Source organism: Sorex fumeus, unplaced genomic scaffold, assembly GCF_029834395.1.
Source record: "Sorex fumeus unplaced genomic scaffold, SorFum_2.1 ptg000122l, whole genome shotgun sequence".
NCBI classification, from domain to species: Eukaryota; Metazoa; Chordata; class Mammalia; order Eulipotyphla; family Soricidae; genus Sorex; species Sorex fumeus.
This window is the reverse complement of record NW_026606179.1, coordinates 10,711,690-10,847,721: the sequence shown is the minus strand read 5'-3', so window position 1 is coordinate 10,847,721 and position 136,032 is coordinate 10,711,690. Positions and strand designations below refer to the sequence as shown.

Genomic DNA, 136,032 nt, shown 5'->3' with positions numbered 1-136,032 from the left:
CAGGTGTGGCCCCCAAACCAACTCAGCACAGCCAGTGTGAACCCCAGCAAACAAACAAATGAACAAAAGATGCACAAGCCCACTTCAAACACAGACTAAAGTTCTCTGAAGATGCTCCATGAAGGAGAAAATACAAATGAGCACTTGGGTGTCAGGGGGTAAAACAACAAGTAAATTTCAATCACATGAGTCATCGGGGCATGGAGGCCAAAAGCCACGTGAAAGCACACAGTTGGCAAAGGTGACCACTGGTTGGCTCAAGGTGGCCACGAGAGGGTGGAGCCCCGAGATGCTCTCACAGCAGTTCTGGGAACGTGGTGGGGCGGCCAAGTTCTCCCTGGGAGCCATACACACATATCCTGATTCACCCCATCGCCCCCAAGACCTCATTGGTCTTAGATCAGTCCCTTCGAGCCAACGGACAAACTCGGGTCTAACATTACTTTGAACTTCTTATTTTGGGAGAGGGGGTTTGGATGGTTTGAGGCAATCCTGGCAGTGCTCAGGTGCTACTCCTGGCTCTGAGCCACCCCTGGCTGTGGATGGAGAACGGTGCCAGGGATTGAATTAGGGATGGCCAAATGCAAGGCAAGCACTAACCACTGGACTATCTGTTGCCTCATTATTTTATTGTTTTGTTTTATTTTGTTTTTGTCTTTTGGATGACACCTAGCAATATTCAGGGGTTACTCCTGGTTCCGTGCTCAGGAATCACTCCTGGCAGGCTTCAGGGACCTACGTGATGCTGGGATCAAACCCAGGTTGGCCACACGCTGGGCAAATATCTTACCCGTTGTGCCTCACAACTCTGATTTTAAAAGCTGTTTCGGATACCTGCGTCCAAGGCTATGCATTTAGGCTCTTTTCCGTCACTATGATGAGATGTAGGAGCATGCGCCGTGGCTTCGGCAATAGGTTGAGGTAGTCTGGGGGGAGGGTGGCGAGGGGGAATTGTCTGTTTTTGGTCAGTCTAAACCTGCACTCACTCCACAGCTAGGAAATACCACTCTCGGATGTTTGCTCAGGAGCGATGAAAATGCGCAGAGGCTGAGCAGCACCATGGCTTTGTTCATAATGGCCCCAAGCTGGAGCCGTGCCAAGCGCCACCCCTAGAGGGATCAGCCAGCAGCGGGATGTAAGCCTACCCGGGAAGGTGCCCAGCAGGGAGAATGTGGACCACCCATTTATTCTGTGGGATGGGAGCCAAAAGCTCTGCGTGCACTTGGGAGGGAAACGGGGCGCAGGTGAACACCGGCCAAAGATTTCTCCTTTTTTTTTTTCCATTTGTTTTGGGAACACACCTGGCAAGGCTCAGGGCTTATTCCTGGCTCTGCACTCAGGAATCACTCCTGGTGGTGCTCGAGGGACCCTATGGGGTGGGGTGCCAGGGATCAAACCCGGGTCAGCAATCACAAGGCCAGTACCCTCCCTGAGGGCCCAGCACTCAACCCCCCTGGGATCATTGTTCTGCATAGTGAGCCATCCCTGAGGACCGCAGCGGGCGGTGAAGGCATCCAGGGCTGTCCCTGACACCGTGGGTGGCTCTGAGCAGAGGTGCAGGGAGGATCCCGAGGTCTGTAAATGACCCTAATGAGCAGGTAGGGCAGGGTGGGGGCGGGATAATGAGGTGCAGGGCGGGGGCCGTGCTGCCCATGGCATCGTGGGCTTTCACTGGCATCTCTCCCGTCACCATGGGAAACGGCGATTTGTGTCTGGGTGTTACCACATCTGTCCCTGGTTCCGAAGTCCCAGAGACAGGGAGGGCCAGAGGATGACACATGTGACAAAGTCAGGGCAGAAGGTGGCAACTGGGACAGAACCAAGACCTGAGCTGTCGCTGCCACGTTCTATGGGATCAGTTAGAGGCCGTGGCCATAAATGACTCAGGAGCAGGGACCGGTGAGTGAGTGCTCGCTCTGCCCACAGCCAGTCCTGAGCACAGGACCAGAAAGAAGCCCTAAGCACCATCGGGTGAGCCCCCCCACCCCCGAAATAAAAAAAAAAAGAAGTAAACAAATAAAAAGACTCAGGAACAAAGCCTGCCTGTGGGTCCAGCAGCTCTGCAGACTGTCCTAGGGAGGAACAATCCAAGTCTGTTCACAGAAGCCAACACACAATTGTATTCCCAGCCTGTTTACACAGCAAAACTCCAGAGCCTCTATTTTTTTTCCTTTTTGGGTCACACCCAGCGATGCACAGGGGTTACTCCTAGCTCTGCACTCAGGAATTATTCCTGGAGGTGCTCGGGGGACCATATGGGATGCTGGGAATCGAACCCCAGTTGGCCGCGTGCTAGGCAAATGCTCTAACTGCTGTGCTATCGCTCCACTTCCTCTGGAACCTCTAGAAGTGCACCCCAACCCCAAGTGTCGAAGAGCCAACTCGCTGATGGCACGGTGCTGCATGCAGCTGTGTTTGGGTTCTGTTTCCTAGTGAAGAAGACCTGAATTTGCCCAGTCAGAAAACTGTCAGGGGGCAGGAGTGATAGGACCACGGGCAGGGCACCTGACTTGCACAAAGCCAACCTGGATTCAATCCCAGGCACTGCATATGATCCCCCAAGCCCCACCAGGAATGATCCCTGAGCACAGAGGCAGGAGCAAGCCCTGAGAAGCACTCCTGCAAATTACTGGCAGTGCTGAGGTGGGGCCATTCCCAGTTCCCTGCTTGTGTGTCATGCCTGGAGGTGCTCAGGGGACCATGTGGTACCTGGGGTGAAACCCAGGCTCCCACACACAAAGCATGTGATTCTGCCCTTTCAGTCATCCCCCTACTCACAGACAAGCTTGTTCAGAATATTTACTGACAGGGCCAGGTCCATAGAACAGTGGGTAGGTTTGATCCTTGGCACCCCATACAGTCAGTCTCCTGTGCCCCACTGGAAATGATCCCTGAACACAGAACCAGGAGTAAGGCCCATGCACTGCTAGGTGTGGCCCCCAAACTAAAAGAAAACAACTATTCTGACATTTTGGTTTGTTTTTTTGAGCCACACCCAGTAGTTCTCAGGGCTTAGTCCTGGCTCATGCTAAGGGATCACGTGGCATGCTCGGGGCAGAGGGTTGGGATGGGGTTATGGGGTGCCAGGGGTCAAACTCAGATCAGCTGCAATCAAGACAGTATCCTACCTGCTGTCTATCTCTTTGACACCTATTTTTTTTGTCTTTTTGGGTTACATCTGATAATGCCAGGGGTTATTCCTGGCTCTTCACTTAGGAATTACTCCTAGCAGTGCTCGGGGGGACCATATGGGATGCCAGAGATTGAACTTGAGTTGGCTGCATGCAAGGCAAATGCCCTACCTGCTATACTATCACCTGGTCCTCTTACCCCTATTCTGACACTTTTAATCTTGAGAATTGCCCACATCTTAGCCTTAGACATTCTCCTGAGCTTTTTCCCCCTCTGGAGAAGCCATCATTCTCTCTTAAACGTGTCTCTTCTGCCTCCTTCTCTCTCCCACGCCTCCCTCTCATCCAATTTCGCGAAACAGAACCATTTTACTTCACTTAAGATATTCTGAAGGTAGGGGGTGGAACTCAGGTGAGTTTAAGTTTCTCCTGTTTACCCCCTTCCCCAATAAAACATAGGTTTGTGACTGTGCCATCCCTAGCATCACATGGCCCCAGGATAGTGCCAGGGTAACTCTGGGGGTCCCAAACTGCAAGGGGGAGGGGAGCTCCAGCCATGCCAGATCCCAGCAGCAGTCATTCTTATTTTGGGGTGTCATACCCAGTGATATTCAGGGATTACTCCTGGCTCTGCACTCAGGAATTACTTCTTGCAGGGCTCAGGGGACCATATGGGATGTCAGAGATCAAACCCAATTCAGTCAGGTGCAAGGCAAATGCCCTCCCCTCTGTGCTCTTGCTCCAGCCCCTGAAGCAGACATTCTTTGCTCATGTTTTCATTGTCAGCTTGTGACTCAGGGGCACCTGGCCCATTTGAGCAGTAAGGGTACCGTTCCAGGCAGGGCATGGGTTTGGGTCAGCCCATGGAGGGGGAGAGACAAGGGTGGGAGGCCCCCCACGAAGAGGGTGCTGCATGGAGCACTGGTAGTGGTGTACCTGAGGCAGCCAGGGAGTAGAGACCGGCCTCTAGGCTGTTATCGGACACAACCCGCCATATATTTGTTAATTATACACCTGCCTTATCTCCCCTCCCAGTCCAGGGGTGAGGGGTGCACAGCTGGGTCCCCAGACCTGAAGAGCAGCAGTCACTTGGGAGGGCTCAGAGAAACCCGAGGTGAATCAACTTTGCTCCCTGCCTTCAAGGAGTTGCCAGCCCAGTTCTGGAGAGTAACAGCTGAGTGGTGGTGCCCACCTCTGGGGAAGTGTCCATTATGGAGGGGCTGCACATGTCTGCAGAGGGCCCTGCTAGAAACTAAGGAAGGGTTCCTGGAAGAAGAGACATTGTGTGGGTGAGGGTGTGGATGTGTGTGCGTGCACATGTGGTCTGTCCCAGCATTCAGAGGCCAAGTTCAACAATAATACCGATGTTAATAATGATAGTGTTAGCCACTGACATTTACCAAAAGACCACATTCATGGCACAATGCCCAGGATTAAAACTCCTGCTAGGATGGGTGTGGGGTTTAGGCAGAGCCCTTGACTTGCTCTGCACATGTGAGGCCCCAGGTTCCATCCCTAGCAGGGTGGCAGAGTTATTCCTGAGTGGGAAGATGTGGGGCATTGGGTCCTTTCACCTCAAATGGTTGCTGGAGGGGTGAACATGGACTCTGTGTCCTGTCGCATCTGTCAATCACATCCCAATTTGGCTTCTTCCCTTTTCTATGATGCATTTGTTTATTTTTGGGTCCCCTAAGTGGTGCTCAGCAGACCTGGGAGGGGGGCCTCCTGATAATTTGCAGCCAATGTGAGGGTCTGAGGGTTTGGTGCTGCCTGGGCCCTGCTGTGCCTGGGGGATCCAGGGATGCCCCTGAGGTGCTCCAGGGATGCTGTGCAGTGCCAGGGGTTGAATGGGGCTCAGCCACACGCAAAGATGTTGGAGCCCTGTCCCGACTCTTCCACCCACACAAGTCTGTCTGTCTTCCTTTCTTTCTTTCTTCCTTTCCTCCCTTCTTTCCCTCCCTCCTTCCTTTCTTTCTTTCTTTCTTTCTCTCTTTCTTCTTCCCTTCTTTCTTTCTGTTTCTCTTTATTTCCTACTTTCTTTGTTTCTTCATTATCTTTCTCTCTTTCTTTCTCTCCTTTCTTTTGTTCTTTCTCTATTTCCTTCTCTCTTTCTTTCTTTCTTTCTTTCTTTCTTTCTTTCTTTCTTTCTTTCTTTCTTCCTTTCTCTCCTTTCTTTCTTTCTTGCTGTTTTGTCACTTATTCCTGGCTCTGTGCTCAGGAATCACTCCTGGAGATGCTCAGGGGACCATGTGGGGTGGTGGGGATCAAATCCTGGACAACCATTTGCTCAGCAAACGCCCTCCATGCTGCACTACCGCTCCAGCCCACAGTTTTTATTTCTTACTCGTTCCACTCAGTAGTGAATATCCCCCCCCCATGTTCCTGCAGGGAAATACAATTAACTGCATGTAGAACGGGGCTGGAAAGGCAGAAACCCCCTTTCACTTCCCCACATCCCACACAACAGAATGTTCCTCCTGGATGCCTGTTTCCACCACACCCACAGAAACACAAGATAAGGGTGTGGGGGTCAACTAAGGGGGCTCTGGAAATCCCACCGCAATATTTGCTGGACAGAGGAGGAGAGGCGAGGGAACAGTAATCCACAGGGTGAGGGAGTCCGGGGAGGCCTCTGCAGGGCGTGGGGCCCTTCCCCAAAGTGCCGTGTCATAAATATCCAGTCAGATGGGTTTCTTTTCATTTTCATTCCTTAAAAGGAAAATTGTCCTCTGATGGGTGGGGCCTTGGCACATCTATTAAAGTCTTAACTGCATTATGCCATGACTCAGCAATGGCCCTTACTGGGCAGAAGGAAACAGACAAATGCTTCCGGGACCAGCTTCTGTGTAAGTGCAAAGCAGAAAACCATTAGGAGTTTCTTCAGTGGGTGTAGAGCTGGGGGGTTATGATCATGTGATGATAATGACACAAAGCGTTGATAGGTCCCCTGGAGAGCAGCAGTCCACATGGGAGGCCCAGATCATGTCCGCTTGTAGAATGGAACTCTATGGGGTTGGCAAGCAAGATTACATAGCACTGTCTCAAAGCCTGACCCAACACCAAAGAGCACACATTCCTATTCATCGTGGAATACTATAATGGACTGAAAAAGATCAAGGTGAATTTTTTAGTGTGGGGACCATACCCCACAGTGTTCAGGGGTTACCTGTTTCTGTGATCAGGGGCCACCTCTTGCAGTTCCTGAGGGCCCATAAGTAGTGCTGAGATTTGTTTGGATTCCATATGCGGCAGTGTTCAGGACTTCTCACTCTGTGTTCAGGGATCACTCCTGACAGGTCTCAGGGGGTACTATGGGGTTCCCAGGACTGAATGCAGTTCAGCAGCATGCAAGGCAATCACCCTCCCCACCGTACTGTCTCTCTGGACTCCAATGCAGTGCCGAGATTTGAACCAGCATCATCATTGTATGCAAGGCAAGTACCTTAACTTCTTTTTTTGTGTGTTTTGTTTTTTGTTTTTGGATCACACCTGGCTATGCACAGGGGTTACTCCTGGATCATGCACTCAGGAATTAGTCCTGGCGGTGCTCGGGGACCATATGGGATGCTGGGAACCAAACCCAGGTCGGCCATGTGCAAGGCAATTGCCCTACCCTCTGTGCTATTGCTTCAGCCCCAAGTGCCTTAACTTATAGTCCCTCTGTTAATGTAGGGGCATAGGAAGGTCCCCAAGACACTACGTAAGAAAAGCAAGTCTCCAGGCCAGGAGAGGAATAGAGTACATGCATTGCATAAGGAGGTCCAGATTCCGTGCCTAACACTACACGGTTCTGTGAACACCAAGCTGGGAGTAGCCCCAAGCACTGCCATATGTGTCCCTAGAACAACAATAACAACAACAACAAAAAAGAAATGAAAAGAAAGATCAGATCTAGGGGCCAGAAAGATGGTATGGAGTTTAAGGTGTCTGCCTTGTATCCCACAGACTCAAGTTTGATTCCCAGCACCCCACACGGTCCCCCAAGCACCACAAGGAGTCATACCTAAGCACATAGCCAGGAATAGTCCCTGAGCATCACCAGGTGTGACACAAAAACAAAATAACATAACAAAAAAACAAAAAATAAAAACTAAAATGAAAGGAAAGTCTCAGTGAAGCATATAAAGCATTATTTGAAATAGCATATGAATTTGCAAGAAATCACAGGGAATATTTTTCAACAACTCGTCTTGATACACAAATCATAAATTGGCGATTTTTTTTCTGCAAAATCTCCAATATTTTCAGCTTGAAGCATCACCAGATCTTCCCTATCGCTTCCTGACTTGCTCTTATCTGAAACTTCTCTAAAGGGAGCATAAACCAATTGACATGGCTGTGTGCCAATAAAACTTTATTTGAAAACTTTATTTACAAACATGGGCTAGATAGAGTCTCCAGATTATTGTATGCTGATCTCTGATGGAAATGAAAAGTAGTTGTTCCACACCAAAATGTACCAGTTTTGGCAAGGAAGAAAGTATGTTCCAGTCAGGGAACTTTAGTCCGAGAGCTACTGAGAGCTACTAACTACCCTCTTGTTTGAATGTTCCCATCTTGTGTGATTAAAATTGCTTTAACTTAAAAAGAAAAGGCCCTCCCGTTGATCGTCGATTTGCTCGAGCGGGCCCAGTAACGTCTCCATTGGAGACTTTGTTAAAGAAAACAATGTCTAACCTTTGGGGGTTGGAGAGATGGTGCAGCAGTTATGGCACTTGCCTTGCACTCAGTCAGCTGGCCTCAATTCCTAGCACCCCATATGGTCCCCTGAACACTGCCAGTAGTGATTACTGAGCAGTCAGGAGTAAGTCCTGAGCACAGCCAGGTGTGGCCCTAAAACCAAAACAAAACATCCGTAGTCACCTCATCCTCCAGGTCCACTTTCCTATTGTTATATAAGAAAATGCCCACCGAGTCCAGCAGCAGGAAGGGAGTAGAAAACCCTCACTGTAGTCATTGGAAGCAGCTGGAGAGTTTCTTAAAGGATTTGCTCCAGCAAAAGCCATGTACCGGGAACTGTCCTAGGTGCTGGAACGAGAGCGGTGAGCAAAACCAATCCCCAGTACCCTGCGGGCTGGGCATGTTCCCAGATCAAAGTAAGATAGGCAATAAATAATAAAAGAGAACAGAAGTGAATAATAACCTGTGCTGAAAGCATCAGAGGGAGTCTGAAGTGACAGTGGGTAGGGCGTTTGCCTTGCACGTGGCCGACCTGGGTTTGATACCCCTCAACCAATATGGTCCCCCGAGCACCGCCAGGAGTAATTGCTGAGAGAAGAGTCAGTAGTAACCTCTGAGTATCACTGGGTGTGACCCCAAAAGACCCCCCCAAGAAAAGCGTCAGAGGTCCCAGGAAGACAAACAGGAGAGAAGGGGCGTGGGGTGGGATGCCTGGAGCTGGCTGTGATCGAAGTGGACAGGGTGTGTGGGGTATTGCTACAAATGTGAGGGGCTGAAGCACAGGGCAGTGCCTTTCAGCAGACAAAGACACACTTGACTGTGGTGTGAACATTCGTGCTCCTCTGCCAGCCTGCAGGAGTAGGTGAATAGTTGATGTCTGGTACGGCCGGCAGTATGCCTTTATTTCTTCCATCTTCACTGTCCCCAAAATAGGGCTCTCCAAGTCCACCAGCCCATCCTCCCATTGCTGTGTGTGTCAATAAAGATTTATTCAAGGCTGAAAGGCTGGACACTGGGTTGCTCGCAAGCTCTGCATGTGGGAAGTCCCAGATTCAATCTCCGGGCCTCAGCCACAACTGACCCACACTGATGCTGTCAGATTGCTCTAGGGTCAGACTCAGCCCCCAGTGCTAGGAGGATGGCCCAGCCAGGCAAAATTAAAGTAATTGAACCATTTGCTTTTTGGTCAGAGAAAATTCCCAGACAGCATTGCGACTGGGATCCACAGGGGAGCTGGGTCCCCAAAAAAACTTTATCTCTGTCCCTCTCTTTCTCTCTCTTGAGAACAGAGATCCAGGGGAAGGAGCAATAAGACAATAGGGAAAGAATTTGCATTGCGCAGAGCTGATGTAAGTTTGATACCCAGCACCCCAAGTCCACCATGATTGATCCCTAAATGTAAAGACAGGAGTAAGCTCTAAGCACTGTCAGTTGTTCCTCCCCCAAAAAAATTTTGGCCTTTTTTGGGGGGGTGGAGCGCCAAACCTGATCGTGTTCAGGAATCACTCCTGGTGGGGCTCAGGGGACTGTCTGTAGTGCCAGGGACCTAACTGGTGTTATCTACATGCAAGACGAGTGCTTGCACCCCTCTTCCTATCTCTCCGGCCTCCTCAACGTTTTTGCTTTTAACCATGAACTTGTCTCTCTGATGGCTTTTCCTCCCGCTTGGGAGCTCTGAATAATGAGGGCTACAGGGATTTCCTCTGGAAATTACAGAATGCACCTACATTTCCTCCCCCACCCCAACACACATCCTTCCTGACTTTCCATCCACTCGGGGGCCCCACTGAGGGAACATATCAGGTCCCTGACCACCAGGCTACAGTCCCTGCAGCCCAGACACAAGGGTTTGCCACCTCTGGAGCCTCGGCATCCTGTTCATGGCCACTCTGTCCCCTGTGCCAGTTGGGGCCACTTTCTCTTGTTAGGGCACACGGTCAAACTCCACCCTTCTGAGTTATTCCCAAGTTATATGAATCATCAAAATAACACAAGACAAGCTGGAAAAAGAGAAAGGAATGGAACAACACCCAGACAGAGAATCCGTATGCCAGAGAATCCTAAAGCAAAGCTGAGCAGATGGGGGCTGGAGTGATAGTACAGGGTGTTTGCCTTGCATGCGGCCGACCTGGGTTCGATTCCCAACATCCCATATGGTCCCTTGAGCACTGCCAGGAGTAATTCCTGAATGCAGAGCCAGGAGTAACCCCGGTGCATTACCGGCTGTGAACCAAAAAGAAAAAAAAAGCTGCGAAGATGGGCAGATGGGGCCTAGATGTTGAGGCCTGAGCTCAAATGATGGAACTCACATGACTGGGAGCCACTTCCTTCATTTTCACTCTGGGTTTGGTTTAGGGGCCACATCTTGATGCCTGCTTACTTCTGGCTCCGCACTCAGGGTTCACTCCTAGCGGGACTTGGAGGACCTTATGTGCTGCTGGGGATGGAATCTGGGTTGGCCATGTGCAAAGCAAAAATAAAGTTTAGCTCACAAACATACAATTGAATAAAAGCCACACACACACACACACACCAGGAATAACAAGAGAATAATCTTGCAGGATTGTTGAGAGGCTCCAGAGGGCGAAAGCCACCAAGATGGGCTAGGCCAGCTCCTCACCACTTAGCTGCAGGAGGTTTAGTGGTGGTGGTGGGGGGGGGCACCCCACAGGGATGCCAGGGATCAGCAACGTTGTCTTTGATCCAGAAGCTCAATTGGCTGAGCACATGATTTGCCTGCAGGAAGTCGAGGTTTAAGGCTCCCTGAGCAACATGGGGACTGACACCCTAACACAGAGCCAAGAATAGGCCCTGAACATTATACAGAGTGTGTCCCAAACCCAAAACCAAAGCTTAAGCGCGGATTCGGAAGTGAGACCCACAGTAACCTGTGCCCCAAGAGACCCCCCCTCCCCAGAGCAGTGAGCAGGACCTTCATGCCCTGATGGGCTGTAAAGGGGTGATGTCATGATGCCCTTTGCTCCTGCGAGCTGCAGGCAGCTCTCTCCTTCCCACCTGGCCCTGATCTCCGGCCTCACATCCCTCTGTCCTCTTCCGTAACCCCTGAACCTTGCTCTGCACTCTCTCCCCTTTTCCTGTACACTGTCAGATTGCTTATATTAGGAGAATACCTAGCAACAATAAACATCATCCTTAATGACCTTGTCTTCCTGCCCAGAGGTTGGCACTGCCCTGGGCTTTTTGCACACCTATCTCAGACATTGATTTCTGGTGCCCACATAGAACCAGGGCCACACTCATGAGCATGTGCTCTACCAATGAGCCAAGTCCCAGCCCATCTGGTGCTCACTGCAAACAACGCCAGGACTCATATTCGCCCACTTAACAGATGTTTATCAGCCCCTCACTGCATACCCTACAGCCCTAGGCAAGAAAGACCAATATCTTTCTGGAATTTTTTTGTTTTGGGATCATGCCTGGTGATGCTCAGGGTTTATTCCTTGCTCTTCGTACAGGGATCACTCTTGACAGGCTCAGCCACTTCTATGAGGTATGTAGGTTCGAACCCGGGTCACCATCATGGAAGGCAAGTGCATTATCCACTGTGCTATCTCTCTGCCCCCCTGGAACTTACAGTGTCACAGGAGACAAATGATAAACTGATTCTTAAAACAACTTACCAATAAAGTCAGGTCATCAATGGGGCATCATGGGAAGAGAGGGAGATGAGGGCACTATTTTCTAGGGAAGGTTCTGGAAGGCCTCAGGGAAAAGGCGATGGAGGAGAGTGAGATGGAGGAGAGATGAGCTGGGGTAGCACAGGGCCCTCCGGGGTGGGGCCTTGTGGGCTGTAGTGAGGAGTTTGATTTTCCTCAGAGCCAGCAAACGTCCGGAGCAGAGGAGGGACGTGGTTCAAATAGGATTGGAAATAGATAGGGGGAAGTATGTTGTGTATGGGGGCTGGGAAAGGGTGGCAAGGGAGAGGAAAAGAGATCACTACTCCCCTCTTTACAGACACAGAATTAAATGGAACCTCAGAAAGGACAGCAACAGGCCCAGAGCTCACAGCTGCTCACAGCTGTTGAATCAAAAAGCCAGGCTGGCAGGCTGGGTAGGGGTGGGGGGTGGGGGCGGGAGCCTGCTCACCCCTCCTGGAGCCAGGGAAAACCTGTAAGGTGGGGATCAGCCAAGGACTGGCAATGCGGGACTCAACAGCAAGGGGATAGTTTCGAGCCCTCCCCCTCCCCTTCACCCCCCCATGAGTGTTGGAGATCATTAATCAACATTTGGGTGTAGTCTGGTGGGTTCAGAGCACACGTTCTGAAGTCAGAGTTGGCACGATCCCGTGCCACCCTTCCAGCTCTGTGACTCCAGGCAATAAACATCATTCTTCTAAGCTTGGGTTTACCTCATCTGCAGGACAAAGATCTTAATAGCATCAATTTCAAGGTGTAGTTGTAGGAATGAAATGAGATCATGTGAGGAAAACGCTGAGCACAGCTCCCGGGGCACTAGAGACACAGCCATCACCGTGGTTGTCCTGAGCGCCCACACCGCCGCGGTGGGTGAGAGCCCCGGAGAGTGCCTGGCACGAGGCCGGCGGGCTACAAAAGTGAATTCTCTCCTCGTCCTTCCTGCCCGCCTGCTCCCGGGGGACCCAGGCATTCCGGCCTCTAGTCGCCCCCCAGCCCCCTCCCACCGGCCCTCACAAAGGGCCCCATTCATGCTCCTTGCACAAAAGGACCCATTCACTCAGGCCCCGTGGGCCTCCGCTCCCTGGCCGCCCCCCGTACCTCGTCATTGGTCGTACCTCGTGTCCGTCAGGACTCGGATCCCGCCCACAATCGCGCCGTCAGGCCGCGCGCTCCGCACTTCTCTTTTCCCACGGCTGGCACCCGCCGCAACTTCGGATTGCTCCGCCCCTACCCCGCCGCAGCCTCTCGGGATAGGTCCGCGCCTACGGTCTCCGTGGGCGGGGCCGGAGCACGCCGCAGCGGGCGCCCATTGGCCCCTGGGGGCTCGTGTGGGCGGAGCTTTCCTGGTGGACCCACCCCTCTTCCTCCCCAGGCCGAAGCCTCCGGACAGCCCGGGGAGCCGGTGAGTGCCAGAGGCCCACTGCTCGCGGGGGGCGGCGGGGCGGGACCTCCTTTGGCAGGAGGACCCCAGTCCCGGGGCTGGTCCCGTGACCCGGGGGCCGAGGCGGGCGGTGGGGCAGCGGCGGGGACGCGGACACTCACCTTGGGCGCGCAGCGGGACGCCGGCGCCGCGGGACGGGGCCGCCGCGGGACGGGAGCGACTGGGCGGAGTGTCCACACTTGCCCCCCAAGTCGAGTTCTCCCTGCGTGTCAGGCAGGATGGGGGTCCCAGATGCCAGCCTCGGGCCTTTTCCGCTGACGGGGAAACTGAGGTTCCCTTTGGGACCTTGAATGCTTTAATACCTGAGTCATCGCCTCTTCCACCGTCCACCCCCAAGATGACAGCGCCTCCGTTTTCCTTAGTAAAAAAAAGTTTCTGGCCAGAGAGTGAGAGGGTCGGACTGGCAGGGGCAGAGAGGCTGCGGGAGAAAGACTTTTTGGGGGCGATTCCGGATACTTCGAATACTTCGAAGCTCCTTACTCCAGGCTCAGTGCTCAGGGCGCGTGTGATGCCAGGGATCGGAGCCAGCAGCCCTGCCTGCGCTCCAGCCCCTTGCGTTTCTGCTCAAAGACACTTTGTACTTGGGTACTTTTAGCCTGATCACTAATTTCTTATATTAACTTTATATTAACCAGAGCTGCGGGTGGCTTTTGCATCCTTTGACAGCAGGTTGAACACAGAGGCGGGGCAGAAGCAGCAGCTGCCCGTAGCAGGCTGATAATAACATGTAAGGGACCAGCGGGGACCCGGGCCTCTGAGACGCTTGAGACCCTCCCTGAGTGGTGGGAGCAGCGTTCTCATTTAGAGTTGGGGTGTCCAGGAAGACAGAGTACCTTTGGTATAGGCGTTCAGGCAGGACCACCGAGGACCAAAGGCATCCTCCAGACCCACTGCACTGTCTAGGGAGGCGGATTAGTCGGTCTGGGCTCTCTCTCCTCCCACCACAGTACCGTGCCTCACTTTCCCCGCGGGAGGGACGGGGATTCCAACAGCCCGTGGCTTGGTAGACTCTATAAAATTCCGAGTGCAGTGCCCAGAGCAGAAAAGCTCCGGTGCCCAGCTGGCACCGGGCCATGATCCAAGCCCTTCCAACCACGGCTGTGTCGCTTCACTGTCAGACTTGGGGAAACTGAGTCTCAGGGGGAGAAAACGCCGCCGCGGGGCATTGCTTGCATAAGAACCGGCCTGACACCTCCTGCCGCGTTCGTCGTATTGTCTGTTCTTGGCCGCGGTGACGGGCAGGAGGCACGAGGCTCGGCGGGCGCAGGGGGGACTCGAACCCGGTCCGCGCGCGGCCCTCCCTCCCGGCCCCGCCGCGGGGCCCTTGACCTCTGCCCGGCAGCCGCGGCAGCAGCAGGAGGAGGAGCCCCGGCGCCGAGGCCGCCTCCCACCTGGCACCCGGCAGGTCCCCGCCCTCTTCCCCGGCCCGGCCAGGTGCGGTGACATCAGAGCCGGCTCCCGCCGGGCGCCGCGACGTGGCTCCTCCCCGCGCTGGACCGCCGGGGCCACCGCACCTGAGCGCTCTGTCCGCCGCGCCGCGCCCGCGCCGACTCCCGCGCCGCGCGTCCCGCACCGGCCCGCGCCCCCAGGTAGCGAGAAGGGCGTGGGGTCTCGGGAGATAGGGGCTCGCTCTCGATTCCCGAGTCCCAGAGGGAGAAGGGGTCGCTGGGGGCTCGGAATTCCAGGGCGGAGCGAGGGAGGACGACTAGGGTGGAAGTCACAGGCCGGGAGCACGGGCTGAGGGAGGAGGCCGCGCGGGGCGCGTGAATTCCTAGGTTTGAGAGAGGAGGCTGAGGGCCCGGACTCCGGGGTCTGAGGAAGGAGGACCGGAGTCTGGACTCCTGGGTCTGAGGGAAGAGTTTGGCTGGGTCTGAGGGAGGAGGGCTGGGATCTGGACCCCTGAGTCTGAGGAAGGAGGTGTTGGGTCTGGACTGTCTTCTTTGTTTTGTGTTGTTTGGGGGCCACAGTCGGCGGTGCTCAGGGTTTTTTCTCCTGGTTCTGCACTCACAGATCATTCTTTTTTGGGGGGGGGTCACACCCAGCGATACTCAGGGATTACTCCTGGCTCTGCACTCAGGAATTACTCCTGATGGTGCTTGGGGGACCATATGGGATGCTGGGAATCGAACCCGGGTTGGCCGTGTGCAAGGCAAACGCCCTCCCTGCTGTGCTATCGCTCCAGCCCCTCAGATCATTCTTGGAGAGTTTGAGGGGCCATATCGGGTGCCGGGGTTCGAACCCGGATTGGCTGCATGCAGATACCCTATCCACTGTCCTATCGCTAGTCTTAAGGGTCTTAGGAGAAGAGGCAGTGGGGCCGCCTGGACCCCTGGGTCTGAGGGTGGAGGTGTCTGCATTCAAGGGTCTGAGAGGAGAGTTCTGGGGCCCAGAATTGGGGGAAGGGTAAGAGGGCCTCCCTCATCCCAGGGTGAGGTCAGAGGGTGCCAACCCCTGGCCCTGGTGGGTCCCCAACACTCCTGGCAGGGTGGTCACTTTCTGGGTGCTGTAATGAACCTTGGCAGCTAAGGGAAGGCGGGGCGCCTGGGGGGCTCAGTCTGTGTAGCGAGAGGGGCTCCTCAGTGCCTCTGTCATCAGTGCTCCCGAGTTGGGGCATCCCAGGCGTCCTCGCTCTAGCCTGCTCACGTGTGAGGTGAGGTGAGGTGAGGGCCCACGACCCTCGAGTGTCAGGAAGGGGGCCATGGGGCGGTGACCACAGAAACTCCCCAAAGCTTCCTGGTCAAAGGCTACTGTGGGCTTGGGAGGAAGTGACTGGAGTGGGGTGCGGGTGGGGTTAAAGTCCCACTGGGCTGTGCTGAGCGTGTGCAGTGAGAACTGGAGGCGGTTGGGGGCCTTTGGAGGACATATCCTCTGTTGGTGGTGGGAGTACCATTCTGGCTAAGTTGGGGCACCCAGGGTTTGAGTCCCCAGAGCACCAGAGCAAGCGTATCCAGAGCCTGGGGAAAAGGGGCTGGAGGAAACGGGGTGTTTGTGTATGTGTACTGCTGAGTGGAGACCCAGGATTCCCCTGGGAGAGGCTCTGTGGTCAAAAAATGAAGCCTTCGGGGACCAGATCTAGGGCTGTCCCCAGAGGATGTGGGGGCTTTATCCAAGGTCTGGGACTTGGACGGCAAAGGAGCCCCTAAGGTAGGGAAAGTAGAAATGTTGGGGTGTGCCTGGGGGATGAGCACGGCTGAGTCTATGGAAGCATCTAGAAGCTCTTCAGGCTCCTAGACAGTGCAGGATTGGGAAGAAGTTTGTTTCCTGGAAGATGCTGGGATTGCACTGACATTGCCACCGGTGGGTCCTGGTTTTTCTGAGCCCCCCTTTTATTGGGGGGAGTAGTGGTGAGGTGAGCACATTCTGGCTTCCCCAGGAGCATCCCAGGCCGTAAGGTTCTGAGAGCTGGGCTGCCCCCCCCCGCCATCGTGTGACTCATCTCTGAGTCTGTACCTCACTCTGGGTGGAGCCTGGCACTGGATGGGTGGAGGGGAGACATGACTGCCTGGCAGGACGCACCAGAAACGTTCAAGGAGACCCGAGTTTGGGTTCGTTCTGCAATCCTCGAGTGGACCCAGGAGGTCAGGAGCTGAGAGAAGCCAGATTCATGCCCTCTTAGGACACACATCTCAGAGTCAGGGTCCTTGCCCAGGACCCAGGGTAGCCCCCTTGGTCCCTAGTCACCCCCTCTGGCCCCCCAAAGACTTGGCCTCAGTCTCCAGGGCCAGTCCCAGTCCATGGCTGCCCTGGGGCCTTTGCACATCCTTCCTCACAACCTGCAAGACTTTTCCTTCAACATTCCCACGACACACCCCCTTCATCTCCCTCAGGTCTTTACTCAAATCCCACATCAGAGAGGCCGCCCTTGGCCACCCCAATTACAGCCCCCCCCCTCCTTTCTTCTTTTCTTTGGCATTTCTCTCCACGGAGCATACTGTGTAATTTCCCGTTTATCGCTTTATCTGTCTCCTGGGATCAGCACACCGGCTGGCCCATGGAAATGTCAAACAAGCCCAATGTGTAATTTAAAATTTCCTAGCAGCCACATTAAAAATTTAAAAAAAGAAAAAAGGAAGCAGGAACAACGACATTCACGCTAATGCCGCATTTCAAAGAGCCCGGTATATGAAACTGCCCGCCGCCCATCTCCCTGACAGGAAAGACATGGCCAGCTTTGTGTTGGCTCAGGCTTTGCACTCAAAAGAGGATCTAATTTCCATGGAGTTTTGGGTTTTTTTAGGGTGGGTCTCACTGCCTCTGTCCCCACACCCCCGCTCAGTGGGGAGCTATTCCTGGCTCTATGCTCAGGAGTGACCCCGGCAGTGTTTGGGAGGGGGCATAAGGGACACCAGGGATAATGCCAGGCTGGGCCAAACGCAACATCAGCCTGTTAACTATCTCTCTAGTTCGTGTCTTGGTTTTATTTTATGTTGGGTCCACACCTGGTGGTGCTCAAGGCTTATTCCTGCCTCTGGCCCAGTGATCACACCTGGTGGGGCCCGTGTGGGTGAATCGTGTGCAGGGCTAGTGGTTAACGCCGGCACTGTGTCTGCGGTGTGCATCTTGTACTCAGAACCCCATCTGATGTGGTGTTCTCCCTTTCTCGGGCCTTGTAGCCATGTGGAGGTGGGGCTGCATGTTCGAGGGGTGCAGGTTTGGGCATGGGGTGGCAGCTCGGACTGGAATACAAACTACTGAAGAAGACAGGGGTATTTTTCCAGCCTTTAGGTCTGGATGGCCGCAGGCTGATGAAATCATTACGGAATGAATGCATGAACAGATGAATGAATGGAATGAGTACAAGGACTCTCATTCACTTAAAAAAAATTGTTGTTGTTGTTTTGGGACCACACCCAGCAGTGCTCAGGGGCTACTCCTGGCTCTGCACTCAGGAATTACTCCTGGCGGTGCTCGGGGGACCATATGGGATGCTGGGGACCAAATCCAGGTTGGCCACATGCAAGACAGCTGCTCTCCCTGCTGTCCGATCGCTCTGGCCTTCTCATTCATTTTGGTTCTGGAGCAGGTGACCCAGGTCTCAAATCCAGGCCTTACAGGTGTAAGGCCCTGGGTTCAATTCCCAGCACCATCAGTTGGAAATAACCACATCCCCTGCCCCCAACAGGGTTTCTGGGGAAGGGAGGAAGAGAGCACCCCACCTTACCACTTCTCCTTGTCTCCCCTTCTACAGACATGGCTGCTGCTACTATGACAGTGCCCGGCAGGAAGGTGCCCCCCAGGCCAGGGCCCGTGCCCGAGGCCGCCCAGCCCTTCCTGTTCACACCCCGTGGCTCTGGGCTGGGCGGCGGGCCCAGTGGCACGAGCACCTCCCCGCAGGTGGAGTGGACGGCGCGGCGCCTGGTGTGGGTGCCGTCTGAGCTGCATGGCTTCGAGGCGGCAGCGCTGCGCGAGGAGGGTGAGGAGGAGGCCGAGGTGGAGCTGGCAGAGAGCGGGCGGCGGCTGCGGCTGCCCCGCGACCAGATCCAGCGCATGAACCCGCCCAAGTTCAGCAAGGCGGAGGACATGGCCGAGCTGACATGCCTCAACGAGGCGTCCGTGCTGCACAACCTCCGGGAACGCTACTACTCGGGCCTCATCTACGTAAGTAGGGGGGCAGCACCCCGAGTGCAAGACACACACCCCAAGCCCTTGATCAAGACCTCGGGTCTCACCGCGGGGACCTTCCCTGCACTGCGTTGCAAGACTTCATCATGATTATTGAAAGATATTTATATTTTTTGGGTTTGGAAGACACACCCGGCAGTGCTCAGAGCTGGCTCTCTGCACAGTGCTCAGGGATCATTCCTAGCAGTGCTCGGGTAACCCTATGGGGTGCTGTGGATGGAACCCAGGTCAGCCTCGTGCAAGGCAGCACCCTCCCCACTGTCCTATCTCTCTGGCCCAAAAATGTCAAAAAATTCTGCACCTGCAAATTAGATGCATCGGAGAGCGGGAGGGAGGGTGGTGCTTTTGCAGCAGTAACTTGGAAGGATCATCCTGCGGGGTCCAGACCTGGCTGGGAGGTCCCAGCCAACTGAGGAAGGCCTTGCACATCCCCCTACTGCCCCTGAAACCAGGCGGCATCGTGGGAAAACTGAGGCGGAGAGAGCTGTAACACAAGCAGAAGCTGTGGAACTAAGTCTTCGAAAAGAACATGGTCTCCGTACATTTCTATTTTGACGTTGCTGTTTTGGGGTCACACCTGGAGATGCCCAGGGCAAGTGACCGGTCACCTGGTGGGGCCTTCTGGCCCTGCCTCTTTGCTGTGACTGATAGGGTGCGGCTGGCGCAGTGAGTCTGGCCTTGCTCAGCCCTCAGACCTCCCTGGCCATTTTTTCATCTTTGCAGCCAACACAGCTGCTCGGAGTCCAGCCTCCACGTGTCAGGGGGAATTTTTTTTTTCCCACGAAAATACCAACCGCTGAGCCCCACCCTGGCCCCACTGGGCTCAGGCCCTCTGGGGTGCAGCCAGCCTTGAGCACCTTTTTACCCTCCCAGGGCAGCCATAGGACTAGTGAGAGCAAACAGGATTAGAGAGACAGACAAGGAATGTCAACAATAATGGGGAATAATAATAAGGGGCGACCAGCAAATATTTATCCAGCACTTGTGAAGTGCCAGGCGCTTCCCTGGAGGCCAGGGGCAGGCTCCTGACTGGAGACTCTTGTGACCTTCAGGAATGTGAAGTGTCTTGGGCCCAGGTCACAGCCATGGAGTTACAGGGGATTCAAATCCAGATTGCTGGCCCCAGAGTCATATTCTAAACCGCAGCTTAGGGGTAATGAAAAACAAAAATAAGCAACCGTAAAATACCCAACATAAAAGGAACCGGGCAGGGTGTTTGTTTGTTTTTGGAACTCAGCCAGCGATGTTTAGGGCTTATTCTTGGCTCTGCACTTAGGAATCACTCCAGGTAAGTTCAGGAGACCCTATTGGGTGCTGGGGATGGAACCAGGGTTGGCCACGCGCAAGGCAAGTGCCCTCCCAGCTGTACTATGGCTCTGGCCCCAGGAGTCATCAAGTTTTATATATTAGAAAGCTTGAATGGGAGGCTGGGGACAGAGGTTATGGTGCTTGTCTGGTACATGGATGACCCTGGTTTTCATTGCTAACATGGTCTGGAGTGATCCCTGAGCACAGAGCCAGGAGTAAGCCCTGAGCACTGCCAAGTGTGGCTCAAAACCCACCCTCCAAAAGAAAAAAAAATCCTAAATAAGAATAATAAAACATTGGAATAAATAGTTTTATTTAGTTCAAGCAAACATAGCGCAAGGAGGCCTTGCATGCAACTCACGTGGCTGCGGCCCAGTTCCAATCCCTGGCACCATAAATGGTCCTGTGAGTGCCTCAAGGCATGGTCCCTTGTTCCCCAAAGCAGTGAAGAGGAGAGGAGACAATTATTTTTATTATTATTTGGTTTTGGGACCACCCCCCACGGTGCTCAGGTATGGGGTGCTGGAGATGGAACCCTGGCCGGCCACATGCAGGCAATTGCCTTGCCTGCTGTACTATCGTTCCAGCCAGACGCAACAATTAAAATGTTACTGCAAGGCTGGAGCGATGTACTGCAGGGCAGGCATTTGCCTTGCGCACAGCCAACCTGGGTTTGATCCCCAGCACCCCATATTGTCCTCCCAAGCACCACCAGAAGTGATTCCTGAGCACAGAGCCAGGAGTAAGCCCTGAGCACCACCAGGTGTGGCCCAAAAACTTAAAAAACAACAACAACGCTCAAAACATGAAACCATACTGAGGGACTGGAGAAAGAGTACAGCACGGCTGACCTGCGTTCCTTCCCCAGCATCCCAGAGAGTCCCGAGAGCCCCATTGGGAGTGATCACTGAACAGAGTCTGGGTGGGGTAAGACTACGTACTTCTGGGTGTGTACCCCAACAACACGGAACTACAAAATACTCTGCAGCACTCAGCACCTGTCTCTGGCTCAAATCCTCAGCTCCGTGTAGAGTCCCCAAAGCTTCGCCATGACCGGTCCTAGGGCTCAGAGCCAGAAATCACCCCTGAGTCTTGCTGGGTTTTGCTCCAACCCTACCTCCCCCCCAGAAAGGAGCTACATCATTAGCTTCATTCAAAACAGAACAAACTGGCAGTGTTGGGAGCACAGAGCCGGCAGCAGGCCTTAGAGGTCAGGAGGTGGCCGCGGGCTGGCAGCTTGGCAGACAGACATAGGGGGCCCTGATGGAGGGCCCCCTGGCTCTAAGTCTCTCCCCTCTGACTTCTCACATACTTGGAGCTGTGTTGGTGAGGTCACCAGGTCAGTCCCTGCTTGTCTGCAGAGCAGAGGTCAGGCGATAGCGGGCACTCACTCTCCTCTGGGCACTCCCTTTGGTCTTTCAGTTTGTCTTATGTTTAAGGGATTATTATTTGAAAAAAAAAATTTTTATTGAATCACTGTGAGATACAGTTACAAAGTTGCTCATGATCAGATTTCAGTCATAGTATCCCAGCACCCTCACTCAGCCCACCTGCCACACTGCCACCACCTGTGTCCCCAGTTACCTGCCCACCCCCAGCCTGCCACAGTGACAGACACTTTTTTCTCTCTCCCTTTCTCCTTTCTCTCCCTCTCTCTCCCTCTCTCCCTCTCCCTCCTCCTCCTTCTCCCTCTCTGTCCTTCTTCCTCTCTGTCCTTCTCCCTCTCCCTTCCTCTCCCTCTCCTCTCTCTCTCCCTCTCCCTTCCTCTCTTTCTCCCCACCTCCCTTTCTTCCCGCCCCCCCACCTTGGCCTTTTAACAGACACTCCAAATCTTCCCAGCACCCCGCTGAACTGGGTGGTTGAACCCAGACTTCGACTTTGCACCCCTGCTCTGCTGCTACAGGAGGAGGGTTATTGCAGAAATTCTAAGGTGTTATGGCTAGTCTAATGGAAGTGAGATGGAAGATTCTGGAAACGCCCATGGGCGGTCCCATGGGTTAATTAATGCTAATAATCATCAGGGAGGGAGTGCCTGCTTTCTCTTGGACAGGGCGCTTTTGCTTTTGGGTTTTGGGGCCACACCCAGCATGCTCGGGCTGCCTCCTGGCTCTGTGCTGAGCGATCCCTCCTGCAGGGCTCAGGGGACTACGCAGGGCTGAGGATAGAACCTGCGACAGGCTTCGTCCCCTACATTTTGTCTTTCTGGCCAGGAGGCTATGTTCCACAGCACGCACCTGGTGGTCCTATAAAGTGCTCCCTCTGCACTGCATGTCCAGTGGGGGTCCCCCTAGGCGGCGCAGTACCATGGGGCTGCCTCTGGGCATTCCCCCGAGCTGGCCACAGGGCCCCTTGCGCACAGAGATCATCAAACCTGGCAGCTCTGGCAGTGCCCAGGACATGTGGGTGTCCCTGTGGGCCTCAGCCCATTTCCCAGTTGAGCTGTTGCAGCTGGAAGGCAGAGACACCTGGTGGGTGGCGCAGGTTGAGAGCCCAGAAGACCAGTCCCGGCCGCCAAGGCGCTTGGTCCTCAGCAGACTCAGTCTGGGTTCCCTCCCTGCAGATGCCACGACAGAGGGACCCCTGTGTGTCCTGCATGCAACTTGGGGCACAGAAAGGCCCATTGCCCCACCCAGCTCTCAGAATCTACTAGGGTGGCCTCCAAACTCCTTTCCCTTATTCGCTTCAGAGGCCTCACCCAGCTGTGCTGGGACCCTACAATTCCCAGCATCGGACCCGTAGCCAGCTGAGAGTCAAGCAGTCACCTAGGTTCCCTGGGCCTTGGGCCCATGTTGGGGTTCAAAGCCCATTTTCTGGGTGGCATGGAGGTGCCACCTAAGCAGATAACCCGCCTCTGCACCGCAGCTCGGCTCTTGCCCCCCCCCCCTTAGCCCATGTGACCTTCAGCTTCTCAAGTTGGAAACTCTGGAGGGAGGAGCCCAGTGTGGGTCCTGACACTCAGCTCTCCCCAGCCTCCTCTGAGTCCACCAGCTTCTGCCCCTTCCCAAGCCCCGCCCTGGCCTTGGCAACCAGGCTTTGCAACGGGGTGGGGGTCGGGGTGTGTGAGCTGTGGGGAGGGGGCTCCCCCTCCTCCAGGGTGCCCACAGCCATGAGATACCCTCCCAGGGAATGTGGTCTGGCTGCCCCGCCCTCCAGGAGCCCAACAGAGCTCCCCCAGAAAGGGAGGGCAGATACCCAGCAAACCGGTTGTTCGGCTCTGGGCTGGCCACCCACCCTCCCTCCACCGTTAAAAGGTTGGCACCGGGGAAGCCGGGCAGCCAGCCGGGGACACACCCTGCTCTGCGCCAGCAAACTGGGGGCTCAGCAGCCCTGGCATGCCCCCTCCCACGCCACCAGCTAAGTAGCTGCCTTAGATTCTAACTGGTCTGTTGCCCTTTGGGTGCTTTCACAGGCCACCAGCTACCCCTCCAGCTGTCTGGCCTCTAGGAGTCCCAAGAGTCTGATAATGTGAGTGTAGACCATCCTCTAGTCTGATGCCACGGGTGTAGACCGTCCTCTAGTGTCTGACACGGAGGGTGTAGACCGTCCTCTAGTCTGACACTGAGGGTGTTGATCATCCTCTAGTGTCTGACACTGAGGGTGTAGACCATCCTCTAATCTGACACCATGGGAGTAGACTGTCCTCTAGTGTCTGATGCAGCAGTGTAGACTACAAGGTCCTGAATCCCAGGCCCCTGGTGTGTATGTGTGTGTGAGTGTGTGTGTGTATGTGACACACTGAATTCAGGGCAGCTGAATTGTGATGTGTAACTTGGATACACACACACACACAACATCTTTATTTCATGCCCCTGGAGTGTGAATGGAGCAGCAGGACCTCTGACAAGCTTGTCCTGTTTGAGGCCTGAGTGATAGGACAGTGGAGAGGGCACTGGCCTAGCATGAGGCTGACCCATATTCCATCCCTGGCATCCCAGAGTGTCCCCCGAGCACTGCCAGGACTGATCCCCAGGCACAGACAGACCCTGAGCACTGCCAGATGTGACCCCCCCAAAACATAGCACCTCCACACCCTGCTCTGCCAAAAAAAAAAAAGTGTCCTGTTTCAGTGACTGCAGGGATTTCGAGCCCCTCCTGAACGGATCCTGGTAGGATTCAAGGCAGCATGAATGAGGCGCCCCTCCCCCCTTCCACTGCTCATGATTCTCCCCTCCGCATTAACTTGGCGGGGTGCTGGGGTTCTGAATCTGAACCCCCTGCCCCGTGCTTCCCAAAACCTGCCGGCTCACTGAGGCTCCGGGCTCCAGCTCACGTGAACTTCACTTTGTCATCCCGTGCTTGTGTGAGCCAGGCAGGTGACAGGCTGAGGCTAGTAGGTTTCCCTTTGGAGGGTGACTCCTCATTCATACATCACTGCTGCACAGTGAGTCCAGTTCCTGCCTCCCATCAGCCCGAAAGTATCGGGAGCAAATGTTCCCAAGGACGCTGTGGTTGTGCTGTGAAGAGCACCATCTTGTGCAGTGTGTGACCTGTGTGACCATCCAGGGCCGCAGGCGTACTTTTCTCTTTTTGCCCACTGCAGACCTACTCTGGCCTCTTCTGTGTGGTCATCAACCCCTACAAGCAGCTCCCCATCTACACCGAGGCCATTGTGGAGATGTACCGGGGCAAGAAGCGCCATGAAGTGCCGCCACACGTGTATGCAGTGACTGAGGGCGCCTACCGCAGCATGCTCCAGGGTGAGTGGGACTTGAGGCTGGGCAGCAGGTGCAGGGCAGACGCTGGGACCCCGACCCAAACTTCTCTCGTCCCTGTGCCATGTTCCTCACTTCCTCGACACTAGGGAATCTGGGGTGCCTGGCATCTGCAAGAGCATCTCTCGAGGTGCTGATCCCTCAGGCATTCATTCCTTCCACCTGGTTGTGGATCCTGATCCCAGGGCGCGGGGAGCAGCAGCCCCTTAGATGGTGGGTCGCTCTGTTCAGCTGTGCAGGTTGCACACTGCACAGGGGGACCACCGCCCCTCCCCCTGCCCCTGGTTGATCTTCCAGACAATGTTAGAATGTACTGTCTCTCCAGCCCCAGTGTCCCCACTGTAAAAGGGAACAAATAAACCACCACCAAACTAGTTGTAATTCACTCAACCAACTTCAAGCCTGTCCCCAACAGCGTGTCACCTTGTGCAGGGTGTGTGACATTCACAGACCCGAGAGCATGATCTATGTAGAAAGGACTAGATATCAGATAAAAGCGGGCCCAGGACTGCTGGGACGGTGATTGGCAGCCTGGGGGCTCACCTGCTGGGCAGAGGGCAGAGCTCAGTAATCACTTGCAGGCTGGACACAAAACCCCTTCCACAAACTCCCCCTGACCACCTCCAGGTGCCAGATACAGGGGCATAGACTCAGACCCCAGTGCACGTCCTGGAGACTGACAGACAAGAGTGACCAGATTTCCTGGCCTAATTAATCAGCATGCCCTGTTGGAAGTGGTGCCAGCACAGTTTTTTAAAAAAGCTTCACGCTGGCCCAGAGAGAACTTAGGGAGCTGGAGCTTTGCCTATGGGAGTCAGAGTCAGGCCCTGCACCCCTGAGCACAGCTGGCTATGACCGGAAGGAAGAAGGGAAAATGCTTCACAGAACAGTTGCAGCACACAATTATGTCCTTCCCAATTTGACATAAAATCTCTATTTTGACTAGAGTAATAGAACAGCAGGGAGGGCATTTTGTCTTGCATGCAACCAACCCAGATTCGATCCCCGGCATCCCATAGGGTCTCCCACAGGAGTAATTCCTGAGTGCAGAGCCAGGAGTCAAGCTGAGCATTGCCTGGTGTGGCCCCAAAATTATCAAACAAAACAAAAAGACAAAACCACTGCAGCTGATTCCATAAGTGGCCGGGCCTGGGGCAGGGGGGGAGTCCCAAAAGGCATCCTCCCACCCAGCACAGCCCCCACCACATGGGGCCATCCATCGCTGAGAAACCCTGGTCAAAAAAACTAAGGAGCAACCGAGTGCTGAGGGTCAGGAAGGATTCTTGGAAGGGGTGATGTTTCTGCTCAATGCCCAAGACTAGGAAAGCATGTACTGGCCAAAGGACCTATGGCGGGACCAGGATGAGGGTGATGTGGAGAGAGAGAGAGGGGCAGCGAGACTGGGAAGGGCTGGGCAGAGCCACGTGCAGGCTGGCGGACCTTGAGCGGAGGAGCTGGAGGTGGAAGCTGAAGGCAAGAAGAACTGGACTCAGGAGCACCTCAGGGAGAGCAGCCTGGGTTGGTGCCACTGGATATAGACTCAGAGCCCAGCCCCCGCTCAGCCTGGCTGGGACTCCGTGCCACAATTTCCCCTGCTGAAAGTGGGGCTGCAAACCACCTCGGCGCATAGTTTGAACTCAGAGAGTTCAGAGGTCCTCGAGACCAAAGCCTGTGGGGGTGGCTGCCTGCCTTGTGCCAGGGGTTGAGCCCAGGATCCCGGCCCTCACTCTGGGGTCCTGGATGTCACAAGCCCCCAGCCAGGCACTAGCTAAGGCCTGTGGTACAAATCCTGTTCTGTCGGGTTGAGGTTTACTGGGTGAGGAACAAGGCTCAGAGAGAGGTGGCTACTTTCCCAAGGTTACACAGCAGCCTCAGGCGGAGGCGGGGGGGGGGGGGGGAGTGCAGGTAGGGATGGTGGCCTCATGGATCTAGACGACAGCTTTTCCTTACCTTTCGGGAACGGTCTGGGATGGGGGGCCCGGCATGAGGGGGTCCCCTGAAGAGCACCCCCCGGGTGACGTGCCACCCTTCCCTCCCCTACAGATCGTGAGGACCAGTCCATTCTCTGCACGTGAGTAATCAGGAGGACTTCCCGGAGGAATTGGGCCAGCTGTGACTCTGCTTGGAGTGGGACAAGGTGACCTGGTGGCAAGGCAGACCCCTTCACATCTTCCTGTCTCCCACCCCTGCAGCGGGGAGTCTGGGGCAGGGAAGACAGAAAACACCAAGAAGGTGATCCAGTACCTGGCCCATGTAGCATCGTCCCCCAAGGGCAGGAAGGACCCGGGAGTCCCGGTGAGTCCCCGTGCAGCTCTGTGTCCCCTCATGCCCCCTGTTGGGTGTCCCTGCCCTGGGGGTGCACAGCTGGCTGGACCCAGGCATGGGCACCTGCCTCTGCCCTTGTTGGCCTTGGCGCTGCCCCTGCCGCTGTCTGAGTGCCAACCTGGCATGCCCACGTGCGCCCTGCACCCTCCAAGCTGCTGCTGGGCACGCCGGGGACAGATGGAGCAGGGCCCTCCCTCCAACCCCTTCACCTGTGTCTGTCTGTCCACACTCCATGTACCTGCGTCCTGCTCCGTGTCCTCCATGTCTCGTGTCCTGTGATCTCAGAACTCCACCAGCGCCATGTCTTATGTGAGTAGCCGGGCAGCCCCTCAAGCCTCAGTGCCCCACAGCCACCCTGTGTTGGCCCGTGTGTGCATGCAGTGTGTCTGTGCGGGTGCGTGCATGTGTATACATGTGCATGTGTGTGCATGTGTACATTCATGTGCACGTGTGTGCATCCTGTTCCCCTCGGCGTGCTTCTGTCTCACTGTGTCTACAGTCTCTGTGTTCCTGGCACAGTCATCTGCTTGTTTGGGCAGGGCCTGACCCCAACCTCAGGCAGGGTCGGATACCCTGCAGGCAATTAAGTGTGGAGGGAGGAAAGAAGGAAGGGAGGGAAGGAGGATGGGAGGAAGGGAGGGAGGGAGGGAGGGAGGAAGGAAGGAAGGAAGGAAGGAAGGAGGAAAGGAGAGAGGGAGGGAGGGAGAGAGGGAGGGAGGGGGCAGGCAGGCCACAGCGGGCAGGGGCTCCAGCAGACAGACCAACCCTACCTGCTGCCTGGTGGGACCCAGGAAGGAGGCGCCCTCACCCAGTGCTTGTGTTCCCCATTTCTGTGGGAGGCGAGTCCAGTGTCCCATGAGCCCTTGTCCAGTGCTCCACCCACTCAGGCGCCACAGCCGGTTCTGCCCAGCCCTTCAGGACACTTGCTCCCTGAGACATGGACATGCACCTTGGCCCACTGTGCCCTGTCAGATCTTGTGCGGCCCTCCTGAAATGTTGGCCGATTTCACAGTCCCCCTGGGACAGCCCTAGGCTAGCGGGGACCCCTGGTGTCATCACAGCTTATGGCTGCGCAGACAAGGTGTGGACACGTGGGCTGGCATTTGCTGGGACCCTGCTGTGCGCCTGGCCCAGACATGGAGGAGACTGTACGGAAATTTCACCATGAGGCCCCGCCACGGACCAGCCTGGCTGGGGGAGGAAACACCCTCCTTTTTGGGGCCTCCACCTGGTGGTACTCACAGCTGACTCCTGGCTTTGCGCTCAGGAATCTCTCCAGGCAGGGCTTGGGGAACCTTATGGGGTGCCAGGGATGGAACCCAGTTTGGCCACAAGCCAAGCAAGTGCCCTGCCCGCTGTTCTGTCGCTCGGCCCAGGGGCGACACTCATTAGTTGCAGTGTGGACAGCAGTCACTGGCACAGAGTTGCCAGCATCATGCCGAGTGCATGCGGGCGGCACTAGGGATCGAACTCTTGGCCTCACGCCTATAAGGCCCGGGTTTGGGCCCCTGAGCCCCCTCAGGGTGCCTGGGCTATGTCTCCAGGCAAACACAACATGCTCACTTCATGAAAATGCTATAGTTTCACAAGTCACTTATGAGCCTGGGTTCACTGCAGCAACAAGTGGGCAGAGTGACCTCCCCCCACTTCCTGGGACCCCGGTCGCTGGTGTGGATCCTCGCAGGCCTTTTTCTGCATGAGGAAGAGCCAGTCTGGCCCTGGAGCTGTGGGCCTGGGTTGGTGCCGGCACCTTCCTGCTATCACCGAGTGTGAGGGCACGCTTTGGGGTTTGGTTCTGCTGCTTGTTTGTCATTCACCTGTGTCCCTCCGAGATGTTCCTATCAGGGTAGAAGGCCCAGCAGGACAGGGATGCTGGCGAGCGGCCTGCCCCCGACACCCCAGCCCCTCGCCCTTCTGACCCCCATAGTTCTCATGCTCAACGGTCTCTCCCACTGCAGGGCGAGCTGGAGCGGCAGCTGCTTCAGGCCAACCCCATCCTAGAGGCCTTTGGCAACGCTAAGACTGTGAAGAACGACAACTCGTCCCGCTTTGTGAGTGAGGGGGTGGGGCCTGCTGGGGTGCTGGGGTGAGCAAGGGCACTGGGCCTGCAGAGAGATAAGACCTGGGGCCAGGACCCCTGGGTCTGAGCGGGCAGGAGATGAGGACCTGAATCCCTGGGTTTGAGGGAGGGGATCCAGACATCTTGATCTGAGAAAGAAGGGATAGGAGCTTGGACTTCTGGGTCTGAGGGCTGAGGAGCAGGAGTCTGAACCCCTGAGTCCGAGGGAGGAGGTCTGTTGGTCTGGACCCTTGGTTCTGAGGGAGGAGTTGGGAGTCAGGTAAAGAATGAGGAAATTTGACTGATTGAAGGGAGCGATGGGAGGGCATTTGCCTTGCACACACTGACATGGGTTCCATCTCTGGCACCCCATAAGTTCCCCCAGCTCTGCCAAGAGTGATTCCTGAGCACAGAGCTAGGGAGTCAGTCCCGAGCACTGCAGGTTGTGGCCCCAAAACATAAAAAAGAATGAAGAAATCAGAATCTTGGCCAGGAGTGAGCACCAAGCACAGAGCTGGGTGTGGCTCCCCAAAAGGAAAAAGACAAGGAACCTGGAGGGTTGGGTGTCCAGGAGCCTCTGCTCGGCCCCCAGTGATGGGGGTGCAGGTGGGGTGTGGGGAGGGTTCCCAAATGGAACTCCTGCCCCGTCCCTCCCGCCCAGGGCAAGTTCATCCGCATCAACTTCGACGTGGCTGGGTACATCGTGGGCGCCAACATCGAGACCTGTATCCTTTCTTGCGCCCTGAGAGGAACTGTGGCCCTGGGGGCGGACTCAGCGCCTCCATGTGGGAGGAGGCTGCTGTCCTCCTAGGAGCCGAGCCTGGGGGCGCTGGGGGCGCGAGTCCTTGCCTAGTCCTGGCGAGTACTGAAGAATTCCATCTTGGAGGACCAGAGCCACACTACAGCTGGCAGGGCGCATGCCTTGCATCAGGCTGACTGGGGTTCGGTCTCTGGCACCTCAAATAGTCCCCAAGTTCCACCAGGAGTAATTCCTGAGTGCAGAGCTAAGAGTGTGAGCACCTGAGCACCACAGAGTGTGACCCCCCCCCCAAAAAAAAAGAATTCGATCTTGAGACCTGAAAGAGTTCAGTGGGTTGGGCGCTCAATTGCACGAAGCCAGCCAGTCTGGGTCCAGTCCACATATCATCCCGGAGCCCTACCAGGAGTGGCCCCTGAACACAGAGCCAGGAGTAAGACCTGAGCATAGCCAGGTAGGACCTCCCCTCCTTCGCCCCCAAAATTCACTTAGTGACAAAGAGATTGTTAAAAGGGGTAAGGCTCTTGCTGTGCATGTAGCCGACCCCAGTTTGAAGTCCTGGCACTACATATGGTCTACCCGGCACCACTGAACACCAACATGCCACCCCCGCCCCAAAATAAAAGAAAAAAAGAAAGTGCTTCCATCCCTGGAAGGTCCTGATTGAAGGGCGTTTGATAGCGACACCTCTGATGAGCTGCTCAGGTGCATGTCTGCACACTCAGCACCCTGAATCCCCCTCCAGCCACAATGACTTGGGGATCCCACAGGAGCAGTACAGGGATGGTCAGTGGGGAGACCCTCTGGAGACCTTGTCCTGTCACTCCCTTTGCTGCACTGTCACCTGTGCTGCGAATGATGCTGTTTCTAAACAGGAAGGGGAAGCTGCCCCGATGTGGTTTCCTCCCCCCCCCCACCCCCCCACCCCCGCTCCCGGGCTTCCCCTCTCCCCAGGGGGGTTTAGTCCATGGGTCACTCCAGATGGTGCTCAGGGGACACTGTGTGGTGCTGGGGATTGAACCAGGCAAGCATCTTCACCCCTCTACTCCCTCCCTCGGGTGAGGGTCCCCGAGTTCTGCTGTTATGGTTGTCCTGTGTATTGTGGCTCACTTGGGATAGACAGATGTAGGAGTAGATTGGTAAGTGAGTTGTTCTGACCATCTCTTAGGTATCCAGAAACTAGCAGCATGCCTCAAAGGGAGGAACCAATGGCCTAGCCCCCATCCGGGGAACTGAAGCTGGCAGAGTAGTGATGGTCAGATTGTTCCATCATGGGCCAGGGGGTGGTGCTTCACTTCAAGTCAGACTGGGTTGGGGCACTGACTTACAGCAGCTTAGCCATCCGGCTTAGCATCCTGCAAAGACTGTTGTGCTGGGATCATGTCCACCAGACCAGTGTGTGGCAGTTAGTTACTGGCTGGGCTGGGAATGACTCCAAATATTCTTTCTGGGGACAGTTTTGAAGAGGAGAGAGCAACACAAGCGGATGGGGGAAGGGGAGGGTCCCCCCACCTCCAGCGGTGGTTCCTTGACTCCTCTCCACTCAGACCTGCTGGAGAAATCTCGGGCCATCCGCCAGGCCAAGGATGAGTGTAGCTTCCACATTTTCTACCAACTGCTGGGAGGTGCTGGGGAGCAGCTCAAGGGTAAGTGCCGGGAGCCCCTCCCGGCTGAGGGTGGGGTTGGGGGACTCAGGGGTCGTGGCTTAGCCCAGACTCCGGGATGTGGCTTCCCACAGGCTCCGGTGGGCGTGGCTTCCCCCTTGCTCGAGGGCGTGGCCTATCCCAGAGTCTGGGGCCTGGCTTCCAACGGGATCCTAGGGGCTTGGTTTCTCCCTGCCTTAAGGGGCGTGGCTTATAGCTTGCTCCAGGGGCGTGGCTTATCCCAGATCAAGGGGCGTGGTTCATCCTCCATTCGGGCGTGGCTTCCCGGGCCCTGCCACCCCTTCCCTGTCCCCTGTGGTTCCCTCTCTGCCGCCCGACGGGATCCCTCTGCCGTGGGCTCATGCGACTCCTCCGCGCGCTCTTCTCTCCCGAAGCTGCTTCCTTCGGCGGCTCCTCGGCCCTCACGCCGGCTTGGTCACGGCTCGCACCGCCTCGGGGGTCCCGACTGTCCTGGTGTGTGTGGCTTTGTGGCCCCCGCGACCACCCTCCTGCCTGAGACGCCTCCTGCCTCCTGCTTCTGCTCCTGCCCGACGGTCTCCCCCGCGCTCCTTTATCTGGCTCCTTCCATCCCGGAAAGGGAGGCGCCTGCTCCCGGGAGGGCCCCCCGTCACCCCTAGCCTCCTGCACGCAGGGACCCCTGTGCCCTGTCGCCAGCTAAGGGCCTTTCCTGCCTTTGTAGGAGTGGGATGAGGAGTGGGAGGTTTGCTACGCCCCAGCCTCTGCCTGCGGGGAAGTGGAGCCTGGGAGCCCCCGTGGGGAGCCCCAGTGCCTCCCAGGGGGCCTGACTCACCCTGTCTGCCCACCCGCAGCTGACTTGCTCCTGGAACCCTTCTCGAACTACCGCTTCCTCACCAATGGACCTGCATCCATGCCGGGCCAGGAGCGCGAGCTCTTCCAGGAGACGCTGGAGTCCCTGCGCGTGCTGGGCTTCACACATGAAGAGATCATCTGTGAGTCTCCACTGGGTGTCGGCAGAAGGGGACAGTCTGGGGTACAGTTGAGGATGGGGTGACACTGCAAACATGTCAGCTCTCAGAGGGACACTGGAACTGTGTCCTGACCCCAAACTTAGCTCCTGGCCCACTCTGCTTAGAGGGGTCAGGCAACAATGGGGTGAAATACCCCACAATTCACCTCGTATTTGCTGCCAACACCTCCCCATTTTCACCAATCTTTGGGAGGCCTTTGGTTGTTGTTTTAGGGTTACACCCAGCGATGCTCAGGGGTTACTTTTGGCTCTGCACTCTGGAATTATCCTGGCAGTGCTTGGAGGACCAAATAGGATGCTGGGGATTGAACCAGGGACTGCCACGTGCAAGGCAAGCACCCTTCCTGCTGTGCTCTTGCTCCAGCCTGCTCTTTTCTGAAGTTCGTGTGAACTTTTTCATGGACAAAATCTGCAGTTGGCATAGCTTTGATTTGTCTCTGGTTTCAGAAAGACACATTCTGTTTCTGCCACTGTGCAATGCCTGATCAGCTGTGTGCCTGGACATACAATAGGAAAATCAGAAAAATAATAGTGCTTTGTTGCATGGAATGATTTTGTTTGCAAATCATTCTGTTTCTGGGCTCTGACCTGCTGGGACTCTGTTTGCCTCTTTGATCATGAAAGATTTGCTTGACAAATGTTCCAGTTGGTCTCAGGCATCCAGATTTTGTATCTGCTGGCATCTACGTCGCTGCTTGGGGTGCGTTATTTCCCAGGTGCAAACTGTGCGATCAGATGGTGAAATTTCGATGGTGGATTTTTTTTCCCGGCTTTTGTTGTTTGTGGGGTGAGAATGGGGGTGTCACATGCAGTCAATTCCCGGTGCAGTGCTCAGCGATCACTCTTGGCAGATCTGACCCAGACCCCTGGCAGAGCCAGAGCTCAGTGTGTCGAGATGGACAGAGGTGGCTTTCTCAAAGCCTGGTGCCTTAAGCTGCAGTCGTTCTGAGCCAGGGACCAAACCCAGGACTGCGCATGCTAAAGTAGCTCTCTCCACCCTTTGCGTCCCCCCCCCACCCCTGCCTTAGCAGCTGTCCAGGATCTCTGCCCACCGGAAGAGTGGGGTGAGCCCCGGTAACTCCCAGAGGTGCGTCCCCAGCCACAGCCCCTGAACCCTGGGGAGTTCTGGGCTGCCATCTCTGCCTCTCCTTGGCGTGATAAAGCACCACGTGGTCTCCCACTTTCCTTTTCTGTTGGAGCTCATGTTCCTGGGACAGGCACTGTCTTAACTTAGATAATTACATCTGCCATGACGCAGGACCAAAGGGGGACACCACAGGAGGCCTGGGACTGCTTGAACCTAGCTTTCTGGGGAGGTAGGGGCAGACACGCCCCCATAGAGACATCCGGAGCAGCTCCTGCGTTTTGTTCGTTTTTCCCGGGGTGTGGATGCGGTCACACCCATAGGTACCCAAGGCTGAGTCCTGGCTCTGTGCTCAGGGCTCACTCCTTGCAGGGATTAGGGCACCCTCTGATGGGAGTGTACCCACACAGTTGGGAGTTTTGTTGTTTGGTTTGTTTGTGGCTGCCTGGCATCACATGGTTTGAACTGACCCTCGGGTGACAACTCTGGCTGTAATTGTCCCCTGGTCTCTGGCAGCACTGTAGGAACTCCCCCTCTCCCCCCCCACACACACAGCCCCAACTGCTTCCCAGCCTCCCACTGAGCGGGAGTGCCAGCTTCTTGCCTGACACGGGGTCTTAAGCCCTCCTGCACCCACTGATTGCCCAACCCTGGTTGCGTAAGGCCGAGTCTCTGCTCTACTCCCTGGCAAACAACCCCCCCCCCCGCAGCCACAGTGGGGGCCTCGCCCCTTGGGTCCCTCCTGACTCCCTTACTCCCTTACCTAAAGTGACCTCTGGGCAGCTGCCTTGCTGGGTGATGGGCACAGACAGCAGGTCCAGCTCTAGCCATTTCCAAACAGAGCTGGGAACACCCCTGAAGGCTTCCGAGTCTGCTTTGGAATCGGACCCAAGATAGTCTGTGTGAGCCAGTCTCTCTGTCCTTGGGTGCCAGGTTTCCCATGGCTCTGTAGCCTGCCTGTCCTTTAGAAATATTCTCTGTGTGGAAGACAGGAGCCGTCCATTCCTGGGGCCAGAGCCATAGAACAGCGGGAGGGTGTTTGTCTTGCACGCAACCAACCCAGGATTGATCCCTGGCACTGCATCTCATACAGTCCCCAAAGCACTGCCAGAAGGAATTCTTGAGCACAGAACCATGAGTCAACCCTGAGCATCGCCTGGCGTGGTCCTCAAAAAAGCTTATAAAATAAAATAAAAAATAAAAAAGGACCAGACCTTGTCCCGCAACCTTTTCCCAGATATCATAGGTTTGCGGCATTGGCTTTAAAGCCTCGTCTTTCTTCTCAACTCTGAATTCTGAGTCCTTTGAGAGTAGGGGGTCCCAGGGAGGTAGCCCCTTTGCCCTGTGTCTGGCTTATTTCCTAGGTTCACAAATGGTCACACATAAAGTGGCTTCTAAAAGACCACACACACTTGGGGCCAGAGTGATTGTATAGCAGGGAAGGTGCTTGCCTTGCACTCAGCCGACCTAGGTTCAATCCCCGGCACCCCATCTGGTCCCCGTGCACTGCCAGGAGTAATTCCTGAGCACAGAGCCAGGAGTAAACCCTGAGCACTGCTGGGCATGACCCAGGAAATACACACACACACACACACACACACACACACTTGCCCTCCAGGTGCTCAGTTCAGGGCTCAAGGCAGTTATTTCTCGCCTTTACAGACTCTAGGCTCCCAGAGCCTTCCCCCACATCCAAAGCACCAAAAGCACCAAAGAGAATTGGTTGACTGGTGCCCACAATTTGTGTTTCTCTGTTTGTGCCCCAGGGTGCAGATTTCCTGCTAGTGACTTAACAGCTAAGAATGTAGGTTCCGCCCTGGGGCTGGAATCCACCTGAACCAGGCCACCAGAGATCCCCAATAAGTGCATTCCCAGGAGATTCCTCAGTTTACTCATCTGTCATTAGCTTCAGTTTCCCTTCTGTGGAATGCTGCTGCTGTGGTTGCTAGGTGCTGGCCTTCTAGAAGGTTCCAGGACTCTGAGGCAGCATTGGGGTAGGATCTGGCTCCCTACATTGCTCAGAAAAAAAAAAAATTGTTGTTGGGCCCAAGCAATAATACGGCAGGAAGGGTGCTTGCCTGGCATGCAGCCAACTCGGATTCGATCCCAGGCATCCCATAGGGTCCCCGGAGCTCTCCAGGAGTGATCCCTGCTAGAAATAAGCCCTGAGCATCGCCAGATATAGCCCCCAAACCATAATAATATGTCAGTGTCACTGTTACTGTCCTCCCGTTGTTCATCGATTTGCTCCAGCGTGCACCAGTAACATCTCACAACAAATTATGTGACTTGTTATTGTTTTTGACATATTGAATATGTCATGGGTAGCTTGCCAGGCTTTGCCGTGCGGGTGAGATACTCTTGGTAGCTTGCTGGGCTCTCTGAGCGATAGCACAGTGGGTAGGGCATTTGTCTTGCACACGGCACACCCGGGTTTGATTCCTCCGCCCCTCTTGGAGAGCCTGGCAAGCTACCAAAACAATAATAATAATAATAATAAAATTCCCACTTCAACCCACTAGCCGTGAAGACCGTTCCAAATCAGCTATTGTGGGGGAGGTGGAGGGTGGGGATGGGGTGAACACAGGGACAGAACCGGATAGGCAAGGATCTCCCGCGCTGTCGGCGGCCCCTCCACTGCAGTGCCATGGGCTTCCGCGCTCCGTACCGTCCAAGCCCTGCAGTTCACGAGATGTGCTCTAGGTGGCAGCCAAGCGCTCCCAGTGCAGGTCCTTCCATGGTGGTCAGCTCACGGTCCAGCTACCTATATCCATCGCCTCCCAGACTTCTGCCCTCCAAGACTTGGTGCCCGCACAGTGGGCAGCCCACTGGCTGACGAACACAGACACACAAACACACACACACACACACACACACACACACACACACACACACACACACAGGGACCAGCCTTTCCAGGCGTCCTGGGCAGGGGCACTGCGATCCACCCAATGATGCTGTGGCCTCTGCCAGCCAGATCACTTTGACAGTCTCGGGAGGACCTCAGGGTTTTCGTTTTTGTGCGGTGTTTGATTTTGGTTTTTCTTTCTTTGTTTTTGGGTCACACCTGGTGGTGCTCAGCGCTGACTCCTGGCTCTGTGCTCAGGGGTCACTCCTATCGGGGCTTGGGGGGACTCCATTCGATTGAGCCTGGGTCGGCCGCGTGCAAGGCAGACGCCCTCCCCGATGTGCTATCATCTCAGCCCCCATTTTTGTCTTTTTTGTGGGTAACATTGATGCTAAAAAATGACCCCAGACCCAGGAGACTGGAATGGGGTTCCCTGGGAAAAGACGGGTATGGGGGGCCCTTACTGAGGTGGCAGGGCGCAGGTGTGATTGATGCAACTGGCCGTGGGTGGTGAATCAGGTGCCTTCAGACAGATGCACGTGGCACCAGATCACTGTCCCTTGTAGGCTGGGGGCCACGTGAGCCCCTTCATTTCCCTGGATCCTGAGACCTGGGAGAATCCACTGACCTTTCTCTTTTCTGTCTTTTGATTGATTGACTGATTTGGGGGGAGGAGTTTGAGCCACACCCAGGAGTGCTAGAGACTGTTCCTGCCTCTGTGCTAAGGTGGGTCCCCTGGGACCTTCTGTGGCATCCTGTGGTGCACGCCAAACACTACCCCACTACCCCCCCCCCCCCGTTACCCGTGCCTGTTTGGATTGTTTGCTTTCAGGACCACACCTGGGGGTGCTCAGGGCTGACTCCTGGCTCTGTGCTCAGGGCAACAGTTGTAGAGCTGGAGATGGAATAGGGTCAGCTGCCTGCAAGGCAAGTGCCCCACGCTCTCCTGTGGCTGCAGCCCCTCACCCCGCCTTTTAACTAACAAAGTTGGTTGTGGCGCTCTATGACGACGGGTTTTAGAAGTCCTCCCTTGTCACCATAGGCTGTGGTTATTTTATTTTATGTTGATCTTGGGGCCATATCTGAGATGCTGGCAGCTTCTCCAAATGAGGGCCTCCAGGCTCCCTCCCAGCTGGGCTTGGGAGATTATGCAGCGCAGGAAGGGGACCAAACCCAGATCTGGTGCAGGTGGCGCAGTGCCCCAGGCCTACAGGGGTGCTCGAACAGTGTCCAGGAGCCCCCTCAGGGCAGGGACCTGCCTGATCCTCCCCCACTCTGTGACCCTCAGCTATGCTACGGATGGTCTCAGCGGTCCTCCAGTTCGGCAACATCATACTGAAGAGAGAACGGAACACAGACCAGGCATCCATGCCTGATAACACGGGTATGGCCAGCCACACCTCCTCCTCCCCCCGTTCCTACCCCCCCCCCCCCCCGCAACGTGTGCTGAGTCCTTCTACAAGTTCCTGCTGCACAGGTTCTCCTGAACTCTGCTCCCCCACTACCACCTGCCACCCCCTCCCCACACACACACCACAGAGGCTACACCCTGCCCACCTGTCCCTTCCTCAAAAGGGACACTACCCCTTTAAGATCAATAGTGCGTGGCCAGAGCCTCTAAGCACAGCACCAAGGCCTTTGCCCTGCCAGCCAGCGGGGCTGTGGGGCTGTCCGGGCTGGGTCCAGCAGCCCAGAGGACCCCACGTGGTCCCCAGCACCGCTGCCGCCTGGCCTTCCCACACCTGCCGGCCTCCATCTGGGCTGCGGGGAACCTGCCCCCTGCAGTTTCACGCCCACTTCTGAGTGAAATGCCTGTGTTGCGGGGAGTGCGCCCCACACTGTGCAAAGTGGCCCTGTACCCCCACCCCACCCCCCACCCCTGCAACCCCCGGCCCCAGGATCATGCCCCCGGCATCCCGTGATAAGCTTTCCCAGAGCCCAGCCATGACTCGTGCCCAGGGTGATTTTTGTCAGGTTTCTAGCTGGACCAGAAACATCCGCATGGGGCCCTAGCTCTGGCGGGGACGCCTGGGGCCCCGTGGTCTGTCCCTCCACCGACAGACAGACAGACCGTGACCTTGGTGCCTCTCGCCCACAGCTGCTCAGAAGCTCTGCCGCCTCCTGGGACTGGGGGTGACGGATTTTTCCCGGGCCCTACTCACCCCCCGCATCAAAGTTGGCCGAGACTATGTACAAAAGGCGCAGACCAAGGAGCAGGTGAGAGGCCGGGAACTGTCGTGCTCCCAGCCCCCCCCCCTCCACTTGGTTCTCTCACTCTGATCTGGTGGCAGATAAATAAAAAATAAGATACACTGATACTTGCTGTGAGAGAGGATCTGAGAGTCCAAGAATGTTCTCCTGGCGGGGTGGTGACTAATGGAAACACAGGAGTTCAAGCCAGGCGCAAGGAACAGCATGTGTGAAGGGAGCTGGGACAGTAAGGAGGGTGGGGGCGGGGGGCCAGGACAGTTGTGTGGCTGAAACTAGTCAGGGAGGTTGGAAGGGTCATATTATTCAGGGTCTTAGGAACCCAGAGTGAGGAGGTATGTTTTATTTGGCATGTAGCAGGGGACTATTACGGGAGACTTTTTTCAAAAGCCAGTTTTTCCATTATAAGGATTTCGCTTGTCTGTGTGAGGGATACAGGTTGAGCCAGGGGCCAGGGACTGCCACCCTCGATGGCCATGGGGAGGCATTAGTGGACCAGTTAGTGCCTGGGGCACCTCACACAGTGCCTGGCACTCAGCGGGGCACCAGCGACACCTGTTGCCCCCCTCATGGCCTTCCCTGTCCTGCAGGCTGACTTTGCACTGGAGGCCCTGGCCAAGGCCACCTACGAGCGTCTCTTCCGCTGGCTGGTCCTGCGCCTCAACCGTGCCCTTGACCGCAGCCCCCGCCAGGGCGCCTCCTTCCTGGGCATCTTGGACATTGCCGGCTTCGAGATCTTCCAGGTGCCCCGCCGGCCTCTCTGGGTCCCTGCTACCCCTCCCTGAGCCTCTGTCCCCCTCTCTGGGCCTCTGTTTCTCTCTCTCTGGGTCTCTGTCCCCCTCTCTGGGTCTCTGTCCCCCTCTCTGGGTCTCTGTACCCCTCTCTGGGTCTCTGTCCCCTTCTCTGGGTCCCTGTCCCCCTCTCTGGGTCTCTGTCCCCCTCTCCAGGCTCGTGTCCCCTCACCCCCTCTCCCCCATCTGTCCGCAGTTGAACTCCTTCGAGCAGCTGTGCATCAACTACACGAATGAGAAACTGCAGCAGCTGTTCAACCACACCATGTTCGTGCTGGAGCAGGAGGAGTACCAGCGCGAGGGCATCCCCTGGACCTTCCTGGACTTCGGCCTCGACCTGCAGCCGTGCATCGACCTCATTGAGCGGCCGGTGAGCCCCAGCCCCACACTTGGACGGTGGGCCAGCCACCATCCTGGGGAAGTAGGGTGCAGGGATGAAGCCCCGCGGGGTCTGCTAGAGTCAAGGTGCCTCTGCCTGCGCCCCTTCCCAGCTGGGTGTGACCTGATGTCACACTTATAAGATCTAAAAGTAGCAGCCACGGGACCAGAGTAATGGCACAGTGGGGAGGGCGCCTGCCTTGCATGTGGATCACCAGGTTCAATCCCCAGCACTGCATTCTGTCCCTTTGAGCACAGAGCCAGGAGTAACCTTTGAGGCACTGCTAGGTGTGGCCCCCAATTACAAACAAAACAAAAACAAAGTGACAGTGTCCTCAGTGCCCTGTGTGGGGGATTGTGACCCAGCTCTCCCCCTGTCACCAGGCCAACCCCCCCGGGCTTCTAGCCCTTCTGGATGAGGAATGCTGGTTCCCCAAGGCCACGGACAAGTCTTTCGTGGAGAAAGTGGCCCAGGAGCAGGGTGGCCACCCCAAATTCCAGCGGCCGAGGCAGCTGCGGGACCAGGCCGACTTCAGTGTCCTGCACTATGCCGGCAAGGTAGGAGGTTGGGTCGGCAGCCTGGGGGCGGGGACATACTGGCTACCATGGATGGAGGGTGTGAGGGCCAGCTAGGTCCATGGGGACAAAATGCGCCTGGAACTGGGCCTGAATAAAACCACAGGAAGGAGAGATGGGGACACTGGTGAAGTCACCAAAGGCTGCCATCAGAAAGGGTTATTTGCAATAGGTTTTGAGGGACCAATAAGAGTTCAGCAGCACGGGCATTCTGATGCCTCTTACTCTCTCAGTGCAGCCTGCACATGCCTTTCCTGCAGCTGCTCCTGTGCTGAGCCAAGCTGGGGGCACGGTTAGAGCCCAAAGCAGGGGCCACCTGGAAAGCTTTCACAGAGCAGAGCGATGCTGGGTTCCAGCCCTGAGTCACAGGCAGCAAAGCTCTGGGAGGCCAGAGAAGAAATAAGCCCAGCCCTCACCCTGCTCAGAAGGCATGGATGAGGGCGGGACAAGGACGGCCACCCGGCATGCCCATTCACCAAAGGCGGGCGCTGCAGGCAGTGCCTGGGGCTGGACAGCGCCTGCTCTCCAGGATCAATACCAGGTCAGGGCAGGTTGCGGGATGGGGGAAGGGGTGCCCTGCTGGCGGGTGGAGGGGCCCCTCATGGCAGGAGCCAGGAGTCAGGCCGAGTGTGGCACCTGTTTATTTCCAAACATTGTCTAAGACACCCAACGAGTTAGATTCTACCCTCCACCCCCACGCCACTGGGCCCACGCTTCTGGGGGTCCTAGTCAGTGGGGGTCAAAGGTGAAGTTCAACCAACACCCAAGAATAGTCGAGATAAGTACCAGGAGTTTCGCTCCATGGCCTGGAGGCCAGCCGCACATGCTGGGGGAGATGGCAGCTCAGATAGAGAAGGGAGCACCAAGTAAAGGGTGTTGGGAGGATCCACCCAGGATGGGAAATGCATGCTGAAAGTACACTATAGACAGAACATGATTGCCACTCAGTGCCTCTTTTGCAAGCCACAGCACCACGAAAGGAGAGAGAGAACAAAAGGAATGCCCTTCCACAGAGGCAGGGTGGGATAGGGGGGAATGGGGGGTGGGAGGGATACTGGGATCAGTGGTAGTGGAGAATGGGCACTGGTGGAGGGGTGGATACTCGATCATTATATAACTGAAACCCAAGCACAAAAATTTGTAAGTCTACAACTGTACCTCATGGTGTTTCACTAATAAAAACACGGGAAACCTCACCCGGCCCGGACACGGACAGGATTGACAGTTTGATAGCTGTTTCTCGATTCCGTGGGTGGTGGTGCATGGCCGTTCTTAGTTAGTGGAGCGATTTGTCTGGTTAATTCCGATAACGAATGAGACTCTGGCATGCTAACTAGTTATGCGACCCCCGAGCGGTCGGCGTCCCCCAACTTCTTAGAGGGACGAGTGGCGTTCAGCCACCCGAGATTGAGCAATAACAGGTCTGTGATGTCTGTGATGCCCTTAGATGTCCGGGGCTGCACGCGCGCTACACTGACTGGCTCAGCGTGTGCCTACCCTACGCCGGCAGGCGCGGGTAACCCGTTGAACCCCATTCGTGATGGGGATCGGGGATTGCAATTATTCCCCATGAATGAGGAATTCCCAGTAAGTGCGGGTCATAAGCTTGCGTTGATTTAAGTCCCTGCCCTTTGTACACACCGCCCGTCGCTACTACCGATTGGATGGTTTAGTGAGGCCCTCAGATCGGCCCACGGCCCTGGCGGAGCGCTGAGAAGATGGTCGAACTTGACTATCTAGAGGAAGTAAAGGTAAAGGTAAAGGCCCTCCCGTTGATCGTCGATTTGCTCGAGCGGGCCCAGTAACGTCTCCATTGGAGACTTTGTTGTTACTGTGTCTGGCATATCGAATACTCTCGGTAGCTTGCCGGGCTCTCCGAGAGGGGCGGAGGAATCGAACTCGGGTCGGCCATGTTGGCCGCTTGTAAGGCGAACGCCCTACCCAGAGGAAGTAAAAGTCGTAATAAAAATTAAAAAAAAAAAAAAGGGTGAAGTTCATTGGGTAGCAACCTGCAGGAAACTGGGCTGCCGGGTGCAGTTCAGAATTTGGACACCAGGTGGCGACGACGCCCTCCTCCCTTATAGGAGGTTTTGGGGGACCGCGGGACGCAGGTGTGGGTCTCACCTCCTGTTTCGCGTGCAGGTGGACTACAAGGCCAATGAGTGGCTGATGAAGAACATGGACCCGCTGAACGACAGCGTGGCCGCTCTGTTGCACCACAGCACGGACCGGCTCACGGCGGAGATCTGGAAAGACGGTGAGAGGCGCTCCGGACTGACCCTCCACCCCTGTGCGCCCCAGCAGTGGGGTTCCCAGGCTGCCCCACGTCCCCCCGACGTGTGCCCACCACCGCGGGGTCCCAGGTTGGGTCAGTGCAGGAGCTGCTGCACCCTGCCAGATGTGCTCCCCGAACAGTCAGTGGGTCGGCCGGCACCTTGGCCCGCACCCTCTGTGAGCAGCGGAACCCGCTTCTCCTGGTCACAGGCAGAGCCCAGCTCCCTGCGGACTGGCCCGAGATTAGTCTGTGCCCCTGCACCAAGAAAAGGAGGACCCTCCGGATTCGTAAACTGCCGCACTCCTTATGTCTAAATGGCAGAGGAGCGCACCGAAAATCTCGGGTTTACCCCAGAAAGGAATGCATCATAGGAATTCTTTAGGGGGCGCATCACGGGCGCGTGGCTGCCTGGGCTCGATCCCTGCCTCCCCTAGTTCCCCCTGAGCACCAGGGGAGGAGGAGCCTGGATTGGAACCCGGGCCTGTGGGTCCCAAAGCTCTGTTCCTGCTTCCCAGTGCTCTCAGTGGCAGTCACCAGGAGTGATTCCCGAATGCAGAGCCACGAGTCAGCCCTGAGCACCTCTGTGACCCAGAAACAAACAAAACAAAACAAAATCACGGAATGCAAAGCATCCGCAGAACAAAGATAACAAAGGAACGTCCCCAGGAGCTGGAGCGCAGGCAGGCCTCATGTCGGCTGGCCGAGTCATGCCCCCTCAAACTCCACCAGAATTTCTGGCCAATATTCAGAGTTTGCTTTTGTTGGGGGTGGGGGAGACATACCGGTAGTGCCCAAGGGTCTCCTGGTGGTGCTCCGGTGACCTTATAAGACGTTGGGGATTGAACCACAGTGGCATGTGCCAGGCCAGCACCCAGCTTGCTGGACTGTCGCCTGGGCCTCTCAGCTGGGCGCTGTGACTAATAACTCTTCTCCCCACCCCCCTTCCTGCTACCTTCTCTCGTTCATCCTCATGCTGTCCCCTCTGCATCCCACCACCCACTTGCCATCTTTCCCCACTCCATTCTCCTCCCCACCCAGAACTTGGGGGTTTCCAGCCTTTCTCCCTCCTGGGCTCCCTCCCACCACCGCTGCCCCCTGGAGCCACAGAGCGCCGTAGCCCCGCCCTCTCCTCGGCAGGGGGCGGCTGCTGCTGCGGGAATGCCGGTGAGCTGGGCCCAGGGACTGGGGACCCCCCCAGAGCATCTCCCCTGCCTCTCTCCTGAGGGTTGCCTGCTCTCCCTCCTCCTCCTCCTCCTCCCCTGGCTGCTTCCAGAACCCCAGGCTGCCCCACACTGGGTAAAGCATAAAGCGCATGAGAATAGCAGTGGCTCTGCTTACTACTGCCCCTCCCTCTGAGAGCACCTTCTTCCATGCGGCCCTAGGAAGTGGGTTTGAGTACCACCCCTCCCCTGGGGAGGCCTTGGAGTCACAGAGAGGTTCAGTCACTGGCTGGAAGCCACACAGCGTAGGGGGCAGCCTGGATTGGAACCCCGGGCCTGTTGGCTCCAGCTCAGTGCTCTCACTCAATGGCAAGAACCACTTTGATAGCAGCTAGAAAGGGGGAGGTTGGGGTGAGTTGAAGGTGGTGGCAGGGATGCCTGAGACTGCTCGGCCCGGCCCCCCACCCCAGTTCAGCTGCCGGCTGTCAAGAAGCTTGGCAGGATCAGATTCGTATTCAGGACAACAGTGGGAGATAAGCCCCATGGGGCCCGAGAACAGTCAGGCTTGTCTCCATTAGGGAATTCAGATAGATGCCAGTGACAGTGCAGAGCTAGCTGGGCACAATGCAGGTTCTGCATGCGGGGGGCCAGTCTGAGTTTGATCCCCAAGTCACTGAGCACCACTAGGGTTGGTCCCTAGGCATTAGCAAAATAAAACAGATGGATGTGGCGGGCCTTCTCATCCACATGGCGCACAAAGCCAGGCATGAGGTGGACCAGCGCAGAAGGCACTTGTTTTGCACTCAGTCCACTGGGGGTTGATCCCTGGCACCACATTTGGTTCCCTGAGCACTGCACCAGAAGACCTGAGAACTGCCAAGTGTGACTCCCCCAAACAAAAAGTAACAGAACCAAGAACCCACCCAGGCTCTATCCCATTTGCCTATAACTCTACTTCAATTCCTGAACATACACTGGGCTTCCTTCATTTAGCAACCCCTGCCCTCTGCGCCCAGGGGCCAGAGTGATAGCACAGCAGGGTGTTTGCTCTGCATCTGACCAACTGGGGTTCGATCCCTGAAACCCCCGTATGATTCCCTTGAGCACCACCAGGAGTAATTCCTGAGCGCAGAGACAGGAGTAACCCCTGAGTATCGCTGGATGTGACCCAAAAAGCAAAAAAAAAATGAAGGGAAAAGAAAGAAAGAAAGAAAGAAAGAAAGAAAGAAAGAAAGAAAGAAAGAAAAGAGAAAGGGCTGGAGAGATAGCACAGCGGGTAGGGCGTTTGTTTTGCACGCGGCTGACCCGGTTCAATTCCCAGCATCCCATATGGTCCCCTGAGCACCACCAGGAGTGAGTGACTCCTGAGTGCAGAGCCAGGAGTAACCCCTGTGCATCACAAGGTGTGACCCAAAAAGCAAAAAAAAAAAAAAAAGAAAAAAAAAGAAAGAAAGAAAGAAAGAAAGAAAGAAAGTCCTCGTGCCTCAGTTTCCTCATTTGAACAAAGTTTGGGCTCACTGAGGCACTGGTAGGTTTCGAGTGCTGTGAGTATTCCCTAGTTTTCTTCCTGGGGTGGAAGGAGATAGAGCACCAGTGTCTGAACCCCAGTCTTGTGTGGTTCAGGCCTCCTGGGCTTCCATACCTGACCTTCCAAAGCCGTATGGCCTTCTTCCTGAACCTCAGTTTACCCTACAACCCCTTCCTTACTAGGTGGTGTAGATTTTCTCATGTGAAGTACAGGTCCCATAAACCAAACACGCTTGGCTAGAGAGATAGTACAGCGGGGAGGGTGCTTATCTTGCATGAACCGCATATGGTCCCTGAGCCCAGCCAGAATGGATCCCTGAGCACAGAGCCAGGAGTAAGTCCTGAGCACCACCAGGTGTGTCCCCCCCCCCCCCCCCGCTAAAAAAAACTACACACACAAAAAGCTGATGGGATAACACAAGGGTTAAGTTGGCGTCCCTGCATTCAGCTCACCCACATATGCTAGGACTCTATGCAGTTCAATCCCCAGCACCCGTGAGCACTGCCAGGAATGTTCTCTGAGCACAGAGCCAGGAGTCAGCCCTGAGCACACCCAGATGTGGCCCCTCCAAATCCCTGCATGCCGGAGAGCCAGGTTCCTTCCCTAGCACCGCATGACTTGCCTGAGCACGAAACCCTGCCAGATGTTACCCAGAAAGCAGAGGGAAAAAGGTACATCACACAGACACTGGCCGAGCCCTGACTGCCTCTCTCTCACTCCTCCTCCCCCAGTGGAGGGCATTGTGGGGCTGGAACAGGTCAGCAGCCTTGGGGACGGTCCACCAGGGGGCCGGCCCCGCCGCGGCATGTTCCGGACAGTGGGTCAGCTGTACAAGGAGTCCCTGAGCCGCCTCATGGCCACACTCAGCAACACCAACCCCAGCTTCGTCCGCTGCATCGTCCCGAACCACGAGAAGCGGGTAAGTGAAGGGCGGGGGAGAGGTGGGATGGGGCGCCTCTTGCTCAGCTAAAGGCTGAAGCCCGGGTGGTCCAGGCTCACTTCTGATAGCGACTTCCTCTTCAGTTTCAGAGCCCTGTTAGGGAAATCCATTCACCCATGGGACTTAGATTTTATTGAGCATCTACTAAGTCCAGGAGGCAGGAGTGCAGTTGAGAGAAGCAAACTCAACCAACCCTGTCTGTGTAGGAGCTCACTTTCTAAATGAGAGTGCAGACATCCAACTGATTATCTCCACCAAATGAACATCCAGTAGAATTGGGGGGGGGGGGGAGTAGTATGTTTCAGAAAAGGTGGGAAAGTGTGAGAGAGTCAGCAAAATGAGGAATCACATCAGTGACGATGTCACAGTCCAATCGGGTTCAGGTATGGCTGGATCCAGGTGCTCGGACATGAAGTCAGGAGCCTCTTCCCTTTGCTTGGCTCTGTTACATCTTCATTCCGAAGGCCCCTCCCTCCTCAGCGTGGCAAGATCCACCGCCCACCATAGACAGCCGTCACCCACTCTCCCAGGTCAAGCAACCCAAGGGACAAAAAAGGATTCTCTTGTCCAAGGACTTGAGCAAAGTCCCAGAGAAGGCTCTCGTTGGCTTCGAGGGTGCTTGTGTCCGCCCTGAGCCGGTCCCTATGATTGGTCAGACCTGGGTCCCATATCCATGTCATTCACCGCTCAGAAACAGCCTGACTGGAGGAACTGCCCAGCCGGAAGTGCCGTTGGCTAGAAAGAGAGGGCTTTGGCGGGGGAGCAATAGTACAGCGTTTGCCATGCACGCGGCTGAGCTGGGTTTCATCCTTGGCAGCCCGTCCGTGTGATTCCTGAGTGCATAGCCAGGAATAACCCTTGAGCATCGCTGATTGTGACCCAAAAAGACAAAAAGTCAGCTATCAAACACGATGGCCTGTGGGCTTCGCCCGTGCGTCCCCTTCCCAGTGCAGTTTCACTGACTCTGCAAACCCTGGCATCCCTGGCCTGCATTTCCCATTTTCCTTTCTTTATTAGTGATGCCTTGGCTTCCTTGGGTGTCATTCTTACCCAAAGAACTCCTGCAGACGGACTTTTTTTTTTAACTTTTTAATTGAATTACTGTGAGATAGAGCTGTTCATGATTGGATTTCAGTCATACAATATTCCAACACCCATCCCTCCATCAGTGTACATTTCCCAGTGCCAGTGTCCCCAGGTTCCCTCCCATCACCCCCCAGCCCCCACCCTTGCTGCCTCTATGGCAGGCGTTTTTCTTCTCTCTCTCTCTCTGTCTCTCCCACCCCCCTTTTGGGCATTGTGGTTTGCAGTATTGATACTGAAAGCTTATCAAGAATATTCCTTTACCTTCTTTTAACAGTTAGATCTTGTCCAGTGCAATCATTCCCAGTTATTACTATCATACTGGTTTCTTCTCTGTCTTACCTACCCTCTGCCCCCCCTCACACACACACACGCACACACACACACACACACACACACACACACACTCGTGGTTAGTTCCAAGCACTGACCAGACCTCCACACCCCCTGTTTTCTCTGGGCAGGCGGACATTTGTGCCCAGCACATAAACAGGTTGAATTATGCAAAGTTGCCACTATTCGACTCTTTTTGACCGGTAAAGCCTGTCCTTGCCATGTGTCCTTGCCATATGTGGTGGCCGGGATGTGACACCCAGTGTGGCCGCAGCTAAGCCCACCTGTCCGCCGCTCTCTCCGCAGGCGGGGAAGTTGGAGCCACGCTTGGTGCTGGACCAGCTGCGATGCAATGGAGTCCTTGAGGGGATCCGCATCTGTCGCCAGGGCTTCCCCAACCGAATCCTCTTCCAGGAGTTCCGGCAGCGGTGAGTGGGCAGGGGGTGTGGGCTGGGGCTCCCCCACTCCTGCCACGCAGTGGCAGGAGAAAAGGCAGAGATCGTGCAACCCGCCAGGGTGAGAGTCGCTTGCCTTGCCTTGCCGGTTTGATTCCCAGCATCCCATATGGTCTTCTGAGCACTGCAGGAATAATTCCCAAGTGCGGGGCCATGGGTGACCCTCTGAGCATCGCCCACCTCCTGCCACACGCTGAGAGGCATCAGCTGCGCTTCCACATTCTCACCTTTCCTTCCTCTCCACTCAGCCCCCCATCTCAGTGCTCTCTGGCTCTCGCCATCCTTCTCCAGGCAACCCTGGGGCCCAGGGCCTTTATGACTGTCCCCACCCCTCCCTGCCTGTAGGTACGAAATCCTGACTCCCAATGCCATCCCCAAGGGCTTCATGGACGGGAAGCAGGCCTGTGAGAAAATGGTGAGTGGGGAGGGGACTCCCACCCCCAGTGGGAGAGGAGGAGGCCGGGATCTCACCCCCTCAACACTCTTCCCCACCCCACATAGATCCAGGCCCTGGATCTGGACCCCAACCTCTACCGCGTGGGACAAAGCAAGATCTTCTTCCGGGCAGGGGTGCTAGCCCAGCTGGAGGAGGAGAGGGACCTGAAGGTCACAGACATCATCGTGTCCTTCCAGGCAGCCGCCCGGGGGTACCTGGCTCGCAGGTAGGCCACCATACTTCCTCCCTGCATGGGAGTCATGGGGGCCAGAGGCTGAGAGGGGCAGGCCAGCTGCCCAGAGAGGATGAGGGGTTGACCAGCTGACCCAGGGAGGGTGAGAGTTGGCCAGTTGGCCCAAGGAGGGTGAGGAGTTGACCAGCTGGTCAGGGCCTCCGAGACGGTGGAAGAGCCCTTTGCTGTGATGGGAGGGCCTTTGCTCCTTGCTGTGGGAACAGAGCCCAGAAGTGCCCAGTATCTACTCACCCACTCGCCCATGTCGTCTGTGCCCTCAGAGCCTTCCAGAAGCGCCAGCAGCAGCAGAGTGCACTGAGGGTGATGCAGCGAAACTGTGCCGCCTACCTCAAGCTGCGCCACTGGCAGTGGTGGCGGCTCTTCACCAAGGTGAGGGCACTGGGGTGGGGCCTGCGCCAGGCTCTGCTTGGCTAAGTTTCAGTTTTCTACCTCTAAAAGTAGAATTGAGGGGCTGGAGCGACAGCACAGGGGGTAGGGCATTTGCCTTGCACGTGGCCGATCCGGGTTCGATTCCTAGCATCCCATATGGTCCCCCGAGCACCACTAGGAATAATTCCTGAGTGCAGAGACAGGAGTAACTCCTGAGCATCGCTGGATGTGACCCCAAAAGGCAAAATAATAATAATAATAATAATAATAATAATAATAATAATAATAAAAGTAGAATTTGGAGGTGGGAAATTTAAAAAAAATAAAAAGGAGAATTGCAGGCCAGAGCGATCTTATAGTGGGTAGGGCACTTGCCCTGCACACGGCCAATCCAGTTCAATCCCCAGGACTCTAGTTCCCCAGCCGGCCAGGAGTCAGGCCTGAGCACCGCCTCACTGTATGGCACAGAAACCAAATAAATAAATAAATAAAATTAAGTAGACCTGGGACGCGATCACTATTACAGCGGGTCAGGAGCTTGCCTGGCATGCAGTTGATCCAGGTTCTATCCTCAGAATCATATGTGGACCCCCAAGTACCACCAGGAGTGATCCCTGAGCACAGAACCAGAGTGATTCATGAGTACTGCCATGTGTGGGCTGAAAACGAACACACACAATAGAACCATCTGTGCAGCCTTGCTCAGGCAGGATTCTTTTTGTTTTGAGGCCACACCCAGTCATGTTTCGGGCTACCCCCAGGCCAGTGTTGGGAGAATTGTTCCTGGCACTGCTTGGGGAACCACATGCAGTGCTGGGGGGCCTGTGTGCAGAGTATGCAGAGCTTACGTTCAGCCCGTTGAGCTCTCCTCCAGCACGTAGCCAGGGTATTTTTCTTTTGGGCAGGTTGAGGGGTAGGTAGAACCTTGCAGTTCTCAGGGCTTACTCCTGGCTCTATACTCAGAGTTCACTCCTGGAAGGGTTCAGGGAGCCATTTATGGTGCTGGGGATTGAATCCTGGTCCATAGGATGCAAGGCAAGCCACTTAACTGGTGTACTATCTCTCCAACCACCTAGCCGGGATTCTTTAGGTCACACGCAACAACAGCAAAAAATCATACTAGAATGCACATGGATTAAAGATCCAAGATAGCTTCAGGTATAGTTGGCTCCAGAACCAAGTTGGAGGTACTCCAAACACCCCCTGTGATTCAGTGATTCTTTGAAAGGACTCTCAGATCCTGGAGAAGTGATTACTCATGAATTCAGCTTATGCAGGTGAAAGGAGAGATGAGAATTAGTCAAGGAGAAGGTCTGAAGAGTAGAGCTGTGAAGAGAACAGGCACCTGCTGCCCTTTCCCTGGGGAACTGCATGAGATGACACATAGGGGATAGTGTCCACCAGAGATCCAGAGGACACAGGAGCTGGGCATCTGGCTCAGGAGAACTATTCCAAACAAGGGTGGAAAGATAAAACTCCAGGGGCCTTGTATCAGGCGGCTGGACACGCGTGTCCGCGGGGGCCCGCTCGGAAGGACTGTACCCAATAAACCTTTCCTGAAACCGGGAGAAAAAAAAAACTCCAGGGGCTGGAGTGGTAGCACAGCAGGTAGGGCATTTGCCTTGCACGCAGCCAACCCGGGTTCAACTCCCAGCATCCCATATGGTCCCCTGAGCACCGCCAGGGGTAATTCCTAAGTGCAGAGCTGGACATAACCCCTGAACATCGCCAAGTGTGACCCAAAAAGCAAAAGAAAAAAAAATATAAAACTCCGGAAACCAGTCCTGAACTAGACCTCACTTACAAATATGCAGTTCTAAATAAAAATTATTTAGTAATAGCCTTTAAAAATATGCAGTTCTGGGGCCGGAACAATAGTACAGTGGATAGGGTGTTTCCCTTGCACACAGCAGACCTGGGTTCTATCCCCAGCATCTCATAATGTTCCCCAAGCACTACCCAGAGTGATTCCTAAGTGCAGAGCCAGAAGTAAGCCCTTAGCATCAACAGGTGTGACCCAAAAAGCAATAAATAAAATGAATAATATAAAATGTGCAGTTTGGGCAGCCCAGGCTGTCTGAGTTAACCCCTTATTCACAACACCTACCCCCCAAATAAGCTCATTATGAATCAGTCATACTCCTTGAGCACTACCAGATGCTCAAAACCTTATCAACCACCACCCTAAAAAACGTTTGTCTACTTGAAGTCTGGGGTGCATGGGGTCAGTGAGTGAATCCTACAAATAAATATTTCCAGCAATGATATGTGCCTTGTACTGGGTAGAACATAAGATAACAGACTAGACAAAGAATGAGATATCAATAGTATAGTGGGTAGAGCACTTGCCTTGCATACATCCAACCTGGGTTTGATCCCCAGTACCCCATATGGTCCCCCCAGCCCTGCAGGAGTGATCCCTTGAGCACAGCTGGGTGTCCTTCTGCCTGAAAAAAAAAATGACAGAGAAGACCCAACTGGAAAGCAATGAAGTTCACATTATGTACCCCCCGCGTAGCATGGGGTGGTTGATTTGAACTCGTGCCTCTCCCTAAGAACCTTGGGAGAGCGAGAAAGGAGCATGCGTGGGCCTCTGGCCCTGAGTTTCCGACTGTCAGGCACCATCACTCTTCTTCCGAGAACTCAGCAGAGTGCGGGTGTTATTCCCTCTGTCCAGCTCACACGAATAGGGTTAGGCAACTTCCGGACCTGAAAACTAGCCATCCCCCCACCGCCCACCGCCCATCTTGTCCCCAGGTGAAACCACTGCTGCAGGTGACGCGGCAGGATGAGGTGCTGCAGGCGCAGGTTCAGGAGCTGCAGAAAGTGCAGGAGCTGCAGCAACAGAGCGCTCGCGAGGTGGGCGAGCTCCAGTCCCGCCTGGCACAGGTAAGAGGCGGGGCCGGGGAGGGGCGTGGCGGGGGGGGGCGGGGCTGTGTGGTCTGGAAGCGAGACCACAGTGAGGCAAGAGGCGGGGCCAGAAAGGGTTAGACTAGTATCAGGGCCAGAGACTGGGGGTGGGGCCAGGGGAGGGGGCGGAGCTGTGTTCTTGAGGGAGGAGTGGGGGGGTCGGGGCCAGATGAGGGGCGTGGCTAAATGAAGGGGCGGGGCTATAGGGAGGGGTAGGTCCTGCTGGTTTTGTCGGGGCGGGGTCTGCCTGGGGGGCGCTAGGGGCTCGGGTTAAACCTCGATTTATGCCAGACAGATCTGTAGTGACAATGTTTTGCTGGAGACCGAATCTCAGTATCCGGGGATGTCTGATTGGGGGGGGGTAAACTCTAAATAATAATGGTGCATCTTTTATCGAAACAATGAATCTTGTCAAAGTAGATAGAGTGTTAACTAGAATTCATCTGCCACACAGGCATTGGGAGAGGTGGGGGTGGGAGTTTATTGGGGTTCTTCCTGGTGAAAAATAAGTATTGGTAAAGGGAAATGTGTTTGATATTTGCATGACCGAGACCTAAACCTGAAAACTTTGTAACTTTTCCCACAGTGATTCAATAAATAAATAAATTATAAAAAAAAAAGAAGAAGAAAGGATTAGACTAGTATCAGGGCCAGAGACTAGGGGTGGGGCCAAGGGGAGGGGGCGGGGCTGTGTCCTTGAGGCAGGAGGTGGGGCGGGGCTAGAGGAAGGGGCGGGGCTAGAGGGAGGGGTAGGTCCTGCTGGTTTTGTCGGGGCGGGGTCTACCTGGGGGGCGCTAGGGGTCGGGTTAAACCTCGATTTATGCCAGACAGGTCTGTAGTGACAAAGTTTCGCTGGAGACCGAATCTCAGTATACGGGGACTGGAAAGTTGAGTTGAGCTGTACCGAGAGCGGAGCCCTGTGGGTGTAACCAGGGAATGGGACCCTGGGGATTCCTGGTCATCTGAGATGCCGGGCAGGGGGCCGGGGCGGGGGGGGGGGGCGGGGGGGACAGCGAGGGCTCCGGAATCCGTCTGGCCGGAGTCCCCGCTCTGTTGCGGGCTTGCCCAGCACCCGCGGCGGTGCGCGGCACTTTTATTAGTGCTAGTTTTAACATTTAAAAAAAAATTTTTTTTCTTGGCATCTTAAAATAATGCTGCAGCCAACAGCTCCTGGAGCTTTTTTTTTTTCCTGTTTGATTATTTTTTTTTCCTGAATTATTTCCTTGGGTAAAACTTGCCGGCGTAGGAGTGTTCCCTGACATGAGAGATGGAGATGGGGCTCCGAGGGTGTTTGGAGGATGATCTGGAAAGGGAGAGAGGGGCTGAGAAGCCGGGGCAGGAGCTGGGGGAAGCCGAGCTGGAGAGCTCTGGTGTAGCCCATTAGGTCACGGGGCGGGGGGTGGAGCTTGGGGGGACAGGGAGAACGGACAAAGCTGAGTCGGGACAGGAAAGGGGGACACAAGGGTCTGACTACGAGGTAGGGTCATTCTGAGATGGGGGGCAGAAGGTGAGGGGCATGAGCAGGTCGAGGATATCTTTGCTTCCTGCCCCTATTTGCCGCAGCCTCAAAGGACGAGTGAATCCGGGGGCAGGGGCGCCCTGGTGCTCCGCATTGCGCCCCGCCCCGGGAACACCGCCCACTGCCCTCCCACTCTGTCCGCACCCCCAGGTGGAGGAGGAGCGCGGCCGCCTGGCCGAGCAGCTGCGAGCAGAGGCCGAGCTGTGCGCGGAGGCTGAGGAGACCCGGGGGCGGCTGGCAGCCCGCAAGCAGGAGCTGGAAATGGTGGTGTCGGAGCTGGAGGCCCGCGTGGGTGAGGAGGAGGAGTGCAGCCGCCAGCTGCAGGGCGAGAAGAAGCGGCTGCAGCAGCACATACAGGTCTGCCCCGCGCCTGCCCGCTTTGGTTCACAAGCCTGGTCTCTTCCTGCCACGTATCTGCAGAGTTTAGCAAAAAGCATGCACATGTTATCTGTTCGGTTCAAGTGCCAGAACGGCTAGGCTTCAGGCATGGCTGGATCCAGGCACTCAGGTGCCGGCCTCCGGACTCTACCCCTCCCCATCTTCCGCCTCCATTTGCCTGCCTCCTCCCCTCCTTCCTTCCTCCCTCCCTCGAGTCTGACCGCCCCCCCACCAAAAAAATGCTCAGGATCTGCTCCTGCCTCTGTGCTTGAAAAATCTTGTGGTGGCGTAGAGGTTCCCTGCCTCAGGTTCATGCAGTGCTGGGGGTTAAACCCAGGCCTCCTGCCTGCAAAGTATGTGCTGCAGATCCAGAGCTCAGTGGCATTTCCATTTTTCATTTTCGGGTTTTGGGGTCACACCGATGGTGCTCAGGAGTGACCTTGACGACCATGACCACTGCGGCTGGCTCATGTGTGCTGCTGGGATGCTAAGCGGATGCACTAAGAGCCTCCCCCTGTGCTGTGCTGTCACTCACCCCCTGTAGCATTGTCATTGCATTCTTTTCAGGGCACTGGGGAACGAGGGGTCTTCCTGGGATGACAGGGATGGCCGTGCACCCGCCCATCTGGCAGCCGCTGATGGGTCACACGCCCAGCGAGAGCTGCAGGGACTGGGGGGGGGGGGCGGTGCAGAGAGTGCCCACCTGGCCGTGGGAGGTAGCTCTGATGAACCCTGGCTCCCCTGGGGGGACAGGATGGGCCTATTGGGACATGGGAGGCTGCCTAAGGTCACTGCAGACCCATGGGACCTTGGGTCTTTCTCCATGCAGGTGACCTGTGAGGATGACTCTGTGGGGGTGACCCCTCATTTTCCTTCTTGTTTTTTGTGGCTTGTGTTTGTTTGCTTTGGGGCTGTGCTCACACCTGCAGTGTCAGGGCTCAGGGGACAGAGGCAGTGCTGGGGAATGAAACCGTGTGTCCATGCGCTGCAGACGCCCTCCCCTCTGTTCTGTCTGTCCAGCCTTCACTGTCCTTCTGATCCCACACATCAGGCCCGTGTTGGACAGTTCCGTCAGTGTGGCAGTGTGGCGCTGCTGTCATCGCGGCCCTCAGATGCACACTCTTCCTACCAGCGCCAAGAACAGTGCTTGACCTGTGGCCCCTGTCCTGGGCACACGGGAGGAGTGGCCGGAGCGGGAGTGCCACAGCCCAGGGCGCCCATGATTGGGCTCACCCCTCTCTCCTCCTGCCTCTCCAGGAACTGGAGGCCCACCTGGAGGCAGAAGAGGGGGCACGGCAGAAGCTGCAGCTGGAGAAGGTCACCACGGAGGCCAAGATGAAGAAATTTGAGGAGGATCTAATACTCCTAGAGGACCAGAACGCCAAGCTGAGCAAGGTCAAGGGGTGCATGTGGTGGGGGCCGGGGCCTGGCGGGGGCAAGGGTCTGCCTACCTCTGTCTACCTTGCACTAGCACCAAGTCTGGGGATTTCAGGGGCTCCAATCCCCCCCTCTGTCACCCACTCCCCTCAGCTGGGAGTCCCTGGGCTGCTTTGGTTCATTCCCTGCCTTTGCACTCCTGGACACCCCAAAGCCGCATGGCTGAAACCCCCCTCATTTTATTTGAGCTGTCATGGCGGCTTCCTCCCTGGCCGTGTCCCTGTGGCAGCTCCGTGCTCTGTGCATGGCCCGTGATTTCAGGAATGGCAGCGAGAAGGGGTGTCTCTGTGCTTCCGCTGTAGATCGGGTGTGGGTGAATGTCCATCCGAGGTCCTGGTGGCCTCCTTCAAGCCTTTGGGGCTACCCCAGCCCCCCACAGTCACAGTAGCTCTGTTAGAATACAGGAACTGCAGATGCAGTGTGGAATGAGTCTCCTGCCTGCCCTGGGATTGTGCTGTGCAGTAAATGGCCCCCAGATCTTGGCAGCACTTTTGTTTCATTTTTTGGGGGGCCACACCCAGCGATGCTCAGAGGTGATTCCTGTCCGTGCTCAGGGATCACTCCTGGTGGGCTCAGGGGACCATATGGGGTGCCGGGGATTTAACCTGGGTTGATCTCATGCAAGGTGAGCGCCCTCCCTGCTGTACTGTCGCTACAGGGCCTCTTGGCAGTATTTTAAAATTTTGTTTTGTGGAGCAGGAGCTATAGCACAGTGGGGAGGGTGCTTGCCTTGCACGCGGCCGGTCTGGGTTTGATCTTCAGCATCCCATAGGGTCCCCCAAATACTGCCAGGAATCACCCCTGAGCATCGCTGGGTGTACCCACCCCCAATTTTTTTGTTGGGTTTTTAATGTTGTTTCTGGCCACACCAGCAATGCTTAGGGATCCCTCCTGGCAGGCTGGGGGACCAATATGGGGTCCCGGGAGCAAACCCCAGTCAGCCGGGTGCAAGGCAAGTGCCCTCCCCGTGGTACTATCTCTGGGGTCCCAACACTTGTTTTTTTTAACTCTTTCCCAACTGTGAGCCCTGGGGGGTTCCACGAGGTGTTGGGGAGGTGTTGGGGGGCGTAGGGTGGGGGTGGGGGGAGGAATTGCACGCAGGCACAGGGGTGGAATCTTTGCTGCACTTCCATGGAGCAGCCAGTAGAGGGAGACAGGAGGACCGGGCAGGATGGGGAAACCCTAGAATGGGGCTGCCCCTACTCCCCACCCCCCCACGTGTCCTTCTGGCTAGGGCTGACCCCGGTGTCACCTACAGGAGCGGAGGCTCTTGGAGGAGCGGCTGTCCGAGTTTTCCTCCCAGGCAGCTGAGGAGGAGGAGAAGATCAAGAGCCTTAACAAGCTCCGACTCAAATATGAAGCGACCATCACAGACATGGAAGGTGAGCGGACCCCTCGCCAAGCCTCAGGGGCCAGGGTGGGGTGGGCAGAACCATGGGCCCCCCCCCATGGTCCTACCTGGAAGGTAGAAATGAGGATGCGGCAAGATGGGGTCTCTCTCCAGTTCTCCTGCCCTGTCCTTGGCTCCAGCTGTCCCCACCCCCAAAAAAGATCATGATTCAGGGCCGAAGCAATAGCATAGCGGGGAGGACACTCACTCAACTTGCATGTGGCCCACCCGGGTTCCATCTTCGGCATCCCATATGGCCCCTGAGCACCTGGGAGTGATCCCTGAGCGCAGAGCTGGGAGTAACCTCAGAGCACCATGGGGTGTGGTCCCAACCAAAAACAAAAGAACACAACAAAAAGACAGCATTTTCAGGGCTGGAGAGATAGCACAGCGGGTAGGGCGTTTGCCTTGCACGCGTCGACCCGGATTCGATTCCCAGCATCCCATATGGTCCCCTGAGCACCACCAGGAGTAACTCCTGAGTGCAGAGCCAGGAGTAACCCCTGTGCATCGCCAGGTGTGACCCAAAAAGCCAAAAAAAAAAAAAAAGACTGCATTTTCTACGCACTGCTCTCTCCATCCTTACTCATGACTCAGAAGCATCAACAGAAGTGGGGCCTTGGCCCAAGAGACAGCGCAGTGCTTGCCTCGCGTGTGGCGAATCTGGAGCTGATCCTCAGAACCCCATATGGTCCCAAATGAGTTCCACCAGAGGTTAGGCATCCTTGAGCACCACCAGATGAAGCCCTCCCCCCAAAAACGTGGGGGCAACTGGGAGGGTACCAGAGAGGAGGGGAGAGCAAAGAGACGACCAGGAGCCCACAAGGGCTGCGTGGGAGGTTCTAGCCCAGAGGCTGGAAGGCAGTTGGGTGGTCTCCAAGATGAGGAAGCCCGCGAGGGACCGAGCAGACTCGCCCTAAGTTCTGGGTTCCTGTCCTCCTTCCTCCTGCAGACCGGCTCCGGAAGGAAGAGAAGAACCGGCAGGAGCTGGAGAAGCTGAGGCGGCGGCTGGACGGGGAGAGCTCGGAGCTGCAGGAACAGGTGGCAGAGCAGCAGCGGCGCGCTGAGGAGCTGCGGGCCCAGATGGGCCGCAAGGAGGAGGAGCTGCAGGCCGCCCTGGCCAGGTGCGGGCATCGGGCGGAGGGGGTGGCAGGGTATCGGGGGCGCGCGGGGCATGAGCGGGGAGTAGGGGTGCGTGGGACGTCAGGGAGCCTCTTAGGCTGTGCCAGTTCCAAGTCAGCCCATTCCCAGGGGCACTTTCCAGCTTGGAGCGGGCAAGCAAGGGGCACCTGCGGGTGGGGACACACCCCTCCCCCTCACAGCCCCCCCCCAGCTGTCCCTGCAGCCTCTGTCCTCTCACAGAGCTGAGTCCAGCCCAGAGGGGGGTGACCGGCAGCGACTCCAGAGCTCCCCTGGGGGACTTGATTTCAGCTGCTCCTCCCCAGGGGCAGTATGCAGGTCAGACCCTGGACCTGGGCAAGTTCTTCAAGAATTTGTGCCTCAGTTTCCTCATTTGGGTTGAAAGGTCTGACCAAAGGCTGGATCTCAGGAAACCATCCTCGTGCTGGCTGCCAGAGCGCCCATTTCACAGCAAAGAGGCCCCATGCTGGGGCCTCTGCGCCCCAGAAACCTTCGGCCCACAGCCCCCTTTCTCTGCCTCTGGGCCAACTCTACCCCCTGTCCCCCAGGGTGGAAGAGGAGGGAGGGGCCCGTGCACAGCTGCTGAAGGCCCTGCGGGAGGCACAGGCTGGACTGGCGGAGACCCAGGAGGATCTGGAGACCGAGCGTGCGGCCAGGGCCAAGGCGGAGAAGCAGCGCCGCGACCTGGGGGAGGAGCTGGAGGCGCTAAGGAGCGAGCTGGAGGACACGTTGGACTCCACCAATGCGCAGCAGGAGATGCGGTGAGGCCAGCCCCCTCCCCCGACTCCCCCCATCTGTGAAGTACCAGCTCTGGGCTACACCTTGCCTCAGGACTCCCCAAAAGGGGTGGGCACAGATTGGAGCAGAGATAGAGCACATCCAGGACAAAGAATGCCAAGTGGGGTGTCGTGTGGCACAGTGCATAAGAGACCTTAAACTGTGTCAGTGGGAGGCAGGCCAGGAAGATGTCCTGAAGAAAGGGCTTTTGGAATTGGGCTTTGAAATATGTGTAGGAGTTCATTTAAATCCCCACTCCTCTAACAGCACTTCCCAGGCCCTGTGAGAAGTGTAGAGTGAGACTCCCCATCTTTGACGGAGAAGCACTCAGGAGACTCCCCTAGTCTGAAATTCTGCCTCCTTCTCAACACCCCCAATCAAAGGTCCAAAAGGGAGCAGGAAGTGACGGAACTGAAGAAGGCTCTGGAGGAGGAGGCGCGCGGTCATGAGGCAGCAGTGCAGGAGCTGAGGCAGCGCCATGGGCAGGCGCTGGGAGAGCTGATGGAGCAGCTGGAGCAAGCCCGGAGGGTATGGGGCCGGAGCAGGGTGCAGGGAGGCGTGTCACTGGGAGGTCCTAGAGTGGCCAGTCCCTGCAGCGTTCCCCTCCTGCATCTCTGCCATGCTGTGCCGTCAGCATTCACAGATGCGACAGGTCAGGAGAGCATCTTCACTACTGCACTGACCAGAGGGGGCGCAGCCTGTGGGCTCCCATGGCTGAGCCCGTCTCTCTCCCACAACCTCCCGGGGCATTAAGTTGAGGACCTGCTGCTCCCCTGGGGTTCCTGAGCAGTGTGGGGTTTTGGTGGGAGGGATGGAGGCTGAACTGTAGGGACCCTCATGCACTAGAGATTCAAGCAGGAAAGGAAAGGGGAATCCGAGGGAGAAGGGAGGGCCAGGGAGAGCTTCTGGGAGGAGGTGACATCCAAGTAAAAACCGGAGACAGGGCTGGAGGGGTGGTACAGCAGGGAGGGCATTTGCCTTGCACATCACCAACCAGATTCTACCTCCGGAACCCCACATGGTCCCCTGAGCACCTTCAGGAATAACCTGAGTGCAGAGCCAGGAATCAGCCCCGGGCTTGCAGGGTGTCACCCCAAAATCAAAACAAAGAAGTGGCCGCCAGAGAGAGGCCAGGCACTAGAGCAGACGGCCACCCGGAGGCAGGAGACAGCACGGTGGAGGCAGGGATCAGACTTCTGCCAACGCCCCCCCCCCCCCCCTCAGGGCAAGGCCACCTGGGACAAGGCCCGATCAGCCCTGGAGGCCGAGGTGAGCGAGCTCCGCGGGGAGCTGAGCGTGCTGCAGACGGCCCGGCAGGACGGGGAGCAGCGGCGCCGGCGCCTGGAGTCGCAGCTCACCGAGGTGCAGGGCCGCGCGGGCGACGTGGAGCGGGCGCGCGTGGAGGCGGCCGAGAAGCTGCAGCGGGTCCAGGTGAGCAGAGCCAGGTGCCCCGTGTGGTCCAGGTGCAGGTCCCTGCGCTCTCTGGGCTGTCCCCGGGGCCAGGCGAGGACAGTGTCAGCCCAAAGAAAACCAAAGTGAAGGACAGAGTGGCGGAGTGGGGCGGGCCTGGCCTTGCTGGAGGCCCCCAGCGCGATCTCCAGCGCTGCTGTGCGGGGTTTCCTGAGCCCCTCCAGGAGTGCGCCATCGGGTGGGTGATCCGGGTGCCCCTTCCCGCAGGTGGAGCTGGAGAGCGTGAACGGGGCCCTGAGCGAGGCGGAGTCCAGGGCCATCCGGCTCAGCAAGGAGCTCAGCAGCGCAGAGGCCCAGCTGCGGGACAGCCAGGTGAGCCGGAGTCCTGCCCTGAGCCCCCGTGGCCCCACGCCCCCGTGCCCGCTGCGGCCCGGCCCTGCTGCCTCTGTCCCTCCACCCTGACATCCTTGTGCCATCGCTGCTGCACAGGAGATGCTGGACGAGGAAAACCGGCTGAAGCACGCGGCCGAGGCCCGCGCACGCGCCCTGGGCGCCGAGGCCACCGGGCTGCGGGAGCAGCTAGAGGAGGAGGCGGTGGCCCGCGAGCGAGCGGAGCGCGAGCTCCAGGCGGCGCAGGCGCAGGTGAGCGCGGGATCGGCCGTGGCCCCGCCCAGCCCTGTGGGTCTCGCCCAGGTGCACCCGGCTCCTCTGCCCGCTTCTCACTGTGGTTCTCAGCCTCCCCCTCCAGTGCTCCAAGGCCAGCTCCTCCACCTTCCCTGTCTCACAGCTCCTGGGGACTCTGAGGGGGCTCTGGCCCCCTTTGTCTTTCACGGATTCACGGGTCAGCACCCTCCCCTTTCCCTCAGAAAGCTCTTTCACTCTTCTGAGTCTCCTGGCTAAGTCTCCTGTCCGACTAGCTCCTAACCACAGTTCTGCAGCCAGATGTATATCCCCCAGTTTGCTCCGCTCTCGCTGGGCGTCTCCCCACGAGCCTGGGAGCCCCTAGAAAGGGGCTGGGTAGAGGAGGTTGTGGAGGGAATGAGTGGGAAGTGCAGAGCCGCAGGCAGTGGGCTTGCTAATTTTCTTGCAACAGGCGAACTCCTACACATGCTTCAATACCTGTCTCTGGTGACCCCTCCCTCCAGTCAGTCTCTCCTGAACCTTCTCAGTAGCTACTGGCCCTTCTCTGCTCCCACCCTGGCCCCCATACTGCTTAGTCTCGGTCACTCAGGGCTTAGCTTCAGATCCACCTCTCAGACCCCAGGGATGTCATGCCCCAAAGGAGTTGGACTGCCGCATAGCTGTGCTGGGTACAGTCTTCTGTGGGAAGTGGGCACAGTCCCAGGTGCCACCCCCTCCGTTGCCCCTTCCCAGCTCTCCGAGTGGCGGCGGCGCCAGGAGGAGGAGGCGAGTGCCCTGGAGGCTGGCGAGGAGGCCCGGCGCCGGGCGGCCCGCGAGGCCGAGACACTGGCTCAGCGCCTGGCCGAGAAGACCGAGGCGGCTGAACGGCTGGAGCGGGGCCGGCGGCGGCTGCAGCAGGAGCTGGACGACGCCACCATGGACCTGGAGCAGCAGCGGCAGCTGGTCAGCTCCCTGGAGAAGAAGCAGCGCAAGTTCGACCAGGTGGGTGCTGGGACAGGGCGTGACGGCCCCACGCCCATGGGAAGCGAATGTGTGACTTCTGTGTCCCCGAGTCCCAAGTGGGAGCATCCCTGAGCGATGCGTCGGTGCCTTGTTTGGGGGGAGGTGTGGGGGTCTCACCCAGCAGAGCTCAGTAGGGTTGCAGAGCCTGGGCTGGCGCCTCCCCGCCTCACCCCTGCCCTGTCTGCAGCTCCTGGCAGAGGAGAAGGCGGCCGTGCTGCGTGCCGTGGAGGAGCGGGAGCGCGTCGAGGCTGAAGGCCGGGAGCGCGAAGCCCGGGCACTGTCACTGGCTCGAGCACTGGAGGAGGAGCAGGAGGCACGCGAGGAGCTGGAGCGGCAGAACCGGACGCTGCGTGCAGAAATGGAGACGCTGCTCAGCAGCAAGGACGACGTCGGCAAGAGCGTGAGGGCCGTCCCCGGGGCCAGGGCTGACAGACAGACACATGGACAGACGCACAGACACATATACAAACAGATATACACAGACACACAGAGACAGACACACAAACACACACAGACACACAGAGACAGACACACACACAGAGACAGACACATAGATACAAACACAGACACATACACAGACACACACAGATAGACACACACAGAGACATACAGACACACAGAGATCTACGTACACACACACACACACCACACAGACACAAAGAGACATACACACAGAGAGATAGATACACACACAGACAGAGACACAGACACACACACACTCGAACCCAGTGCACGTGTGAGCAGACTGTCTGCCTTCCTGACTCACTAGCCCTCCAGGCTCCCCTGCTGTCGGGACGCCTCAGCTTTCCTGGGATGCGGGAGCAGGTTTGATGCATTCAAGTAACAAGGTGACAGGCCGGGGTGGGATAGGAGGGCGCTGTGGGCCTGGCCAGGCTAAGGGGACATGCTGCCTCTGGCCAGTCCTTTCCTGAGGGCTCTGGACTGTGGAAATTCATGTTAAGTAGTAGCTAAGACAGGAGAAGGTGTGACAGGGAGGCCCTGACAAACCAAGGAAGGCATCTCAGAGGAGGTGGAGATCAAGGAGCAGCCTAAGGGAGTGTTGGAGAATCCACGAACTCAGCCCTTTTCCTACTTCCTCAGGGCCTCCGGGCTGGGGGGTTACCAAAAGGGTGGGTGACCGCCTCTGGGGCCTGACCCAGCTCTAGTGGCCCTGGAGCCACACAGCTCGAGCCATTCTCACTGGGGTGCAGGGGTGAATTCTCAGCCAATGCCTGACTTGGCATCTAGAGAGCTCTGGTCCTGGGTATGATTGAGGCGGTTGCCGGAGGAAATGTGTTTTGGGGGATCCCAGGTGAGGTGCCAGGTTGAATGAGCCAGTGATGAACTTGGTGATGAATTCCCTGGTGGAGTGATGAGACAGCGGGGACTTGCATGCTGCTAGCCCAGGTTCAATCCCCAGCGTCCCATTCGGTCCCCGAGCACCATGGGGAGTACACATGCCAGAAGTGACCCCTGAACATTGCCAGGTGTGACCCAAAACCCAAACCTAAATAAATGAACTCAGGAGAGACAGAGCAATACCTCTGCCCGCCCTGCCTTCTGATGGATCTTTCTAGAACCCTGGCCTCCATCTCCCCCAGGGCCCCTGAGTCCACGCTCATGCCCATCACCCCCACCCACAGGTACACGAATTGGAGCGAGCCCGCCGCGTGGCAGAACAGGTGGCCAGTGACCTGCGGACGCAGGTAACAGAGTTGGAGGACGAGCTGACGGCTTCTGAGGACGCCAAGCTGCGCCTGGAGGTGACGATGCAGGCCCTGAAGGCCCAGCATGAGCGGGACTTGCAGGGCCGGGATGAGGCAGGCGAGGAGCGGCGACGGCAGCTGGCCAAGCAGGTAGGGGTCGCCCGCCCAAAGCGTTCCTACCAGAGTCCCTGCTAGTCAAGCCTCCTCCCCGGATAAGCCTCCTGTCTCCTGGTCCCAGAGTTGCACCCCTACATGTTCGGGGTGCAGCCTCCAGCCCCCAGACCTCTTCAGCCGTCATGTAGGCAGCCCCCCACCCGGTACTTAATTCCCAACTCTCAGGATCTGTGTTCTAGCACTGTAGCACTGTCCTCCCATTGTTCATCAATTTGCTCGAGCGGGCCCAGTAACGTCTCCATCGTGAGATTTGTTGTTACTGTGTTTGGCATATTGAATATGTCACGGGTAGCTTGCCAGGCTTTGCTGTGCGGGCGAGATACTCTCAGTAGCTTGCCGGGCTCTCTGATAGGGGCGGAGGAATAGAACCTGGCTTGGCCCGGGCCAGCAGCACGCAAGGCAAATGCCCTACTGCTGTGCTGGTCTGTGTTGTACTATTATAAATAGACCATCTGTTGCCAGCCTTGCTAACCCCTCACACCTCCAGCCTGTCGTGCATTCCATCCCCCCCTTGTTGACCCCTCCTCATGCATCAGTCCTCATTTTAGCCCACGTCCTCCCATGCCCTCTCCAGGTGAGGGGACTCTGGGGGTTGCGGGTGGGCCTTGTCCTTGCATTCCCTGCCTTCACGGGTCCAGCCTTCGGTAAGTATGGAGGCCTGGGTGAGGGCATGGGGGAGGCCCCAGGACCTTGGGAAGGGTCAGCTCTGCGAAGGGAAACGCCCTTCCAAGCTCCAAGGAGCAGCAAGGACAAAATCGCACCGGGAAGTGAGGAGGAGGCAGGAGTGTGAGGAGGGGGGTAACAGGGCTGGGCGCGGGCAGGTGGCCAGGCCTGCAGCCTGCAGAGGGACCTGGGCATCCTGGCTCCTGACTGACCCCTTTGGATCACCCCACCCCCACCCCCAGCTGCGGGACGCAGAGATGGAGCGGGACGAAGAGCGCAAGCAGCGCGCCCTTGCGGTGGCCGCGCGGAAGAAGGTGGAGACGGAGCTGGAGGAGTTGAAGGCGCAGATGGACACGGCGGGGCAGGGCAAGGAGGAGGCGGTGAAGCAGCTTCGCAAGATGCAGGTAAGGGGCGGGGCGAAGGCCGACGGGGCGGGGCCGGCCGCAAGGGGGCGCCCTGCTCCCAGAGTAGTTACTCAACACCTCTGAAACATTCATCTCCCCAAGGGCTACCTGGATTCTTTATAATTTAATCTTAATTTTTGAGGGGTAGGTGTCAACAACCCAGTGGTGTTCAGGGGACAGGTCCTGGCTCTTTGCATAGGGTTGGTCAGGGCTGTGCCAGGGGTTCCCCACGTTGCCTGGTCACACCCAGGTCTTCTGATACAAAGCTGCCGCCATACTATCTCCCTCCAGCCCTTCAGTTCTTTACTTTATATTTAAATGCTTCGTTTGGGGTGCGGGGGAGGGCCCCAGGGCTGGCACTCATGCATCGCATGTGGAGCTGTTGGCTTTCTTCCCAGCACCATATGGTTCCCTAAGCGTCTTGCTGGGAGTATCCCCATGGCCATAGGATATGAACCCCTCCAAAAAAAGGAAGCAATTTTGTTTGGGGGCCACATATGGCTGTGCTTTAGGCTTATTCCTAGCTTTGTGCTCAGGAATTACTCCTGGTGGGGTTTGGGGGAATAATATGCAGTTGCTATATGAAGCCCAGAGATTGAACCCAGGACCTCATGATTCCAAGACTAGTGTTTACCACTGAGCCACTGCCTTGGCCCCTTGACTTACTTTTTGAGCCCAAAACATCGACAGAAAAGAGCCAAGAGGGGCTGGAGCGATAGTACAGCAGGTAGGGTGTTTGCCTTGCATGCAGCCGACCTGGGTTCAATTCCCAGCATCCCATATGGTCCCCCGAGCACCGCCAGGAGTAATTCCTGAGTGCAAAGCCAGGAGGTAACCCTTGTGCATTGCCGGGTGTGACCCAAAAAGAAAAAAAAGAGCCAAGAACCCTGCACTGTGTTGATACCAGGGTTGAGCTGGGAGGCAGCGCCAGGTTGAACCCTCCCATTCAACTTTTGTATGTATGTGTGTGTGTGTGGGGGGGGGGGTTGAGTCATGCTCAGCGATGCTCAGGGCATACTCCTGGCTCTGCGCCCAGGACTCACTCAGGCGAGCTCAGGAGACCATATGGGTTGCTGGGAAGAGAACCCGGGCCAGCCACATGCAGAACAAGCGCCCTCCCCACGGTGCTTTTCTCCGGTTCCACCATCCGTTTCCTTCACCCAGGCCCAGATGAAAGAACTGTGGCGGGAGGTGGAGGAATCACGTACTTCCCGGGAGGAGATCTTTGCCCTGAATAAGGAAAGTGAGAAGCGCGTCAAAGGGCTGGAGGCAGAGGTGTTGCGGCTGCAGGAGGTGAGAGTGAGGACGGGCGGGCCGGGCGAGAGTCGGTGGGTGGAGTGGGGTCCTGGAGTCGGGGCGGGTCCTGGGAGGGCAGGGCTGGAGTAGCGGACACAGAACCATATGAGGGCTCCAAGCTGCAGAGGGCGCTCTTGGGCCTTGCTGGGAATGAAACGGAAGAGGGGGGAGCCCGGGAGCAGGATGGGACAGAGTCTCAGAGTGCAGTTCAGAGAGCAGAAGGAGGTGGAGACCACCTTCAGGGCCCACCTGGTGGCAGGGGAGAGGGAGGGTGGGAGTGTAGGGAACAGAGGAGATGGAGATGGTGAGCGCCCAGGCAGGCAGGTGGGCAGCAAGAAGGGGGCACTGGTCAATGTCCAGGGCCAGACAGGACACACAGACTGGCTGAATTGCTCCAGATAGCACCTGTAGGGAACAGGCCATAGAACTCGAAGTGTCGGCCAGCGGGTTCTGTGTCCGGCACACCCTTCCCCTGCACGCCCCTAACCACATCTCCTGGGACCACAGGAACTGGCCGCAGCAGACCGCGCCAGGCGCCAGGCCCTGCAGGAGCGGGACGAGATGGCCGATGAGGTGGCCAGCGGCAACCTGAGCAAGTGCGTGACCTCTGGTCGGGGCACCCCATCTGCCAGCTGTCCCGCCCTCTCCCCTCACCAGCCCCCCTGTGTCCTCCAGGGCCGCCATCCTGGAGGAGAAGCGGCAGCTGGAGGGGCGCTTGGGACAGATGGAGGAGGAGCTGGAGGAGGAGCAGAGCAACTCGGAGCTGCTGGGGGACCGGTACCGCAAACTGCTCCTCCAGGTGAGCCAGCCGGGGCCCCGGGCCCTGAGGGACACACGCATTCGGTCTCTGTCATCGCAAGAACGCCAAGGCTGGATACGCCAGAAGCTCTTAGAGGAAAGCGCTGGGACTCCAATGAGGATGGTTCCGTTTACCTGTTGGTCACTTTATCTTCTCACTTTATTTTTTGTTTTGGAGCCACACCCAGCGGTGCTCAGGGCTCACTCCAGGCAGGCTCAAAGGGAGAATTTGAGGTGCCAGGGATCAAACCTGGGTCGGCCTCATGCAAGGCAGACTTCCTCCCCACTGTCGCCCCAGCTCCAGCCTGTGTATAAATTTTTATTTATTTTTATGTAGCACTGTAGCACTGTCCTCCTGATGTTCATCGATCTGCTCAAGCGGGCACCAGTAACATCTCCATTGTGAGATTTGTCGTTACTGTTTTTGGCATTATCGAATAAGCCACAAGGAGCTTGTCAAGCTCTGCCGTGCAGCCGGAATACTCTCGGTAGCTTGCCGGGCTCTCCGAGAGAGATGGAGGAATCAAACCCGGGTCAGCCGCATGCAAGGCAAATGCCCTTCCTGCTGTGCTATTGCTCCAGCCCTGTTTTGCTTTTTGGGTCATAGCCGGTGATGGTCAGGGGTTACTCCTAGCTCTGCACTCAGGAATTACACCTGGCAATGCTCAGGGGACCATCTGGGATGCTGGGGATCGAACCTGGGTCAGGCTCCTGCTATACTATCCAACAGGCCCCAACCTGTGTGTAAATTTTTCGTGAGGAGGATTCAGTGCTCCAACGTTGGGATGCAACTTTGCATCCAACATATCAGAAGAGGAGCAGTGGGGTCTTTCCGCTCAGAGCCAAGGGTGGCATTGGGGGCGGGGGTGCTGTTAGCAGCAAGGGCAGTCGGGGACCTCAGGAGCCCTAGTTCTTCGTGTGGATGCAGGTGACCGCAGCATTGGCAGTTGTTAACCCCTTAAGCCACACATGGGATGAACCTTTTCTTGTCCCACTGTCTTATTTTACCATCACAAAGCTTTTTTTCCTTCCCCCAACCCCTTCCAAGAGCCGTGCTAAGCACGTCAGTGGTTGTTCCTGTGAGAGTCAGATGCTTCCCTGTGACTCAGGCCCAGCCAAGTGACTCATTTACCCAACCCTGCCCCCCCATGCCCCGCTTGTGTCCCGCTTGTGTCCATGCTTAGTAAACAATCAGACAAATAGGGCATTGACGTGGTTCCCACATAGTGGCTGGTGGTCCCTTTTCTCGGGGTCGCCCGCACTCAGCTCAGACCCACCAAGTGGCTTCTGCAACAATGCAGACCTGGGAACACTGGTGCCAAGTCAGTGCAGACATTGAGGGACAGAGTTCGGGCCCTGCAGGGCAGATCTTTCTCACAAGCTCCCAGGTGATTGAGGTACAGAGAGAAGTGTGAGAACCCTCAGAATAACTCCTTTGCAGCCAGCGGTGCCATTTATAGCTTCTTGGTGATGGTCTTGTGGGTTTATGAAAATAGCAAAACCCAAGTCGAAAGGTTACATTCCAAGACTGACAGCTGTTGGTGGCCCATTGGGGGTGGGTCACAGACAAAAATGATCTGTTGGCATCTGTCCTCTATTGAGGATGGCTCAGGCTTCAAGCTCTGTGGAGGGCCAAAAAGATAACACAGAGGGTAGTGCCAGAGAGACAGCGCGGGGGGGAGGGGGGTGTGGGTTTTGCGTGTGGCACCTAGGTGGCCAGTTCAATCCTTGGCACCCTATAAGGTCTCCTGTGCCCCGGCAAGAGTGATCCCTGAGCTCCAAGATAGGAGTCAGCTTTGAGCATCAGTAGTTGTGGTAGCAAAACAAAATGGAAGCAGTTAGGCATTTGGCAGAGTGATAATACAGCAGGGAAGCCACTTGTCTCACATGTGGCTGACCCAGGTTCGATCCTCAGTATCCCATATGGTCCCCCACATGCCTCCAGAAGTTATCCTCGGAGCACAGAACCAGGAGTCAATCCGGGCCGCTGCTGGGAGTGGCCCAAAACCAAAAAGAAAAAAAAGGTCCCATACCATACAACTGTACCTCATGATGTCTCACTAATAAATATATATATATATATATATATATATATATATATATATAAGGTCCCATACTTGACCATCATCATTCACCTGAGTCACTCACTCAGCCTTGACACCCAACACTCCATCTGCTTCAGGTGGAATCGCTGACCTCAGAGCTGTCGGCTGAGCGCAGCTTCTCAGCCAAGGCCGAGAGCGGGAGACAGCAGCTGGAGCGGCAGATCCAGGAACTCCGGGAGCGGCTGGGGGAGGAGGATGCCGGGGCCAGGGCCCGGCAGAAGATGACCATCGCTTCTCTGGAGTCCAAGCTGGCCCAGGCTGAGGAGCAGCTAGAGCAGGAGACCAGGTAGGTAGTGGGGAGTGGGGGTGGGGGGTGGGGCAGACCAGCGCACTGGACAGGGAGGGGTCCAGGGCCTTGGGTGCTCCTGGAAGGAGGGTGTAGGTAAGGGTGTAGCCCTTAGCCATGGCTGCTTGATTAACCACCCCCAAAGTACAGGGATTTGATACAACAGTTCTTTTCTTAAGTTTGTGGTCACACCCAGCAATGCTCAGGGGTAACTCCTGGCTCTGCAATCAGGAATTATTCCTGACAGGGCTTCGGGGACCCTCTAGGATGCTGGGGATTGAACTCAAGTCAGCCATGTGCAAGGGAAGTGCCCTCCCCGCTGTGCAATCGCTCCAGCCCCTCAACAACAGCTCTCTGTTACTTCTTTTATTGTTGTTTTGGGGCCACAGCAGGCTGACTCCTGACCCTGTACTTGGGGATCATTCCCAGTGGGCTTCAGAGGACCATATGGGATCCTAGTGATCAAACCTGGGCTGGCCGTGTGCAAGGCAAATGCCCCACTTGCTGTCCTCCATTGGTCTGTGCCCAGACCTGTCCCCTGACCCCAGAAGGAGAGAGTCTCTTGAGCCAGACATAGCAGGAAAGGGAGGTGCCAGCAGTGAGCTGGGCTGAGGGCCACAGCCTGGGTTTAGCTGGATCAGCATTTCCCGCTTGGTTTGAAAAAGGTCCCTGAAGGAGGAAGCCTTTGAGCTGGGCCCGGAAGAGGGGGCGATTTCTGAGGTGCAGGCCCCAGGCAAGACTGACAGCCTCAGAAGACATTGGGGCACTTGGAGGGGTCTGAGTCAGCCAAGGGACTGTGGTCCAGGAGAGCCCTCAGAGGGCTTCCAGAAGAACTGGTATTCCAGAGTCGGGGCACATGTTCATCTTTACACCCACTGCCCCCATTAAGCAGATGGAGAAATTGAGTGGGTGACCTACTCAGTTACCTACTGAAGGGGTCCCCCATCCTACCTGGCCTGTCACTGGGGCCCCATCCCAGGGATGCACCCCAGGTGTGAGAGTCCCCGTAGGAGAAGGTGGGGAGGAGAACACTGGGTAGAGAGCAGGGAGCAGGTTAGAGGGGATTGTGGAGATGAGGCTGGTTCAGGGACGTCACAGGGCCGTGAAGGAGGGCAGGTACGGGAGATGGCACCCTGGGAGGGGGACAGTCAGAAGCCTCTGTAGCTCTGTGTGTCCGAGATGCTTCTTGTAACATGGAAAATACCGTGTTGGGGAATGTCCAGCATCCTAGTGGAGGCCCCAAAGTGGGGAGGGTGGGGGCGGGGACAGTGAGTGGCCCATGTACACCAGGGAAGCCAGAGAGGGATGGGGAGAAAGAGGAGACCAGCTGGAGAATGGGATGCCAGCTGGCGCCTGAGGCCACGGGACGGATGCCAGTGACCCCTCGGTGCTCCCTGCAGGGAACGCATCCTCTCTGGCAAGCTGGTCCGCAGGGCTGAGAAGCGGCTGAAGGAGGTGGTGCTGCAGGTGGAAGAGGAGCGCCGGGCAGCTGACCAGCTCCGAGATCAGGTGAGCCCTGGGAGCCACTGGCCAGGCCATGTGTACACAGTCCCCTGGGTGAGGGTCTTCTGGGGAGAGTTGAAATCTGTGTGACTTTTAATTTGGAAAGTCTTTTGGTTGGTTGGTTGGTTGGTTGGTTGGTTGGTTGGTTGGTTTGGGGCCACACCCAGCAATCTTCAGGGTCTGTCCCTGGCTCTGCACTCAGAAGAGGGCTTGGTGGATCATATGGGGTGCCGGGGATTGAACCTGAGTGAGCTGCATGCAAGGCCAATGCACTCACCACTATACTATTGCTTCAGTCCTGCAATCTGGAAATTTTGGAATCTGGAAAAATCCTGGTGAGACAGTCAGAAAAGAGCAGTCAAACCTTATGCAAAAACTAGCCCAGGGCAAAAAATTAATGACTTGTTCATCCGTAGGCATTGTGCTACAGATCTCATGAATCAGTCCTTGAGATAGGGCTACAGTTTCCCCCTCTCCTTGAAGTGAGACAACAAAGGCACAAAAAGCTGAAATAACCATCTCAAAAAAATTGAACAAGAGATGGAATCAAGGTTTAGAATGCCAGAGTTGGTGCTTTTAATGGTTTATTGAGCAGTTACTATGTCCTGAGCTCTATTCTACCTAAAAAAAAAAAAAGCATTACTTGTGGCCATGGAGACAGCTGGGGGCAGCATGGTTAGACATACATCATGCATAGGGAACCCAAGTTCAGTTTCCCAGTATTGTCAGTGTGGCCTAGGGATCCAACACACCACCTGGTGTGACTCTGAGGGCCCCCAGCTGTGTTGAACCTGACTGTCATATCACTGGACACTAGCATTGAACCATCCAGTCTGTTCGTTTGAGTATGAATGGGGATATCCCCCACTGAGCCCCGTGTGAGATCTGCCCCCTTGTGAAATACATGGTCTCATTCTTTTGCCAGCACCCTTTCATACAAGGGGAAACAGAAACTTTAAAAGGGAATAGAGGGGCTGGAGAGAGCACAGTGGAGAGGATGTTTACCTTGCACGCAAAGACCTGGGTTCAATCCCTGGCTCCCCATATGGGTGCCCTTGCCACCACAGGAGTAACCCCTGAGCACTGTCTGGTGTGGACCAAAAACCAAAACATTTAAATTTTAAAAATAAAAGGGGGGGGGGCTGGAGTGATAGCACAGCGGTTAGGGCGTTTGCCTTGCACGTGGCCGACCTGAGTTCGATTCCCAATATCCCATATGGTCCCCTGAGCACCACCAGGGGTGATTCCTGGGTGCAGAGCCAGGAGTAACCTGTGTGCATCACCAGGTGTGACCCAAAAAGCAAAAAAAAAAAAAAGGAAGGGGCTGGAGCCATAGTACAGTGGATAGGGTGTTTGTCTTGCACACGACTGACCCAGGTTCAATTCCCAGCATCCCATATGGTCCCTTGAGCACCGCCAGGAGTAATTCCTCAGTGCATGAGCCAGGAGTAACACCTGTGTAATGCTGGGTATGACCCAAAAAGCAAAAAATAAAAAGAAATATTTTTTATTTCACATTCAGTCACCAAATCTAGTTGGAGTGCATCTCCGTGCCCTTAAAAGCTCAGCTGAGGTTGGGACCAAAGAAATAGTACAGTGGGTAAGGCACTTGCCTTGCATGTGGCCAACCCAGGTTTGATCCCCAGGACCCCCATTGAGTCCACTGAGCTCACCAGAAGTGATCCCTGATCACAGAGCCGGGAGTAATCCTTGAGTACTTCCAGGTGTGGCCCAAACACAAAAGTTCAGCAGAATTTTTGGCCTGGTCATCCTACATTTACTGAGTGCTGCTCCTCCAGCCCAAGCCCTCCTCGGTGCCATGCCCAGTGCTGAGCATTGGAAATATAATTGTGAAATTTACAGAATACAACCCCCCTCACACTCTCAATATAGGAAACGACATGATAAGTCCTATCAGTAAGCAAAGATCGTTTCAGACTGTAATAAAGGGTTACAAAGGATGGAAGAGAATGAAGAAATGGGGAGATAGAGTCAGATAAGACCCTCCTTAGACTGGAGCATCAGGGGGCCTGTCGAAAGAGGCAACACTTGAACTCTGTAACCCCAGGAGAGCCAGCCAGAGGGGACAGCAGGTACGAAGGCCTTGGGATGCCATTAGCTGGTTTCATTGCAACAAATCTGGTATAGCAGGAAGAAAACTGGGATTTGACTGATAGAAAATGAGACCGAAAGGGGGTGCTGAGCAATAGTGTAGCAGGAGGGTGTTTGCTTTACACACAGCTAACCCAGATTTGATCCCTGGCATCCAATATTGTCCCCTGGAACATTACCATGAGTGATCCCTGAGTGCAGAGCCCAGGAGTAGTCCCTGAGCATTGGCAGGCATGGACCTCCAAAGAGTAAAGTAAGTAAAGTAAAGGCCCTCCCGTTATTCATCGATTTTGCTCGAGCGGGCCCAGTAACGTCTCCATTGGAGACTTTGTTGTTACTGTGTTTGGCATATCGAATACATCACGGGGAGCTTGCCAGGATCTGCTGTGCCGGCGAGATACTCTCGGTAGCTTGCCAGGCTCTCCGAGAGGGGCAGAGGAATCGAACTCGGGTCGGCCATGTTGGCTGCGTGCAAGGCAAACGCCCTACCGCTGTGCTATCGCTCCAGCCCACCTCCAAAGAAGATTTTAAAAATAAAGAAAAGAAAAGAAAGGAGACTGAAGGGATTGGCAGGAACCATGCTCACAAGCAACTCCTTCTCAGGGAGGGACAGTGGCAGGACTTGGGGAGGGGAGGGTCTGGGTTCTGGGGAGGAGACCCCACGGGGCCGGGAAAGAAGGGCCTGGGTCTCAGAGGGAGAGAGTCTGCTCTTGTCTGAGTGTCAAGGCAAAGGCTGGGGCCAGGGCAGGATGGGGTAGAGCGGGCTGGGCCCCCTGTGGTGGTGCACCCCAGGCATGACCCCACTGTCCTGCTCTCCCACCTCCACTGCAGCTGGAGAAGGGGAACCTTCGGATGAAGCAGCTGAAGCGGCAGGTGGAAGAAGCTGAGGAGGAGGCGTCCCGGGCCCAGGCCGGCCGCAGGCGGCTGCAGCGGGAGCTGGAGGACGTCACGGAGTCCGCAGAGTCGATGAACCGAGAGGTGGTCACCCTGAGGAATCGGCTCCGGTATGCACTGGGGACGTGGGGGGGTACTGCGGGAGCATGGGGACAGGGAGGCAATGGCCCCACGGACAGGGAGCCTTTCTCCACCCGTTTCTCCGGGTGTCTTGTCTCAGCAGCCCCCCTGGTCCTTTGCCCCTGTCTGTCCCATCCTCCACACGTCCCTCCTCCTCTCCCCATCTTGTTCTCTCCCCGGCAGCCGCGGACCTCTCACCTTTACTACCCGCACGGTTCGGGAAGTCTTCCACCTGGAGGAGGGCGTGGCGTCAGACGAGGAAGCTGAAGGGGTGGAACCAGGGTCCAGGCCAGCGCCTCAGGAGTCTGAGGGGTCCCCAGCTGCCCAGCCGCAGTGACCACACCCTGTGCCTGCTCCACCTGGCTGCCCTCTCGCACTTTGGAAATGGGGCTGCTCTTTGGCCACCACAGCACTTATACCCCCAGGGCAGCAGGGCACTGGACAGCCCCTGTGTGTTCCTCATCATACAGAGGGGCTGGCACCAAGGCAAGGCCTGGGGCTCTTCGTGTGGGAGGAAATGTGGGTATGATGCAGGCTGAGACTTCCCATCACCTTCAGTGGTTACTGAATGATCAGGAGGGGTCCATAGATCCCCTCCCCCCCAGCAGGACTCCCCTTCCCCTCTGCCCTCTCTCCCCTCTGGCTATCTCTCTGCACTTAGCCACTTAATCCTACACTCTGGGCGGCAGTTGTCTGCACCCCAACCCTCCTCCCCCTGCTCTGTACCCGCTGCTGATGGAACGTTCTCATGTGATCTCAGCTCTGCTGGAGATTCCCACAGAGCTGGAATCTGGGGTCCCCGCAGCCTCCCAGGCTCTGGCAGAAATAAATTCCAGCTCAAGGCCCATCCTGTGTCTGTCTGTGTTATGGGCAGGGCGGGGGGTTCTGACAGAACTGGAATCCGGGCCGAGAGAATCTGGCAGAGAGGGGAGAAGGCATTCCCCCCCTCCACCTCCCGCAGGGGGTGACCGAAGCCACATCCAAGGCTCTGGGTCAGGGATGACAGCCTGGAGCTGGCACTCAAGGGCCTGCAAGCCGAGAGCTTCCCAGGGTGGAAGGGCCCTTCATTCCCACATTAGAGGATTCACCAGGCTGCCTGCACCCACCCTTTTATTTAATTGCCACATCTAGTGGTGCTCAGGACTAACTCCTGGCTCTATGCTCAGGGATCACTCCTGGCCGGGCTCAAGGGACCATATAGGGTATCAGGATGGAACCCAGTACCCTAGTTGCTGTAATATGTCTGGCCAGCTCCCACCCTTTTAGACGGGAGGAAGCAGGTTCAGAGAGGTGGAGAGACTTGCTTAAGAACAAACTCAGGGGGCTGGAGCAATAGCACAGTGGGTAGGGTGTTTGCCTTGCACGCAACCGACCCGGGTTCAATTCCCAGCATCCCATATGCTCCCCTGAGCATTGCCAGGAGTAACTCCCGAGTGCGGAGCCAGGAGTAACCCCTGTGTATCGCCAGGTGTGACCCAAAAAGCAAAATAGATAAATAAATAACACTCCCAGGAGCTGAAACCACACCAACCCAGTCTGATTGGGTCAGGAATAGGGGTCTCAGGTGCCGAGCTCACTGGGATCCTGTCAGCCTGGCTCCGCAGAAGCTTGTAGCACCCAGGTGCCAAACTTACCAGTTCTTTTCTTCTAAGTCTGAACAAGCTCTTACTGATTTCATCAGGAAAACTGAGGCAGGGGGCACTCACCCCCCCCCACACACACACATACATAGCTCTGTGAGAGCCCCTTCCAGGGCAGATGCACATCAACGTGCATTCCCTTTCCCCCCTTCATAGTTCCCCCCACCCTTGAAGACTCCCTCCTGTGCCCCCAACCTTCACCCCCCAGCACGAACCAGCCGATTGATGGGTGGAAACTTTTAAATGAAAAGGAAACTTTTATTTTGGTGGGAGTGAGGGTGGTGGGAAGGGGGGGCATGACACTTTTTCTTTGGGGGGGTGACATGCGGCAGCTTCTGCATTGGGCGGTTCATGCACCCTGGGTGGGCGTAGGGGAGGCCTGGGGGAGGCACCATAGCGACCCTTCTTCCCGGCCCTGGGGGTGGGCTGGGAAGACCCGCCATTAGCACCAGAATTGGACGTTTTTACAGACCTCCCCTCCCCCACACGGACTCCGGACCCCCGCCCCATCCCTGAGAGTACCCCCTCACTGCCATCACCGCCCCCCAACACCACTGGCCAGGCCCGCCCCACCCACGTTTGAGTGAGAGAAACTTATTGCTGTGTGTGTGTATGTGTGTGTGTGTGTGTGTGTGCGCGCGCGCGCGCGTGCGTGTCAGGGAGAAGCCGCCGAGCGCGGGAAGCCCCCTCCCCCCGCCATCCCGTCCCCCAGCCGCGCCCCCGGCCCGTGTCCGTGCTCCCGGGCGCAGGGGGCGCGACATGCGTGCGGGGGGCGCGTCATGCAGCGCATGCGTGTGCGTGCGGCACCCCGGCGGGGGGAGCGGGGCTACTCCCCGCCGCTCGCCTCCCCGACCCCACGCATGTTGTTGGCGGGGGGTTGCTGGGGCGCGGGAATCTCGTTTTTCTCGTTTCTAATGACCGTGGTGTTTCAAGCTGAACTAAAAAGCGGGCTTCGGTGTCGGGGATCGGCTAGGTCAGGAGACTGGAAAAGACTCTCCCCACCCGCATCGGGCTCCTGAGGGTCAGGGGCGGGGGGTGTGGGGGGAGTTGGCTTTTGATTTCGGGGTGTTTGTAAAGAAGTTAAACCCTTTGGCAATAGAATCGTCCCCGCCCCCCAAACCCTGGTGACGCAGCCCCTAGCCCTTTGCCCCGCCCCACCCCCACCGAAACCCGCCCCGCCCCGCCCCCCTGATTCGCCAGGGTTTAGGGGCCAGGGGAAGGAGGGGGACTGGAAATGCCCCTTGCATAGGAATCATTGCATCAAGAATCGTGCTCAGTGACACTCCCCACCAGCCTTCGGGTGTCTGGGGGAGAGGGGAAGGTCCTGAGGTCCTGGAGCGGAGGGAGAGGAGCGGCTAATTCTGGGGACCCCCAACTCCAAAACGGGGGACGTCCTCTAAGAAAATGGGGGGCCCGGAACGATGTCTGGGCGTGGGGGAGGTAGCGAGTCCTTGAGCCAGGATGGGGTGTGAGATGATTTCCCACCCGCCGTTATGGAGGGGGCGGTGGGCGGGTGACCCCCTGACCCCTGAGTCAGCGCCCCTACCATCCGCGCAGCCTAGGGCGGGGCGGGGCTCCCACTGCCCCAGGGACCGCTGAGCAGCGTCAGCCTTGGTACTTGGCTCAGCCCCCAAACCCCGACACTGGTCCCCTTCGGACTCCGGAAAGACAGGGTGACCCGGATGGACTCCTCTGACCCCTTAAGGGAAGGAGATCTGGGAGGCAGGGTCAGCCCTGGGAAGGTCTGGGTCCCCAGTCCTGCTTCCAGGGCAAGCGCATGTGGCGCGGGCCACAGGGGACCTGAGGTGAATGTCTGAGATTTGGGGCAACGGAGAAGGGTAGGGACGGCCTGAGGTTCTGGGGGTGTCTCCAGGGAATGTCCGATTTGTAGGAAGGATCTGGCGCATCCCAGAGGCTGAAAGTGAGCTGAAAGGAGGAAGGGGGTCTAGTCTTGGAGAGTTTGGAGGGGCTAGGAGGCGGGGCGCAGTGGAGGGGAGGCATCCCATGCGCAGTGGCTGTCCCCGGAGCCTGTGGGGGTCAGGGGAAGCAGGGCGCCAGGCTCAGTGTTGGGGGTTCTGGGTGCGGGTCTCTGGCAAAGGGGAGAAACTTAGTATGCAAGAGCCGATCATCCAGGGGGCTGGAGGGTGCTCGGAGTCCATGCAGAGGGAGGCTGCGAGCACGTGCAGGACCCCTGAGTCCCACCCCCATCTGACTCTGCCATTTTGGGGGACTGAGTGACTGAGCCCTCTTCCCCCACAGTGTTATTCCCTCCCCCCCCCCGGCCCCCCCCCCCCCCCCCCCCCCGTGATCAGTACTTGCTGGGTTGCCCTCCAGGGGTGAAAACTGGAGGCCGGGGACCCTCTGGCTAAATGGTCAGCCTGACCCCCTGGAGGGTCCCGCCCCTGCCCAGCGCCCATCCCTGGAAGGCGGCATGCAGTCCGAGGCTTATTGCTGAGGGGGGCGTCCAGGCCGGGGCAGACATGCAGAGCAAGGAGGGGAGCCCCGAGATGTTGGTCACGTGGTTCTGACGCTTCTGCACGAGGTGCCGGGGACAGGGTTCCTATGGCTCTCGGAGACCTGAGCAGCTTTATTTCTGGGGGAGGGGAGCTAGGGGGCAGGGCTGGACTTTGGCTCCTTCCCCCCATCTTGGGGGGCCGGTGGGGGGGAGGGGCCCAGGGGTGTCTGCTGGCGTCTCTCGGTTGCATATTGTTGACTTTTTTTTTCTTAAAAGTAAAAACCCTATTCCCACCCCCCCACCCGCAGCTCCTTTGACCTTCTTCCCTGTCACCCCCGAGACCCCCCACAGGGGGGTAGGGGAGCGCTAGAGGATGGACGGCAGGGTGGGGGGAGCACGGCGGGTGGTCCTGGGAGAGCTGGGAGAGCCAGGGGGAGTGGTAAGGGGTGCGAGGCGCAGGGACACCCCACTCAGGCCAGCGATGCTGCTTAGACTGCGGGATTTCTCGTAACCTGGGGGCAGAAATATGGGGTGGGGGAGCATGGGGGTGCAGAGACCCCGAGACAGAAAGAAAGGCAGTAAAGAGACACAGAGAGGAGAGACAGATGGACGAAGAGAGACAGACAACCAAGACAGACGGACAGACAGACAGCAGGAGGCGGAGAGGGGACAGGCCGAGGAGGTGGGGAGAGAGGTGACAAAGGGCACAGTCAGTTGGCATCAGAACAAGGTCAGACAGGGGTGGGGAGGGAGACGGGGGTTAGGGGGCGCGGTGGCTCCCACCAGCCCCCGCCCCATCCATCCCCACCGAGCCCACACCCCCCCCTGGTCCCCTCATCTGAGGCAAAAGGTGGGGGCAGCGAGGCAGATGGGCAGCAGGGCATGGGGAGCTCGGTGGAATGCACGTGGGGAGCAGCCAGTGGAGGGAACCTGGGTGGGAATGGGGGGCTGCAGGGGTGCTGGCCAAGGTGTACGAAAAGGTGGAATGGTAGTGGGGGCTCGAGCGGGTGTATGCTCCTGGTCTGTTTTTTTGGGGGGTATGGTGTACCCAGTGGTGCTCAGGGCTCACTCCTGGTGGGGCTTGGGGCCCCTAGGGCATGCCAGGATGGAACCAGAGTAGTGTGCATGGGAAGGGCCCCCCATCCGTGTTGTCGCCATGGATCGGGTGTCTTTAAGGGGCTCAAGGGCCCAGATGTGGCCTAGTGTTTTGCGCAGAGCTTCTGTTCAGGGACAGGAGGGCTGTGGGGAGGGGCGGGGGGGGGGGCATGGATCTGATGCTGAGGAGCTGTTGTGAGGTTTGTGGAAATCTTTGGGGTATCTCCGAAGCGATGTCTAGGGGAGTTCCAGGCACCTTGAGGCACTGTGGGGAGTCTCCTGCCCAGAGGCGAGAAGGCCCAGGGGGGTTCGGGACCCCAGTGTGGGGAAAGCCCCCCTCCCAGCCATTCCCGTTGCTAACCTGGGGGGGAGGGGCGGGGGGGACCGAGGGTCTTGCGCGGTCTCAGGCGGTGACAAGAGCTGGGGACAGAAATATACATAGTCACAGCAGGGAGAGGGCGGTCAGGGGGGACCCCCCAACACAGCTTCACTGTTGGGGGGATGGAGAAACGCCGGAATCTCTTCCTCCTCTCTGGTGTTTTCCGGGGGAGGGAAGCAGTGAGATGGGGTGGTGGACTTCAAATGTGGAAGGAGCTTCCGGGGTGACTGAGGCAGGGAGGGAAGGGGAGGAAGGGGCACCTGCACATCAGGAGGGGGGTCAGGTGGCTTGTAGGGAAGGGGAAGAAGGGAGGGGTTGTGGGGTGCTGGGAAGGGTGTGGAGGTGCAACAGTGGAGGGGAGGACGGAGTGAGGAAGAAGGGGTGTGGGACGAGGGTTCAGTCAACCCCATCGGCTCTGGCCATCATTTGAGTTCGAATGAATGGATTTCGGCATCAGAGGCAGAGAAGCAAAGACCCTCCCCAGCACCTCCTCCTCCCACGCCCACGTCCCCAAAACCCTCCCTACTCCCACACTCCAAACTCCAGGGGCCCATCCAGACCTAGAGGGGTGAGAGACAAAGGGTAGGAACAGGACTGGGTGCAAGCACGGTGGGGATAAGGGTGCGGGGGACGGGCTGGGGGTGAGATGGAAATGGAGAATGGTGGGTGGGGGTTCAAGGAGGGGGGCACAGGGGGACAAGATAGTCTGCGGCAACTCATCTCTGTCTGTGGTGCTGTGGGGGGCCGACAGGTCATTTCAGGAGGCTCCCCCAGTTTGGCTCCATAAGATCACAGGCCCATATGTAAGGAGAGGGATGTCCTTTGAGTGACCTGCAGATGGTCTGTCACTGCAAAGCTGAAGTCTGTCTTCCGGTGGGCTCGCCCCAAGGTCCGTCTGGTGCCTGCTATCTGCCCTCTGGCGCCTGCTCCTCATCCCTGCAGGGCTGGAGGCCCCTCCTCACTGAAGATTGTGCTCAGGACTCATTTCTGGCTCTGAACTCAGGGCTTGGGGGACCTGTGCAGTGTCAGCAATCGAACCCGGGCCAGCCGTGTGCACAGTGAGTGCTCTCCGCCATGAGCAAGCTATGTCCCTGTCCTTGAAGGGCAGTAGGCTCAAGAACAGGCCAACCCCGCCACAGTGGCACCAACAGAGCAGCCATGTGGGGCAGGGGCTCCCTCAGTGACAGGCACCAGGGCTGATGTCGCCTGAGGACGAGTTCCTGTGTCCCTGTCACTTGGGGGCATGTGACATTGCTCTCTGCTGCCTCCCAGCAGGACCGGCACCCGCTTCCTGTCAGGAGCCAGAGAGGGACTATTTTCAGTCCCCCTAGGCCACCTGGTTTGTGTCTCGGCTGGGATGTGACGATGGCTGTGTTCCAATAAAGTTTTATTTGCAAACCGGATAGTAGTCACCCAGGCCTCAGGATGGTCAACCCTGCGGCCACATCCGGCCAGCGCTCAGCCTAGCGCCGTGCCTGGGGGAGTCCGTGGGGGAAGTGAGGGTGACTCGGGGGATGGAGTACAGAATGGAAGTCTGTTCTTTTTGCTGAATGAGTCCTCTGCAAACTGTCCACTCACTGCCCCTTGCTACCCCCAGACCCCCCCAGGCCCCAACTCCCCGCCTCTTCCTTCGTCTCCATCTCCACAGCCCTGACAAAGATGCTCCTCTCCAGCCTGCCCCTCCCACCTGCCTGGCCTCCTGCCGTTCATCCATCTGTGTGTCCCCGTGTCCCTCTCTGTCCAAGGGGCCCTGGAGCTGGGCTGCCCCAGCGGGCCCCGCACCAGGCCCTGCTTTCCTGCTGCTCTGCCAGTCCCAGTCCCTGGTGTGCCCCTTTGGGTCCCCTCCTCAGTGAAGGTCATGGTCAGAGTCACAGCAGAATGGAGATTCTGGCCCCGGTGGAAGTCCCTCTGCTCCCCCCACAGTAGATCCCCTTCCTGCCGTGTCACTCCAAGGTTAGCTTTCTAACTCTGCCTCTCAAAAGCAAATGGGGGTCCAGGGTGGCCCCTGTCTCTGTTCACTGCTGCCCTCCCTGTCCCCTCAGACTCCAGTGCAGTCCATGAGAGGTCAGGAGTGGGGGGCTGAGTCTCTCTCCCCACCGGGCACCTAGAGGAGCAGCCTGGGTGTGCACCCCCTTTTCTAGACTGATCCACAAAGCAAGGTGAGGGGGTAGGTGCAGGGAGATGAGGGGCATGGGGGGTCAGTTGTGGAGCTGAGACGTGCGGTGGAGGGTGGGGGTTAGTTCTCGGGATGAGTGAGGGGCAGAGCAGGCCCTGGGAGCAGCGGACAGGGTCAGTGTCGGGGTGGGGGCACTCTTCACAGAGGGGGACAGGAGTCTCGGTCAGTGGGGGTGCATGTTCTCGGGGGTGTTAGTCAGAGGGAGAGGGTGGGAGGCGGGGGTACTTACCCCGGGGGGAGGGGGCCGTCCGCTAGGGGGATATCCAGGCCGCAGCGTTGGCGTTGAGGTCGGGCAAGAAGCTTGGGGGGCCTGGCTTATGCCAGTCTTGGGGGGGCAGTGGGGGAGCACCAGTGGCTGGGGGTGGGGGAAGAGGCCAGAGGTCCAGGGGGAGGTGGGGGGGATGGAGATGGAATAAAGACAGGTGAAGGCTCAGTGGAGAGGAAACTGGGGCTGGGGCAGGGGCTGGGAGGGAGGAGGGGGCCGTGGAATGAGGGAGGGGAAGTGGGCACCTCCCCCCATGCCCCTCTCCCTGCCTCCCCAGGGAGGAGAGGGGGAGTGAGGGTGCCCCGGGGGTGGGGAAGGTGCCTCACCTTTTCGGATGGAGCCATCAGGGGAAGGGGCATAGTCCGTGAGGAGGAAGCAGGCTCGGTCACGGCTGTAGCGGCCCCGGCTCCCGGGGGTGATGGGGCTCTTGTCTTCGGGGGACAGTGCTGGCTGGTCGATGGCTGGACAGTCCTCATGGGCCAGTGCCGCCGCCGCCGGGTCACCGTTGGGGCGGGGATCTGTGCCCCCGGAGGGGTCAGAGACAGAGGAGAGAGTGAGGCTTGGGGCTGGGAGTCAAGAAGGGGGAACAAAAGCCTGTGTCCTGGGGGAGCTGCACAGTGGGGCAGAGTGGGGAGTCTGGGTCCTCAAACAAGGTGGGGGGCTTGCCTGCATTGTGGGGCATGGGGGCAGGCGTGAGGGAGATAGGGGCTGGGCTGGGACACGGGGTGATGGGGTGAGGTGGGGGTCCGGCAAGGGTGCCAGACACGGCAAAGTGCGTGCTGGAGAAGGGTTGAGGTGACAGCTGAGGGAGGGGGGCTGGGGGTCCCCAGGCTCTGACTGCAGCTATTTTTAATTGGTGAGAAACTGGGTCAGCAGCTGAGGGAGCGAAATGGGGGCCGGGCGGCCCAGCTCCTTTTCTTGACCTACTTAAAGCATGGGGGTGGGAGGCCCCCAGCCTCTCCTGCCTGGACACCCCAGGAGGCACGGGCACCGCCACACTCTGGCCCCGGCCCTGCTCCTCTGCCTGAGCCCAGCGGAGCCTGGGACCTGGGCACCAGTTTGCCCACGTGGCCATCTTAGGCCTCCCTGACCTTGAACTCCTAGACCCCAATGTCCAAACTCAGCACCCCCAGCAGTAACAGTCACCTGGCAGTGGCTCCATCCACTGCCTTGCTGTCTCAGGGTGGCCTCAGCTGGCCCTGGTCCCTCTGGGCCACAGCCCTCTGGAACGCTCCTGAGCCCCATCTGCCCTCCGTGCCCAGCCGCTGGTCCCGGGAACCCTCAAAGTGGTCACTGTCACAAAAACCCCGCGTTCTCTCACAGCCCCTTTCCCAGCTGCTTCTTGCACCCCCAGGCCTCCCCACCTCCTCCTTCCAAATGCTCCCTGCTCACCTGCCTGGTTGATCTCAGTCACTTCTTCCTGAGCCAAAGGGCAGGGCTCACCTGGGGCCGGCAGCGGGGGCAGCCCCATGATCCCCAGCCCGCCCGCTCCCCCCCTGAGCAGCCCGGGGTGCGTGTGGGGCCCAGGAGGGTAGGCCCCGGACACTGTCACCCCCATGGAGGGCGGGGTGATGGGCGGGGGCGGGCTGATGCCCCCACTGCCACCATGGTGCGGGTGGGGAGGCGGGGGTGGGGGAGGGGGCTCAGGCTTGCAGTAATTGGGGGAGCCAGGCTGGGGTGGCCGGGGGATGTGTTTGTTCTTCTTCTTGGGCAACTTCTGCTTGGCCATGGCCAGCGAATAGTACATGCCAAAGTTGTTGACGATGACGGGCACGGGCATGGCGATGGTCAGCACCCCGGCCAAGGCACACAGCGCCCCGACCAGCATCCCTGACCACGTCTTGGGGTACATGTCTCCATAGCCCAGTGTGGTCATGGTGACCACAGCCCACCAGAAGCCGATGGGGATGTTCTTGAAGTAGGTGTGGTTGGAGCCCAGGATGTCATCCGGGTCGGCGCCAATGCGCTCGGCGTAGTAGATCATGGTGGCAAAGATGAGCACCCCCAAGGCCAGGAAGATGATGAGCAGCAGGAACTCGTTGGTGCTGGCGCGGAGGGTGTGGCCCAGCACCCGCAGCCCCACGAAGTGGCGCGTGAGCTTGAAGATGCGCAGGATGCGGACGAAGCGGACGACACGCAGGAAGCCCAGCACGTCCTTGGCCGCCTTGGAGCTGAGCCCTGACAGGCCCACCTCCAGGTAGAAGGGCAGGATGGCCACGCAGTCGATGATATTGAGGCTGCTCTTAAGGAACTCCACCTTGTCCGGGCAGAAGGTGATGCGCATGAGGAACTCAAAGGTGAACCACACCACACACACGCCCTCCACGTAGGTCAGGAAGGGCTCCGTCTCCACCTCCACGTTGGTGATGTTCTCGGGGGGCGCCCCCGGGATAGGTGAGGCTTGCGTCACTGTCTTGTTGCTGATGTGGATGAAGCCCTCGTGCGTCTCCAGGCAGAAGGTGGTGATGGAGATGAGGATGAAGAAGAGGGAGGCAAAGGCCACATACTGTGGGCGGGGTGGGAGAGAGAGGGCAAAAGGTGACCCAGGCATCTGGTCGACCAGCTGTCCCCAAAACCCTCCTGAGTAACCTCTTCCCAGTGCCAACCTCTAGGGAGATTCGGGTGGCCCAAACCCGTAGTGGCTCCATCACTTCCTAGATCTTGCCACTGCCTACCCCACCCCCAAATGCTTTGAGAAAAGGAGGGAAAGTAGGGGCAACAAGAACCCCTCAGTGGTGGGGCAAGGACCTGGCTGCACACAGCTGGATGGCTTCTTGGGAGCCACTGCCCAGCCTCTGGGGCCCCACACCAGGTCTCAGATGTTTAGGGGTTGCAGCCACGCAGGGAGAGGGGACACAGGACAGAAGAGGTGGGACCCAGAGGTGAAAAGTAAGGAAGCAGGGCTGGAGCCATAGCACAGCGGGGAGGGTGCTTTTTGCATTTGGCACTGCAGGGTTCAATCCTTGACAGCCCATAGAGTCTCATGAGCCCAGCCAGGAGTAACCCCTGAGCATCGACAGGTGTGGCCAACCCTCCCCTGCCAAAAAAGAGTACAAAAGCATGCATTCTGAGGGCTCAAGCCCCTTGCTCCAAATTCGGATAAGGTGATCTCAGTTTTTTCAAGTCTCTAGATTTACAGGGTTATTGTAAGGACTAACTTAAACTGCCTTAAGAGCTTGGTTTCAAAAACAGGGCTTGGGGTTCTCAAGGGTTCATCAGAATATTGGGGAGATGCCCAAGAGCAAGGGCTAAGAAAGGGGCCTTAAAGTGCCGATGTACAACTCCCACACCCGCAAAGGGAGCTGCTGGCTCCAGGCCTGGCCGTGGCTCAGAGGGAGAGGGGTAAGGCACAGGCTCCGGAAGGGCAGGGGCTGGCGGTGAGGTCAGGAGGGGCAGTCTGGACATGGGGGGAAGGACCATGGGGGAACAGGCTTAGGCCAAAGAGAGCTGAGGGGACCTCGGTCAGAGTACAGGGAGTTGGGAGGCAGCTGGCCGGCTTTCTGCAGAACGAAGTAAGAGAACCAAAGTCCTGCCCACAAGAGTGAGTGTTCAAAGTCTCAGGAGCGACAGGCACAGGGGGCCTGGGCCTGTGGGCGAGCTTTGCCAGAGGGGCACAAAGTGGGGAGTCAGGCTCAGGCTGCACACAGACCCTGGCCCCGGGGGCGGGCAGCAGGTCGCCCCCGGCTCGGCCCGGCCCCCTCCTCCTTTCTCCGCAGTGGGTCGAGAGGCCCGAGGCCGCCGCAGAGCGCATGCCCCAGCCGGGAGCGCGGCGGAGGCTGCGGCACCGCAGTGGGGGCGGGCCGGGGGCGGGGCGCAGCGGCCAGCACCGCGGTGGCCAGTACCGCGGACAGCTCCCCCGCCGCAGTGCGCAGCCGCGGGCGCCGGTCCCTGCGCAGCCGCAGCGCCGCCGCGGGCCCCGAGCCCGCTTAACCCCCGCGCCGCCGGCGCAGCCGAGGGGCGGGGGACGCCCGCCGCAGTGCGCCCGGGAGAGGCCGGAAAGCGCCCCGGGCCCAGAGGGGGCTCAAAAGTCCAAAGGGGTAGCAACTAGCATGGGGTCCCGCTGTAGGAAGCAAAGGAGAGATTACGGGCCGGGGAGGGGAAAGAGGGGAGCCGGCACACGACCCCTCTCCACTCTGTGCGGCTCCCAACTCTCTCCAGCTCTTCTCGCTTGGACCATGCAAAGTGCTTTGGAGACCCCCAAAAAAGAAGGAAAAAATGTAGAGTAAACGAGTGACCCTCTCAAACCGTCCCGGACCCCAAGACTCAACCCCAGCACTTTTCAAAGGGGTCAGACTGAGGAAACGCGACCCAGGCCGTGGGGGGAGGGTCCCCCACCCCCAGCTCAGAGGCCAGAGGGGGCATCTAGGGCCGCGTCCTTTCCGCACCTCCTCCTCCCCACCTCCCCCCACCCCACCCCAAATCTCGCCAACTCAGCGCTTCCCGGGGACCAAACTTTATGCGGTGCCTCCGGGGTCCCCTCCCCCTCCCTCCCCAGGCGCGAATGCGGCACTGCGGCTCCGCGTCCTTCCCGGCCCAGGACGCGGCACGGTGGGGGGAGGGGGCCCCGAGACCCAGGAGCCTAGAGCCCCCCCCCAGGCGCGCCTCTTTCTCGCTCTTTCGAATTCCCCCCCATTTCCAACCATCTCCTCTTCCAACACCTGGAAGAAGTTAGGCAGAGGAAGTGGGTCCGGGGGAGAATCAAGTTGGGGGGCGGAAACCTATTTCACCCGGGATCTTATGGGGAGCGACAGGGCTGGGGAGCGGGTTCTATGGCTCACTTGGCGGGGGAAGCCCAGTCTTGGGCTTTGAACTAGGGGTGGGGGCGTTGAGTAAGGGCAGGAGACGCGCGGAAGTGCAGGGCTCAGAGAAGGGATCGGGAGCTGTTCGCGAGGAAGTTACGGGGACTGAGAACGTGGGGGGTGCGCCCAAGTTCTGGAGCAGGAATTCTTTCTTGGTTTGACTGAAGAAAGTGACGGGGAAGCCTTGGGGAAAGGAATAGCAGATGGAACGGGCTGTGCGGGTACAGGAGGGGAGAAGGTGGGTACGAAGGAGGTGATGCTGGAGGGCAGAGGAGAGGAGAGGCGGTCCGGGCTCTGGGAGAGACTGGGAAAGTCCTTGGGAAGCCGGAATGGCAGGGAGGATCCGGGAAGGGACATAAACACAGAGGGGCTACAGGACCGGAGATGCCCCCCAGACCCAGGAACGTACAGGGGTCAGTGGGAGGGGGGCGGAGCGGAGCAAGTGGGCGGGGGTCACAGAGGGGTTCAGGAGGCTGGGAAGAGGACAGATCTGAGACGCTAAGCGTAGAAGAAACGGGACACGTCAAAAACGGGAGACAAACTTGGAGAGAGGAAGGGGGTGGGAGGGGAAGGCTGGAGTGGGACTTGCTAAGGGGGGAGCACGGGACAGCGTAGGAAGGTTTGTTCCCTGAGGGTTTAGGGGCAGGGATGTCTCTGAGGGTCTGAGGGGTGACCAAGAGAGGTCAAAATGGTTTACAGGGTTTATAGGGGCTCAGGAGACAGGGCTGAGGATGGTCTTGGGAGGGCGGTATGGAGTAGTTTGGAGAGCCCTGGAGATCCGTGATGGGGAAGGAATTAAGGCTCTAAAGAGACAGGGAGGGGTGTGGGGCTCTTGAAGGTTGGAGAAACGTCTGAAGGTGCGGGGTTAGTCGGGAGAGGGGGGTGTGTTCGAGTCTGGGAGCGCGGGGTCGGGGAAGTTCGGAGGGGCAGGGCCAGCCCACGGGGTTCCGAGGGTCAGGGAGCGCCAAGCAAGCCAGGGGAGGCGGGGGTGGGGTCCCGAGAGCACGCTCACCCTGGCGGCCCGCGACGAGTAGGGGTCCTCGAAGAGCGCCCACACGCGAGGCTGCCAGCGACGCCACCACGTGCCGCCCGCGCCGCCCGCGCCCCCTGGCGGCCCCCCGGCGCCGCCGCCCGCGTCCTGGAAGCAGAGACGCTTGAGCTCGCCGCCCGCACCGTCCAGGCCGCCGCCGCCCGCTCCCGCCTCGTCGTCCAGGCCCGCGTCGTGCGCGCCCCCCGCGTTGGCAGCGTTGGCGGCGGCCGAGGAGTCAGGCGCCTCGAAGGAGTCGAGCGCTTCCTCGGCGTCGCGGTGCTGCCGGTAGGTCATCCAGCAGCAGGCCTCCACGTCGGTCTCGTCGATGCCCCAGAAGCCGAGCTCCTCCTCGAAGAGCGGCCCGCACACGTCGGACGGGCAGTGCAGCTTGCCGGTGCGGTAGTAGTTGAGCACGTAGGCGAAGACGCCCGGGTGCCGGTCGAAGAAGAACTCGTCTGAGCCGGGGTCGTAGTCGAAGCGCGCCGCCGCTTCGGGCTCCGTCAGGCCGGCCAGCCGCGTCCCCGGCAGGGTGCGCAGCGTCGAGCGGTACGTCTCATGGCGCACGCCGCCCACGTTGATCACGATCTTGCCGCTGTCGCCACCGCCGCCGTGCCGCCCCATGGCCGCCGCCGGCAGCCCGGGGCATGGCTCGGCGCGCCGGCCCCCGGGCCCGCGGGGTGCCGGGGAACCCGCCGGGGACGCGGCGGGGTCGGGCTCCGCAGACTGCTGCTGCTGCTCCTGTAGCGGCGGCGGCGGCGGCGGCGGGGGCAGCGGCGGCGGGGACTCGGGTGGCTGCGGCGCCGGCGCCGGCTGCTGCTTGCTGGCCCCCTGGCGCCCGCGGAAAGACGAGACGCAGACTGAGCTCAGCATTGGACGGGGGGCGGGGCTGAAGGGGCGGGGACCGAGGGGCGGGGCCTCGGAGAGAGAGACAGGTGTAATTGGACGGGAGGAAGAGATGGGCGGGGGCAGGGGGCACAGTGGGCGTGAAGAAGGATGCGATTGGTCCAGAGAAATTGGGGGCGGGGTTGAGGCTGGGAGGTGCACTAGGTTTCTAACGGTTCCAAACCGGAGGGGGCGGGGCCACAGGGGAAAGAAGCGGAGAGGCAGAGCAAGGTGTTAAAGGAGGCGGGGCGAGAGGCTTACGGAGGGGCAGAAACGCACTAGGAGAGCGGAAGGGCGGGGCATGATAGGAGGAAGACCTCTGATTGGGCCCGAGAGGCAATGGGGTGGAGCACGGGAAAGAGAACTAGTGCAAGCTATTTAAAGAAGCCTGACCATGACGGTGGAGGTTGTAATGGGGACACGAGGGGTGGGAAACAATCCTGATTGTTCAGAGAAGGGCTTCCTGGCCCGAGCAGAAAGCGGAGCAAACAAAGGTTCCGGTGCGGAGAGACTGCTGAGACCGCCGATTCGGATTCCAAAGTTTCACCGATGAGGGCGGCTCCTAGGAGGCGGGGCCGAAAGAGAGAGAAATTGTCCTGATTGGGTTGGACGGGCGAACGGGGCGGGCTGAAGGAGCAGCGGGAACTGGAAAACAGGGGAGAGGAGTGTAGTTAGACTTAGCTCAGAAAGGCTAGGGGGGCAGAGGCTGGGACCCAGTGAGAAGGGGTGGGGATGAGAGAGATCGGGAAATAGGAGAGTAGGTGTGAACAGGACTAAGGGAAGGGCGAGATCAGAATTGCTGGGACCAAAGCTGCAAATTCGCCGTGCTTGGGGTTGGTTGATAGAATGAGTGCACGGGTGGACGGGGAGGGACTGAAGAAGGTAGAGTTTAGAATTGTCAGAAAACAGCCTGACTAAAGTAGGAGCCGGATTTTAAGGGGCTTATATGCCACCAGGCCAGGCGGGGTCGGGGCAGGATTAAAGAGACAGAGGAACGAGAAATGGGTGCGATGAAAGAAATGAAATGCCTGCAGAGTACAGAGCTGCCGGGCTGGGCAAAGGTGTGGGGTCTGGGACCGCGGAGGGTTTTGGGGACCAAAGTGCCTGGGAGAGATTCTTAAGGGTCCACTGGGGAGGGTGGGAAGTTCCAGTTGGTGAGGGAACAACGGGGACGAGGCGTAGTGTTCACGTCGGACTGCAGAGAGAAACACCAAGGCATGGATGAGGCGCTTGCCTTGCACGCGGCCGACCCGGCTTCGATCCCCGGCATCCCACAGGGTCCCCCAGTTTCTCTCAGGAGTGACCCCTGAGCGCAGAACCAGGAGGAAGCCTTGAGCACCGTCGGGTGTGACCCCCAATAAATAAAGTGGAGGGGAGAAATCTAAGCGTCCAGCCGGCACGCACTTCCTGGTTGGCTCAGTTGGTGCGACCCAAAGGAGAAGAGGCGGGGTCAGGTGCCCGAGAGGCCAGGGGCAAAGCATTAGGAGGGCCAGTGGGAAGAATTAGCAGAACCAGAATTAAGCAGCCGGGCGGGGAGGGGTCCGGCCCCGCCCCCTGGGCTGGCTGAGCCGCCGGGAGTCAGGGCGCAGGCGCAGGCGCAGGGGCTGGGGCGGGACTGAAGGCTGCGGCGGGGGCTGCGGCGGGAGGAGGCGGTGCCTGCGGGCGCTAAGGGGGCGGGTCAGGGGCTGCGGGCGTCCTGGCGTTGCAAGGTCCCTGGCCCGCAGCCTTCCTGTGCAGGTGCTGCGGCTGGTTAGTATCGCCTCCCCACCTACCCCCGTCGCCTTTCTGTGTCTCTTTCCCTCTCCCTCTGGGTGTTTGTCTGCGACCCTTCCCTCGGTTCTGACCCCTCTTTGCAAAGTCTCTGCCATCCTTTGATTTTTTTTTTGTGGGCGCTGGGGTGGGGGTGTCCAATTATTCTCTGAATCTGTCCTCTTACGTGTGCGCTTTTGCCCCTCTTTTCTCTTCCCCGCTATATATATATATATATATATATATATATATATATCCTTCCTCCACACACACACCACTCCGGATCTCTCTGTCTCTGTCTCCTGTTTCTCTGTGTCTCTGTCTCTGTGTCTCTGTCTCTGTCTCTCTGTCGTCTCTGTATCCCTCTGCCTGGGTTTCTGTACCCTACAGGATCTTCCCTGCATTCCCCACCCCCCGGGGGCTATTTCCCTCTCTGGCCTGTCCGTCCGTCCGTCCGTCTCTAAAACGTCCTCCCTTCCCATGTTTTTCCCACTTCTATCTGACCTTTATCCTTCTCCAACACACACACACACACACACACACACACACACACACACACACACACACACCACCCTCCGTGTCTCTCTTGTTCCTTCTGAATCCCTGTGACCCTCTTCTTTTCTGAGTGTTCCCCTTTTCTTTGGGATTCTGTCCCATTGTCCTTCATCTGTACCTCTCTGAGACTGTATTCCTTTGCTCCTGCCCCTTCCCCCCCACCCCCATCAACCCCTCTAACCCTCATCCTGGCCAGGACTGTGCCTGCGTCACTGCAGAGTTGCAGAAGTGGGTTCTATCCTGCAGCACAGGGAGGTCGCTTCCCCCAGGTGCTGGCTCCTCCACTGCCCCACAGCACCTGACAGAACCCAGAGGGCAGAGAGGGGTCCTCTCGGTTTCCTGCTCTCTGCCAAAATCTTGCGGGAATGTTTAAATAGGGGAGGGGGCTGGAGTTGAGTGAGTGAGATGCAGGGCAAGTGCAATGGAGTGGGGCTGCGGGGCTTGGGGAGGGGGGTGTCCTAGGTGCTGGGAGTGAGAGCTAGGCGCAAGAATCGGGCTCTGTCCGATTCCCTTCCACCCTCCACCCCTACCCCACCTCTACTCTTTCTCTGCTGCATTTGACAGCTGCCAGGCAGGGGATCAAGTTACCAAGTCAGCGACTTTGCAGCGGTCAGATGGTATGAGAGAAGGTGGAGTGCAGGGAAGAGAATAGGGGAGAATTTGGAGACTCCTGGGGATCTGAAATCTTGGGAGGAGAAGGACAGGACAAGGAGTGACAGAACTGTCCAGACACCATGAAGCCAAAGGGAATTTGGTCTTTCTTTTTGTTTCATTTTTGCTTGGGGGCCCCGCCCGATGGTGTTTAAGGCTTCCTCCTGGGTCTGTGATCCTCAGGGATCACTCCAGGCAGGCTTGGGAGACCATCTGGGGTGCCAGGGGACTGAACCCATGGCAGTCGAGTACAAGGCAAGCACCCTCCCCGATGTGCTATCACTTGGATCCCACCAAAGGATATTTGGGCAGGGTCATCCTTTATGAATATATGGGGGAATCACTGAACCCAAATTTTCGCCTCAGGAGCAGGGGTGGGGGAGGGGGGCCTGTGCAACCTGACCTGGACCGGGGTTAACCGCCATCCTCACTGCCAGCAGAGGAGGTAAGTGAACTTGATTTTCAGAGAGGCCAGATGAGAGGTGGAAGGAGGCCTCTGCTCCCACCCCTCTTCCTCCCCCAGATCCTCAAGACAGAATTCCTGACAGCTTCGAACTCCTCCCTCCGGTGACCTCAGTGCTTCCAACTCCCCCTTCCGTGCACTCCCCCCTTCCTCCTCCACTCCCAAGACCTAGAATTGGGGAAGGGTCTTTCCTGTTTTTCTGACTTCTAAAGAGCCCCCCTCCTTGTCCCTTCGCCCCCATTCCCATCGGTTCCAAATCCGGGAAAGGGGGCCTCCCCGACACGGATCCGAAAACACGGGACTCTGCCTGCCTTCATCATTGGTGCTCCCCCGCAACACCGAGCCCCCTCTTCCCCCACCAAAGCTCCCGATGGAGGGGCAGCTCTCCGCTGTCATCTTTCGGTCGCCCGTCACCCGGGCCCCTCGCCTCCAAAGCTGGCATTTGGGCTCGCTTGCCGCCCCTGAACCCCGGCCTTCTTCCCCTCGCCTGTACTCACCCCAAGTCGAGGCGGGGCGAGGCTGGGGGAATCCGGGGCTGGCGATGGGGGGGAGGGGTGACCCAGCCCCGGCAGCTCTGGGCAGCAAGAGGCTGCGAAGGGGGGGTGGGGAGTGACATCATTGCCGGAGGAGGGGCACCACAGCTCCCCCCAACCCAGGGGCTTCAAGCCCCGCCTTGATGGCGGACCCAGGGGTCCGAGAATTCCGAGGGACGAGAGGAGCAGCGGGTGATGCGGTCTGTGAGAACGGTATCCTCTGCCGTGACAGCAAGGGTTGGAAAACCCTTTACGATTCCAACCACCGCCCGCTGCCACCTGTCGCTGCCGTCGCGACCTGTCGCCTCCCACTCATGTTGTGGCTGCGCCCGCCCCCGGCCCGTGGGAAACACTCCTTGGACTACAATGCCCGTGATGCTCTGCGGTGCCGACGCCTCCACGACAGCCGCTCGCGGGCGAAAGGCTTCGTGGGACTCGTAGTGCCTGGCCGACCGCGCACGTGTGAGCCGGGGAGAAAAGAGGTTACGCCCGTCTCCTCCCTCTTTGCAACCGGACAAATCCGGACACGGAATTCCCTCTCCAGAAAGCACTGGCGAGTGAGACCGCTTAGAGGGCTACTGAACATACTGTGCATGCGTGGGGGGTGAGGGGGGGTCTGGGGGGGTCTGGTTCGATGTCTGGAACCTGCTCGGTCCTAGAAACGTCTCGGGGAGCGACCCCCCCAAGCACCGACTCCTCCGAGCACCGCAGGGTGTGACTCCAGGCAAGCAAACAGAAGAAGCGACCTGGGTAGGTCCGGGAGGAGGGTATAAGTGTATTCGTAGTGAGTGGCGGGCCCCCGGCTAAGCGTCACCCGTCGTGCAGGCGCCTAAGCGGAGCGCCCACCCGAGAAACGCCCCTGCGCCGGGCCACCCTGCTGCCCCCCGACCCCGCGGGGACGAGCGCGTGCCAGTCCCACCCTGGCCCCGTCTTTCTGGTTCCCGCGGTCGAAGACGGCTACGTAGGTGCCCAAGAAGACATCGCCAAGGATCCAAAGGGGCCCTGCTGGTGGCGGCAAGTCCAGAGCCTGGAAGCCGGACAGGCAGAAGCTGACGCCGCCCCGAGTGATCTGTAAGGTGACCAGACGGGAGGGGTGGGTGAGAGGGGGGTCACGCCTCTTACCTGGAGCCCAGGTTTCCCACTACCCCAGGCTCTGGAAATGATTGGCAGTCCCTGGCTCCACCCTTCCCAGCCTAGCCGCTGACGTGGTGGGGACAGCCACTCACCTGGATCACGTACTCCTCCGCCGTGAGGTTGAACCACACTCCACCCAGGAGGAAGGAGACTGGAGGGAGAGCTGGGACTTTGGAGCACTGGATGAGGTACTGAGGGGGAGGAGGAGTTACCCCCGCTTATTAAGAGACTTCGCAGCGGGCTGCTAGGTTTTCAGGATCTTCCGACCCCCTCTTTCCCCTCCCCCCCTGCCTCCTCCAGCCTAACTTCCATCACCCCATTATAATTGAACCCCCAAATCAAATTTCCTTTAACTTTACAGCATGGGGAGCCAGAGCGATAGCTCAGCGGGTAGGGCGTTTGCCTTGCACACGGTGACCTGGGTTCGATTCCCAGCATCCTGTATGGACCCCCAAGCACAGCCAAGAGTAATTCCTGAGGGCAGAGCCAGGAGTAAACCCTGTGCATCGCCGGTGTGACTCAAAAAGCAAAAAAAAAAAAAAAATTTAATTTTAAAAATTGGTGGCTTGGGGCCAGAGCTATAGTACAACAGGTAGGGCACTGCCTTGCATGAGGCCTGTCCTGAGTTGGATTGTTGGCACCCCATTTAGTACTCCGAGCCTCATTAGGAGTGATCACTGAGTGCAGAGCCAGGAATAAATTCTGAGCACTGCTGGGTGTAACCAAAAAGTAAGAATAACAACAACAAAAAATCACTGTCAAAAATCGGGGGTTAGGGGCTGGAGAAATAGCACAGCGGGTAGGGCGTTTGATTCCCAGTATCCCATATGGTCCCCTGAGCACTGCCAGGAGTAACTCCTGAGTGCAGAGCCAGGAGTAACTCCTGTGCATTGCCAGATGTGACCCAAAAAGCAAAAAAAAAAAAAATCGGAGGTTAGGGGGCTGGAGCGATAGCACAGCAGGTAAGGCATTGCCTTGCATACTGCCAACCCAGGTTCGATTCCCAGTATCCCATATGGTCCCCCAAGCACCGCCAGGAGTAATTCCTGAGCGCATGAGTCAGGAGTAACCTCTGTGCATCGCCGGGTGTGACCCAAAAAGAAAAAAAAAAAATCAGGGGCTGGAGTGATAGTACATCTGGGAGGGTACTTGGCTTGCATGCAGCTGACCTGGGTTCTATCCCCAGCACCACATAGGGTCCCTTGAGCACTGCCAGGAGTGATTGTTGAGCACAACAGGGTGTGGCATAATAACAAACAGACAAAAATTGGTGACCCCTGGTGTATTTCATTTGTCTTACCCTATATCATTTGTCTTATACTTTTTGTTGGGGGGGCACACCTGGCGATGTTTAGGGGTTACTCCTGGCTCTGCACTCAGGAATCACTCAGGGGACCATATGTATGCCAGAGGTCAAACCCATCTTGGTCACGTGCAAGGCAAACACCCTATCCTCTGTACTATATCTCCAATTCCTGACTTACACTTTTTATACTTAAAAAGCTAGTGACCAGGAGCCAGAGAGATAATACAGTGGATAAGGCACTTGCCGTGTATGCAGCCCACCTGGGTTCAATCCCTGGCATTCCATATGGTCTCCTGAGTCTGCCAGGAGTGGAGAGCCAGGAATAACCCCTGAGCACCACCCAGTGTGGTCCCCAAACCAAAAGCAAACCAAATCTAGTGACCGTCGGAGGACAAGAAAAAGCACTCAGCTGGCTGATGGGCAGGCTTTGCCTGCAGGTGGCCTGATTTGATCATAGGCACTACCAGGTCCCTCTGAGCAGTCAAGGGTGTGGACAAGAGTTTAACCTAAAGGGGCCAGCATCTTTCCCACCTCTCATCTTCAGAGCCTGTCCAACCTGCACACACGCCCCTTTCAGGCAACGGGTCCTCACCTGCCCAGTCATCAGGGGGGAGCCCCCAATGGCCTCATTCAGGGCCTGGATCTCCTCGGTGGGTCCGGTAATGAGAGAAGTGCCCGTGTCCAGGATGGCAGCACAGCCCTTGGCACAAACAGTCAGACCTATGCCTAGCATCACCCTGCCGGGGAAGGAGGCAGTCAGCATACCAGCCCCCTCAGGCCCCGGAACCCAAGCCCAGTCCTCCGCTCAGACCCAGGAGTTCATTCCCAGCCTTCACCCTCACACCCAAGGTTTTTCCCTCGGCTTTCCCTATCAATACAGGGGTCACCCCGCCCCACTGCCTCCATCAGACCCAGGGTCTAGCCCCCAGCACTCTCCATCAAACCCAGGAACACAGCCACCAGTCTCATCCATCTGATGCAGGGTCTGACCCCTTAATTCTCCATCACCTAGAATTTGGGGTCCCCAGTCCCCCTTCTCCAGGACCCTGGAGAGCAGGCCCCAGCACCCATCTCTGAAGTTGAGGCCCCCACTCACTGCTCCATGTGAATCTGCCAGTAGGCAGGGATGGTGACTGGCAGGAAGGTGAGGGGTGGGATGTAGTGGTTCGGGTCTGATCCCCCAAGAACTAGCTCTCCTCCATTGGCTGCTTTAGGGTCTCTAGAGAAAGCAGAGTGCCATCAGGGGTGAATCCACAGGGGTTCTCCCCGGAATGACCGCCAGAGAAATATGCTGCTAGGGAGAGGTTTCGGGGTGTGAGATCAGGTACAGGCAGCACCTGGATACTGGGACTTGAAAACAAGGCAGGAGTAAGGAGGAGGGTCTTTCTGGGTAGGACTTGGGATTTCAGGGTGCAGGTGACTTCCTGAAGAGATGATGAGATTTGCTCATTTAACTACAGATGAAAGAATTTGTGTGTGGAGGGTAAATTTAAGTGGGGATTGTGAGTTAGGTCTGGACAGAGTGGGAAGTTGGTAGCTGGTGGATGGTGAGACTTTTTGACGGGGAAAGTGGAGTTGGGCCACACAGGGCCCATATGTGGTACTGGAGATCAAGTGTGGGCTGGCAGGGAGCAAAGGCAAGCACCTAACCCCTCCAGCTACCCTTCCCGCTCTGAGGGCGAGACTCTTTAAAGTGTGTGTCCTGGAATTCACAGGCATTGGTTGAATGAAGGTGATGAGAAGAGGGATGAAGACTTGCTAGTGGTGTGGGAGGGAAAGACTGAGACTAAGGGTGGTGGGATTCCCTGCGTAGGTCAGAGGTCAGCTGGATTAGGACTTTATGCATGGAGAACAGGACCTCCAGGAGGGAAAGGGGAGACTGCCTGATTGGTGGTGACACTCCTGGTTGGTGAGTAGGACTTCCGGATTTGTGGGTAAGACTTCCTGATCAGTGGATAGACTTCCTGGATTGGGTAAGACTTTCTTATTGGTGGGTAAGATTTTCTGATTGGTGGGTAAGACTTCCTGCTTGGTGGTGATACTCCCTTGGATGGTGGGTAAAGCTTCCTGTTTGGTGGAGATGCTCCTGGATAAAAGATTTCCTGGTTGTTCATTGAGACTTAATAGAGCTTCCTGAAAGGTGGGTGGGACTTCCTGAATTTAAAAGGGGAATTCCTGACTTCTAGTGTGTGTTCGCAAATGGAATTAGGCTTTCTCTATGGTCAAGAGAGGAGGCTCCTGCGTTCAGTATTTGATTGAGCAGCCTGTGGCATTCTCTGGGGCAAGAACTCCCTCCTCCTTTGGAGTGTTTCTGTGGTGGTGAGTTTCTTCTGTTTGTCTCAGAGGTGTTGCACAGTGGGTGGGACATCTGCTGAGGGCTGGGGTGTCTGTTTCTTGCCTGGGTCACATTCTGAATGGACCTGCCCGTGTGGGTAGAGTCCCTAGATAGAAAGTGTCCTGGTGACTTCCTGAGTAGAGGCTAAGGCTTCCTATATTAGGAAAAGGACTTCCTCCTTGGGACCAGGGGAGGTGGACCCCACCCCGACCCAAATACCTGTTGAGGTAGAAAGAGAAGACAGGCTTGTCCAGTAGCCCCTGGTCCACCAGTGCATCCAGCGGGGGCCGAACTCCTTCCACCGCCAGAATAGGAAACCCGAGCCCCAATATCCCATCGAAGTGGGCCAAAGTGAAGACCAGGCTGGGCTGCCACAGAGCCTCCCCGAACATCACCGATGCGCCCTTAATACCCCCAATCTAGGGGCAGATTCAAACAAGGGAGATTACTTCTGGAAGGGCATTAGTCCGTCTAGGGCTTTTTGAAAGCTAAGCTTTGCCTCCTCGCTTGAGAGCTCCGCCCTGGCCCCGCCCCACGATTGGGACGCCCTGCCCTCAACAGACGCCTCGCCCCTCTCAAGCCCCGCCCCTTCCCAAAGGCCACACTTTTTTTTTTTTTCCTTTTTGGGTCACACCCGGCGATGCTCAGGGGTTACTTCTGGCTCATGCACTCAGGAATTACTCCTGGCAGTGCTCAGGGGACCATATGGGATGCTGGAAATTGAACCCGGGTTGGCTGTGTGCAAGGTAAACGTCCTACCCGTTGTGCTATTGCTCCAGCCCAAACCAGGTCATCTTTAGACTTTAGGGTGTTCCCAGGGCTCAAGCCCTCCTGGGGTCCAGGATCACTCACAGTCAGCTTGTCCTCGCTCAGGATTCCATCCAGCCTCCCAGTTCCATACTGAATGGCGAACTTGGTGCCATTGGGTCGGAAGGAGCTGGAGGCTTTGGAGTTGAAGCGATGATGCAGCCCTAATCAGAAGGTCAGAGAGGTGTCACAGGCCCCCCGAATGCTTTCTGCCCCCCAACCTTCCCACCTGTGACTGTCAGAATTGATCAGGGCCCCACAGGGGACGTGGCTCAACGCTAAAGCTCTGCCTTGGGCTGGAGCAATAGTACAGTGGGTAGGGTGTTTGCCTTGTGCGTGGCCAATCCGGGTTCGATTCCCAGCATCCCATATGGTCCCCCGAGGACCGCCAGTAGCAGTTTCTGAGTGCACAGCCAAAAGTAACCCCTGTGCATCTCCAGGTGTGACCCAAAAATAAATAAAGAGGGGCTGGAGCAATAGCACAGCGGGTAGGGCGTTTGCCTTGCACGTGGCCAACCCGGGTTCGATTCCCAGCATCCCATATGGTCTCCCGAGCACCGCCAGGAGTAATTCCTGAGTGTAGAGCCAGGAGTAACCCCTGAGCATCACAGGTGTGACCCAAAAACAAAAAATAAATTAATTTAAAAAAGAAAGAAAGAAAGGAAGCTCTGCCTTGCCAGCTTGAGGCTGCAAGTTGGACCCCAGGACCACCCCGCGTGCAACACTGAAATTCCAACAGCACAGCACATTTATGTGCCTGACACCTGACATGCTAAAGCATGTCCCCGGCAGCAGCTATGTATCCCCACCAAGGTGGTAGCTGGGAATAACCAAAAGGACTGGAAGGGAATACTTTCTCCTCCCCTTCCCCTTCATCCCTGTTCAGCCACCTTCTTCCTTCCCTCCCCGATGCCCCTAAAAACTCACAGCAAGGAAGGCTGAAGAAGTAGCATTTCCTGGATGGGACCCAGAGATTGGAGGAGCCGGTGTCGAAAACAACAGAGAAGTTTTGTGGGGGTGTCCCCAGGCCAATCTCCCCAAAATACTGGGCCTGAAAGCAAAACCAGGACAGGATATGAATGTGGACTTAGGAGGCATTTGCGGGGGGGATTGTGGGGAGCAGACTCACGTTCACATAGTTGGAGAGAGGCACGAGGATGGGCTTGTCCCCGGGGGAAGGGATCCCCAACCTGGGTGGCACTGCTGGCGGCCCCCAGCCCCTCAGGTGGTACAGGCTCCCATGTCCAGTGTAGACACGGCGGAGAGGGATCCTGGAGGGAGGAAGTCGCTTTCATCTCAGAAGTGACCGTTGTGGACATGCTTCTAATGGACCTTCCCAGAGAAGATCCATCAAAGTAACACCTGACGCCCCAATAGTCTTGGCCAGAAACCCAGCAATAATCCAAGAGCCCCTCTGGCACCTCAGTGCCAATTTTGTACAAGATTGAACCATTCAAAACAGACCTTCCCTACCACCTTTCCCAGTCGGGTCACGTACGCCAGCCCTCAGGGAACCATGATTCACAAAGGTTTCCAATGATCCTAAGGGCGGGGGGAGGGAGGGATCTAGCCTCTGCAAAAGAGAAAAATCTTGTGTTTTTCAATTCTTGCTGGAGATCATTTCCCCTACCACCTGAGAGGAACATGGAAGCAGCAAATCCCAAATTCACTCTCCACTGTGAAATGCATCCCAGATGTATCAAAGACACTCTAGACTCATGAGGGCAGAAATGGATGGAGGGGTTGGATGGCTCTTGAGAAACTTTAAACATTTCTCTTTTGGGGCTGGAGCGATAGCACAGCGGGTAGGGCGTTTGCCTTGCACGCGGCCAACCCAGGTTTGATTCCCAACATCCCATACAGTCCCCCAGCACTGCCAGGAATAATACCTGAGTACAGAGCCAGGAGTGACCCCTGTGCATTGCCGGGGTATGCCCCCCTCCAAAAATTTTTCTTTTTTTTTCCCCTTTCGTTCTCTTCATTCCCTTCCTTTCCCTCCCTCCCCTTCCCTCCCTCCCTTTCTTCCTTTTATTTTTTGCTGCCACACCCAGCAGTGCTCAGAGCTTCCTCCTGGCTCTCCACTCAACGATCATTCCAGCAGTGCTCAGGGGACCCTCTGTGGTGCCGGGGATCAAGCCCAAGTGGGCTATGTCTCCAGCCACGCTGGAGCCCGAGAATTTGCACCCCTCACATGGTTCTCTCAGTCATTGCTGCTGGTTCTGTGGGAGCCCCCAGAAAATCTCTGCTGTTTGCGTTGGCTTGGGCAATAGTTGAAAAGCCGCTGGGCACGCTGCCTGGGCTGGTCATGTGCCTGCAGTCACCGGCGGCCCCCCTGCAACCCTGGCTCGAGAGGCTCAGAAATGTCAAGTGGGGCAAGTTTCCTGGAAGAGTGCCCCTTCCACCCACAGAGAGATTCTGGAGAGTTCCGGGCAGGAGGAGGAGAGAGGGGAGGAGGGTGATGAGGTGAGAATACAGCAGAGGTCAGATGAGATCATTCGGGTCCCCCAAAACGACATTGGGGGTCTGAGGCCATATCTGGCAGTGCTCAGGGATTTTCCTGCCTGTGCTCAGGAGTGACCCCTGGGTAGTGCTTGGGGGCCATATGAAGTGACTCAGCCTCTCATTGGCTCCACTGCATGCAAGGCAAGTGCCTGGCTTCCTGCACCCCAAACTGGACTTCTGGAGACCGAAAGACAGAATTCAGAGACAATCTTGGTTTGGAACCATTGATCTCTGAGGGCCAGAGCCATAGTACAGTGGGGAGGGCTCTTGCCTTGCACACAATCGACCTGGTTCAAGCCCCAGCAGCCCATATGGTCTCTGAGCCCACCAGGAGTGATCCCTGAGCACAGAGCCAGGAGTAAGCCCTGCCGGGTATGACCCAAACTCTCCCTGCACACCCCATCCCCACCCTGGGGGAAAAGTCTCCGGGCTAAGACTGGAGAGATAGTTCAGGGGTTAAACAATCTCCTTGCGCACAGCGAACCCTGGTCTGATCTTCAGCACAACATACTGTCCCCCAATCCCCTCCAGGAGTGGTCCCTGGGCACAGAGCCAGGACTAAGCCCTGAAGACTGCTGGGTGTAGCCCCAAAACTGAAACAAAAAAAATCCCTTAGAAAAAAAAATCCCTTAGGGTTTGGGGATCTTTGGAAAGATGGGAGAGGGTCTCAGGGGCTCCTCAGGAGGGAGGAGCCCACTCTGCAGAGCCCCTGAGAGCCAGAGAAAGGCATCTGGGGAGCAGATGGGGAGCCACAGGATGAGGAAGCCCCCCCGGACGCAGGGAGTCCATCCCGGGTCTGGGAGGTCCCGATACCGGATCAGCGTGGCCCCAGCAGGGTCCAAGGTGAGCGGAAGCAGCAGCAGCAGCAGCAGCGAGAGCAGGGCCATCTCTGGGCGAGGAGTGGGCACGGGCATGGGGGGGGTGGCTTATTTATCCCCCCGAGACTCCACCCCATCAGCCACCCTCTCCCCAGAGCCAGCCCATGGGACAGGCAGGAGTGGTGGGTGAACAGAAGAGGCAGTGTCATTCTCAGGGTCACTGGGGGCGTTGCCACTTTGTCACTGGCACTCTGCACTCCCCAGTTTGGGAGTGGTGTCAGGGGTGCGCAGCTGGAGTCCCAGGGCCCCCTTTCTTTGGCACCTTCACTTTCACTCCACTTTTCTGGGACTCATTAACCACAAGGATTTCCTGGGGCAAACAGAGGGAGGGGCGGGGAGACTGGGGAGAGTTGAGGTGTGGCGGTCCAGCCCCATCTTCACTCTCACAGGCTGTGGAAAATACTGAAACACAGCACACACCATCCACACTCATGGCACACTCCACTCAAACATATGACATGCACATCACACATGACACAAGCATGACACACATCCGTCACAGACACAGCACTGCATCGCACAGCATTCATAGCACAAATAATGTTCACAGAGCTGGAGTGATAGCACAGCAGGTAGGGCATTTGCCTTATATGCAGCCGAACCGGGTTCAATTCCCAGCATCCCATATGGTCCTCTAAGCACCACCAGGAGTAATTCCTGAGTACATGAGCCAGGAACAACCCCTGTGCATCGCTGGGTGTGACCCAAAAGGCAAAATATATAATAATAATGTTCACACATATATGGTGCCGAACACAAGTCGGGTCAGCTTCGTGCAAGATAAGCACCTTCCACCTGTCACAGTTTCTCTGGCCCCTGCTAACTTATCTGACTCTTTTTGGAGGGTGGAGGCCACACCCAAGAATGATTAGGAATCGCTCCTGCCTCTGCACTCAGGGATAGCTCCTGGCAGGATTCTGGGAACCTTCTGGGTGCCAGGGATTGAGCCCAGCTCAGCCAAGTGCAGAGCCAAGTGCTCTGCCCGCGGGAATGTCACCCCGACCCCACTGCAGTGTTTTTACAGTAGCTAAACTATGGAAGCAGCCAGGTGCCCATTGAGAGCTGATTGGATAAGGAAAATGTAGACCTGATTTCTACCAGCAGTTAAAATATTCCCTCAGTTATTTAAAAGCAAAAGTGAACATTTGACTCAGGAGAATGGAAGGAGCTTGAGGGAATCGTGGAAAGTGAAGTCGGAAGGGAAAAGGCTGGGGCAATGCGAGAGGGAGCAGAGGGACAGAGCCCCAGGAGAAGTACAGGAAATTTCTTTTTAAATGACTTCTTTCAGAGCCATTCGTGTGCCAGGCAAATGTCCTACCTCTATGCTATCACTCCAGACCAATCGCTTGTGGCTGTGTCCCCAGGTCCTGAGAGTGCCTGCCAGCTGGCAGTAGAAAATAGTCCACCTTGCACACCTGTTTATTTATTTATTTATTTTGTTTGTTTGTTTTTTTGGGTCACACCCGGCAATGCAATGCACAGGGGTTACTCTCAGCTCATGCACTCAGGAATTACCCCTGGTGGTGCCCAGGGGACCATATGGGATGCTGGGAATCGAAACCGGGTCGGCCGCGTGCAAGGCAAACGCCCTACCCGCTGTGCTATCACTCCAGCCCCCGTTTTTTTTTTTTATTTTTTAAAATTGTATTCACCATGAGGTACAGTAACAAAAATCTCATGTTTGAACTTCGATCATATGGTCATCAAACACCCGTCAGTGCACATTTTCCACCACGAAAATCCCCAGTATCCCCCCCCATTCCACACCTCCCCCTGCCTATGTAGCAGACAATTTGCAAAATATTCTCTCTCTACCTTTGGTATTTCGAGACCAATCCTACCACCCTTCATACCTGCTGAAAATGCTAGACAATGTGTTTTGTATTGCTTGTTATGAATGTAATATAATGTTGCGCTGCCGCTCTCCTCCCCTGTCCCGCGAGACTTGGGATTTACCATCACCGGGACTCGTATCTGGAGCTTCTTGCTGGCTTCTAGAGAATGGCAACAACTGGAGCTCTTAAAGGTCAGGCAGAGGGACAACACCTGTCCCCGTCTGGAGCAGCCCAGCAGAGAAGGCCTTCGCAAAGTCCTGGGCCATCTCTGCCGCGAGTTGCTCGGTCCGAGATTTGTTTGTGTGTCTCTTCCTCCTCAGTCTCAGGTCTTTTTGGGAGAGGTGGGGGGTCTTTTTGTGTCACACTCTGTGATGCTCAGGGGTTACTCCTGGCTATTACTCCTAGCGGTGTTCGAGGGACAAAAAGGGGTGCAAGACAAACACCCTCGCTGCTTTGTTATCACTTGGGCCCCTAGTCTCAGGTCTTGACCTTTCAGAATTTCTCCCCCAACCTCACCGCCCCCTGAATCGTCTTTCCAGCTTACTCAAGGGAGAGGTCTTGCTTGCAGGTCTTCAGATGACCACAAGGCGGCGATGTGGACTTGTTTCCCCCAGCTCAGGGAGGCGCTTCAAACCCCGATCAGTTTCTATACTCTTTAAAAACGGTCCTGCACCATTGATGCAAACTCAAGCCAGGTCCCTAACAAGTAGAAATGCAAACCTGGGTGACTATTTTCCATCCAGATCTACGGAAACATTTTTTAGTCTGTTTTTGGATCACACCCGGCAATGCTCAGGGGTTGCTTCCGGCTCTGCACTTAGGAATTACTTGTGGGGTGTTCAGGGGACCACATGGGATGCCGGGGATCCAACCCGGACTGGACGCGTACAACGCAAAATAGGTTACCCGTTGTACTATCCCTCTCGCCCTGGGAAACAGTCTGTTTTATAGAATTCTGTGAGTCAGTTGCAGAAATGTTCTGAATGTTTGGGAGGGGTGCCCGGATAAGGAGTTTATAGTGAGAAAGGAAAAGAGCCAGGAAAAATGTGGTGTACAGCCCACACAGATGGGAAAGAAATCAGAAAACTTGCGTCTCGTGGAAAAAATATCCTTTTGTGAAGACATTGCAAAAGTTAGCTGCTCTGGGCATTCACGGGCTGGAGAGAGAATGCTGAGATAAGGCGCTAGCCTGACATACAGCCAGCTGAGGGTTGGAACCCGGACACCACATGATCCCCCAAGCACCTCCAGGAGTGATATCTGAGCACAGGGTCAGCACCACTGAGTGTGGCCCCCAAACAGAAAAAGAAAACAACATCATTCAGTTACTCCCTTAAGCAAACAGCACTGACTCTCTGAGCCATCTCCAGCCCAAACAGGTCCTTAAACATAGGTATGCCCACGCTTAACCCATCTTGGACCATGTCTCTCAGCCATGTACCATTCTGAGAGTTTCATTTTTCTTTTATTTTTGGGGGGGGAGTTTCATTTTCCTGTTGTTGTTGTTGTTTTGACTTTTTGGGTCACACCTGGGATGCTTGGGGGTTACTACTGGCTCTGCATGCAGGAATTACTCCTGGTGGTGCTGGGGACCATATTGGATACCAGGGATTGAACCCCGGGTCGGCTGCATGAAAGACAAATGACATACTCACTGTGCTATTGCCCTGGTGCCCAAGTTTCATATGTTTTTTTTTCCCAAAGAAATTAATGTTCTACAGACAGTAAACATAGCCCAGAATGAGAACAGAGCTGCTGAATACCTGTTGGAGCCCAAGATTGGTTGGAGTAAAGAGAATCCAAGAGAGCGGGCGACTCTTGCCTTGCACATGGCTGATTAAAGTTCAACCCTTGGCATTCCATATGGCCCCTAAGCACTATTAGGTGCAACCCCAAAACAAAAACAAGCAAGAGAAGAGAGAGAATTCAAGAGAGAGAATCTAAAAGAGAGAATCGGTTGAGGGATGAGTGTCTTGTCTGCATGATGTGCTCATTGCAATACATTCGTTAAAAACCCACACCTGGGGCTGGAGAGATAGCACAGAGGGTAGGGCATTTGCCTTGCACGCAACCGACCCGGGTTTGATTCCCAGCATCCCATATGGTCCCCTGAGCACCGCCAGGAGTAACTCCTGAGTGCAGACCCAGGAGTAACCCCTGTGCATCGTCAGATGTGACCCAAAAAGAAAAAAAAAACAAAAACTCCACACCTGCCCGTATGTGACAGTTTACAGTGGCCCTGGGGACCCCAGAAAGAGAATAATCATGGTATGAATCTGGGTAGCATCTTGACTCTGGGAATTCATTTCTCCAAACTCTCCATCTTCTCTGAACTATCATGAATGTTCCACCACTTATCCGTTTCTATACTGAAATAAACGAATCTGTGTAGAAATGGCGCTTCTTCTTCCAGAATTTATCAGACTTCGCCTGAGGGAGCATTCTGTAATAAACTGCCTGTTTCGTGGCTGGGTCCTATGTCTCAAATGTCTACTTGTCTCAAACAAACCTTTTCCTATGACTTTATTTTTCTGCCTGAAGATTGAATTCTATTTTTTCTCTTCCTTTATGGTTTTTGGGCCACATGCAGTAGTGTTAAGGGTTCACTCCTGGTCTCTCTGCCGGCAGTGTTCAGGCAGAACCATATGAGGTGGCAGATTGGTGCTGGCCACATGCACGTGCTTAAGACTGATACTGAACTCCGTTCAGCAACTACTCCTGGCTCTTTGCTCAGTGGTTACTCCTGGCAATGCTTGAGAGACCATATACAGTGCTAGGAATTAACCAGGCATGGCCCAGTGCCAGGTAAGTGCCTGAACTCTGGTGCTATCTCTGATATCTCAAAGTGATCATGTAACTGAGTTTACTGCAACTCAATAAGTAAATAACTGTCCCAAGGCAAATTTGTTTGTTTTGGGTTGTGAACGGGAGACTGAAAGGAAGCAATAAGAAATTTAGGGGTTTTTTTTATAAGTTTTTTTTTTTTTTTTTTTTTTTTTAGATTATTTAGCTGTGTCATTCCTTAAGTACACTGAACTTTCTGCAAGGCATGGAAAGTCTGTCACAGGTTGCAAACAGGACCAATGGGCTGGGGATGTAAAGGCGGTGGCTAAGAGGACCGATTGTCTGCTTCACATACTAGCTTCTTTTTCTCACTTCTGTGCTTCTGTAACAATGTTTGTTTCTTACGCTTGTGTGGACTTACAGGGTGTCAGGATGTGGCCCGGTGAGCTAAACTAATTTTTCAGGTGCTCATGAGAGTGATGGGGAACCATGCTGTGGTTTTTCCTAACAAAATATCAGGGCTTCTGCTGTGAGGCTGCTGCTCTTGCCTAGTAGGACAGCCCGCCTGCTGGTGTCAATAAAGACCCCAAATTCTATTTTTTTTGTCCCCATGGTCTTTTGATCGTGACCCCACAACAGGGTCAAAACTGGCTCTACACTCAGGGATCACTCCTGGCAGTGTTTGAGGGACCACATGGGGTGCCAGGGATCAAATTCGGGTCGGCCATGTGCAAGATGAAAGTGTCCGCTGTAGGATGGCCCTGGCCCCAAGGCTTTTAAAAGCAGTGGGGGCGGGGGGGGGCGGAGCGATACGGTGGGTAGGACGCTTACCTAGCACTTGGCCAACCCGAGTTAGATCCTCGGCACCCCATACCCCACAAGTCTCAGCGCACCATCAGGAGTGATCCCTGAGTGCAGAGCCTGGAGGAAGCTGTGGGCAGCGCGGGTTGTGTGGAGTGCTCCCCTTCCCCCCCAAAAAAAGGTGTATGCGTGATGCTGGAGATCAAACCCAGGGCCTCACACATGCAACGCATGTGGGCTGACTTACACTTCTATACTATAAGTTTTCTTTCTTTCTGTTTTTATTTTTTTTTGGGGGGGGTTCTGGGCTGGAGCCATAGCACAGTGGGTAGGACGTTTGCCTTGCACACGGCAGACCAGACCGGAGTTCGATTCCTCCGCCCTCCTCAGAGAGCACGGCAAGCTACCGAGAGTATCTGGCGCTAGGCAGAGCTGGTAAAGCTCCCAGTGCGGATATGCCAACAAGTCTTACAATCTTACAATGGAGACGTTACTGGACCCGCTCGAGCAAATCGATGAACAACGGGAGGACAAGTGCTACAGTTCTTTGGTTTTGGGGTCACACCCAGTGTTGCACAGAGGTTACTCCTGGCTCTGCACTCAGGGATTACTCTTGGCGGTGCTTGGGAGACCATACGCAATGCTGGGAATCGAACCCACATCAGCCGCGTTCAAGGCTAACGCCCTACCCGCTGTGCTACCGCTCCAGCCCCAATCCTTTAGGTTTTCTTTTAAATTAGTTACTTTGGTTCTAGGGCCACACCCAGCTGCGCTCAGGGCGTCGTCTCTGGAAAATCGGAGGCTGTGAGCTCAGAGAGGCTCGGGGACGAACTAAAGTCACACGACGCCAGGAGGGAAGGCCTGAAGCGTCCAAGTCGCTCGCCGCCCAGCATGCGACCTCCTGATTCCGCACCCTCCGCCAGACCCGCCACAGCGCACGGAGCGCACTTCCGCCGGGCTCCAAGTCTCCGCGCGGAGCAGGCGCCCCGGCCGGATCGGACAGACCGGAACTATGTCACTGCTGAAACCTCGCCCTCTCCCGGAAGTGATGTGCGGTGGGGTTGCCGGAAGAAGTGGCGAAGTTACTTTTGAGGGGACTCGAGCCGCGGTGGCGTGCCAGGGCTTACAGAAGCGGAGGAAAAGAAGCAGAGCGAGGGGACCGAGGCAGGTGCACTGAAATGTGGGGAGATGCGGGGGGGAGCCCTGGGCCCGGGGCTTCCCGGCGTGCCCCGCGTTGCTCCGCTCAGCCGGCCCTTCTCTCCTCCCACCCCTCCCCTCCACAGCTCGCGCCGCCCCCGGCTGTTTCCAGGGCAACGGGATTTGGAGACCCCGAAGAGGCTGCGCCCGGGACCCTCGCACGCAGCCATGAGCCCCGCCCCCCAGTGGTGTTCGGAGAGGGGCGGGACCTGGAGCGAGGTGTGTGGGCGGGGCGGGGCGTGATTGATGGGAGGGAGGAGCGGGGCCAGGACCCGGAACCAGGGGTTTGGGCAGAGCGTGGTGGGCGGGGCCCGGACAGATGGGGCGGGGCTTAGGAGGAGCTGGGGCGGGGCGTGATAAGGGTGGGGCCATGGAAAGAGAGGGGCAGCGGTGTGAGAAGAAGTTGAGCAGTGGAGGGAGAAAGTGAAGGTGGAGGATGAGTTAAGCAGTAGGTGCGGGGCTTGAAATTAAACTGGTGGGTGTCCGGAGGCTGGACCCTCTTCTAGTGGGGTTGAGGGGAAGGCTGTCTGCTGGAATGTGTGTGTGGGAGATGTGAAAGAGAAGTGGCCCAGTCACAGTGATCAGTTCAATTCCCCTGTCTTCTGCAGGCTGCCCCGTGACCCCACCATGTCCACCCCCACCACAGATTCCCCGGAAACTCCCTTGCCTGGTGAGTGACACCCCCCTCCCTACCCCATTCCCACCCAAATCCCACCTGACATCACACGTTCAGGAGAGACTCAACTGTGACTCCCTCTCCCAGGAAATGATCCCCCTCAGCCCAGCACCCCCTCTTCACCTGTGGTAAAGGAGGAGGGGCCTGAACCGTGGCCTGGGGGACCGGACCCTGATGTCCCCAGCACAGATGGAGCCGGCTCAGCCTGCAGCGTGGGTGAGACCCAACCCAGGGCCAGGGGTGAGAGTTCGTATGGGGCTGTGTGGGGGGAGGGAAGACTCAGGGCGGAATCTAGGGAGAAAGATCAGAAATTGGAATGGGGCAGTGGAGGTCCCAGTGTTTGGTGGGTTTTTCTTCAGTTCTTCTCTATACTCCTGGTTTGGTTCATTCTTTGGGGTCCAGTGACTTATGCATCTTTCTGAATCTGTCGGAATCACCCTCCTCCTTACTCCGGCTCCTACCTCTGGGCCTGCCCCTCTGCCTGTGGCTTGTTTGCGGGATGCCCACCCTCACAGCCCCTGTCCACCCATCCCAGTCACCCCAGATCCCACGGAGGAGCCAGAACGCAAGCGGAAGAAGGGCCCGGCCCCAAAGATGCTGGGCCACGAGCTGTGTCGTGTGTGCGGGGACAAGGCTTCGGGCTTCCACTACAACGTGCTCAGCTGTGAGGGCTGCAAGGGCTTCTTCCGGCGCAGTGTGGTCCGCGGCGGGGCAGGGCGCTACGCCTGCCGGGGTGGGGGCACCTGCCAGATGGACGCCTTCATGCGCCGCAAGTGCCAGCAGTGCCGGCTGCGCAAGTGCAAGGAGGCCGGGATGAGGGAGCAGTGTGAGTGCCTGGGGGATGGGGCAGGGCAGCCCGGCCTGCCCAGGACCCGGCTGAGGCTGAGCTGCCTGTCCTGCCCCCAGGTGTCCTCTCCGAAGAACAGATCCGCAAGAAGAAGATCCGAAAGCAGCAGCAGCAGCAGCAGCAGACACAGTCTCCTGGGGGTCCGGGGAGCAGCAGCGGCTCAGCCTCCGCGCCCGGGGCCTCCCCAGGAGGGTCCGAGGGCAGTGCTCAGGGCTCCGGGGAAGGCGAAGGCGTCCAGTTAACAGCTGCCCAGGAACTGATGATCCAGCAGCTGGTAGCCGCTCAGTTGCAGTGTAACAAACGCTCCTTTTCTGACCAGCCCAAAGTCACGGTACTTCTCTCCTCCAGGGACCTTGGCATGAGGGGCCTGGGTGGAAATGTGGCCAGGGTGCCTTGGAGAGTGAAGGCTGGGCCTTTAGATGTCCCCAAGGCCTGGGACGCAAGACGGAGACCTGGGAGTGACCCCGGCCCATTGTGTTCCTAGCCCTGGCCCCTGGGCGCAGACCCCCAGTCCCGTGACGCCCGCCAGCAGCGTTTTGCCCACTTCACGGAGCTGGCCATCATCTCGGTCCAGGAGATTGTGGACTTTGCCAAGCAGGTGCCTGGTTTTCTGCAGCTGGGCCGCGAGGACCAGATTGCTCTCCTGAAGGCATCCACAATTGAGGTAAGGGCCCACTTCAGGGCAGGCAGCGCAGCCCAGGAGCAGAGCCCCTCCCCTGCTCGCTCTGGTAGGGGCGACATTGGCAGGCGACAGTCAGGTTACAAATCCTGCTGCACAGAGCTTCTGGGAGTGGAGACTGGGCAGCACATAGAGAATGTGGGAAAAGCTGTTCTGGGGTTCCTGCCTGGAACCCAGGGTCCAGCAGGCCCATGGCTGGGGCCCTCAGATGGTGGTGCTTGAGCCAAACATGGTCCTTTCCCTTGGCACCCTCCCTCAGCCCTAGGGACGCAGAGTCTGGAGAGGTGGGTAGGCGGGTGGGCTGGTGTGGTCCCTGCGCCCAGACCATGTGTGGATGCATGACCGGCTCCCCCACAGATCATGCTGTTGGAGACGGCCCGCCGCTACAACCACGAGACGGAGTGTATCACCTTCCTGAAGGACTTCACCTACAGCAAGGACGACTTCCACCGCGCAGGTGCAGTCTCCTGCCTGCGCTAGCTGGGCTCTGCTTGCTCCATTCTTCCAGGCCTAGCTGTGTCCACCCCATAGGCCAGCCACGCTCTAGCTGGGCTCTGCTCTCTCCCTCTCTTCCTTTTCTCTCTCTAATGCCTTGGCCTGGAGTTTGGGGCCCCACTACCTACTGGTGCTTGGGGGACCCTGTGTGGTGCTGGGGATGGAACCCCGGCCAGCTGTTTGTGTATGTGTGTGTGTGGGGCGGGGGGTGCCTCCCTCCACCTCTGACCCGTGTTTTGGCCCCACATCTCTACTCTGTATATCTCCAAGGCAGGCTGAAGGGAAACCTGGACAGCACTCAGGGTGCCAGGAAGAAGGAGATGCCCCCCTGCACCCCAGGCCTGTACCCCAGGCCTTTACCCCTTCTAGGGCACCCAGCTTTCCGGCAGGAGTGTCCCTAGCATGGGGTCTTGGGTGGCTCCTGGCCTAGGGAGAAGCCACAGCTCCCGCCTGGGGCTTCTGACTCCTGCTGTCTCCTCCTCTCTCCAGGGGGCTCCTCACTCCAGGCCCTCCCAGCAACACCCACTTCCTTCCCAGGGGGTCATGTGCTTCCCCCATAGTCATTGCTCCCCAATCCTATGCCCCAGAACATTGCAGTGTGTGTGTGTGGGGGGGGGGCACTGCAGTTGTCCTCACTCTGGGCCAACGAATACATCCAGCTCCCTGTCTGCCCTCAGCCCTGCCCTTGCTCCCTCACCCTCCTCCTCTGACCACTGTGACCTCCTTACTCTTGCTGGGTTATGGGAGGGGGGTGCTGCAGGGGTCCACACATCTATCGGTTTGGAGGAGCATCTCCCCAGGGTCCCTGCAGCCTCCGACAGGCGCACTCCTGAGACCCCGCAGGACTCCCACCTCCTCGGGCTGCCATGTTCGCGCACTTGGAAATTCTCACATACTCTTGTCCCTGCTTGCCTCCTGGGGGACTGTCCGCTCAGTGTCCAGGGAGACCGCAGCTTCCCCTGGACCTCTCACTCTCCCACCGACCTGTCTCCATAAACTGTCCCACTGCCTGACAAACCAAAGTTGGGGGCGGCTGGAGCCATTGGGGGACTGGCACTGGGCTTATGAGTGAATGAGGGGTTCACTCTTGAACCTCCGTGTTTGGTTTATCCTTCAGGACAGGGGGCCCTCCTGGGGCTCCGGAAAACAAGGGAAGGGGCGGGCTATCACACCCTCCCAAGTCTGGCAGCGTGGGGCAGGGGCTCAGCCCTAGGGGGTGGGGGGCGGGGTCAGGGCCCTGTCAGGGCAGGAGCTCAGGGCTGCCTCCCACCCCCCAGGTCTGCAGGTGGAGTTCATCAACCCGATCTTCGAGTTCTCACGGGCTATGCGGCGGCTGGGTCTGGATGACGCCGAGTACGCGCTGCTCATCGCCATCAACATCTTCTCAGCCGACCGGCCCAACGTGCAGGAGCCCGGGCGCGTGGAGGAGCTGCAGCAGCCCTACGTGGAGGCGCTGCTGTCCTACACGCGCATCAAGAGGCCGCAGGTGCGCGGCCAGCCGACAGCGCGGGGTGAGGGGGGGGGGCGGCCGGGATGGGTCCGGGGAGCCCACAACGCCTACCGCCCCCGCCCCGCAGGACCAACTGCGCTTCCCGCGCATGCTGATGAAGCTGGTGAGTCTGCGTACGCTGAGCTCCGTGCACTCCGAGCAGGTCTTCGCCCTGAGGCTCCAGGACAAAAAGCTGCCGCCTCTGCTCTCCGAGATCTGGGATGTACACGAGTGAGGGCCGGGCCCCGCCCCACAGCCCTGCACTTCCCACGGTGGACACTGCTGCCCTTTCCTAAGGGGCCGCCGGCCTGGGCTCCCACCGAGATTCGCCTTGGAGCACAAGCTCTGACCCGTCCCGTGGCCATTGTATGAGCCCCAGTTGGGGTCCAGGAGGCCCCCTCTTGCCCACCAAGTCTTCCTGGAGGGGGTGGATGAGTCAGAGGTCATGACCTCTGACCTCCTAGCACTCCAGCTGCCCTCCCCACCCAGCTTACACCTCAAACCTCCGCGCATTGCACCTTGAGCAGAGGGAGGGGCGGGCCCCTGGCTCTCCCTGCAGCCCGAGAGACCACAGGCCCCCCTCCCCTTCTGCTCCTTTTATTTAAAAAAAAAAAAACTTAAATTTTAAAAAATCAGGAAAATAAAATAAGCATAGCAACCGGAGCACTAGTGAATCCATGGGCAGGGAGGGGGACTTTCTGGCATGGAGCAGGCTCCTGTCACCACAGCGGGGAAGGTCAGGAGGATTCGATCTGGAAGTACCAGGGCTTCTAGTGTTGTGGGGTCTGGCCCTGCCTGCCATAGGGCCACCCAGAGCTTTGTGCCAGACCCTGTGGGCCCCAGGGGATCGAACCAATAGGCAGCACTGTAAGGGATGGACCCCAAGGGAGGTTGATCTGGGGCAGGGAGTGCAGAGTGTGCGAGTGAAGAAGGTCGTCCTCCCGCAAGCAAGTGGACCAGAGCAGCTCCGCGAAGTTTACACGTGGGGAAACAGGCCGAGAGAACAAATCCGGCCTGGGCGTTTGCGCAGGAATCAATCAGAAGACCGGATGGTGTCGGGAGGGGCCTCCGCGGACCGCTGCGCGCCGAGGCCAGCAGGGGCGGGGACGGGCGGATGCGTGCGCAGCGCCAGGGCGGGCGAGCTGCGAGGCGGAGCCTCAAGAAAGGGGTGTGGCTTAGAGTCCAACATTAAAGAGGGCGGCTTGTGCTGAGGATTTACCGTATGGGGCGTAGCCACATGCTAGATTGGGGGCGGGGCGCAGGTCCGTATTGGGCGGGGCATTTCCCTATTTGGGTATGCGGGGCGGGGCCCGGCTGGCGCGCGGCTGCTCTGCGCCTGCGCGCGCCGGAGTCAGGGGTCACGGCGGCGGAGGCTGTGGCGGGAAAAGCTGTTTGAAGCAGGTGTGTGAGGGGAACGGGCGCTAGCTGGGGTCACCGCCCGGCAAGAAGGGGGTCTTTAAGGAGCCAGGCACTAGGCTTGAAAGAGGGCGATGAGGGGCTGCGGGGTGCGAGGGGTTCGCGTCCCCCTGGCTGGGGCAAGGGGCCTGGGACGCGTGCGCGGGGCGGCGGCGCGCTTGAAGGGGCTCGGGGTCGGGGGTTCCCCGGCCTGCGCGACCCCCGGGACTTAAAGATGGACTGGATTGGGAGAGTTTGGGGGAGCTTAAGAAATTTGGCGGCCGTCTGCGGGGGAACCGACGCTTCCAGAAGTCTGGCGGGTCCAGGCGGACGGGAAGCGGATTGGATAGCTGGAGTGATGCCGCTTCGCCTCTCTGGGGCACGGCATTGGAGGGAGGTGGGGAGAGCGGCCTCGGGTGCAAGGACCTTAGATGGGATCCGGCTTTCTAGCCTGGACGGGCATCGGGACCCCCGGACAGTGTTGAGAATGTCCTGAACTACTTAGCTTGGCTGGACTGTAGCAGGAGTCAGGCGGAAGGGAAGAGGGGTCGGGGTGCAGGTGGAGAGAACCTCAGGTCAGGTTGTATGGCGGGGGGCGGGGGGGCGGGGGGGAGCTCCCGAAGCCATAGCACAGCGGAGAGGGCTTTAGCCTTGCACGAGGCCACCCCGGTTCGATCTCTGGCATCCCATAGAGATACCTGAGCACCACCACGATTCCTGAGTGCAGAGCCAGGAGTAAACCCTGAGCATGCCACCGGGTGTGCCCTCAAAAAAGCAACAACAAAAAAGTTGTTTCAGGGGGTTGGAGCCCACAGGGTGTAAAGAGTAGGAGAAGGACTTGGATGAGTTAGCTGGAGCTGCAGGCCTCCATGGGCAAGGTCGAAAGAGCAGGTTTGGGAGTGCCATCGTGATGAAGAGTTTGGAGCGAGCAGATGGGGGCTAGAAAAGATGTCTCACTCTGTGGCAAGCAGCCCCTGGTCCCCATCTCAGCCCCCACACTGAGCGGGTCTTCCCTCTTTCCTTGTCCGCCCTAGGGCAGCTGTGCGGAGCCAGTGATAATCCAGATGGGTGGGATGGGGGGATGCCCAGAGATCGCAACTCTGAGTGCTGAACTGCAACAGCGGGGGTGGGGGAAGGAAGGACTCAGGGAAGAGTCGTTGGGCTGTTGGCGCCTTTGATGAGTCTAAGGGGATGTGACTCCTCAGGATACACCCGATCCTGTGGGGCGATGCAGGGAAGCCAGAGAGGTCGTCCTGTTCCAGCAGAACAGAACCTGCGGGGTGTATTTGTGGTTCCCTTGGAGTTGGGTGCCAGTGGGGAGCAAGCAGATGGGCGTTCTCAGTCTCCCCAGTCGAGCTGCCCCCCCAGCTCAGGAGCTGCTTCAGCCCCCATCCAGAGCTGTGCCCACCTGGGCAGCATCCTGGACATTGTATCAGTGGTGGGGTCCTGGTGATGAGCCCCGAGTCCTTTGTCCTTCAGAAAATGTTTATCTAGGGGCTGGGGAGATATTACTGTGGTGGGGCACCCTCTTTGGTCCCCCATGCACTGCCAGAAGTCATCCCTGAGTGCAGAGCCAGGAGTCCAGCTCTGAGCACTGCCTGATGTGGTCTCCCCCCCTCCCCCAATAAAGTTTTTTTTTTTCTTTTTCGGTCACACCTGGCGATGCACAGGGGTTACTCCTGGCTCTGCATTCAGGAATTCTGGCGGTGCTTAGGGGTCCATATGGGATGCTGGGAATTGAACCTGGGTTGGCCGCAAGTAAGGCAAACGCCCTACCCACTGTACTATTGCTCCAGACCCAATAAAATGTTTTTTGAGCGCTGGTTTTGGGGGACACAGGAGCAACCGAGTCTGTGCTCTCGGCATACTCTTGGGGTGCTGGCTCCGAACAGTCACTGAGCTGGGGGAGCATGTGGGGACCTGAGAGGGTTGGCCTGCAGGCAGATGGCCAGGCACATCTGGACCTGGAGTCGGGGGGGAGATTGGGTGAGGCCGTCTGAAGGAGCTGGGCACCCCTTCATGGCAGGAGCCCGGGAAGGGAGCAGGAGGGCACGTGTTGTGCAGGCCCGTGGACTGACTGTGGGAAGATTGATTTTTTTTGTTGTTGTTGGGGGGCACACCTGGAGGTACCCAGGACTTACTCCTGGCTCTGTCTGTGCTCAGGGCTCACTCAGCAGTGCATGAGGGACCCTCTGGGATGATGGGGATTGACCTAGGTCGCTGTGTACAAGGCAAGCGCCCTCCCCACTGGCTATACTATCGTTCCAGCCATTGGTTGGTTTGGAAGCCACTCCTAGCTCGGTGCTGGGGTCACTCCTTGGGACCATTCCCCCAAGGGACGGACGCAGGGCCTCCTCCATATGTGTGCCCCAGGCCTCTGCACAGCCGGGGATGTCAGATGCCAGTCACAGGACCCAGGCTCTGAGCAAAGTGGAGATGGCTGGACCGATCTGATGGTGCAGCCCACCCAGTTGTAGGAGGAGAAATTGGGGTGCTGGCAGGACCTAATGTGGGGAGCCCCCTGAGGCCTGGCCAGTTTATCTACTGGTGCCTGTGCAGGGGTCGCCCTGCTCCAACAGGGGGCGCAGTCAGCCTCCGGGAGTACATTCATTCCCCAGCTGGAAGGTAGCGTTAGGGGAGAGATGTAACTTGGAGGTTTCCCAACTGCCTTGCCAGTGAGACCATAGTTTGACCCCCAGTGCTGCTAATCATGTTGATGGCAATGCTGGCTGGGCAGGGGTGGTGGGGGGGGGCGCCTGCCTCGGCTTTGCTGGCCACTGACCTGGTACCAAAGGCAGCTGAAGAAACAGGTTAGTGAATGGTGTTTAACTTCAAGCACTGGAGGGGCATGAAGGGTGCCCCAGGCAAGTTTGGGGCTTGGTCCTCAGGAAGCAGAGCTGCAGAAGGAGCAGCTCTGTGCAGAGGGCTGGCTGTCATCAGGGTTGCTGCTGGTAGTGGCTGAATTGGGAGAGCCGGGCTTTGGTGTCGGAAGCTTGGAGACAGCTCTGGGTCCACAGCTGCCGGGTCAGCCAGATGGGTCTGGACTGGAGAGACTAACAGGGAGTATCCTGGAGACACCCTGGCCAGACCCTGAGCCTCACACTTGGACTCTGTTCTCTGTGCCCCAAGCCTGATGGGGGACATGTGATGGGACATACGAACTTCCTTCTGAGGCCACCTGCCCCCAAGTGAACAGGACAGGGCCCCCAGCCAAGAAACATCAATTGTGTTCTGGGGCCTTCCCTGGCACCATGCGTCTGGGCTAGGGCCTGGCTGGACAGCCTTGTCCCATCGCCTAGCTCTGAGTCTGTGGGCCCTGCCCTGGGGGAGCAGACGAGAGTAGGTGCCTCACGACTTTTTTCTTCCTGTGGGGTAAGACCTGTGTGCACTCTGGTTCCCTGCCAAAGGACCGAAGAGGTGCTGGGCAGTGTGGTGCGTCCCTCTGGCCTCCCTCCCTATCTATACAGGGCCGCTGATACAAAGGCAGACACACGCCACCAGCGCAGGCAGGCATTCACACCCACCAGTGCAGGCAGATACCCAGAAGGATGTTCCCTCCTTGAGGACCCCTCAACTCTGCTGTGGAATTGGAGGCGGGGGGATGGGGGGGCTCATCTGGAAAACTGAGTGAAAGCCACCAGGCTCTGCCTGATCCTGTTCTGGGAAAATGTCCCAAGAAGGAAAGTGTTCCTAGAGGGGACAGACGGGAGGAAAGGACCCTGGAGGGGGTGGTGGCTAAGAGTGATGGGAGAAAGCGCTTAAGCTGCAATGGGGCTGGAGCAGCAGCATCGTGGGCGGGGCGCCGACCCCGGCTGATGGTCGCCCACTGAACCTGCCCGCTTGGCGCGTGTGTTGCGGGGCACATGTGGGGTGCCAGGGTGCTAGGGTTGGGGTCCTGCCCTGACCATGGTGCCACTCCTTGCCCGCCCCCCTTCCCAACACACATTAGCCTCTCCCCTGCTCCTCACTGGCTGCATTTCAACTCCCCTGCACGTGCTTTTCCTGTTAGCAGGCTGTGGTGATGGTGAGCCAGCCACGTCAGCAGGCCTTGTCCTGCCTGGCCAGCCCACTGTTGTCCTCAGAGCTGGCCACTGTCACCAGCAGGACAACCTGTCTCCCGGGCAGCCCCGCGCTGGCGGGCCCTATTGTGTGACTACTTGCAGGGGCCTTTATTGTGGTGTGGTGTGGTTTGGTTTGGTTTGGAACCACACTAGCCAGTGCTCAGAGGCTGACTCCTGCCTCTGTGCTCAGGGATCACTCCCGGTGGGTGCGGGGATCCTCTGGGGCGCCGGATCAAGCCTGGGTCTGCTGTATGCAGGGCCAGCATTCACCCTGCAATCCTAGTGCTCTAGCCCCTGTGTTTTGCTGGGCCACATACAGCAGCATTTGGGAGCTGCTCCCAGCTCAGTGCTCAGAGGGCCGTGTAGTACTGGGGATCAAGCTGCATGCAAGACATGTGCTCTTCCTCCCCTTGCACTGTCTCTCCAGCCCTGCCAGGGGTTTTATGCTGGGAGCCCAGGTGGATTTCTCTGGCTTCTCCTTTCACCCCAAGTACTTTTCTGCTGCACTCCCACCTTTTTTTTTTTTTTCTTTTTACAACATGGAGCTTTTGGAAGATTCCAGATGGGTAGTTTTACCTGACAGCCTTGATTGGTTCGTAAGGGCGGGGATCGGAGTAAATATTTCCTTAGACCTTTTTTCTTTCCCTGGTTAACAATGAGTCTTTGAGAACCTCCCCACACTCCCTGTAGCGCTTCCTCGTTCCTTTATATAGCTGCATACTATTCCCAGTGAACAGAGTCAGTGTGATTTATTTAAACAGTCCCCCATGGAGGACATTTAGGTGGTTTCCAGCCTTTTGGCATGGCAAACAGTGCTTCCGGAAGTAACCTGGCAAGCGCAGCTTTGCAGGGCGATAGCACTTCTGCCCAGAAGGCCTGGCATGTGGGGGGAAGGGGGCACACGGGTGGACCCACGGCACGTTCCCATCACTCCAGATCAGCCCCACTTGCCCCTTCCTCGTCAGCCTTTCCACCACTGACCTGCTCGTGCTGGAGCTTGTTATGAATACGCCAAACAGAAGCCTTGTTCATGGAAGAGGCAGGGGCAGCATCTTGGGGGCACAGCCCAGTGACTGGGGTACAGTGCAGAGCTGGGTGTGTGGTCTCCATCTCGTCTGTCTCTGCCTTGCCCATCTGGGGTCCCTGCCCAATGCTGTCTGCTCTGCCGGCCCTGGTCCCCACTTGGGAGACCCAGGAGGTGGGTTGTGTGTTGCCAGCCAGGCCAGTGCCCTCACCTTGCTCCCGTGTACCCCACAGGATGGAGGGCAAGCGGCGGCTGGCCTCGGAGCCTGGGGGCCCCCAAAAGCGAGCCCGCGGGGGATTGTGGGATGAGGATGAAGCGCCACGACCATCCCAGTTTGAGGAGGAGCTGGCACTAATGGAGGAACTGGAAGCCGAGCGCAGGCTGCAGGAGCAGGAAGAGGAGGCGGCACAGCCGACGCTGGAGGGCGCTGCCGACGGTTAGGCGGGTGGGCAGGTGGGGGCCGGCTCCCTGGGGGGTGTCACTGTGCTCCATGTCTCTGTGCCTCCCTGCCCCTCCCCAGGCCATTTCTCCCTGCCAGCCATGGATGCCCGCTGGCTACGGCCCACCCCACCCCCCCTGGACCCCCAGGTGGAGCCCCTCATCTTCCAGCAGTTGGAGATTGACCATTACGTGGGTAAGTCTGGAGCCCAGGCAGTGCCCACCCAGGGCTGGGGTGGCAGGAAGTCTGGGAAGGCTTCCTGGAGGAGAGGAACATCTTCCCACAGAGGGGCTGCTGGGTGGTGAGTGATGGGAGGCAGGGTCAGGGGTTGGAGGTCTGGGGGGTGCCTCTGGGAGGCAGCAGCAGGGGTGTGGGTGCAGGGGAGACTGCGGGAAGGCCTCTGAGGGGAGCAGGTGTGTAACAAGGTGAGGAACGTGGTAGAGACAGAAACCAGGTTGCAGCCCCCAGCTACAGCCTCCCTGGGCCCAGGCAGGGCGGAAGTGCATCCTTCCCAGGGCCCCATAGTAAAGAGCCGCCAGGCCTTGATGTCGCTGTCTTGGGGCCAGATACTGTCCGGGTTGAAGCGGGGCTCGCCCATGGGGCTTGTCTCCATGCCAGGGACCCATCTTTGATCCCAAGTACCCCGCAGCGCCACACAGCACTGCTGCTCCCATGGACCAAGACCCCCAGTACTGCTTGGTGGCCCCCCTCCACACTCCAGGAAAAAGAGTCACTTTCTGCTTTCTCCTTGTGAAGAAAGGGCAAGGGCTGTGTGGGAATAAGGTGGGGCACCCTAAGATACAGGAGTGCTAGTTCTCACCTGGAGGAGCAATGGGGGTGATCCCGGACAACCTGACTGCAGCGCCCCCCCCACCTCCAGGTGCTGCTCGGCCCCTGCCGGGGGTGCCCTCCCCCTCCCGAGACCCGGTACCTGTGCTCCGTGCCTTCGGGGTCACTGACGAGGGCGTCTCGGTGTGCTGCCACATCCATGGCTTTGCGCCCTACTTCTACACTCCTGCGCCCCCTGGTGAGTGCCCCTGCCCCGAGGCCACCCTTTGCCCTGGCCTCCAGGGGTCCCCTGGCACCTCTGAGCGACCCTCCACCTTAGGCTTCGGGCCCGAGCACCTGGCGGACCTGCAGCGGGAGCTAAACGCGGCCATCAGCCGGGACCAGCGTGGCGGGAAGGAGCTCAGTGGGCCGGCGGTGCAGGGCCTGGAGCTGTGCTCCCGAGAGAGTGAGTGTTCGCGGGCAGGGGGCATGGGGGGACGGGGGGGGGGGGGGAGCCCGCCCTGCTGGTGCTAGCTGCCTCTGCCCGCAGGCATGTTTGGGTACCACGGCCGCGGCCCCTCCCCATTCCTGCGCATCACACTGGCGCTGCCCCGCCTCGTGGCCCCCGCCCGCCGCCTCCTGGAGCAGGGCATCCGTGTGGCGGGCCTGGGCACCCCCAGCTTCCCACCGTACGAGGCCAACGTCGACTTTGAGATCCGGTATGGGCCGTGTCCCCAGCCCCTGCACAGCCCTGTCTCCACGTGGGCCTCTGCCCTCTGACCCTCCCCTGCACGGTCCCACCCCTACGCGGACCTCTGCCCTCTGACTCCCACTGTGAAGCCCTATTCCTACACAGGCCTCTGGTCCCTGTTGGCTTAGTGTCCCCAGGAGTCCCTTGGCCCTCTGCTCACAGGTTCATGGTGGACACGGACATCGTGGGCTGCAACTGGCTGGAGCTGCCAGCCGGGAAATATGTGCTGAGGCCCGAGGAGAAGGTGGGGGCGAGAGCACTTGGCGGGGCGGGGTGCTGGGTATCTGCGGGGCTGACCTGTGGGTGTCCCTGCAGGTCACATTGTGCCAGCTGGAAGTGGACGTGCTGTGGTCCCATGTGGTCAGTCATCCGCCTGAGGGCCAGTGGCAGCGCATTGCGCCCTTGCGTGTGCTCAGCTTCGACATTGAGTGCGCCGGCCGCAAAGGTCTGGCCTGCCCGGAGCTTGGTGGCCGGCTGGCCGGGGGTGACGGCAGCGGGGAGCCGTGTTGGGCATGTGCGGACGGTGGGGTTAGGGGTGGTGTGCGGCTGGGAGTCAGGTGCCTGGGCCCCCTGTCCCCATAGGTATCTTCCCCGAGCCTGAGCGGGATCCTGTGATCCAGATCTGCTCGCTGGGCCTGCGCTGGGGTGAGCCTGAGCCTTTCCTGCGCCTGGCGCTCACGCTGCAACCCTGCGCCCCCATCCTGGGCGCCAAAGTGCAGAGCTACGAGCGGGAGGAGGAGCTGCTCGAGGTGACGCCTGGCCCTTTCCCCCTTTATCCTCAGATTCCCCAGATCCTGGGCCAGACCTGTGTGTGGTTTCCGGTTGTGAGCCCCCACCTGGCTTCCCCACAGGCAGGAGGGTTCTAGGGCCTTCCAGAATCTTCCCAGCAGTGGGGGTGGGGGGCAGGGTGTCTGTGATGTGATGGTGCCAGGTGACGAGTAGGTGACCCTGTGGCTGTCCCCCCACCCAGGCCTGGTCGAACTTCATCCGCACCCTGGACCCTGATGTGATCACTGGCTATAACATCCAGAACTTCGACCTTCCCTACCTCATCTCTCGGGCCGAGACTCTCAAGGTGAGGCAGATTGGGGTCCTGCCCTCCTGCACCCCCTTTGCAGGACTCGTGTCTCCACCTGCTCTCTCCCTAGGGCTGTGCCCGACAGGAGCCTATGGCCACCCCAAAACCCCCACATAGCCCTGATGCTCCACCCCTGTCCCTGGGATACCCCCAATGTCCTCACCTTTACTCCATCACCTGCAAAGCCTTTTCCCAAAGAGGTCATGCCCTGGGCAGGGTCCTCAGTGTCAGGTGAGGCTCAGTCGAGCCCCCACGACCCGGGTGTCACTTATGGTTCTTCCTTCTCCCAGCACTTTGGGCTCAAGTGTCATGAAAGACAAACCAAGTTCACTGCAGGCTGCCTGCTGACTCCTCCCTACCTCCCCCCTCTGATATCCTCTCATGAGGACTGTCACTCCCTGACCTCCCTCTCACCCTCTGAACTCCCGCTGGGTTCCTGCCCCCAGCACCCCCCCTCCCACCCGAGCGCCACTGGGATGAAAGATGGACAGAAGCGAGTGCCCCCCTGCAGCCTGGCCTGCTCCCCACTGTCCCCAGGTGCCGAACTTCCCCTTCCTGGGCCGTGTGCGCGGCCTCCGCTCCACCATCCGAGACTCGTCGTTCCAGTCGAAGCAGACGGGCCGGCGGGACAGCAAGGTGGTCAGCATGGTGGGCCGCGTGCAGATGGACATGCTGCAGGTAAGTGCCTGCACCCCACCTGGGCCCACCCTGGGCTGGTCCCCGCGCCGTGCCTCACCCCAGCCTCCTGCCTGCCCCACCCCAGGTGCTGCTGCGGGAGCACAAGCTCCGCTCCTACACGCTCAACGCCGTGAGCTTTCACTTCCTGGGCGAGCAGAAGGAGGACGTGCAGCACAGCATCATCACCGACCTGCAGGTACCCCTCGCCCACATCCGCCCGCCGCTGCCCCACCTGGGCCCCCAGCCCTGCAGGCCACGGCTTCCTCTGCTCTCCCGGGCTCATGCCTCAGCCTCTCCCTGGCTTCCCCGCTCAGACCCTCCTCCCTCCGTGACCCCCTCGTCTCTCAACGCCTTCCTCAAATCCTTACTCCCTCACCTTCTCATTTCCTGACCTCCCAATTCAGACTCACTCCTGACCTCCCAGTGGTTCCCTACCCTGACCCCTCACTCCCTGCCCCCTCTCCATTTCCAACCCCTTCCCCCTGCCCCCCTGACCCGTCCCCGTGTGCCGCCCCCAGAACGGGAATGCGCAGACGCGCCGCCGCCTGGCCGTGTACTGCCTCAAGGACGCCTTCCTGCCGCTCCGGCTGCTTGAGCGGCTCATGGTGCTGGTGAATGCGGTGGAGATGGCCCGCGTCACCGGCGTGCCCCTCGGCTACCTGCTCAGCCGGGGCCAGCAGGTCAAGGTGGTGTCGCAGCTGCTACGGCAGGTCAGTGGGCAGCACTCGGGGGGTCTCCCCAGTGACCCTGGGCCCGCCTGAGCCTGACCCTCCCCACAGGCCATGCGCCAGGGGCTGCTGATGCCCGTGGTGAAGAGCGAAGGCGGTGAGGACTACACGGGGGCCACCGTCATCGAGCCCCTCAAAGGGTGAGCCTCGAGGCTGGGCCGGGACTCTGGGACCGGGGCACTGGGTGTGACACCTCCCCCCCCCACCTGCCAGGTACTACGACGTGCCGATTGCAACGTTGGACTTCTCATCCCTGTACCCCTCCATCATGATGGCCCACAATCTGTGCTACACCACCCTTCTGAGGCCTGGGGCCGCCCAGAAGCTGGGGTACAGCCCCTCCCAGGCCCGGGAGGGAGGCGGGGGTGTCCAGAGGGCGGCTTGGTGTGACCCATCTGCCCCGCAGCCTGACCGAGGAGCAGTTCATCCGGACGCCCACAGGGGACGAGTTTGTGAAGGCGTCTGTGCGGAAGGGGCTGCTCCCCCAGATCCTGGAGAACCTCCTTAGTGCTCGCAAGAGGTAGGCGGGGAGGGGGCTGCACCTCCCCGTGCTCCCCTTGCCAGAGACCTGGTCTTGAGTGGCTGTTCCCCGCCCCCCCCCCCCCAGGGCCAAGGCTGAGCTGGCACGGGAAACAGACCCCCTGCGGCGGCAGGTCCTGGACGGGCGGCAGCTGGCGCTGAAAGTGAGCGCCAACTCGGTGTACGGCTTCACCGGCGCCCAGGTGGGCAAGCTGCCCTGCCTGGAGATCTCGCAGGTGCGTGGGGTGCCAGCGTGGGGCGGAAGAGGCACAGGCAGCACTGCGTCACAGTCAGCACCCCACCCACTCCCTGGGCGCAGGGGAGTGACCCCTCCCCCCATGAGCAGACCAGGTCTCCCAGTGGCTGTCAGTGTGCATGCTGCCTCCTGACCCTGTCTAGACGGAGGCCCCCCCCCACCCCCCGCCTCCCTGCCCTGGGAAGCCCTGTCCCCAGTCACGGGGCCAGGCTGGCAGTACCTGCATCCCAGGCCCCCGTTCCCAAGATGGGCCAGAACTCCCGACAGGTCTGAATGCAGTCACAGTTTATTCCATCCACAAGACAAAGATGGTTCAGTGGGTGGGGCGGGGCTGCTGGGGGTCCCCTAGGAGACCAGGTGCCATGCCTAGCAGCTTTCAGGGGGATGTGGCGTGGGCAGCCCTGCAGATGCCCCCCCAGCCCTGGGCCTGTGTTCCTTTAAGGGTTCACCACATAGGAAAAGGGCTCCGAAGGAGCCAGGGGTCAGGCTGATAGCAGATACCACAGCACACAGGGTGGCCGAACCCCTCCCCCATTAATGGCTCTAGTGTGTAGGTGGGTGAACTGCCTGGTTCTGCTCCCAGCCCTGGTTTGGAAGTGGCAGCTGGTGGGGGGACACTGCCCTGAGCCCGGGTCTCCAGACAGCCGTATCCACCAGGGGTGGCCCCGGGCCTTCAGTCTGCCCTCCACACCCCTAGAGTGTCACCGGCTTTGGGCGCCAGATGATCGAGAAGACGAAGCAGCTCGTGGAGTCCAAGTACACTCGAGACAGTGGCTACAGCGCAGATGCCAAGGTCAGGCCACCGCTGCCTGTGGGGTGGGGTGGGGGCAGCCTGACCCCGCTCACGGCCCTTCCCCACAGGTGGTATACGGGGACACGGACTCCGTCATGTGCCGCTTTGGTGTCTCGTCTGTGGCTGAGGCCATGGCACTGGGACGGGAGGCCGCAGACTGGGTATCAGGACACTTCCCCCCGCCCATCCGGCTGGAGTTTGAAAAGGTAGGTGGGAGGAGGCCACACCTGGCAGCTCAGGAGGGATCAAATCCAGGGTCGCCCATTGAAAGGCACGTGCCATCCCCGCTGTCCTATCACTCAGCTCCGTGCTTGGGTCTTTCTTTTGGGTGCCCTGGGCATGGCTCTGGGGCTCAGGCACAGGCTGTGGTGGTCCGGGGCCCCCCACAGCACCCCGCCAGGACAGAGTGCATTTGTGCAGTTTCCTGGCATGGGAAACCGATCTCTGCCGGTTGGGTCAGCACCTCTCATTGGTAAGAGTTTCCCTGCTTGGGAGCCCCAGATTCCAGCTCAAGGTCAAGTGTGACCCACAGATGCCCTGGGGTCTCTTTCTACACCTGGATTTGGAGCTCTCCTGGGGTTGCCCCCTCTGGACCTTGGGGCATACTCAACACCATCTCACGCTCCTGTGGGTGCTTGTGTCAGATTGGGCTCCCTGGCAGGGGCTCCCCAAATTCTGAGCACTGTCCTCAGCATCAGGGTTCACCTCCAGGTGGCCGACATTTCTGGGTCCGGACTTTTCAGGGGAGGTTGGCCTAAAGCTACATACAGGCCAGACCCGGGCCTGAGGCTTCCTTGATCTCTGCCTTGCCCCCTAGGTCTACTTCCCCTACCTGCTCATCAGCAAGAAGCGCTACGCGGGGTTGCTCTTCTCCTCCCAGCCAGATGCCCACGACCGCATGGACTGCAAAGGCCTGGAGGCCGTGCGCAGGGACAACTGCCCCCTGGTGGCCAACCTCGTCACTGCCTCTCTGCGCCGCCTGCTCATTGACAGGTGTGGCCTGTAGCCAACCCTCCTCTCTCTGACCCGGGAGACCCCCCACACCCCCCTCCGTGGGGACACAGGTGCCGGCCTGCGCTTGGCCGCGGTTCGCGGGTGGAAAGTGTGGGCTTGGCCATCTGCGTGCGCCCTCCCCGCCCTGGCTGCGCTCCAGCGTCTAAGGCCTGGTGCTCCCCCCACCGTGCGTAGGGACCCCGCGGGCGCCGTGGCGCATGCCCAGGACGTCATCTCGGACCTGCTGTGCAACCGCATCGACATCTCGCAGCTGGTCATCACCAAGGAGCTGACGCGCGCGACTGCCGACTATGCGGGCAAGCAGGCCCACGTGGAGCTGGCCGAGAGGTCCGCCGGCGGGGGATGGGGTCGGCCAGAAATAGCCGCTTCCTGCGCGCCTCCCAGTCGCCCTGACCCGTGGTCTCCCCGCAGGATGAGGAAGCGGGACCCCGGGAGCGCGCCAAGCCTGGGTGACCGCGTCCCCTACGTGATCATCGGGGCCGCCAAGGGCGTGGCCGCCTACATGAAGTCCGAGGTCAGGCCAGCTGCGCCCCTGCCACCGCCCCCGCTCTCACTTCTGCTTTCCAGCCAGTGGGATGGGTGGTTCCCTCTGGGGGCCCCGGGGCTGGAGACCCGCCCCCCAACACGCCCCTGGGAGCCAGCCAGGTGAGGCGGCCCCAGCGCCTGCCACCCGGCCCCTACTGTTCCCCTGCCCCGCCCAGACCCCAGGAGCCCTCCACTGCAGCCCATCCGGGGGCACAGGGGTGCAGTGGGCGGCTCCCGCGCATGGTGACGGCCCTCCCTGCTGCAGGACCCCCTGTACGTGCTGGAGCACAGCCTGCCCATTGACACGCAGTACTACCTGGAGCAGCAGCTCGCCAAGCCACTGCTGCGCATCTTTGAGCCCATCCTGGGCGAGGGCCGCGCCGAGGCAGTGCTGCTGCGTATGAGGGGCCGGGGGAGGAGCAGGGCAGGAGGGCACCCCCCCCCAGCTCGAGGCGCCCTGCCCACCCACCGTCTTCACCCACAGGCGGGGATCACACGCGCTGCAAGACAGTGCTCACGGGCAAGGTGGGCGGCCTGCTGGCCTTCGCCAAGCGCCGCAGCTGCTGCATCGGCTGCCGTACGGTCCTCAACCACCAGGGTGAGCCGCCCGCCTGCAGGGGGCGCTGCCGCCGCCCCAGCCGGGAGTTCCCGGGAGTTTTCCCCCCACACACACTCGCTCCCTTGTTCTCTGGCTCCCGGGACTTTCAGCCGCAGGCAGGGAAGGGGCTGGGCCGGCGAGGCTGGGCCGTGGCCCTGCCCCAGCGTCCCCCTGTGCTCCCCCACCCCCAGGCGCCGTGTGCAGGTTCTGCCAGCCCCGGGAGTCCGAGCTGTATCAGAAGGAGGTGAGGGAGCACCACAGCAGGCTGGGGGGAGGGGGAGGGCGGCGGGCATCTGCTCAGCCCAGCCCCACTGTCTCCAGGTGTCACACTTGAATGCCCTGGAGGAGCGCTTCTCGCGCCTCTGGACGCAGTGCCAGCGCTGCCAGGGCAGCCTGCACGAGGACGTCATCTGCACCAGGTGGGACCCCGCCCCCAGCTCCCGCATGTCCCTTCCCGCCCAGCCAGGTCCCGCAGGGTGTGGGGGTCCCCGGGCAGAGCACAGACTACTCTGGCCCCCAGGGCGGGCCGGCCTTTCCCCAGGGAACATGCGGGCGGGGCGGGTTCCCACGCCAGGTGACAGGTGATATACGGCTGGTGGCCCCGCGCCGCACGGGCACCCGCTGTTATCGGCTCCCCCCGTGCCTGGTGAGCAAACAGCCAGCTCGGGAGAGGTTTGGGTGGACAGCAGGCAGGGACCAAAGTCCTGGGAACGGTCCCCTCCTGTCTCGAGGCTGGGCAGCGGGCGCGAGCTCTGGCGCCACCCTGACCCTGCGCTTACCCGCAGCCGGGACTGCCCCATCTTCTACATGCGCAAGAAGGTGCGCAAGGACCTGGAGGACCAGGAGCAGCTGCTGCGACGCTTCGGGCCGCCAGGCCCCGAGGCCTGGTGACCCCCAAGCTGGCCACAGCCCCTCTGCTGTGCGTGGGGTGGAGTGGTCACATTGCTGGTGAATAAAGTTTGGGCTGGTGTCAGCTGGACTCTGTCTGTTCTTGGGGGATGGGAACAAGGGCTTGGTGCAGGAGAGTGGGGGGCCATCTGCACTGAGACACCCTGCACCTGCTCACCCACCCCTGAGGCCCCTCAACTCTCCCCTCTGCCATCCGCCTGCCCCCTCTTACCTGTGTTGCCCATCCTGCCTCAGTTTCCCTCTTTGCTGGCTATCCTGCTTTAGTTTCCCTCTGCTGCCCATCCTGCCTCAGTTTCCCCTCTGCTGCCCGTCCTGACTCAGTTTCCCTTTTTGCTAGCTGTCCTGCTTTAGTTCCCCTCTGCTGCCCTTCCTGCCTCAGTTTTTCCTCTGCTGCCCATCCTGCCCCCGTTTCTCCTTGACTGCCTACCCTACCTCAGCCCTCTGCTGCCTGGCCTGCCTCAGTCTCCCCAGGCCCCCTGCCTTGCTTGAGGGCACACCCACCCCGCACCCGCCCCAGGTGCCTGTTTCCTGCAGCTGGGGCAGCCCCTGGCACGGAGTCTGCCACTCCCCACAGGACAAGGGGACCTCCCTCCCTGTCACACCCACGATATTTCCACTTCGGGGTCCTCAGTGGCTTCAAGACTGGGTTTCCCTCAGAGACCCTAGGGACCCCTTCTTTCCCTTGCACCTCCAGGTGCTGTCATGCCTGAATCCAGGCCCCCCTCCCCGCCCCCCCCCCCATGCCCTGTCAGCCCTTCTGCCTTGTCCAGGCCTCTGCCGGCTCCCTCAGGGTCAGCCCCCACCCCCCAACCATGGGGATCCCCAAATCCAGATGGCCCCTGGGTCTGCCCTGCCCACCATCACGTGACAAGGCTTGTGCAATCAATCTGGCCCCCTCCCCTGACCCCCTCCCTGAGGGGATTTTCGGGGAGGGCTGAGTGGCTGCCAGCACCCCTGCCCCCCCTTCCCCGCCCCCTGCCAGGGGCTGGGCCAAGGTATAAATAGGGCTGGAGGCTGCAGCGCCTGCCAGCCCAGCCCCGCGCCACCATGCTCGCCCTGGAGGCTGCACAGTAAGTGGGGTGCTCCCAGCCTTGCCCCAGGGAAGGACCTCTCCCTCTGCAGCCCCCTCCCAGCTCTGCCCCAGTGCCCCCACCCCACCCTCGGTCCATCCTGTCACATGGGGGCTCCACTCGTCCCTTTGCTCTGTGGGTCTCTCTCCTTGCCACAGTTCATCTGTCTGTCCTTCCGTCTGTCTGTCTTGCTGTCTGAGTCTTCCTAGCTCCTCCTGCCAGGCCCTTCCCTCTGCCCCCATCTCAGGGGGCTCAGAACTGGCCTGGCGTCCCCATCTTCCCGCGCCCAGGCTGCTTGTGCCCACATCTCCGCCCCTCGGGGACTTTCTCTCCTTCACTTTCCCTGCCCACCCCCCCCCCCAGCCTTGGTCTATGCAAATCCCCCCCAGGGAGGGGGACATTTGCCTGGCCCCTGCCCCCCACTTCCTGTGTGCTGGGGGCTGTGGGGAGTGTGGTGAGGTAGGGCTGCTCTCACAGACACCCCAGCAGATGGGCTGTGGGGGTCACAGCTGCAGCTACGCCCACTGGCCCCTGTTGTGGACACTCCGGTGAAGCCCGATGACAGCCATGCCCTTGTGTCTCTCCCCCTCCAGGCTCGACACTCCACACTTCAGCTGTCTGGTGAGTGGGGGTCCTGGCAGCCAGGGAGGGGAATGGGTCTCTGAGGCTCCCTTGCATTCTCTGCCTCAGTTTCCCCCTCCACCCCCTCCATCAGAGAAGTGTTTCCATGGGGGGATCTGGAGGAGAGCGGTCTTTGTGCCTTTGACCTTGTCTCTGCCGGGGTTCACCCCACAATTTGCAAAGCTTCCATCTGTATTTTCTTCTCAGCTTTGTGTGTTCAAAAAGGGTCCTCTTGGGGCCGGAGCAAGAGTACAGCTGGGAGGGTATTTGTCTTGGCAGACCTGGATTTAATCCCTGGCATCCCATAGGGTCCCCTGAGCACTGCCAGGAATAATGCCTGAGCACAGAGCCAGGAGTAACCCCTGAGCATCGACAGATGTGGCCCTAAAACAACCCCCCAAATGATCCTTGGTAATACCTCAGACACACGCAACGATCCCCAACCCCCACTGTGCTCCCAGAAACCCACAAACCAGCCCCGAGAAGTAAAGCAAGCCTCACTCATGAACTTGGAAGAGACCCAGCAGGCGGGATGGGGACATTTCTTCTTTAGTGGGGCCTCACTGACAGTGGGACCCAGTTCCCCGCTGCTCCCCACTGTGGACCCGCAGCCCACAGAGGTGGATGCCTCCTCCCCAGAGTCTGTGAGCCATTTTGAAAGTGGGTCCTACAGGAGCGACTAAGGCCCTGCCTACCCCCTTTGGGGTTTTTCTTCAACACACAGCAAGCCTGAGTTTCTCCTCCCTGCCCCCCCCCATCTCGTTTTCTGCCCCGGAGGCCACCCTGGGGGAAATCAGACCTTTCCTCCTGGGCTATAATCAAGCTGCTGACTTTTCTAGAATGAAGTTGTGGATGGACAGGACATTTTCAGTTCTGGGGACACACAGGAGAGACTGGTGGAGAGATGGGGGTGTTGTGGAGGATCAACTCGTTGCAAAGTAACACAAGATCTTGGGGTGAATGGAGGCAGTGTGGCGGCTGATGTGGGTCCCCCCTTCATAAGGACGTCCTCTCCCTACTGCAGGCAGGGATGGGTACTTCTCTAGGTCTATGAGGCTCCTCCTTGAGTTTCTGGGTCTGCCAGGAGCTTCAGAAGCCAGCTGACTCCTGCCTCTGTGCTCAAGAGATCACTCCCGGCAGGGCTCGGGGCACCCTGTGTGGTGCCAGGGACTGAGTCCAGGTCGGCTGCTGGCTGGGCAGCAGCCCCTCTGCTGTCCCATCCCTCCAGCCCTACATCTGTCTCAGGGCTTCTCTCCCTACTTCATGCCGCCTGTTTCCTCCTTTCCCCTCCTCTCAGAGTTTCTCTGCCGGTCCCAAGTTGGGGGAAACTCCCCACAACCCAAGATGACCCCTTGTCCTCCCTCAGTACCCAGATGGAGTCTTCTATGACCTGGACACAGGCAAACACCCCGGATATCCCGACTCCGAGGGCGCTCCAGGTGAGGGGCCCTTTCCCATGCCCCTCCCCAACTATGTCTGGGGGATCCTGTCTATGGCGGGGGTGCTGAGGCCCAGGATTTGGGGGCGCCTAGGCTTCTTGACCCTCTCCCTGCTCTGTGGCTCATTCATGCTTGCACATGCAAATCCTGAGGCCGGAGATTTGCACGGCCCACAATGGCCCCTCTGTGCCCAGTGTGGCCCAGGAGACCTGGCTGGCTGGTCCTGACCCTGTGTTCATCCCCAGACTCTCTGTGGGGATGGGCCGAGGCCCCACCTGTCCCCGCAGCCTCATACGAAGCCTTTGACCCAGCCATGGCCACCTTCAGCCACACCCAGGGTGTCCAACTGTGCTACGGACCCACGACATACAACCCAGCAGGAAGCCTGGACCTGGCGCCCAGTGTGGAGTCCCTGGGGCCCGGCTTCCCAGGGTACCCCGCAGAAGACTTCCCCATCCAGGTGAGCAGCAGAAGCAATGCACTGATGGAATAAAAGAAGCTTTGGAGGCTGGAGAGATAGGACAGCGGGTAGGACACTTGCCTTGCACACAGCTGACCTGGGTTCAATCCCCAGCCCCATATCCAGGTCCCCAAGCCTTCCAGGAGTGGCCCCTGAGTGCAGAGCCAGGAGTAAGCCCTGAACATTGCCTCCCAACTTGCTTTTTCTTGGGCGGGGAACACTCAAGGCCTACACCTGGCTCTGTGCTCTGGGATCTCTCTGGGGCAATGTTCAGGGTGATGTGTAGCTGGGGGACATCTGCACGCAGCGCATACCCAGGGCTCTGTGCCTGGCCCCGCTTGGTAGAAATTTACCTGGTGCCATCCTGGCACCCTGCACTGACCATCAAGAGCAGACGGGACAATTTGTCCACTCCATGGGGATTGGCACCAAAGGTGGAGGGCCTCAGCAGGACACCAGGAGAAGGAAGCCAAGGGAGGGGTGGGCTGGGCAGAGGGGACCCAGAGCCATCTCATCCTATAGACCCTGGGCCCCCCGGCATACATACCATACGAAGAGGCGGAGATTCTGTTGGACGGCCCCGCGCTGGAGGTCTCAGACAGCGAGTCAGACGAGGCCCTCGGCGCTGGCCCTGAAGGGAGGGCATCAGAGGCAGGTACGTGGAGCAACCAGGGCCAAGGCGGCTCCAGGGACCCCACCATCCCAAGGACCTTCCTGTGTCCTCCAGCGACCCCTGGTGGCTGTGTAATATGGAGCAAGTCTCTCCACTTACTGCCTCCTCCCTCCCACCTGGTGGATGGAGGGGTGAAAACAGTGCAGCGCTCAGCACTAACGGAAAGCAGGGCATTCATACTGGCAGGTGGAAATCAAACATTTTGTTCCCGAAATCAATTAATGCCAATAAGGCCTCCAGGCTTCCCGGCACCCTGTGAGGCTGGGCCGCTGCATTCAGTCAGCGGGAGAAGCCCGTGTGTGTATGTGTGTGTGTTTGTGTGTCTGTGTGTGTGTATGAGAAGGCGCCTCCGCATGGTGTTTACACACACACCCAGCTGATCCGCAATCATTCACTCCTGCTCCCACCTCCATGTCTGTCAGCCCTCCTGCTCAACCCCTAGGAACCTGGCATTGCTCATTACAGTCTCTCTCTATCCCTCAGTTTCCCCATCTGCAAAACAGATATTTTCTACACCACTCTGTCTCATGGGGTTCAGATGGAGGCCCCATAGTGAGCCCAGATGTAAGAGTGCCCGAGTTGTGCCAGGGACACACACACACACACACACACACACACACACACACACACACACACCAGCCTCCCTTACAGCTGAGCAGACCAGCTCAGGGAGGTTGAGTCACCACCCCAATGCCACACAGCTGAGGGTGGGGGCTTGGGTATCTGTCTAGTGTCCTGAGATGCATGTGAGTCACCCCCTAGCTCTATGGAAGGTGGGTACTTGCCTAAAATGAACATGCCAGAAGTCACCGCCCTCACACACAGACACCACTCCCAGGATCCCAGCCCTTGGTCGTGCTGAGAGAAACGGGAGTCAGCATGCCCCCAACCGCAGCTCCTTGGCCACTGGACCGCTGTCCTTCCAAGTCCCAAGGATTAGGGTGCATGTGACTGCTGGCTTGGGACAGAGCACCGCACAGAAGCGACTCCCGCAACTAGAGGGCAAAATTGGCTGGGGTTTTTGGATAAGCACTATGAGGACCCCTGTGTGACTTTGTTTGGGGGGGCACTCTCAGTGGCTACTCCGGGCAGTCCTGGGAGACCCCCACGCGGTCGGGCATGGGAGGGGGGGCTGCTGCCTGCCAAGCATACAGGGCAGTTCTGGGGACCATCCCCCGCCCCCATTCACGCGCCGCGCCCTCCCCTCGCAGGTGCCCGCAAGAAGCTGCGCCTGTACCAGTTCCTGCTGGGACTGCTGACGCGCGGGGACATGCGGGAGTGCGTGTGGTGGGTGGAGCCGGGAGCCGGCGTCTTCCAGTTCTCGTCCAAGCACAAGGAATTGCTGGCGCGCCGCTGGGGCCAGCAGAAGGGCAACCGCAAGCGCATGACCTACCAGAAGCTGGCCCGCGCGCTGCGCAACTACGCCAAGACCGGCGAGATCCGCAAGGTGAAGCGCAAACTCACCTACCAGTTCGATAGCGCGCTGCTGCCCGCCGCCCGCAGGGCCTGAGCGCCCGAGCCCCGACGCCGCAGTCTCGGCCGGGGCAGAGGACGGGGTGCAGCACACCATCAGACCACGGCTGTCCACAGCCCGAACCCAGGGCTAGGGTCTCTCGGGAATGCCCTTGCCTTGTCCCCCCGGCACCTCTTCTGCCAGATCTGAGATCTCCTTTTGTCTGGCATGGCAGGGGAGCCCCCGGTTACTCCGAAAGCCCCTCTGTAACCTTCCCCTTCCTATGCCTCCAAGTATTTTTGTCATCATATGGGGGGGTGGTTATTTGTTTTAAGTTCTGGGCTGTGCTCAGGGCTTGTTCTGGACTCTGTGCACAGGGATCACTCTGGAGTGTTTGGGGATCCTGTGGGGTAAGTGGTAGGACCCAGGGTGGTCACCAAGGCAAGCGCCCTCCCCGCTGTCCTATGGCTCTTGCCCCTCCTTTTGTCAACTTTGAGAGCCCTGAATTCTCCAGAGCATTCTGCTGCCACTGTGTGTCTGTCTGCCTGGAATTCTCCACTCACGTCTGGCCCCACTGTCCCTTGCCCTGTGAAGGTCCCTCTGGGCTCTGCTATTCTAGGGAATATCGTGGGGATCCCAGCAACAGTCTTGAGTTCTGGGGTCCTAGAGTCCTTCTTGGCCACACAACGCATTGGAGGATGTCTCTGCACCCTGCCCTTTCATTTCTAACTGGTGACCAACCCATTGGGGGCAAATTAGGTCACTGGGGCTTTTTTGGGGGAGGGGAGGGGGCTTCTTGAGCAACACCCAGTGGGGATGGGGGCTCCAACTGGTGCTCAGGAGCATCTGCAGTGATGGGCAGCCAAAGTGCTTTAGTCCTTGTACTATCTCTTTGGCCCTGAGGCTGTTTTTTTTTTTTTAATTCAGTTAAGTTTTCTGAGGGTTTTGTGTGCATGTGCGTGTGTGTGTGTGTGTGTGTGTGTTTGTGTGTAGGCAGAGGGAAGGTTATAGGGAGGGAGGAGGACTGTGAATAGTGACATTTCAAAACACAAGGGTTTTCAAAACAGGGAGTCTGGTTTGCACCAGGACCCTCCTAATTGGGACCGCGCCCCCCTTCCCACTCCCCCTACTAGCTGAGTTCATTGGGCCATTGGGCCCCAACCTTTTCCACTTCCCTGTCCCTGCACACTCATGATCCCAGTTGGAGCAGGGGCCTGGGTGGACATGGGGAGAGGGTGTGTCTGATGAGAGCCTGCGGGTAAAAATGTCAGCATCCGAAGACAAAGGTGGCTGGAATCTTGCGGTGCAATAACTGCTGCTGGGCCTGTTTGTCCCGTCTGTGAAAGGGGAGAGGAGCAGTAGAAAAATGGGAGATTCCCCTGGAGTCTTTCATGTCGCCTGAGATCAGCCTCACCGGGAGTCCTGGCCGGCGGGGAGGAGGAGGAAGGCCCGTCGTGCAACCGCGGAGGGGAGCATCTTTGTGGGGGACTCTAGAGACTTGGCTGAAAGGAGCTCGAGCTGCAGGGACGTTTGAGAGAAAAGCTCCTCCTAGACTTCCTCTTCCAAAGGAAGTACCTGTTGCAAAACAAAAGCAAACCTAAAAAAATCTTGCTTTTCCCCCTAAGTGCGGAATAAACAAAACAGAACAAATCAAGATAAAGAATTGGGGTCGTAATGCTCCGAGACGCTGCACTCCCCGCTCGGGGAAATACAGAGGTGGGGAGCGAGTCTCCAGGCTGTGGCCGCGGGGGGAGCGGCGGGGGGTTGGTGAGAAGGATCCACTGGTAGATTGGCAGATCGAGTCCCTTTTGGCCTCAGTCTTCCCACCCTTTGGAGTCCCTGCGGGGTCCTGCAGCCATACACCCCCGCCGGAGGGGCGGGGCGCCGGGTCCTAGGCGGCGCGGCAGTCTGCCTGGCAACCAGTGATGTCACAGGAAATTTGCAGCAGGGTTGGCTGGACGCTACCAGGAGGCGGGGACTTTTCCGGCTCTTAGGGGGTTTTGGAAAAGCTGGGTGGGGGGGTGAGCCGGGCGGGAGAGGGGCGTGAGGGCTGGTCTTCCCTCTCCTCGGTGCCTGGTTCTGCATACCCCCCAAGCTCCCCACGCCTTTCCCCTCCCTCTCACCTCCCCCGACTTCTTCCCAAAACACCTGGTCTCCCCGAGACCCCCCGCAGGTCCTCCCCCACAGGGAGGACCCGCCAGCGCCACCTCCACTCTGAAAGTCACAGGTCCCCCTGCCGAGAAGGGCGCCAAAGTCCGGGCAACCCTCCAGGGCCTTCCCAGTTCCCGCCCGGCCCCGCCCCCCGCGTCCGGTGCGCCTGGCCCCTGGGAACCGACCCGGACGGCAGCCGAGCCCCCTGGGAACCGACCCAGACAGCAGCCCGGCACGCCCCCGGGGGGAGCCGGGCCACCGGGAGCCCAAGAGGTCGGAGCTTCTAAGTGTGTCGATGGCATGTGGGGTCTTGGGGTTCTGGGGACCCCGACCTAAGTGCCCTCCCTGCGGGCACAGAAAGCGCCTCCCCAGCGCCTCTTCCTGCAGACGCGCGGAAATCGGACCCTCCCCCGGCTCGGGTTTCCCGCAAACCCCTGACTTGCAGATGCTAAGAACGGCAGCTGCC

At 58.1% G+C, this 136,032-nt stretch overlaps 6 protein-coding genes across 10 annotated transcripts; 4 read left to right on the top strand and 2 right to left on the bottom strand.

The window, feature by feature from the left end:
- The first annotated feature begins 18,098 nt into the window (after positions 1–18,098).
- MYH14 (myosin heavy chain 14) lies at positions 18,099–74,567 on the top strand. Of its 3 annotated transcripts, XM_056135931.1 has the most exons (42): positions 18,099–18,506; positions 24,379–24,535; positions 26,594–26,621; positions 26,743–26,845; positions 27,161–27,184; positions 28,834–28,926; positions 29,596–29,659; positions 31,239–31,337; positions 32,165–32,305; positions 37,564–37,659; positions 38,374–38,492; positions 39,074–39,226; positions 39,471–39,644; positions 40,037–40,210; positions 42,371–42,485; positions 43,542–43,667; positions 45,923–46,110; positions 47,854–47,975; positions 48,348–48,417; positions 48,504–48,664; positions 48,952–49,060; positions 51,818–51,949; positions 53,640–53,846; positions 55,125–55,262; positions 56,563–56,686; positions 57,647–57,818; positions 58,383–58,595; positions 58,995–59,139; positions 59,836–60,042; positions 60,289–60,393; positions 60,511–60,663; positions 61,396–61,644; positions 61,853–62,065; positions 63,309–63,521; positions 64,451–64,612; positions 65,777–65,905; positions 66,416–66,504; positions 66,584–66,707; positions 68,889–69,097; positions 70,498–70,606; positions 73,544–73,716; positions 73,910–74,567. In XM_056135931.1, the coding sequence occupies exons 1-42, from the start codon at positions 18,099–18,101 to the stop codon at positions 74,061–74,063; spliced, it is 6,144 nt and encodes a 2,047-aa protein (XP_055991906.1). In that variant the 3' UTR covers positions 74,064–74,567. The 3 variants fall into 3 exon arrangements, with proteins under 3 accessions (XP_055991906.1, XP_055991907.1, XP_055991908.1); XM_056135932.1 differs by lacking the exon at positions 43,542–43,667; XM_056135933.1 differs by lacking the exons at positions 27,161–27,184; positions 43,542–43,667.
- A 3,088-nt stretch (positions 74,568–77,655) lies between these two features.
- On the bottom strand, positions 77,656–88,795 carry KCNC3 (potassium voltage-gated channel subfamily C member 3). 3 transcript variants are annotated; one of them, XM_056136053.1, is made up of 5 exons: positions 87,548–88,795; positions 83,129–84,242; positions 82,063–82,254; positions 81,701–81,826; positions 78,195–78,333 (listed from the first exon to the last, which is right to left on the bottom strand). In XM_056136053.1, exons 1-4 carry the CDS (start codon positions 88,433–88,435, stop codon positions 81,723–81,725), a joined length of 2,298 nt encoding a protein of 765 aa, XP_055992028.1. In that variant the 5' UTR covers positions 88,436–88,795; the 3' UTR covers positions 78,195–78,333; positions 81,701–81,722. The 3 variants fall into 3 exon arrangements, with proteins under 3 accessions (XP_055992026.1, XP_055992028.1, XP_055992029.1); XM_056136054.1 differs by lacking the exon at positions 81,701–81,826 and adding an exon at positions 79,278–79,336 and having other exon boundaries at positions 78,199–78,333; positions 87,548–88,788; XM_056136051.1 differs by lacking the exon at positions 81,701–81,826 and having other exon boundaries at positions 77,656–78,333; positions 87,548–88,785.
- A 4,418-nt stretch (positions 88,796–93,213) lies between these two features.
- Positions 93,214–101,369, bottom strand: NAPSA (napsin A aspartic peptidase). Its single transcript, XM_056135558.1, has 9 exons — positions 101,296–101,369; positions 99,110–99,251; positions 98,908–99,031; positions 98,026–98,144; positions 97,393–97,592; positions 95,935–96,057; positions 95,431–95,575; positions 93,625–93,723; positions 93,214–93,467 (listed from the first exon to the last, which is right to left on the bottom strand). The coding sequence occupies exons 1-9, from the start codon at positions 101,367–101,369 to the stop codon at positions 93,228–93,230; spliced, it is 1,266 nt and encodes a 421-aa protein (XP_055991533.1). The 3' UTR covers positions 93,214–93,227.
- A 6,460-nt stretch (positions 101,370–107,829) lies between these two features.
- NR1H2 (nuclear receptor subfamily 1 group H member 2) lies at positions 107,830–112,826 on the top strand. Its single transcript, XM_056136047.1, has 10 exons — positions 107,830–107,948; positions 108,064–108,196; positions 108,586–108,647; positions 108,741–108,869; positions 109,189–109,479; positions 109,560–109,831; positions 109,985–110,164; positions 110,537–110,636; positions 111,952–112,160; positions 112,252–112,826. Exons 3-10 carry the CDS (start codon positions 108,605–108,607, stop codon positions 112,396–112,398), a joined length of 1,371 nt encoding a protein of 456 aa, XP_055992022.1. The 5' UTR covers positions 107,830–107,948; positions 108,064–108,196; positions 108,586–108,604; the 3' UTR covers positions 112,399–112,826.
- A 650-nt stretch (positions 112,827–113,476) lies between these two features.
- POLD1 (DNA polymerase delta 1, catalytic subunit) lies at positions 113,477–127,702 on the top strand. The gene is made up of 27 exons (XM_056135922.1): positions 113,477–113,564; positions 118,877–119,079; positions 119,164–119,277; positions 119,963–120,109; positions 120,191–120,316; positions 120,401–120,569; positions 120,764–120,845; positions 120,917–121,046; positions 121,184–121,350; positions 121,572–121,676; positions 122,217–122,357; positions 122,443–122,553; positions 122,876–123,067; positions 123,137–123,225; positions 123,299–123,415; positions 123,492–123,605; positions 123,693–123,840; positions 124,558–124,653; positions 124,722–124,859; positions 125,471–125,646; positions 125,842–125,994; positions 126,079–126,181; positions 126,458–126,590; positions 126,677–126,790; positions 126,982–127,034; positions 127,112–127,209; positions 127,576–127,702. Exons 2-27 carry the CDS (start codon positions 118,878–118,880, stop codon positions 127,679–127,681), a joined length of 3,324 nt encoding a protein of 1,107 aa, XP_055991897.1. The 5' UTR covers positions 113,477–113,564; position 118,877; the 3' UTR covers positions 127,682–127,702.
- Positions 127,703–128,746: 1,044 nt separating this feature from the next.
- On the top strand, positions 128,747–133,472 carry SPIB (Spi-B transcription factor). The gene is made up of 6 exons (XM_056135923.1): positions 128,747–128,769; positions 129,363–129,390; positions 130,757–130,829; positions 131,075–131,289; positions 131,812–131,944; positions 133,174–133,472. The coding sequence occupies exons 1-6, from the start codon at positions 128,747–128,749 to the stop codon at positions 133,470–133,472; spliced, it is 771 nt and encodes a 256-aa protein (XP_055991898.1).
- Positions 133,473–136,032: the final 2,560 nt, after the last annotated feature.

Bases quoted from the DNA above. Each gene is read 5' to 3' on its own strand.
- MYH14 (XM_056135931.1), top strand. From the start codon at position 18,099: ATGGCTGCTGCTACTATGACAGTGCCCGGCAGGAAGGTGCCCCCCAGG. The intron at 66,505-66,583 runs GTGCGTGACCTC...TGTGTCCTCCAG, and splicing joins GCCAGCGGCAACCTGAGCAA to GGCCGCCATCCTGGAGGAGA. The intron at 70,607-73,543 runs GTGAGCCCTGGG...CCTCCACTGCAG, and splicing joins CTGACCAGCTCCGAGATCAG to CTGGAGAAGGGGAACCTTCG.
- POLD1 (XM_056135922.1), top strand. From the start codon at position 118,878: ATGGAGGGCAAGCGGCGGCTGGCCTCGGAGCCTGGGGGCCCCCAAAAG. The intron at 125,995-126,078 runs GTCCGCCGGCGG...GTCTCCCCGCAG, and splicing joins CACGTGGAGCTGGCCGAGAG to GATGAGGAAGCGGGACCCCG. The intron at 127,035-127,111 runs GTGAGGGAGCAC...CACTGTCTCCAG, and splicing joins CCGAGCTGTATCAGAAGGAG to GTGTCACACTTGAATGCCCT.
- KCNC3 (XM_056136051.1), bottom strand. From the start codon at position 88,435: ATGCTGAGCTCAGTCTGCGTCTCGTCTTTCCGCGGGCGCCAGGGGGCC. The intron at 84,243-87,547 runs GTGAGCGTGCTC...CCCCGCCCACAG, and splicing joins ACTCGTCGCGGGCCGCCAGG to TATGTGGCCTTTGCCTCCCT. The intron at 82,255-83,128 runs GTGAGCAGGGAG...CCGGGGGCACAG, and splicing joins GACTGAGATCAACCAGGCAG to ATCCCCGCCCCAACGGTGAC.
- NR1H2 (XM_056136047.1), top strand. From the start codon at position 108,605: ATGTCCACCCCCACCACAGATTCCCCGGAAACTCCCTTGCCTG. The intron at 109,832-109,984 runs GTACTTCTCTCC...TTGTGTTCCTAG, and splicing joins CTGACCAGCCCAAAGTCACG to CCCTGGCCCCTGGGCGCAGA. The intron at 110,637-111,951 runs GTGCAGTCTCCT...CCCACCCCCCAG, and splicing joins GGACGACTTCCACCGCGCAG to GTCTGCAGGTGGAGTTCATC.
- SPIB (XM_056135923.1), top strand. From the start codon at position 128,747: ATGCTCGCCCTGGAGGCTGCACA. The intron at 131,290-131,811 runs GTGAGCAGCAGA...CTCATCCTATAG, and splicing joins CAGAAGACTTCCCCATCCAG to ACCCTGGGCCCCCCGGCATA. The intron at 131,945-133,173 runs GTACGTGGAGCA...CTCCCCTCGCAG, and splicing joins AGGGAGGGCATCAGAGGCAG to GTGCCCGCAAGAAGCTGCGC.
- NAPSA (XM_056135558.1), bottom strand. From the start codon at position 101,369: ATGGCCCTGCTCTCGCTGCTGCTGCTGCTGCTGCTTCCGCTCACCTTG. The intron at 95,576-95,934 runs GTGAGTGGGGGC...CTTCCCCGGCAG, and splicing joins TGGCAGATTCACATGGAGCA to GGTGATGCTAGGCATAGGTC. The intron at 93,724-95,430 runs GTGAGGACCCGT...CCTCCCCCTCAG, and splicing joins CCCCCCTGATGACTGGGCAG to TACCTCATCCAGTGCTCCAA.